General features: G+C 39.4%; 1 long non-coding RNA gene and 1 pseudogene across 7 annotated transcripts; one reads left to right on the top strand and one right to left on the bottom strand.

Annotated features, from left to right (window-relative positions):
* Positions 1-5,740: 5,740 nt before the first annotated feature.
* On the bottom strand, positions 5,741-68,660 carry LOC102546921 (uncharacterized). Of its 7 annotated transcripts, XR_010058625.1 has the most exons (10): positions 67,756-67,907; positions 67,308-67,648; positions 54,996-55,096; positions 41,453-42,051; positions 40,869-40,924; positions 38,123-38,268; positions 34,432-34,695; positions 34,055-34,139; positions 13,382-13,454; positions 5,745-10,354 (listed from the first exon to the last, which is right to left on the bottom strand). It is a non-coding gene; the product is annotated as an uncharacterized LOC102546921 (long non-coding RNA). The 7 variants fall into 7 exon arrangements; XR_010058624.1 differs by having other exon boundaries at positions 5,741-10,354; positions 38,123-42,051; positions 67,756-67,925; XR_010058623.1 differs by lacking the exons at positions 5,745-10,354; positions 13,382-13,454 and adding exons at positions 29,325-29,462; positions 32,635-32,693 and having other exon boundaries at positions 38,123-42,051; positions 67,756-67,925.
* Positions 68,661-86,775: 18,115 nt separating this feature from the next.
* Positions 86,776-88,209, top strand: Prpf31-ps1 (pre-mRNA processing factor 31, pseudogene 1; annotated as a pseudogene).
* The last annotated feature ends 55,970 nt before the right edge of the window (positions 88,210-144,179 follow it).

Here is a 144,179-nt window from a genome sequence, read left to right on the forward strand (position 1 = left end):
GACACACTCTCTGTGTCCTCTCGTTAGTCTGGCTAAGGGTTTATCTATCTTGTTGATTTTCTCAAAGAACCAACTTTTGGTTCTGTTGATTCTTTCTATGGTCCTTTTTGTTTCTACCTGGCTGATTTCGGCTCTGAGTTTGATTATTTCCTGTCTTCTACTCCTCCTGGGTTTATTTGCTTTTTTTTTTTCTAGAGCTTTTAGGTGTGCTGTCAAGCTGCTGACATATGCTCTCTCCTGTTTCTTTCTGCAGGCACTCAGAGCTATGAGTTTTCCTGTTAGCACAGCTTTCATTGTGTCCCATAAGTTTGGGTATGTTGTACCTTCATTTGCATTAAATTCTAAGAAGTCTTTAATTTCTTTCTTTATTTCTTCCTTGACCAGGTTATCGTTGAGTAGAGCATTGTTCAACTTTCACGTATATGTGGGTGTTCTTCGCTTATTGTTATTGAAGACCAGCTTTAGGCCGTGGTGGTCTGATAGTATACATGGGATTATTTCTATCTTTCTGTACATGTTGGGGACCGTTTTTGACCAATTGTACGGTCAATTTTGGAGAAAGTACCATGAGGAGCTGAGAAGAAGGTATATCCTTTTGCTTTAGGATAGAATGTTCTATAAATATCTGTTAAGTCCATTTAGTTCATGACTTCTCTTAGTCTGTCTACATCTCTGTTTAATTTCTGTTTCCATGATCTGTCCATTGATGAGAGCGGGGTGTTGAAATCTCCTACTATTATTGTGTGAGGTGCAATGTGTGTTTTGAGCTTTAGTAGGGTTTCTTTTACGTATGTAGGTGCCCTTGTATTTGGGGCATAGATATTTAGGATTGAGAGTTCATCTTGGTGGATTTTTCCTTTGATGAATATGAAATGTCCTTCCTTATCTTTTTTGATGACTTTTAGTTGAAAATTGATTTTATTTGATATTAGAATGGCTACTCCAGCTTGCTTCTTCCTACCATTTGCTTGGAAAGTTGTTTTCCAGCCTTTCACTCTGAGGTAGTGTCTGTCTTTGTCTCTGAGGTGTGTTTCCTGTAGGCAGCAGAATGCAGGGTCCTCGTTGCGTATCCAGTTTGTCAATCTATGTCTTTTTATTGGGGAGTTGAGGCCATTGATGTTGAGAGATATTAAGGAATAGTGATTATTGCTTCCTGTTATATTCATATTTGGATGTGAGGTTATGTTTGCGTGCTTTTCTTCTCTTTGTTTTGTTGCCTAGATGATTAGTTTCTTGCTTTTTCTAGGGTGTAGCTTGCCTCCTTATGTTGGACTTTACCATTTATTATCCTTTGTAGTGCTGGATTTGTAGAAAGATATTGTGTAAATTGGTTTTGTCATGCAATATCTTGGTTTCTCCATCTATGTTAATTGAGAGTTTTGCAGGATACAGTAACCTGGGCTGGCACTTGTGTTCTCTTAGGGTCTGTATGACATCTGTCCAGGATCTTCTGGCTTTCATAGTCTCTGGCGAAAAGTCTGGTGTGATTCTGATAGGTCTGCCTTTATATGTTACTTGACCTTTTTCCCTTACTGCTTTTAATATTCTTTATTTTGTGCATTTGGTGTTTTGACTATTATGTGTCTCGAGGTGTTTCTTTTCTGGTCCAATCTATTTGGAGTTCTGTAGGCTTCTTGTATGCCTATGGGTATCTTTTTTGAGATTAGGGAAGTTTTCTTCGGAAGTTTTCTTCTATGATTTAGTTGAAGATATTTACTGGTCCTTTGAGCTGGGAGTCTTCACTCTCTTCTATACCTATTATCCTTAGGTTTGATCTTCTCATTGAGTCCTGGATTTCCTGTATGTTTTGGACCAGTAGCTTTTTCTGCTTTACATTATCTTTGACAGTTGAGTCAATGATTTCTATGGAATCTTCTGCTCCTGAGATTCTCTCTTCTATCTCTTGTATTCTGTTGGTGATGCTTGTATCTACAGCTCCTTGTCTCTTCCTTTGGTTTTCTATATCCAGGGTTGTTTCCATGTGTTCTTTCTTGATTGCTTCTATTTCCATTTTTAATTCCTTCAACTGTTTGATTGTGTTTTCCTGGAATTCTTTCAGGGATTTTTGTGATTCCTCTCTATAGGCTTCTACTTGTTTATTTATGTTTTCCAGGAATTCTTTCAGGGATTTTTGTGATTCCTCTCTGTAGGCTTCTACCTGTTTATTTATGTTTTCCTGTGTTTCTCTAAGGGAGTTCTTCATGTCTTTCTTGAAGTCCTCCAGCATAATGATCAAATATGATTTTGAAAGTAGATCATGCTTTTCTGGTGTGTTTGGATATTCCGTGTTTGCTTTGGTGGGAGAATTGGGCTCCGATGATGCCATGTAGTCTTGGTTTCTGTTGCTTGGGTTCCTGAGCTTACCTCTGGCCATCAAATTATCTCTAGTGTTACTTTGTTCTGCTATTTCTGACAGTGGCTAGACTGTCCTATAAGCCTGTGTGTCAGGAGTGCTGTAGACCTGTTTTCCTGTTTTCTTTCAGCCAGTTATGGGGACAGAGTGTTCTGCTTTCGGGCGTGTAGTTTTTCCTATCTACGGGTCTTCAGCTGTTCCTGTGGGCCTGTGTCTGGTGTTCACCAGGCAGGTTGCTTGGAGCTGGAAGGTTTGTCTTACCTGTGGTCCCGAGGCTCAAGTTTGCTCGTGGGGTGTTGCTTATGGGCTCTCCGCGGCGGCAGCAACCAAGAAGATCTGCGCCTCCCTTTCCCGGAGCTTCCGTGCACCAAGGTTCCAGATGGTGTTTGGTGTTTTCCTCTGGAGTCAGAGATGTGGGCGGAATGTAGTCTCTTCTGGTTTCCCAGGTGTGTCTGCCTCTCTGAAGGTTTAGCTCTCCCTCCCACGGGATATGGGTGCAGAGAACTCGTGTCTATGATTCTTGATCTCTGTCCTAGGACTTCTATCTCCAGGGTTGTCTCCCTGTGTGATTTTTCTTTATTGTTTCTATTTCTATTTTTAGATCCTGGATCTATTCCTTCACCTGTTCAATTCCTTTACCTGTCTGTGTTTTCCTGTAACTCTTTAAGGGATTTTGTGTTTCCTCTTTAAGGGTTTCTACTTCTTTACCTGTGTTGTCCTATATTTCTTTAAGGGAGTTACTTATGTCCTTTTTAAAGTACTTTATCATCATCATGAAATGTGATTTTAAATCCAAATCTTGCTTTTTTGGTGTGTTGGGATATCCAGTATCTGGTTTGGTGGGAGAACTGACCTCTTTTGATGCCAAGTAATCTTGGTTTTTGTTGCTTAGTTTCCTGTGCTTGCTTCTTTCCATCAGGTTGTCTCTGGTGTTGGTCTTGCTATCTCTGACAGTGGCTTGACCTTCCTGTAAGCCTGTGTGTTTGTAGTCTTGGAGACCAGCTTTCTCCCAGAGCCATGTACATAGAGCCATGTCACAGGGTCAGCTCTGGGTGAAGACAGAAACAGGAAGAATCCTGTCCCAGATTGCTCCTTGGTTCCTATGTCCATAGGACTCCAGGCAGGCTCCTCTTGGTCCAGGAATGTGAGCAGATGTGGTGGTCTCCCCTGTGCTCTCAGGATTGTCTGCACTTCTGAGAGTCTAGTTCTCTCCCCCAGGGGATCTGGGTTCAGAGAGCTGTGAGACTGTGTCAGCTCTGGGTACAGTCTGAAACCAGAAGGAGCCTGTCCCAGACTGTTCCTGGTTTCCTGTGTCCTGAGGACTCAAGGCTGGTCCCTCTGAGCAGAAGTGGTGCTTTTATCTCTGCTCTCAGGTGTGTCAGTGCTCCTGGTCACTGGCTTTCAACTCTGGGTGCAGGCAGAGACTGCTGCTTTGGAATCATAACAGATACTCTGGCCAGAGCATCATGTGACCATTTGTGACTATCAAAATAGGTTCAGAGTTTCCCAGCATTCTCGGATCAGTACAATCATGATGAATTGACAACTCTCTCTGACTAACAACCACAATTAGGACCAACTTCACATTGCTGACACTAAGGTTCCTTCATATGATACTATGTGCACAAATGAAACTTTTGACAAACAGGAACCTGCTTACTCTGTTCCAGTACCAAAATTCCCAGAAGTGAACTCTGAGAAACTGAATGCAAATCTTGTCTTGCAGTGAATTTCCAAGAACTTACTACAAGAAATCAAAAGTCAAAGTTGGAGTGCTTTTGTTAGGAGTAGTGGACGCTAGAGCCAGATCACACCTGTTTTTAGAACTCCTTGGAAAATCTCTACCCAGCTACCGATTCAGAGACGTCCCACTGATTGGTAGAAATTACTACACTCTCACCATAGAAATGAGTAAATGTCACAAGTGAGGGCATTTGGCTTTGTTGTACTTGGTTTGTGTTCTTCCCAAAGAGTTGATTTTTACCACTGGATAAGATTGGAGGCTATATATCCAGAGCATGCTGGGAAACATGAACATCAGCACAGATTTTGTAAAACCTAAAAACAAAATGCATTTTTAGATAATGCTTTTCAAGAAGATGACTGTCACAGAATGATGGCTACAGAAATGATTCTAAATCATTGTTAATCAATTGTTTCATAAGTAAGTCTCAGTCCTGTGTATCCCATCATATGGTACAGAAAACAGAAAGTAAAATTAGAATTAGCAGACACCATCATAGTCAGAGCAATTACACCCAGATCAATATACAGTCCTGGAACTCAGGTTGCTCTGGTAGTTTATGAAGCAATAAAACATGTTCAGAATTGCATGTGAACAGTGCCTACCTCAGACAACCATGAAAATGAAGGAAAGTTATTCCTTGAAATCAATTGAACATGACGCCTTGGTCTATGAGCAAAGTCCCAGTCTTCTGCCAGGGATGAAAAACTAGAAGATGGGGGAAAAGAAGGAGGAGATGTGGGGGTGGGAAAGGAAAGGAAGGGAAGGGAAGGTGAAAGATGGGTAGGGGAAGAGAGGAATTAAAGAACAGTATTGTATATTTAGTTCTATAGTTCAGAGGATTTTTCATGAAATAAAAGAATAGTTTAACCTTGATTTTTGAAAGAACTGCGATCACTTGAAAAATTGACCCTGAGTGAAGGCTCCAGGATATCTCTCAGTAAAATTATTTTAACCTTTCAAATGCAGAGGATATTGCAGGCTTATGCCAAGGATTATCTTCCAAAATGCCAAGCTTTTCTCTGAGTTGATTAAAAGTTACAAATATAGTATTAGGATTCTTACCTGGGAGGTCTCAGAAACTCTCTGAGACCAACTTAATAACACCATGGCCACTTGTTGGAACATGTACCCTCACTTGTAAAAAATAAATGGAATATTTCTCTTTGTAACATTCTATACTGTGGACCTTTGAGACTTGTAACTCAATCAATCAATCAATCAATCAATCAATAAATAAATAGCCAGTCAACATCTATAAACATAAACTTCCCAGCACTTCCAAAATTTATATTCTCTCATTTAAAATTATTTTAAAATACCTAGAATCTCAAAATAAAGTTTGCCTATTTAATGGAATTAAATTATCCAATCAGTAGCTCTGTAAAGTGAGGGATCTGTTAATTATCTTGATTGTGATAATCACTTCACTACATATATACAATCATCAAATTGTATCACTTGAGTATACACAATTTTCATTTGTCAATTATATCACAATTAAAAGGAAAAGATAAAAAAAGTATCCAATCAACAGAAAGGAAGTCTTTTCTCAAATGTATATAACACTCCCTTATACAACATAAATGTATATAGATATAGATAGATAGATAGATAGATAGAGAGATAGATAGATAGATAGATAGACACTTATGATTGATCTTTTGTTTCTGAAGGTTGTATACCAAGATATCTCATTGTGGAGACTTTGAATTCTCAACATAAAAGTATAGGTCTTTGCCACCATTAAAGTATATGAAATCCTAAGCAACTGTTATTCTGCCATTAGAAAAGAATCACAGATCAGTTAGTTCATCCCAAAGAGCTCAGGACCCATTGTCCTCAGGTAGCCTGTGCTGGGAATTAACAAGTCCTACAGTAGTTCACAGTGGGGGATGCTTTTTCACACACCATTAGGTAAGCTATTTGTTCTTCTTTGAGAGTTGACATAAACATTAGTGTAGCTATTATCACAGCCCTAAGACACATATGTACATGATTTATCTGCTTTTTATATTTCAAAACTATTACACTCTCTTGACTAATGTGATATTTGGATGTGTTTTGAATTTTAATCATAGGCATCTGGAGAGCATGCAGATTTAAAGTCTGTGATGCAGAAACTTGAGTCCCTGGGATTTGAAGTAGCAAACAAAAGCCTAGCTTCTGATGGCTGTGGGAACCCTCTCCCAGGACTCTGTTTTCCATATCTAACAGCACCCAAAGAGAGCCAGGAAAAAATAAACATTTTTCTACCATAAACTTCAATTGTCATCTTCAAGTTTATCCCTACCAGCACAACTGAAAAAGCTCTGTCAATAAAGATAGGTGACCAAGGGGCAGAACAAAGTGAGGGCCATAAAAAGAGATCTTCAAAATGGGACCTTGATTACAAAGTTATTCAAAAACTACCCAATGAGAATCCACCCACTGGCCTTTATCAATATGTGATATATGCAAAGTTTCAGTCAATATTATGAGTCAAATATGAAAAGGAAAGACTACTTATTTGTGAGACAAAGTGGTATTTATTACACAGAGATTACATGTTCTGGGACACAGTCTTGCTGTCCCTGCTTGGTTACACACAGAACTTCCTGTCATCTCTTATAACCTGTGGTAATCAAATAAACTCAAGCATTCTGCCTGAAGTCATAGTCCCTACCCTACACCGATCACCTTAGGAATACATACAGAACACACTGCAGCCTAGATTTTATTTCAGACTTCACATTTTGAAATTGATTTTTTTTTACTGGACGTTTTATTTATTTACATTTCAAATGTTATCCCCTTTCCTGGTTTCCCCTCAGCAAACCCCCTATCCCATTCTCCTCCCCATGCTTCTATGAGAGTGCTCTCCCACCCATGCACCCACTCCCAAGGATTCTTCTTCTTACATGGATTCCACAGCAGCCTGAACCATCCTTTGTAGTGTAGTTTCTTATTGTCCTTTCCCGCCAGGACCAGACCATTTCCTTCCCTGCCTTATTCTTACCAGGACTTTCAGTCATCCCTCTGATGACCCCCAAATGCCATCTCTTCTATATCAAATGTGGCTATGCTAATAAATAACCAGACATTCACCTTCTCACCAACCCCGACTCAAGCTGGCTCTCACCTTCCTTCTGTACTTGGGTCTTTCCCTCTGTCTAGCAAATGCCATTCCTAACAGGATGGCTATGCTTCTTTAAGCTACAGCATCAATTCAAACAGTACTTTATTACCAGATAAAGACTTAACCCAAGAATTGCAGCAAAAAGATGCACACGTAATACCTCACACACAGCTTACATAAAAAAAAAAAAAGCATGAATCCCACATTGGCGAAATTTAATGAGATAATGCATTTCCCCCATTTAAATACAAGAAACTCCATATCTCTTTAATGCGAGTCTCATTGTTACTACATTATGCTCAAGGTCTAACTGTCAGCTTTTTTTCCCCTCGTGCTAAACCTAATCAGAATATCACACCTCCCATAGCGATGATGAGGTTGGATTTTCTCCAGATAAAATCATATTCTCAGAAGACAGGAAACGTCTGCCCTGATTTCCCACAGTCCTCTGGCTGCCTGTTACAGAAGCCAGGTGACTTCCTCTTATGCTCCCACATCATGAAATCCTCATCAGAATATCTAGAATGAAACTTAACAGGAAGAATGGGTGGCAAGGCTGGGCAGTGAGGAGTACCGGGCGTCACCACCGCATCTTCATTATGCCGTTGGGCTGTATCAGGAGCTGTGGTTTGAATTGGTAGCTGCTCCGTCTTCACGTGGAAATACCAACTGTAAACTGGAGACCCAAAACTCAGCGCACACCAGTGTCATTCTCATATTCAGATCAGAACTTTTCCATTGGGGAATATGGATTTGCTCTTTTCTGCAAGCAGTCATTGACCCATAGAAAATGATAAGTCACCGAGATAAAAAAGTTGAACAGCCTCGTGTTTTACCCAAACACAATACATTAGAGGATTATTTTTCCTGTCTCTCTTTAATATAAAATATCCACAGCCTCCCCTCACCTTGGTCTTAATCCCTCATAAACTGAGTTTGATCTCCTGTCAAACTTTTAAGGGAAACAAAGCCAGAAGTGGTTGCAATAGTCGGGGGGCAGCCTAATAAAGGGAAATGACTATACAAAGAACTATGGCTATATCCTCTGTATGGGATAAGTTTGTCTGCATCATAAAAACCCCAGGCAAGGGTGCTGTAAGTGAAGACTTCTTTGGTAGAAAATCGATCTTTCCTTAAGCAGTAAAACTTTCCAAGCTCTTCCGGTAGGCAACTCATTCTTCTGAGCTCTGTTTCCTTGGGAAACTTCCAAGTTTCTCTACCCATTTTTTAAAAGCTCTAGGCACAGAAAAGCTATCTCACACCACTCCTTCATATATTAACAACTCTAAGAAATCAGGGAATAATCCCACAACAAACATATTTATCACAAAGGCAAGGGATACAGTTTCAAATAATGATCTTAAATTCTTTGATTCCAAACCAGCACTCTGGAGATGGCCCCGTGTCCTTTTTCTTTACTATTCCTTAACGAGGATTTCATTTGAGTCACTTCTGTTGGCCTGCCTATGAGGATGGGATATAGGGCTTGAACCAGGTCTGGCGACTGCCAGAGCAGAATTGAATGTTTTTGGTTGCTAGGTTACCGGCAAGGCTCTGCAGGTATGAACCGGTCCAGCAGTGAGCTGTTGCTGTCCAGTGCATCGTGAGGACTAGGGAGACTTTTCTCACTATTCCAATTCTATGGCAGTTCCTGTCTGCCTGCACCACACACACTATATGGTCCCTAACTAACAGTCTGGGCTGGTGGCTGACAGACGCTTAGTTCCTTGTGTTTTCAAAGATGTATTCCAGGTGTTGCCTCAGCCTTCATCTGACCTTGAGCACCTGGACCTCTTAGGTGTTCCTGTCTCAAAAATTCTGGGTTTCCCATTGCTCTCTCAAGACATGAGAAACTGCTCCCCAACCCCCAGGTATAGAAAAGTGGTGGATCTCTGCCTGGGTTCTAAGGACAGATAGCTTCATTGTGTTGATAACACTAGCATTCTGGCAGGTGAGTGGATTGCAGGTTTCTGCTGGCTTTATCTGTCTGCAATGTCACCAGGAAAGAGCTAGTAAGAGACAACAGACTTATAACTGAGGTGTGCAGCATTTCTTAACAGCTACACCACTCAGTATTTGGCTTCAGAATTGATGTTTGTTTCTGCCATGTCCTTTCTGTGAAGTTCTGTAGCGATCACCTCCTCCTGGCACATTCTATCCTGAGTAAGAGTAAGAAATCACTTTTTCAGAATCTGTTGTCACTATTTAGGCAAGAGGAAAGATACTTTAAGAGAGATACTTGGGGCTGGAGAGATGGCTCTGCGGTTAAGAGCACTGACTGCTCTTCCAGAGGTCCTGAGTTCAATTCCCGGCAACCACATGGTGGCTCACAACCTTCTGTAATGAGATCCAATGCCCTTTTCTGGTGTGTCTGAAGACAGTTACAGTGTACTTATATACAATAAATAACTTTTAAAAAAGAGAGATACTTTAATGTGTGTGCTTTTCTATTGTCATCAAACATATGAAAAATGGTCACAAAGAAATAAAAATTTCCATGGAAGGTGGACCAAGAGGGGATAAAGTCTAGATTGTTTAAAAGAAAAGAATAAATAATTTAAAAAAAAGAAATAACAATTTCCCCTGAAATTATGCTAGGCAAAGGACAAAGCTAAAGTTATAAAATTGTTGCAGATGTCCTCACGAGAAATTGGAACCTAGACAATGATGACTCAATGACTGGGGCTACGCCTTGGCCACAAGGGTCACACCTTGGCCATATCTATTTAGTTGAGCATTCTTCTCACCTGCTATTTAAATCTAAGCTCCATGTCAGAACTTCATGATAGACTTGGAGTGTGGAGGGTCACTAGACACTTTCATTGACAGGTGATGTACATCTGTACAATACACAAGGTATTCTCTGTACACAAGAGTCTAGCACTGGGGACTTGTTTAGTGACCCACTACTCCTAGGAATAGAATTATCTGTCCGGGCAGGCTGTCTCTTCTTGTATCTTTTCTTTTCTTCAAATGTGTACAAAGCTGTAACTCTCCTTTTGTTTTCCATCCATCTCCCTGTCCCTTTCATTTCTTCAATCCTCGACTTCTCCATCTCATTCACTGCTGCTTTAAACCTTGCCGCCTTCAGTATTCCCTGTCTCAAAATCAAAAAAAAGAAAAAAAAGAAAAAAAAAACCTAGAGAAGAGATGAACAAAATATAATGTATAACAAAGTAAAATGCTGCTGCCATCTTTGCTATTTTAAAGACCAAAATACTTACCTAGGTGGCAGTGTAGACCATTAAGCTTTCTTCAGTATGCCATTTTATGTCAAAACACCTCAAAAATATCTACATATTGGTGAGTATGGGTATACACTTGTGTTTGCTGAATTATCCCTAACACAGCTTCAAGTTGAGACTTGTTATTTAGTTTTCAGCTTGGAGCTGTTGACTTGGAGGTCTGCATCCCCATATTTTACCTTTATGACTGAGAGAAAGGACAGCTACAACATTTCTTTCCACAATTGTTTAATACCTATTCTCCTATTTTTCAGGGTTTCTTGGGTTTGGTTTGAATGATTTGTTGTTATTTTCTTTATTTTTGCTTTGTTCCATTTGAGACAGTGTCATATACGGTATCCCAGTCTGGCCAGAAACTCATGCCAATCCTCCTGATTCAGCCTCCCAGGTACTGAGATCACAGCTGTAAGCCAACATGCTAATCACCCCATTATTTCCTGTGTTGGTGCATAATGATGATGCTGCATCTGCTTCCTACCTGAAAATGATACCAGGTATCCCAAGTGTAGACATAGAAAAATATGTATGCTTTCCAAGTATGTGTGTGTACTAATATACCATTGTGCAAGTCACATTTTAAATTAACAATGTCTGAGGAATGTCTATGGTATTTTCAATTACATAGAATCCTATTTCTGTGAGAAGAAACCTTTTTAATTTCTTGCTGTAACAAAGAATATAATGAACATTGTTTAAAAACTCTTCCTAGGGCAGAGAGATACCCCAAGTATGTTAGGCCATGTGCTGCTTTTGCAGAGGACCAAAATTCAAAGTCATATTAGGCAGCTCATAGTGTCTCTAAACTCTAGCCCCAGGGATTTAATACTATCTCCTGGGACTTTTACTGGGAACTGTGCACATAACCCCACAGAAATACACCAGCATGCATGAAATTAATAACAAAATAAACACTTTGTTTCTAAAAAGTTCTTCATAGTTCTTACTGTGGTAACACTATGTTATGATACAACTCTAAAGATTTAAAATGAATGAGGTAACCGGCTGTTTTAACCTACTTAAGAAAATACAGAGGCCTAGTACATTATATTACAGCATAATTATAATTCCTACTTTGTTACATATTTGGAACAATAACTGATCTATGTGCTTTTGACTCTACGTAGAATGATAATACTTTTAGATGAGAATAAATTGGGGGGAGATTTTGTCCTAAGGTAAAGGATTATTCCAAATTGGAAATAGATAGGGGAAATCAAAATGTGTGTTGTAAAGAATTCGTAAGAATAAAGCTTAAGGGAAGATAACGCGGGCGTAAGTCAGTTAACTATAATTAAAGCTGATTAAATTCCTAATGCCAAAATGCAATTCTCTGAGACAGAATTGTCTGATTTTTCAGTTTATAACAATGAAGTTTTCTAGAAGATGGATCTGCTCTAACTGGTTCAAACAACAAGGAGTCTCTGTTTTATATATTTCTGCAGAAGTGTTTTGAGACTTGTTAATTAAATTTTATCCAAATTCTGTTAATATTTTTCAAAAAAAATCGCTTGCCAAATAACCACTGCTGTAACAGTAGGAAGAATTATTCCTATTTGGAGCACTCCTTTGAAATTACAATGTTTGAGAGACAGGAGAGAAATAAAAATCTTTGTTAGAAGGCAAGCATTTTCTTTGAAACAGTCCCCTTTACTCTCCTGCCCTTTCCTCTCTTCTTGTGGTCTCCTTCCTTTCTTTCCTTTTTTTTTTTCAGGATTGATCTTCCCACTTTAATTACAAGTTTTTGGTACTATTCATCTTTTTTTATTGGTTATTTATTTACATTTCAAATGTTCCCTGTTTCCCCTCAAACCCCATATGCCTTCCCCTCCCCCTGCTTCTATGAGGGTGCTCCCCACCCACCCACTCCTGCCTCACTGCCCTTGCATTCGCCTATGCTGGGACATCTAGCCTCCACAGGACCAAGAGGCTCCCCTCCCACTGATGCCAGATAAGGCCATCCTCTGGTACATATGCAGATGAAGCCATGGGTCCCTCCATGTGTACTGTTTGGTTCTTGGTTTAGTCCCTGCAAACTTTGGGGGTTCTGGTTAGTCAATATTGTTGCTCTTCCTATGGGGTTGAAAACCCCTTCAGCTCCTTTAGTCCTTTCCCTAATTCCTCCCTTGGAGTTCCCATGCTTAGTCCGATGGCTGTCTGCAAGCATCCACATCTGTATTTGTCAGGCTCTGGCAGAGCCTCTCAGGGAACAGCTATGCCAGGCTCCTGTCAGCAAGGACTTCTTGGCATTAGCAATAGTGTCTGGGTTTGGTGTCTGCAGATGGGATGGATTCCCAGGTGAGGCAGTCTCTGGATGGCCTTTCCTTCAGTCTCTGCTCCACTCTTTGTCCCTGCATTTCCTTCTGACAATTGTGGGTTAATATTTTTTTAAATGGGAGTCTATTTGTAAAATTTGACCTATTATATAAAATGAATGTGTGTGTGTGTGTTTATAGTCCTCAGTCTTCTAGATTGATGAATAAATAGACCAATGACACTAATTGTCAAAATTCTCTAAAGCTTTCAATTTCCTTAGGCTAGGACACTCCCTTAGGTTTTCTAAATCTAAGATCTTTCCCTTTTGAAAAAAATCTATTATCTTCTAATCAAAAGAAATATTAATTATCCTATAAAAGTTAAGTAAGACCTTTGTGAGCCATCTCTATAAAGAAAAGCATGTACTATTATTGTAAGTGAGTTTAAAATGTAGTCATTAAAAATCTACAATTGCTTATACAGTATTTCCACAATGAGTTTCCAAGGGGAAAACAAACCTAGAGAAATAAAAATGCAAAACAATTAAATTCATTTACTGGGAAAAACATCCCATCAAAGGCATTCCTCAACCTAAGGAGAAAGGTTGAGTCAGGAACTCCTAATCATGCCTAACTCAAGAGACAAACTCTTGGCTTCATATTTCTCACCTGCCTTCCACCAATTTCTTCTGACAACACATTCTCGAGGACTTCAGGAAAGCTGCATGATAGTCATCTTTAACTGCAATGACAAAGGGGTACCTCAAGTAACTAAACTCGAACTCCTCTCACATTTGCCACTCTCGTTTCTTTAATGTTTAAGTTGTTTTATATTTAAATACTTTGAATTTTTATTTAAATAATGCTTACCTGATTTCAAGGATGACCTATATTTAATCTCCAGATTCCACATAGAGAGCCAGAGTTCCACAAGTGTTCCTCTGATCTTCATACATAGACTGGTATTCACATGTGTGTGTATGCATGTAAACATATACACATACATATAGGGAAAGAGTGTGAGAGACAGAGAGAGACAGAGAGAGAATATCTTGGTTTCCATAAGATTAGGATGATGCCTTACGTTTACATTAATCATATTTTGTTATATGTTTTCCTAGCTGTTGCAAAACCCAATTATCACTACTCAAATTGGCCCAGCGGCAGCTACATATTCCTCCCTATCTGCCCCAATGTCCTAGGTTCCTTAATAAAAGACACACTCACAGCCTTATACTTTAATATTCCTTAAACAACTCAATGGCTGGGCCACTCCCAAACCTCCCTGTGGCTAACACCTCCTCTCCGATATTCCTGAGTTATTACTTACGAAAATCTATATTCCATCATTGTTGCCCTAGATGCAGTCAGGGGCCCCCTGGGGCCACTCTTCCCTGGCTCTCACATACTGGTTGTCTCTCTGTGTCTTTAATTCTCAGGCATGGCAATTACTCCTTTCCTGGCAGTATGGCCAACTCCCTTCCTCTTGTCCAGGAATCCTAAAAGTCCTGCCTCTGTCTCCCTGCCCAGCCATTGGCCACTGGTAACTTTATTTACCAATCAAAACCATCTAGAGACAGGGACCCTCAGCATCTTACTAGCAGACATGCAATTTTGGGGATCCAATTAGCATAATAAAAGTAGCATTTAGGCCACATCCTCAACACCTACCTACCCAAAGCTCCAGCCTCACATAAGCCAGGTTTTCATTTGTAAAAAGGTTCTGTAGACATAGCAGGGGGGAAATGTGTAATCAGCCTGGTTAGGAATATTAGGATACATGCCGAGGATATTTGGAAAATCAGAATGCCCACTGCTTTCATCTGCTGCCTTTCATTTAACATCTTTTTAAATTCTTATTTATTTGTTGTTAATGTGGATGTAAGGGGTTGACTATATCACAGTGCGAACGTGGAAGGCCAAGGACAGCTTTCAGGAATTGGTTCTTGTTTTCAAACCTGTGGGGTCCGGGGGTTAAACTGAGGTCATCGCGCTTGCTGTTATGCAGTAAATTATCTCACTACACCTTCTAACTTCACCTCTATATACAGTGGTTTTGTTTTCTTAAATTGAAAATAGTTTTTTTTTCCATATACTAAATGCTGACTGTGGTTTCCCCTCCCTTTACCCCTCTCGTTCCCACCCTTCCTCCTGGATCCATCTGGATCCATATCCTTTCATGTTTCTCAACAGAAAATAAACATGCTATTAAGGAATATAAATTAACAATGTAATAAGACAACAAGAGACAAATCAGAATACAATAAAACAAACCGAAGGAAAAAAGCTGCCCCCTTTTTTCCAACATTCTCTGTCTCTTCCCTTTGGGTTCCCTAAGAGAAGAGATGTGTGCCCTAAGAGGAGGTATTTGGTGGAGACATCCTGTTTAGTGCGAAGCGCTCTAGGTATCTCACCCATTGCGTATTATCTGCTGTGGGTCCGTGTGCTCATTCTCTTCTGCTGCAGGAGAAAGCTCTTCTGATGACGGTCGAGTAAGGCACTGATCCATGAGAACAGAAGAATGTCATTAGGAGTCAGTCATTTAATTGCTACTTTTTGTTTGTTTGGGTTTTGTTTGTTGTTTGTTTGTTTGTTTGTTTGTTTAGAAGCATCTTCTTTGGTTTTCCCCTAGGGTCCTGGTACATCTAACCTAATCAGTGTCAAGTACAAGTTCCATGTTGTAGAGTAGGACTTAAGTCAAATCAGATGTTGGTTGGTTGCTCCCACAAGCTTTGTGTCACCGTTGCCCTGGCATAGCTTGTAGACAGCACACCATTGTAGATGATGGTTTCGGGGCTAGGTTGGTGTTTATATTGTACAAAAATGCTAGCACATAGGCATGAAAGCCCTATGTAGTTACCAACTAGACTTCTCCACGCTCAATAACTTCCATAGGTGTTGTCTTCAGCAATAGGGCCCAGTTGTCGGTTTGTGGAGAGCAACCTGTAGCATTGGCTATAACCTGGGTTGTTTAAGGGTTCCATGGCTCCCCTTTAGCCACCAACTCAATTAGACATAACTTAGTCTTATTTTCTTACGGAAAGCTTCATTTGATGACAAGAGATGTCAAGTTGGGACTCTGTCTCTTCTATTATTTGACAGGTTCATTTAGATCACTGTGGTAGTTTGAATAAAAATGGTCCCCAAAGGGAGTGCCACTATTCTGAGGGATGGCCTTGTTTCAGTAGGTGCTGCCTACCAACCTCAGCTCCTTCACATCCCCATGTTTGTCTGCCCATTGGCATATTTTGTACCATGACAATAATTGACTAAAACATTGAATTATAAGCCATCCCAATTCAATGTTTCCCTTTATAAGAGTTGCTGTGGTCCTTGTGTCTCTTCACAGAAATAAAATGCATACACACACACAAACACACACACACACACATTATATATATATGGAAACTTTAACTGTAGTAGGCTTCCATACTACCACTCAAATGGCTCTTAGTTTTAGTATTTCCCTCTATTCCATCTCTCCTTCCCTTGTACCCCCTTATCTCCATCTACAATCACTCTCCTCATTAGATCCTTCCATTCCCGTCTAGTACCCTAATCCCATCTATCTATAACCATGTATTCTATTTCCCCCAAACATCTAAGTAGAATCTATCTGCCCAACCCATTCCTTACTCTGCACCTGGTTCTACAAAATGTAGTATGGTTTCCACTGACTAAACAGCTAATATTCACATATAAATTACATGCCATATTTGAGATATGGATTTCCTCACTCGAGGTATTTTTATATTGCCAATCATATACCTGTGAATTCCACATTTCAATTTATTAATGCCTGAGTAATATTCTATTCTTTAAATGTACCACATTTCCTTATCTACTTATGTGTTAACAAAGATCAAGGTTGTTTCCAATTCCTGAGTATATTGAAGAGTGGAAATAAACATGGTTGAGCAAATGTCTCTGGTGTAGGATAAGACATCCTTCAGTTATATGGTGAAGACTGGTATTGCTGGATCTTGGAATAGATCTAATTCCAACTTCCTGAAGAATTGCCACACTGATTTCAATAGTGGCTGAAGAACTTTGCATTCTCAACAGCAATGGATGACTTTTTCCTTTACTCCACATCCTCATCAACACGAGCTGTCTTTTGTTTTATTGAGCTCAGCCAATTTCATGAGTATAAGATAAACTGTCAAAGTAATTTTAATTAGCAATTTCCTGATGACTAAGAATGTTGAACAATTATTTTAAGTGTTTTTCAGCCATTTGAGTTTCCTCTATTACAAAGTGTCTATTTAGATCTGTACCCCAATTCAATAATTTGTTGTTTTGATATCCAAGTTTTGAATTATTCATATATTTTGAATATTAGCCTTCTATCAGATGTGTAATTGATAAAAATCTTTTCTCATTCTGTAGGCTTCTTCATTGCCCAAATGATGGTGTCCTTTGCTGTGAAGAAGTTTCTCAGTTTCATGAGGTTCCAAGCATTAATTGTTGATCTTGGTGCCCGCACTAATGGCATTCTGCTCAGAAAGCCTTCTCTTGTGCCAATGCATTCAAGGATATTCCCTACTTTCTCTTCTGTCAAATTTACTGTATCTCATTTTATGTTGAGGTCTTTGTTGGTTTTTCAAGTTGAGTTTAGTACAAGGTGATTCTTCTAAATGTCATTTAGTTTTATCAGCAACATTTGTTAAAGATGCTGTCTTTTTCCCCATGTGTATTTCTGGCGGCTTTGTCAAAAAATCAGGTACCTATGGGTATAAGGATGTATGTATTTTTCTTCAGTTTTATTCCCTTGTTTAACTTGTCTGTTTTCACGCCAACAACATGCTGTTTGAATTACTAATAACTCTGTAGTACTGCTTGAGGTCAGGATGGTGATATCTCCAACAGTTCTATTATTATTCAAGATTGTTTCAGCTATCCTGGTGTGTGTGTGTTTTTGTGTGTGTGTGTGTGTGTGTGTGTGTGTGTGTGTGTGTGTGTGTCCACATGAAGCTAAAATTGTCCTTTCAGGTTCTGTTGGAATTTTAATGAGTATTTCATTGGTTAGAATGGCAGGTTTTACAAATAATCCTGATCCATTAGCATGAAAGGTCACTCTGTCTTCTGAAATCTTCAATTTCTTTCTTCAATGTCTGAAAGGTTTTATCATGCAAGACTGTCACTTGCTTGGTTAGAGTTTGTCATTTGCTTGGTTAGAGTTAACACCAAGAGATTTTATATTTATTGAGGCTATTGTAAAGGGTTTCCCTGATTTCTTTCTCAGTCCATTTGTCTTTTGTATATAAGAGGGCTATTGATTTTGTGTTAATTTTGTATTTATCTACTTTGCTGAAAGTTTTTATTAACTGTAGGGTTTCCCAATGTAATTTTTTTTAGTTCACTTATATATACTGTCATATCATCTGCAAATAAAGTACTTTGATTTCCTTCTTTCCAATTTTTATCCTCTTGGTCTCCTTCAGTGGTCTTAGTGCTCTAACTAAGACTTCATGTATTATATTAAATAGATATGAAGAAAGTAGACAACCCTTTGTTCCTGATTTTAACGGAATTGCTTTAAGTGGTCTTTCCACTTAAATTGATATTGACTGGGAGCTTATTATAACCTGCCTTTACTATGGTGAGTTATGTTCCTTGTATCTCTAATCTGTCCTGGAGGTTCAGCATGAATAAGTGTTGGATTTTGTCAAAGTTTTTTTCTGCATCTAATAACATGATTATGTGATTATTTTGTCTTCTAATTTGTTTATGTCATAGATTACATTTTTGATATATGTATATATGTTGAACCACTCCTCCATCTCTGGTATGAAGCCTACTTAATTGTAATGGATGATTCTTTTTAACATTTTTTTTATTCAGTTTGCAAGTATTTTATTGAGAATTTTTACATCTATGTTCATAAGGGAAAGTATTTTTATTTCCTTGTTGGACCTGTACGTGGTTTAGAAATAAGAGTATGTATGGCCCCATTAAACAAATTGGGAAATATTCTTTCTGATTCTATTTTGTAGTATATTTTGAAGAGTATTAGCATTAGCTTTTCTTCAAAGTCTAGTAGAAGTCTATGCAAAACCCATCTGGCCCTGTGCTTCTTCATTTTTTTTTCTTAGTAGATTTTTAAGAACTGCTTCTATTCACAGGTCTGTTTAAATTGCTTATCTGATCTTGATTTAATTTTGGCAAGCGATATGTATTAAGAAAATTATCCGGGGAGAGGGTGGCATCTTTATGATGTGTCAGAGACCTAGGATAGAGGGTAGGGAGGCCCCAGTATGTCTACAGAAGTGACTCCAGCTGAGACTCCCAGCAATTGGGGATACAGGTTCTATAGTGGCTACTTCCTCTAATAGGCAGGATTCTCAGTAAAGGGATAAGGAAACCTACCCACAAAACCTTTCACCTTCAAGATGTGCAGGAACAAAGACAACCAACACAAAGAAAAAGAGAATAGCCAACCAAAAACTGGCCCAACTTCAGACCCATCTCATGGACCAGACCTATCCCTGACACTACTAATGATACTGTTACGCTTGCAGACAGTAGCCTAGCATAATTGTCCTCTGAGAGGCTCTACCCAGCCGGCAGTGGAAACACATGCAGAGATCCATAGCCAAACATTAGACGGAGCTAGGAAAATCTTGTGGGAAAGTTGTGGGAAGGATTGAGGGACCAAAGAAGACAGAAACTCCACAGGAAGACCAACAGAGTCAACTAACCTGGAACCTTTGGGGCTCCTAGAGACTGAAGCACCAAGCAGCAAACAAGCATGGGCTGGACCTAGGCTTGCACATATGTAGCAAATGTGCAGCTTTGTCTACTTGAGGAGTCCCCAACAGCTTGAGCCAGGGATGTCCCTGAATCTCTTGCCTGCTTGTGGAGTCTATTTCCATAACTGGGCTGCATTGTCTGGTCTCAGTGGAAGAGGAAGCACCTAGTCCTTCTATGACCTCATGTGCTAGGAGGGGTGATACCTGGGAATTTTCCCCTTCTCAGAGGAGAAGGGGAGGAAGGAGTGGAGGGAGGATCTGTATGAGAGGGGCTAATATTGGGATGTATGTAAAGGGAATAAATAAATTAATATTAAAAGTAAAAAAATTATCTATTGTATACAAATCTCAAAACCTCCTTCGCTATCAACCAGTGGCAGAGGCCTCTGGTTATAGCTTCCCCAAGAACTTATATGATAACTATGTGCTGCTTTTTCCAAAGCCTGGCCAAAAAGCCCCCTTTCTTTTTCCCTCTGTCTCCTTTTCCTCCCGGGACTCATAAGTCCCATGTGTGCCTTCTTCTCAACAATTGGCTTCAGGCCTCCTTTACTGAACAAAACAAGAACCAATTAGGAAACCAGACCTTAGTCTCAGTACCTCCCCCTACAAGTTATTTCAATTTTCTTGTCTCTCTTGAAACTTGTGGTCAATTTGGAGACCTTCCATGAGCTATGGAGAAGGTTTTGTGTTTGGATGAAATGTTCTGTAAACATGTTTGGTCCATTTGGTTTATAATATCAGTTAGCTACATTTCTCTGTTTAATTTTTGTCTGGATGACCTGACTTTTGATGAGAGTTTGGTATTGAAGTCTCCCACTATCATTGTATGAGGGTCAATATGAGAATTGAGGTGTAGTAGTTTTTCTCTTATAAATGTGGTGCCCTTATTTTGATATATAGCTATTTAGGATTACAATATCATTTTTGGTGGAGTTTTTTGATGAGTATGGAATGTCCTTCCCTATATCTTCTGATTAGTATCAGTTTGAAGGCTAATTTGTCAGATATGAAATGGCTATATCATCATGATTTTAATCATAATTTTCTTGGAATACATTTTTCCATCCTTTTATGCTCAGGTGATGTCTATCTTGGATGTTACAGGTATGTTTCCTGGATGTACAGAAGGAAGGATCCTATTTTCACATCCACTCTGTTAATCTGTGTTTGTTTATTAGGGGGTGAGACCATTGATGTTAAGAGTGTCAGTGAGCCCTAATTGTTGATTATTGTTATTTTGTGGTAGTGATGTGGTTTCCTTTTCCTTTTCTTTTGATTTGCTGTTCTGAAATTACTTATCCCTCTTGTTTTCTTGGGTGTGGTTAGCCTTTTTAGTTTGGAGTTTTCCTTCTAGCACCTTCTGTATATAGTGCTTAAATTTGGCTTTCTATAGATAGTGCTTAAATTTGACTTTATCATCTTATTTTCTCCATGTATATTGATTGAAAGTTTTGATGGATATAGTAGCCTTGGCTGGCATCTGTGGTCTCTTAGAGTTTGTAGCTCATATGTCCAGGACCTTATGGCTTTTAGAATCTCCATTGAGAAGTCAGGTTATTATAACAAGTCTGTCCTTATGTTACTTGCTTTTCCTTGCAGCTTTTAATGTTGTCTTTGTGCTGCACTCTCAGCATGTTGATTATTGTATACAAAGAGGACTTTCTTTTCTGGTCTAGTCCACTTATTGTTCTGTATGCTTCATGTACCTTAATAAGCACCCCTTCTTTAGATTAGAAATGTTTTTCTTCTAAAAGTTAGAAAAATATTGGAAAATATTTTTCTGTTCCTTTTATCTGGGTTTCTTCTTCTTCCTTTATTACTAATAGTCATATGTTTGGTATTTTCATAGTGTCCTCAATTTCCTGACTTTTACTGGGTGTATATGCAATAAGCTTTACAGATTTAACATTTCTTTTGTCCAATGCATTTATTTCTTGTATCTTATCTTCAGGGTCTGAGATTCTCTCTCCCATCCCTTGTATTCTGATAGCAAGGCTTGCTTCCTGAGGTTCCTGTCGAAGTTTCTAAATTTTTCATTTTCAGATTCAGTTTAGGTTTTCTTCATTGATTTTATTTCCACTTTCAGGTCTTATTCACTTATTCTTCATGGTTTTATTTACTTCCGTGTACTATTAATTTGTGCTTTTATAGATTTCTTTAATAGGTTTTTTCCTTTTCTCTTCAAGGACTTCTATTTTAATCTGAACGGCTATTTTTCATTTTACATCCAGATTAGTACCCAACTCCTCTTGCCGTCCCCCATCATACAGTCCCTCACCCATTCCTCCATTCCCTTCTCCTCTAAGAGGGTAATGCCTCTCTCTCTCTCTCTCTCTCTCTCTCTCTCTCTCTCTCTCTCTCTCACACACACACACACACACACACACACACACACACACACACACACACCATATTCTCTGATCCTGGCCGATCAAGTCTCTGCAGGGCTAGGTGAATCCTCTCCCACAGAGGCCAGACAAGACAGCTCAGACAGGGGAATAGATTCCATAGACAATCAACAACTTTAGGGACAACCCTACTCCAGTTGTTGGAGAACCCACATGAAGACCTAACTGCACATCTGCTACTTATGTGTGAAGTAGGGGTAGTTGCCTAGTCCAGTCCATGTATGCTCTTTGGTTGGTAGTTCAGTCTCTGAGAGTCACCAAAGGTCCAAGTTAGTAGACTCTGTTACTTCATGTAGAGTTCCTATCCCTCCAGGGCCCTCAGTCCTTCCTCCAACTTTTCCAAGGACCCTCTGTGCTCTGTCCAATGTTTGCCTATGGGTCTCTACGTCTGTTTCAGTCAGCTGGATATGGAGGGGAATGAGAGAGGTTGAGGATCAGGTGTGAGGAGAGTGAGAAGAGAGAGCCAGACAGCTAGGAGAATGAATGGAAATTGATGGCTAGCGTAGGGGGAGTGAAGGCATCTCTAGAATGTGCCAGAGACCTGAGATTGGGGAGGCTCCCAAGAGTCTATAAGGGTGATTTTAGCTGAGACTCCTAATGGTGGGAATATGGAATCTGAAGTGGCCACCTCCTGTAACCAGGCAAGAAGCCCAGTGGAGAGATAAGGACCCTATCCTACCCACAAAACTTTGGCCCAAAATTTATCCCATCTACAAGAAATGCAGGGACAAAGATGGCAAAGAATGAGAGAATGACCCAACAATAACTACCCCAATTGAGACCCATCCCATGGGCAAGCCCCAAACCCTGACACCATTAATGATACTTTGTTATGCTTGCTGAAGAAGCATAGCCTAAGTGCTATTGCTACTTTAAGATCCTTATTTGTGTTTTAGCTATGTTCCATTTTTCAAGGTCTACTAAAGTAGGGCTTCTAGGTTCTAGTAAACATTATCCAGGCTGTTACTAACTGTCCTTTCATGCTGGCATCTGGGCATCTGAGTTTGAAATGGTTGTAATTCTAGGTGCTGATGTCTGTTCTTTGTTGTTTTGGGGGTGGTTGCTTTGTTCCTTGGTTTATTTTGCCCTCTCTAATTCTTAGGAGAATATGGCAGCTATGTGCTACCTGATACAGAATCTTTCTGGGATTCTTCCAAGTATGGCCACTAGGGGTTCTGGATACAATGTGCTTCTCGGTATTAGGAGCTAGTATTTAGGGATAGGGTAGGCCAAAAAGAATGGGGTGAGGGAGTGAACAGGGTGTTTCAACCAGGATCTGCTTAGCCACCTGAAAATGAGGGCAGAGAGTCAGGAGAGGTCATGTGGGCAGTCTGGTATAGAGTTGGGGATTAAGTTAAAGAGCTAGATTTGGGAGAAAGCAAAGAGAGAGAGAGAGAGAGTAAGGATCTGAAGCTAGTTTTGCTGGCCTACTTGCTTTTCTGGTAGGCTTGACCAGTGGGTTCCCAGAGAATGCATGCTGGAGTTGAAGGCTGAAATAAAGTGATGAGTCAAGAGGTGGAAAGAGAAGAGCTGTGTGATCCACTGGAAATGGGAGCAGAAAGGGAGGGAGACCACAGAAGATGGTTTATTACAGAGGTGGGGATGATACTAGGGCATTGGATTTGGTGGAGATGGGGTAGAATATGTTCTTAGTTTTTACTTTAAATATAATGTTCCTTTTATATATTTCATGTAAGTGTTGTGTCATATTGGACAGTGGGGAAAAAAAGAGAAACCCAGGCTCAGATCATGATGATTATTATATTTCATATGGTCCAGAGATTTCTTCTTTAGTGGATTTAGCAACTATTTCTGTCTCCTAAAGATGGCTTTCTGCTCTCCTGCCTATTTTGGCTGATTTATTTAGACCAGATTCTTGGAGTCTTCTTAGCATCATGAGACAGAAATCAGAATTTGGTCTGTGCACTCATCGAATGTGAAGCTTGGCCAAAAAGAACTTGTGGCGCACATACAATTCCTCAGTCTCTACAATATTTTCAGTCTAATGAAAACCTCTGTGATTTTGACGACCTAGAATATTATGGGATGGGAACCACGACACATTTCTGTGTGTGACTTAACATTCTTATGGATATATATATGTATATATGTGTGTGTGTGTGTGTGTGTGTGTGTGTGTGTGTGTGTCCTATTATGCTGACAAATATTGAACAGTCCAATACAATATCTAAAGTGTTCTCTAGGGAACAGATTCAATGACAATTCTGAATAACAGCTATTCAGCCTCAGAGACCCAAGTACTGCCAGCCTTCACTCCTTTTGTCTACGATACCTGTCTTTTATCTAGTTCTCTTGCTTACTCTTCATCTTCTTCCTCTTAATAAGCTTATGTCATTAATTTCTTACAGAATCTAAGAAATGTAATTACAAAGTGTCCTCCACCCATAAGATCAGCACAACAGACCATCATAAAACTCCAGACCCCTGAACCACCAGACTGGGTTGTTTTGTAAATGTTCTTCATTGGGGTCCCCAAGATTTATGATAGGCTTGGGTATAGAAGAGACTCCTTCTGCCTTACTCAGTTCTACACCCCTACTCAGTGCAAAGCAGTTCCAAGAAAACTGACCTTCTGCTTTCAGCTTTCCTATCCAATTTGGGAAAAGTATCTCAGAAGGATTTAGAGAAAGCAAGCATAGGGAATGGCTTCGGTATCTGGGGCTCCACCAGGTTTAGGCTATGCCTACACTCCCCTAGTAAAAATACATAGGTGGCCTGATACCCTTGCCAGTACTTACTCTGCTCATAAGCCACTGCCAAACAAACACCTTGCAACTTGTTAGCAACCTAGAACCCTCACCTGCTTTGATCTGCACACATACCCCACTATGCATAATACAACAAAGCTCTCCTCCCTTAATGACCATAAAGCTTAGACCAGTTCTATAAACTTACACTCCAGTTATTTCCAGGAACAAGAGCATCCAGACTGATTAGCCAGAAGTGATTTGGACTGCATGTGCAATAAGTCAAACTATGTTCTCCGAATGAGATTTCTATTACTCTCATGCCTAAGCAGAGTTGGCTGTGCATATGATTAAAACTCAGATTCCTTATGGGATAGGACTTGGACAGTAGGAAAACCTTGATATAACTTGACTTGTCAGTCAAATGAAAGACTACCATCCCCAGGCCCTTAACAACCTTTTTTCTTCTCTGAACCCCCAATAAGAAAGCTCCTGAGAGTAATCAAGGCCATGGAGTATGTTCATTCATGTGGCCTGCCATCATACTTAATCCTTCATAATTCTTTAATCTGCTCTTAAACTTTGTTTTTAATAAAGTTGTCTTCTCCTCCTCCTCCTCCTCCTCCTCCTCCTCCTCCTCCTCCTCCTCTTCCTCCTCCTCCTCCTCCTCCTCCTCCTCCTCCTCCTCCTCCTCCTCCTTCTTCTTCTTCTGAATTCCATGCAAGTTTTAATTTAATTATCTGAATAAGAGGCAAGGTACCTGAAAACCCAGGCCCAGACACAGACCACCAGTAACTTGCTTTTATCTATGTATAATTTTTGTTTTGAGGATGGTAGCCAAGCCTAGCTTTGTAGGGCTTCCAAGGCCCAGGCTTTAATTCTAACAATTCCAAGCACATTTCACTCTTTGGAATGTGCCACATATGGCTCCATGGGACCTGAATCAAATCTGGAAAGGATAGAACCTGGTAGTGAATGTGGCCTTTCCTTCCTTTGGATGAGAAGCATGTGGTCTTCCTGATATACATATTATGTGAAAAAGTTGAACCCCTTTTACTTTTGCATATAAATTCAAATGTGATTCTATTACAGTGATAAAATTTTTTCCACTTTTTCCATAAGTGAAACTAAAACAAAGCAAAAACCTGTGAGTTTGTGCTCCATAATCAATTCTAAACTTTTCTAGAACTTTCCTTAATACAATCTAAAAGTCTCCAGAAAACGGCCGAAGATTGTTAGAGAATTTTCAAGTATGTCTCTAATTCCATTGGATTGCTAAGCTTGTCATTTATGTCATTGTTAGGAAATCTGATAATTTAATACAAGCACAATGGGTAAAGAGCAAAATAGATCAGTGAACAATTCCTCCTGCTTATGTATCTGTGTGAGCAACTGGACTCCTCTCATCCTTGTCTGTGTCTTTATTGAGCCAAAAATAAGTTGCCATGAACTTGATGTGCTACCGTGCTATGAAACAGAAGCATGTTCCCTTCACCTGACTGAGGTTTACATGGATCTTACTACTATAGCAGGGTTCTGTGTCTATGGCTAGTTAAAAACAAACAAACAAACAAACAAACAAACCCTCAAAAAATGTTTTCTTTTTTTTTTGGTTTTATAATACTCTTTTTTATTATTAATTTTTTGAGAATGTTTATAACAAACTACTATATTTATATAATTCCTTTCCTTATCTCTCCCCCTTCAAAAATGTTTTCTTACTGCCAAACTTTTCAGTCTTTTATATTCTATTCCCAGCTTTTTTCAGAGTTTAAAAAATGTGCTGGAACATTCTCACATGTAAGTCTTGATTTATTGTTTTTTAATTGTCTGTGTGTGTGTGTGTGTGTGTGTGTGTGTGTGTGTGTGTGTGTGTGTGTGTGTTTCTTATATGCATGTGAGTGGAAGTGCCTAAGAAAGCTTGAAGAAAACACTGGATCAACTGGAGCTAGATTTACAGACAGTTATAAGATGCTTGACTTGGGTACCGAGAATTAAACTCAAGTCCTCTGCAAGAGCAGTGTGTGCTGCGTCTCTCCAGCAAATCCCTGTGTAAGTGCATGACTGTATCAAGAGATCAAGGTATATGTGTCTATTCATGTATGTGCATGTACATGTGTGTCTGTGCATGTCCATGGGTATATACATATGTACATATGTTTGTGTGGGTCTATGTGAGTACAAATATGTTTGTGTGCATGTATCTGCATGTATATATAGATGTACATGTGTGTTAGTATACCTGTATGTGAAAACATGTTTATATGTGTTTCTTCATGTGTATGTGCAAATGGATGGATGTAGATGTGCATAAATATGTGTTTATATGTGTCTATGTACATGGGTGTGTACATACATATACATAGGTAGAAGGGGTGTAGTGTGTCTGTGGATATGTGGATTATGTATTGTGTATGTTTCAGAAGTATTTAAGGCACTTCATCTTTCTACTGGGTTAATCTAGTTAAAAAATTCTTTATTTTTTTTAAGAAGTTGGGACTTATTTCTATAAGCAGCAGTATTCTACCTACTTTGCCATTTGTCTTCTAACATTGTTCATGAGTTTGGTTCATATTCATAAATATTAATATGAATGTAGCAAACTTAGTAATCACTTTTATGATTTTTTAATTTCATACCATGTCTTAAAAAGAGCTTTTCCCTCTCAATTTGTATTTTAAGAGTGACTAAGCTGTTATATATAATAAAATAAATTCTATGCAACTGTCAAAAACTGAGATGAATATGTGCTATCATATGAAAAAATCTCTAATATACTAAATTTTTAATCATTTGTTATTTAATTGAATTCCAGGAAAGTTTGATAAAGCTGGCATTTTTCTACACAGCTGATAACAGTGGAGCTGAGCTGCAAAGAGTTAAGTACCTTTTTAATTTAAATTTAATAATGAATGAAGGGGCCAGCATTTAGCCTAGTTTGAATGACACTGAAGTACATCATTAACCAAATCATTTGAGCTTATATTAGTCTTTGTTGTTGTTATTGTTGCTGCTGCTATAATTAAATAACAGACAAAATTTATTAAAACAAAAAAGAGAGAATTTTATTTAACTTGTACTTTTGGAGACTGAATGTCAAACAATACAAAGTTAGCTCTTGTGAGGGTCCCGTGGCCATTGGCAAATTGTGAGATAGAGGTAAAAAGACTCATATCTTAAAGAGAAAACCCAAGTGTTATGTCTGCTAGAACCAGAATGTTACAGCAGCCCTCTTGAGAACCATGAAGGATTTCCTGAAAAATCCTTGCATCCCTTCCAAAGTCAATGCTCCCAGTTGACACAAGGATATTAGATCCCATCTCTCTCTTTTTTTTAATATTTTTATTTCTTGTCTTTGCACCTGTGGTGTATATCCTTAGCTCTTTCTTTATGACCTTAGGTTAATGGTTTTTTTTTTATTAACTTGAGTATTTCTTATATACATTTCGAGTGTTATTCCCTTTCCCGGTATCCGGGCAAACATCCCCCTCCCCCCTCCCCTTCCTTATGGGTGTTCCCCTCCCAACCCTCCCCCCATTGCCGCCCTCCCCCCACCAGTCTAGTTCACTGGGGGTTCAGTCTTAGCAGGACCCAGGGCTTCCCTTCCACTGGTGCTCTTACTAGGATATTCATTGCTACCTAAGAGGTCAGAATCCAGGGTCAGTCCATGTATAGTCTTTGGGTAGTGGCTTAGTCCCTGGAAGCTCTGGTTGCTTGGCATTGTTGTACTTTTGGGGTCTCGAGCCCCTTCAAGCTCTTCCAGTTCTTTCTCTGATTCCTTCAACGGGGGACCTATTCTCAGTTCAGTGGTTTGCTGCTGGCATTCGCCTCTGTATTTGCTGTATTCTGGCTGTGTCTCTCAGGAGCGATCTACATCTGGCTCCTGTCAGTCTGCACTTCTTTGCTTCATCCATCTTGTCTAATTGGGTGGCTGTATATGTATGGGCCACATGTGGGGCAGACTCTGAATGGGTGTTCCATCAGTCTCTGTTTTAATCTTTGCCTCTCTCTTCCCTGCCAAGGGTATTCTTGTTCCCCTTTTAAAGAAGGAGTGAAGCATTCACATTTTGATCATCCGTCTTGAGTTTCATTTGTTCTAGGCATCTAGGGTAATTCAAGCATTTGGGCTAATAGCCACTTATCAATGAGTGCATACCATGTATGTCTTTCTGTGATTGGGTTAGCTCACTCAGGATGATGTTTTCCAGTTCCAACCATTTGCCTACGAATTTCATAAAGTCGTTGTTTTTGATAGCTGAGTAATATTCCATTGTGTAGATGTACCACATTTTCTGTATCCATTCCTCTGTTGAAGGGCATCTGGGTTCTTTCCAGCTTCTGGCTATTATAAATAAGGCTGCAATGAACATAGTGGAGCACGTGTCTTTTTTATATGTTGGGGCATCTTTTGGGTATATGCCCAAGAGAGGTATAGCTGGATCCTCAGGCAGTTCAATGTCCAATTTTCTGAGTAGATCCCATCTCTTAAAAGTTCAACATCCCATCTCAATGCCAGCACCCTAGGGACCATGCTTTCAGCACATCATTGATAAGAGAACAGATACAATCCAAGTCATATAGAACATGAAGGACCTTGTGTGGATTTCTCCAGCTGTCTCCTGGTTTTTAGAAGATTTGACAATTGCAGAGGAACTGTAAAGAGGCTGAAGTCTTGTTACAATGTACACAGAAGACTCTTGTTCATGAATGGACATTTCCAGTGTTACTGCAGTACCCACATTAGTAATTTGTAATTTATAATGTATTTTTAATTCATCAGATCTCAAAAGTATCCAGGTAGGTCAGTGTTAAAAAGTATTCTCCAATCTTCTTTGAACTTGAAAGACAGGTTAGGATAGAATTTTGAAGAATTGGTACTCTTCTGAGAAAAAAAATGGGGACAAGGAAGAGAAATGAGGAGGGAAAAATCCATGAATGCACTATGGTATAATAGGTAATAGACATTAGTTTGTCATTCAATTGCAAACTAGGTGTCTCAGACACTGTTCTATTTTTGTGATGAGATACCATGACTTGGCAACTCTTGAAAGAAAAAAAAGCATTTCATTGTGTGCTTGCTTGTAATTTCAGGAGTTAGTCCATTATCACCATGGTGGGTAACATGGTGGCATGGAGGAAAACACAGTGCTAGAAAAGTAGCTGAGAGTTCTACATCCTGATCTTTATTTGGGGCAAGGAGGAGGGCAGGGGGTCTTGCATTGTTTTGTAAGGTTGAAACCTCAGTGGTTATGTCCCTAATACACTTCCTCCAATAAGAGCACACCTCCTAATTCTCTAATCCTTTCAAATAGTGTCATTCCATGGTCACTAAGCATTCAAATATATGAGCCTATAGGGGAAAGGCCTTCTTATTCAAACCACCCCATTCCACTCCCTGGCATCTATAGACTTGTAGCCATATGATAATGCAAAAATGCATTCAGTCCAATTTCAAAAGTCCTCATAGTCTATCATAGCTCTTGCACTGTTTTAAAGTCCAGAATGTCTCTTCTGTTCCTGGAAATCTCTTAACTATAGCCCCATGAAAATAAAAAAAGACAAATCACATACGTCCAACATACAATGACAAAAATATAGTTATTCTAAAAGGAAGGAAATGGAGCATTGTAAGAAAATCCCAGACCAAACCAAGTCTGAAACCCAGAAGAGCAAACTCCAAATTCTCCGTCTCCCTATCTGATGTCAAGGGGCTCCTCATAGTTCCAACCCCTTTAAACTTTGTTGCTGCAACCCACTTCTCTCGTAAACTGGTTCCACAGCCAGTCTGTAACTTTCTCTGGCAGATATCCCACAGCTCCAGCATCTCCAACATCTTGGAGTCTCCAATACAAATCAAGCTTCACTTTCATAGCTTCATGCAATACTGGGCTCCCATGCAGGTGTAAGAGTAACTTTTATTCAACTGATACAACTCTTACCTCAGAAGTTTACTGCCTATGTCTGCTAACCAAGAACTAGTCCTGGAAGTTTCTATCCTCCACACAATTTAATCCAGGCGTAGAATGTTTTCAGCTTCTGAGACATGCTGCTGAATAAGCTCAACCCTTCACAGTTCTTTCTGATCTGTGGTTGCTGATTCTACCCAGCTCTTCTGGCTCTGACTCCTCTCCAAGCTGACTGATTCAATCTGGCTTCTCTCAGCTTCTGAATTGCTCTGCTTGGCCTCATACTAATTCATGCAATCTGTTTTAATCTTTTGGCCCCTCTCATTCTCTGGATCATTCTGTTTTCATCTGTGTCTATATTGTTCTCTCTCTGCAACTGGTCACTGAGCCATACCACGCAAGAAACAGGTTTTTTTCCAGTAAATTACACAATCACATGATTTACAGTGTGATCAAATATCCTGCAACATATAGGGACTCCCTGCCACATGCCTGGCCTCAGTGACTTTCCTTAGGCAAAGAAGGAGATTCCATAACCCCTTTCTTGTATCATTCACTCTAAAACCAGAACCACAGGTCAGAAACTGTCAAGTTCTGATGCTTGATATGGATCATGTCAGGGAGCATGGCAGCATGAATGGCCCTGAAGCAGTAGCTGAGAGTTACGTCCTAATCCATGGTAGAAAGAAAGAAGATCTGAGACTGCTTGGGCTTTTGAAACTTAAAAATCAACTCCCAGTAATATACTTTCTCCAAACATGCTACACCTACTCCAACAAGGTCACACTTTTTAATCCTTCTAATCCTTTCAAATACTGCCACTACCTAATAACTAAGCATTCAAATATATGGGCTTATGGTACCAATGTACTCCTTTTTAACAGTTTAAAGTTTTTTCTATGTTTCATTTAAAATAATAAATATTTAAAGAGTTAGACATGTTACTTAGACTCAAATATCAGATAATACATGTAAAAACAACACATAATTGCCTCTGAAATGTATATCACTTTTGCATGTCAGTTAAGAGTAAATAATAAATAGCATATCAGAAAAAAGAGCAGCAGCATTTTCTTTCCCAGTTTCTTTCAAAAGAATACATGAGCTGTATTACCACACTCATTTCCTCAGAAAATAATGCCAACTTCATTTCTTTTAAGGATATAATATATATTTGAATTAATATTTGACTTTGTCCTTTCACCTCCACCTAAAAAGCAAAAGCCTCATTGTTTCTTTAATTTACTTTTGAAAGTGAGTTATGTTTTCTGAATTTTCATGGCATTCTTATTTAAGCAGTTAAGAGAGTTCTTGTTTCAATTCCAAGCTCCAAGTTATACAGTTTGCAAGGACCACTAATTCTTCTACTGATAATCTGTGTTTTTTATTAATGCATGCCACTGTGGGCAAGGTCCTTCATTCTCCATGAGTATTCCTCCTAAATTTTCTCCCAATTTTCACTTCCACTAACTACTACAAAAGTGTTTATAAGAACAAAATCCAGAGTGGAGGTTAATTACAAGGCAAATGGCTCCCTCAGTGCAGTCTGAACACCCTAAAGATCTTTATGGTTGGGCATGCAAGTCTAGGCCCTGGGGCTTTTTGCAGAAGCTTGTTCATCTGCATAGATCAAAACCCACAGAATTAGATTTGTTTCAAGGTTACTAAGTTCAATGATAAGTTTCCATGTGAACATTCACATTTTTTTCTACTATGTATTTCATTTCATCTTTTTCCTCAAATTTGTCAGAGTCATATTTCTGCGTCCTGCCTGGAGCTAAGACAATTCACAGAAGAATTATGTGAAAGCCAAACTCTCAAAGCAATTCCAAAAATGAGTACTGTAGAAAATCCCATGCTATTAATTTTTTCATTAAATCATTAAGATCTACTACTATAGGATAAGATTCTGGAGTGTTTCAAATAATAAAAATAACACTGTTTGAAAAGAGAGGTGTATTAGAATCTAATGTAGACCCAAAGTCCTGTAGCATGTTTCAGGTTAAGTATCCCTCCCTCATCCAGAGGGTTTGATAGCTAAAGAGATTTTTAATTTATAACTTCATTGAATTTTAGAATCTCCTCACCTACATGAACTGACTCAGGGATGAGACACAAACCCAAATACAGAATCCATTAGTGCCTGACCTTAAACGGTCCCATGAAGTCATTTCTGGAATTGTCTCCTTGCTGTATCTCTGTCATGTCTGTGTTCAATAGGTATACATTTTAGGGTTAAAAGATTATTTACTGGATAGTGCCATATAGTGTGTTTTGATCACATTTACCTCCCCCTCCTCCAACTCTTGTGGGATCTAACCTCACTTCCCTGTCACAACCCAACCCCACCTTGTATCCTCCTTTTTGTTTTCACCCATCAAGTCCAATTTCTGATGAGCGCAAACACATGGATGTATGGATTTCCATTGGAAAGTGGTTGACCCACCCAACACTGGTTGACCCAACTCTTTCAAAGCATCAATTGCTGGTAGGTCCTCTATGAGGAGTAGAGTTGTTGCTCATCTACCCTACATGATTGGATTTGATATCCTGTTCAGATAAAGGACAATGAGTATAATAATTGAAATTTAAACCAAAATCCATGGAACTCAGGAGACAGAATGAGATATAGATATAGACATAGATATAGATATACATATACATATACATATACATATACATCATATACATATACATATACATATACATATAGAGATAGAGATGATATAGATGATATAGATATAGATATAGATACAGATACAGATACAGATACAGATACAGATACAGATACAGATACAGATACAGATATAGATACAGATACAGATACAGATACAGATACAGATACAGATATAGATATAGATATAGATACACACACACACGTGTGTGTATAAGAACTGAGCAGAAAATCTTTCTTTCATTCATTACCCAAGCTTCTGCTAAAGACTTCACTATCAATACTGTCAGTCTTTTTATTCATTTAGACTCAGGGGCAATTCTCATTGCGTTTTCTATCACAAGCAATGTGTGACTGCATACAAGAATATAGTTACATGTCTTAAACCTAAGAGCTTTGAGGTGAAATCTAGCACATTTTCATATGGAAATCTTATGTTCACAGAGACTAGTTCATGTCCATGCAGCTGGCACAGATGTGGCTGAAATCAGAAGCTGACTTTCTCACTAGGGGTCCTTAGATTATATGCATTAATCACTTTAATAGGAGTATCCCAGGGTGTCGGACTGGGAGGACATAAAATATGTCACAGGAAAACACCTCACGGGCTAGTTTTCTCTATTCTCAAGTATTTCAATGTAGGTATAGTCCCAAGATAGATGAGGTAGCTTCCTGTATATATACATATTCATATGGAAAACTATTTTTAATGCTGCAACCTAGTACTATTTCATAGAGAGATAATTTCCCAAATGATTGGAAAAGTCCAGCTGCTGATTATAATGTCAGTCAATGGGATTCTTCATGACCATGATTTATTCCAGCTCTTTGCTGGTCTCATCTAAGACCTAGACACCGGGCTTCACAGCATACACCTGGGGACAAAGAACTTACCTGTATCTTGCATTCAATGTTCTGCTTCTCCTTTCTTTTACATACATCATAGTATAGTATCCTTTGAGTTCGCATTTCAATTGGCCTGCATTAAAAAATGGTGTAGGCACGATTTAAGTAACTGTCTTAAAGAGGAAAAGAAATAAATGAAGGTAATGAAAATTACAACTGCACACTAAGACAAATGAGTCACTCAGGAAAAAACTGCCATTTTATAGCAGCATAGCAGGTGTCCATGATTATCTTGGCACTTACCCAACATCAAAATAAGCCCCTCCAAAGGCTAAAAGATAATATCACTGCTAAAACCTCAACAGCGACAATAATAATTATGATGATTTATTGAACATCTCCATTCTGCTTTAATCATCTATTACCTCATAACAAATTATCCAAAGATTCTGCAGTCTTAACACCTATTTCTTCACAGTTTCTGAAGAACAGAAATTCAGAAGCAGCTTGTTCATGCGTGGGGTCTTTGGAGGTCATAGTCAAAATGTCATCCTGTCATCCCAGTCACCTTTAGAGTTGATTGAAGCTAAAGGCTCCACTTCAAGATAATGCATCAACATTGCTATTGGCTAGAGGTGACAGTTCTCACCATGGTCCTCTCCCCAATTATTGGATATACTACAGCTTCCCTGCCAAGTGATACAAAAGAGGAAGACAGAAGATTAATTGACATTTATGGTGTAGATTCAAGAGTTATAGTCATCAACTCTACTAACTCTGAGAGAAGATAGGAATAAGAGGGTGCCCATTGGAGTGACCATGCAACCGCCTACCATATCTACTTAACATGTCCCAGAACTGTGTCTTTTCAACTCATTTTAGCCCCTCAGGATAAGACTGCTTCATTAGTGACTATTTATGAGCATATGGTACCCATAAATAGATAATAACCATCCATAAATGTGGGAATTAATTCTTAGATCTTGAAAGTGAGCTGAAATGGAAGCTTCTCGATGATAACTGAGCAAGACACTGATCTAGAGAACTTTGCTGAAGAAGGGAAGGAAGATGGTAAGAGCCAGGGGGTGTGGAAGACTCCAAGGAAACAGTGCCTTCCAGACATAAAAAGTACTGATACACAAATGAACTCAACAGAGACTCTGGCAGCATGCACACAGGGCCTGCGTAAGCCTAAGCCAGATGGGGATGCTGAGAAGAGGAAGTTGACATGTTCTCCCATCCCTAACCAAGAAACTCTCCAATCAGCATCCATTTTCAAAGGAAAAGTTAGTTTTCTCCAGTGGAGTCTAACTGGGTATCTAAGCCACTTAAGAGCAGGCCCTACACCCAAAAGTGGGTGGCTAACTCAAAACAAATTCAGCAGTACTTTTGGAGACATATCTTGATTGTTTCTTGATGCTTTGTCAGAGCAGTTTTGCATTATTGAAGTTTTCCTTCTATAATATAGTTTATAATTTTGTGGTTTTGGGGATTTCTGTATGTGCATATGTCTCTTAGTGTGTTATGTGCTTGTCATGCTTTTTCTTTGGTTTTGGTTTTGTTGCTGTCTTCTTGTTTTGATTTTCTCTGTTGGTTTGTTTTGTTTATATTCTGATTTTATTATTATTATTATTACTATTAGCCTGTTTCCCTGTTTGTTTTCAAGAGAAAGAACAAAAGGAAAGAAGGAAGGAAGGAAGGAAGGAAGGAAGGAAGGAAGGAAGGAAGGAAAGGAGGGAGGGAGAAAGGAAGAGAGAAGGCTTAGAATTGGATGGGTGAAGAGATGGAAAGAATCTAGGAGGAGATAGGAGAGAGGAAACTAAGCTCATAACATACTGTACTTAAAAATTTGTTTTTAATGAAAAGAAAAGAAAATTATCCCAAAGTTGACACATAATGTATGTTGAAAAAAGTATTCTCATTTGAGTATTTTGCATGTGTGTGTGCATGCCTGCTTGCATGTATGTATGTATGTATGTATGTATGTATGTATGTATGTATGTGAGAGAAAGGAAGAGAGAGAGAGAGAGAGAGAGAGAGAGAGAGAGAGAGAGAGAGAGAGCTCCAAGTACCCGTGGAGGCCAGAGGGCCAGAGGGCCAAAGGAGTATGTCAAATCCCCTGGAGCTGTAATTTCAGGCAGTTGCAGGCCTCTCAAGTAGATTCAAGCAACCAAACTTGGGTCCTCTGAAAGAGCAGCAAGTGCTCTTAACCACTGAGTTATCATTTCAAGCTCCCATCTTTACACTTTGCTGAGGGCTTTCAGTCATGACGGATATAAATCTAGAAAGACAGGTATCACTCTCGAGAAGCAAATTTCTGGTGTGTGGTGCTGCAGAGTAAGCATGGGGTCTGCGCTTGCATGAGTGTTGAGTAGAGAAGAGAGGCAAGGCAAGGGCAGATGAAGGGAGCTTCATCATGGCTATAAAGGAGGACAGAGCATTCATTAGTGAAATGGCCCCCTGGCTCGCCCATTTTCTTGCAACAGTGACTTTATTAATTACCTGGAATCCAGATCACTTGGCTCCAACTACTATCTGCTTTTCCAGGAAGAGCTACTTTCCAGAAAATATCCCTTGGGATGATGGACTTATGTGTTCTGGAACCCACAAAAGGATTCTCCATTGTACGCTAATACATCGAAAACATTCACAATTCTCTGTCTTAGCATGGTCCACATTTGATTGCACACATCTAAGGAAAAGATCTTGCTGATGGCAGGCTTGTGAAATGGCTCAGTGTGTAAAGGTACCTGACCCCAAGATTACCTCCTGAATTCGACCCCTAGAATTCACACAGTGGAAGGAGAGAACCCACTCCCACAAGTTGTCTTCTGAACTATATAGATGCATTATGTCACATGTGCACACGTACAAAAATATAATAAATAAGTGAACAATCAAAATATAATTTTAAATAAATGCTTATATAACTAAAGAGCTCGTTTGTTGTTTGCCAAAGGTCCCTCTGTAAATCTGCCATGAGATTCTAAAGTAAAGAGAGCTAGCTCTAGACAGGAGCTCATGCCCAGGCACTCCAAACTGATGTTTCTGACTTCATAGACAACAGTACTTCTACTCCCAAACCAGAGAATGATGCCCACATCAGAGATTGTGGAGGAAAAAAATGCTCTATTCAAAGACCAAGTAGGCAATCTCCCAGGAGCAATTCTCTCTTATCTGAGCCTATTAAAGAAAATTTACTTTTGAAAAGTAGTTACAATTTCCAAAATCCAGTGTGGCTTTGCAACCTAATCTCTGTCACTTTATAAATAATAGCCAAGCAAGTATGATACAGATGCAAATTAAATGGCAGGAAGGACTAGTGGCTAGAGGGGAAGAGATCCTGAAAGAATTGGTTTATCTCCTAGGTGATGGAGATAATGGACTAGCAGGCATGCTAGTTTGTTCTCTCTTGTGCCGTGGGGAGAGATATGGTGAGCAGCCAGGACACAGCTGTGAACTGCATCCTGCGGCCCATCTATGTGTGTAACCATGGTTGCTCTCCAGATTCCTTGCAGTAGCATTTGCTGACTCTGGGATCGATGACTAGTTCTGTTCCTATTCCCTAGGATGCTGCCAAAGGATGTGTCATCAACTTTCAACTGCTGCCAAGCCTTTCTACGTGACTATCATGTTCTCTAAAAACAACGTTCAAGTTCAAGATCCACAAAAGTAGGGCTATAGTGACGATCTGGATTTTCACAGCGACTCCTCACTGAACATCTTCAATCATGTCAAGGAAGCAGCTGCAGTGTTGCTGGCAGGAACTACAGAATTTGCTACACCATATCGCAAGACACAGCACCAAGACTCATACCATATATACATATCTTGATGGAGAAGGAACATCAGCGCTCTGGGCATGTCTAAATCATAGTAGCAGCAGAACTACTATGATATCGACAATGTTGAACAGGCAATGCTTCATAGGAAAAATTTGTACATAGTACTCTCATCCCGTCCACAAAAATTCACCCAAGAGCCAGTAATAGTTCATTCACGATGTATCTTAGAAAGAAAATGTATTAACATAAATTTATGTCAACAACTGGGGTGAAAGGGTTTAGTAGTGCTGACTGCCTATGAGACATCTGTGACGCGAATATGTGCATTCACCTGAACTCTAGGCTATGCTCTGTAACTTCAAGTTGCCCAGGGTAGTGATGGTGAAGTACGAACTTCCTTCCCCTTCACTCTTTTATCCACGTAGAAGCAGCTTCAGTAGGATCTTTCATATTAACATTCTTCTGTTTCCGCAAGTCCTGAAATATATTTTCTTGTATGCCCTCATGGGTTAGCTGGATGTATGACACTAATTCAGTTGTTTTTTTTTTCCTTTCTTTATCCTTTTGTATCTAGTGTTATGGGCAAGAATTCTAATGTTCTTCAATGGGACTTAACAAAAGACTGGGAAATTTAATTACACAAAGAATTGAAACAAAAGTGTTAATGGGAAGATTTGTATTGCTTTATATTTGTGATGGTTTTTTTTTTAATGTCTGTGTTAATAAAAAGACAGCTGTTGCTGCACTGGATCTGCATCGATCTCACACCTCCTGCAGCCTGTGGAAAATTCCACTGGGCGTTCATGAGATAATGACAGCAAAGAGGCAAAGACTATGCTATCACCACAGAAAATGTTTTACACTCTCCACACTCCCTGAAATAGTCTTGAGGAGCCCCAGAGATCCCTAGATCATTCTTTGAGCACTGTCAAAAAAAGCTTCTGAAACCAGGGAGAAGCAATGTTATTTTAAGAACAATGTTGAACAGGAAAAGGTAATAGCCCTTATGTAACCACCGTTTTACAGCACAAATCCCAGCTCTACCCGTTCCAACAAGCTAGGCTTAGCTGCCTATCCCAAATTGCCAATTAAGAGATGGTTATTGGAAGCTATGGAGATGGCTCTCTAGATAAGAAGCATTCGGTGCACAGGCATAAGGAAATGAGTTCAAATCCCTAGCACCTACATAAACAGTAAGTCATGCCCCTGTGGCTATCATCCCAGTACTGTGAGGAGTAGAGATAGGAGATGGTTGAAGCATGCCGGTTGCCAGTCTAGCTGCAAGTTCAGTAAAACACTGTGGCTGAAGAGAATAGGTGATAGATCAGGACATATTATGTTCTCCTATTGCCCCTGTGTATGCTTATAGGAACATGCATCCTCCTATACACATGAACACACACACACACACACACACACACACACACACACACACACACTGAAAGAAAAATTGTGGTGAAAGAGATAGGAGATTAGTATAACTAAGCAGTCATGGTCAAGATGTGGTCCCACCAATTATTGGCTGAGCTCTGGCTCTGCAGGATGCAGTAAGAAGTTGTCAGAGAAGTCACCGCCCGAAAGGGCAAATCTACTTCCTCCAAGATGAGGTCTGTGTTGCATCACAGATACCTGTCTTCAACAGGACTGGGTAGGGATCCTGTACTACAAGGCTTGATTGTTCCTGGAATCAAATCAAAGGTGACTTCAGATTTTAGACAATGAGGTCCTTTTGCCTTTATCCTTAAAGGGGTGTGATATGAGTTAGGTAGACACTAGTAAGTGGTCCGATGATACATACTAATTCAGTGACTATTTTGCCTTTGCTGAGTTAACCAAGAGTGCAATCCAAAGTGAAGGAGACACACACACAAACCGAAGCCAAAGATGCTAGAGTTTTGTTTTGTTTTGTTTTTCAGCTTTTAGCAACCTTGTGGGCCCATGGGAGGTGTCAATGCCATTTTCTGAGTGCCTACTACACGTATATGTGTGAAGCAATCCCTAAGCTTGTGAAAGAAAATCCTCAAGTCACAGTTAGGCGTTACTTATTAAACGTGTTTCAAAGCTTACGCAAAAGTTTGAACATTGAGTTTATAGACAGTGCTGTGGGAAAACCCTCCAGCGCTTCAGCATTCAGAATGTGACTTCTCAACAGCGTCCTCAGGGCTGGAAGGATGGGGAGAGTGTACACTGCTCTTGCAGAGGACCTGAGTTTAGTTCCTACTACTCATTTGAAGTAGCTCACAGTTACTATAACTCTAACTACAGCTACAGAGGAATCTGATCACCTCATCAGGTCACTTCAGGCACCTACATGCATGTGTACATAGCCACATGTAGGCCCACATACACAAATGCATATAATTAAAAATAAAATAAACATCTAAACAACATTTTCATCCATGGGAAACCAGGAGTATGCAATAAATAGCAGAGTTCCAGTCTGCAGCAGAAGTGAGCAAGATGAGTCTTGACAAATGTGAGAATGAAAATGTTGAAAAGTATTACTTCGTTCCTAAAGGGATCAAGAGTATAATGAGGTTACCACATATGGTACAATTCCAACATCAATAAGAGTAATAACTCCAATGAATTAAAAGTTTTTAAATTATTTAAATATTATATATTATATATTATGATAGCAATAATAACAAAAATTGATCAGCTATGAGAGATTTGAAACATAGTCAATAAATGGAAGTTAAAACAGCTATCCCTGGCTTTTTATAAGATCTATACTAACTTGTCACCAAACAGAAAAGAAAGACAATTTTCTATTTATAAAAGAACTTCAGATAGTAAGTTCAAGAATAAGCAAATTCTACCACTGTCTAAGTCCAAGGAATTAGCCATTCTAATTGTCAATGACAGTTGATGTGACCAATGGAGGAATAAACATATCTCTTGTACAATCTGACATACAAACCCACTCACTTATGAAGTGCCTCTGGAGGGGAAAAATACTTAATCAAACTGAATATTAAATTTGAGTACCTACTTGTGCAGTTGGCAAGAAATATTTATTTCACAGAGTCAGAAAGTTTCAAAGCTCATGTGCCCCCTACACCAGACTTCCTTACCATGAATACTCCTAACCAGGCAGACTTCTGATTTCAGGGGTTGTCCATTAACACACCTGCAATGGAATTTGACCCAATTATTTGTCTTCCCTTTAACCAGAACAATCCCTTTGACAAAGAGAACTACAAGAATGCTGCTTAACCACTCACTTCCTTATATGTGTTCAGATAAGAGGACATATGAAAATGTCACAAAGGAGTGGTGATATACTGAAAGATCACAAATATAAATCAGGCAAATGACTAAAAAGTGTGTGTCAGAAATTTTGTGTAAGAGCTTCCTAAATTTTGGATTTGATAGCAAAACAATTAATGGAAAACCATTAAATGTTCAATAATGCTACGGAGAAGAAAAAATCCTTGTAATAACTGTATTCTCTGGTGTATACAAACACAGTGATATGGTCCGTCTGTATAAGAAGCAACGAATGACAGATTACTTCAAAATTATTTAATAAAAGATGGTGACTTCCATTTTTAGTGAATCATACTCTCTGTATATGCCTCTCCCCAGACCCTTTCTCTCTCCTTCACCTCCTCCCTTGTCTGTTTCTTCCTTCTTTGCATCTAAGAGCCCATCCTACCTTTACAGAGGAGCAGTCTTCCATTCTCAGTACCTATACTGGATGGCTCACATCTGACTGTAAATCTAACTTTGTAGGATCCAGTGCCCTTTCCTAGTTTCCATGGGAACCTGGACATACGTGACATACATTCACAAAGACACATACACACATAAATGAAAATAAATGTATTACTTTCTAAAAAAAACATAACTCATAGAAATTTATCTAGGGAATTTTGCTTCCAGGTCCCTCTCAAGGTTATAGATAAGCTGTTTGTCAAGGTTGTAGCCATCTCTACATACGTCCTGATCAATCTATTTCAAAGCCCACTCATGCACTTGGCTGATAGGTCATCATTCCTCCTTGAAAATTGTTTAAAGACTTTAATTTCTTTTCTGTGTAGACTTCTCTATAAGGCTACTCACAATATAAAATGGGGAAACACACACACACACACACACACACACACACACACACACACACACGAGGAAAAAGAAACAGCAGCATCTGAGCCAAATGGAACTTCTTTTTCGCACTGAACGGTATTATTGTCCAATAGCAGATCTGTAAGTGCAGTAAAATGGGGCTGGAGCTTTTCTCAGTCTAATTGAGGAGTCCTAAGGAGAAAGAAAATCTGTTAATATAATATAAAGATGGATGATGAGGATGAAAAATATAAAAATGGATCAAAATGAGTTATGTGATCATTCACCTCTCAGACCCAAAAATATAAAGAAAAGTGGGCACAGAGAAAAAAAGACACAACCAAAAAAATAAAAGGATTAGACTATGGCAGTAGGTGAGGGAAGAAGGAGAGGAAAAAAGTAAAACAAATTAATTAGAAACTGTGGTACTTTGGCGTGGGACGATAACCCTGCATGTCTTGACATGATGTGCTGACTTTTGTTCAAGCTTATGATGGTTTTGGTTTTGTTTTGTTTTGTTTTGTTTTGTTTTGTTTTGTTTTGTTTTGTTTTGTTTTACCACATGAAGTACCAAGAGTGACAAGTACCTTAACCTGAAGGTAAGATCCGAAACTGGCAGTGCTTGTTTGTTTCCTGGCTTGAGACTGTAGTGGAGTGGCATGAGACTCTAAAAATGGTATTCTAAATTAGAAACCACGGAAGAACTTTAAATCTCAATCAAGTTCCCAGGCCTGGGAATGCCTTCAGGCTCCCGAAAAATTGAGTGCTTTGGGGGCCTCGGATTTCTGGATCCCTTTCCAAAACATCAAATTCTCTTTGGAAACAGGTCTGGAGGCATCTTGAAGGCTGCTAATTAAGTACAATTTGGGTCACATTCTGAAATGATGTTTCATTGGTGCAACACAAAACCGCTGCTATTAGCCACGTTTATGTCTTATTAACCATACAAAAGCATCAAGGTGACTTGCCGCGGCAGCCAGTGTACTGCTAGCCTCTGTTGCCCATATTAATTACAACACCATCCTTGAAAGGGCAGTATGATAGCTTGGCTGACGTTGAATAGAAACTGGGGCTGTTTTTCTCTTTCTCTCAGTCCATTCTTCATTGAAATCCATTCGGGATGATGCTTGGGTAAATGATGTTCAAGAGTCTCCATTTCTAATGCCCTTAATGAGGCCATTAAAACCCAAAAGGGAGAACCTGTACCTGTTACAGAAAGGAGGCCAGAAGGAATGAATGGCTCATGCCGAGTGAAAAAAATTAAACCCCCAGTGCTTGCTTGGGAAGCCAGGTGTGAGGAAAAGAATCAGCATCCATCTGGACACTTAAATCTTCAAACAGTGTGGAGTGAGACTTCATAGAACTAAAATGAAGAGGAGAGCAACAGACACTAGACTGGGGAAGGAAAGAGTACGACTCTGTACCAGCCTATGAATAATGGAAATAGGACGGCACTGGAATACGGCAGGCCAGTAGCAGATAACTACTAGGGCCTCATTTGTGCATGTGCTCATTGTCGTGATTTTTATTGTTCATAAAGCATTTCCATTTCAGCACATCAGAAAAATCTACTAATTTGTACATTGTCCATCTTTTGATTGCCCTTTTATGCATCTAAAGGGACATTCGAGAGGAGTGTGCACAATGTCAGCAAGGATGATATTGGAGGCTTTTCCTTTTTTTTAAGATATATTTCTTTATTTACTGTATTCCCTTTCCCAGTTTCCTGTCCCTAAGCTCCCATCCCCTCCTCCTCCCCCATATGGGTGTTCCCCCCATCCAGCCCCCCTTACTCCCTCCCCCTGGCATTCCCCTGTACTCGGGGTCCAACCTTGGCAGGACCAAGGGCTTTCCCTTCCACTCATGACCCAACAAGGCTATTCTCTGCTACACATGCAGTTGGAGCCCTGGTCAGTCCATGTATAGTCTTTCAGTAATGGTTTAATCCTTGGAAGCTCTGGTTGGTTGGCATTGTTGTTCTTATGGGGTTGCAAGCTCCTTCAGCTCTTTCAATCCTTCCTCTAATTCCCCCCAAGGGGGTCCTGTTCTCAGTACAGTGGTTTGCTGCTAGCAGTGACCTCTGTATTGGACATGCTCTGGATGTGTCTCTCAGGAGAGGTCTATATCTGGTCCTTTTCAGCATGCACTTTTTAGCTTCATCAATCTTATCTAGTTTTGGTGGCTGTATAAATATATGGGCCACATGTGAGTCAGGCTCTGAATGGCCATTCCTTCAGTCTCTGCTCTAAACTTCCATATCCCTTCCTATGGATATTTTTTCCTCTTTTAAGAAGAAGTGGGAGCATCCACATTTTGGTCATCCTTCTTCTTGCTTCCTGTGGTCTGTGGATTACATTTTAGGTAATTCAAGCTTTTGGGCTAATATCCACTTATCAATGACAGCATACCAAAATAGTATGGGTTACCTCAATCAGGATGATATTGGAGGCTTTTCGAAAGAGAGAGAAGGCATGCACAGAGCAGGGACACAGAATAGGCCACATCTATTTAACTTTTGTTTTTCAAATTGAAAGCCAGCTATAACAGAGAGAGAGAGAGAGAGAAAGAGAGAGGAGGAGGAGAAGAAGAAGAAGAAAGAAGAAGAAGAAGAAGAAGAAGAAGAAGAAGAAGAAGAAGAAGAAGAAGAAGAAGAAGAAGAAGAAGAAGAGGAGGAGGAGGAGGAGGAGGAGGAGGAGGAGGAGGAGGAGGAGGAGGAGGAGGAGGAGGGAAGGAGAGGAGGAGGGGGAGGAGAGGAGGAGGGGGAGGAGGAGGGAGAGGATCTTTGTTAAAGATACCATTCTAATTTGTCCCTTCATCCCAAAATGCAGGGCTTCCAAGAGGGCAGAGAAAGAAATGTCATACCTACATTTTGACAAATCCAGACAATGTGTACAGCCTATTATGTTAATTAAATCCAAAGAATTCCAATAACAATAAGTACAGATATTAAAATTGTGCTGGTTAGTTTTTGTCAACTTGAAACAAACTAGAGTCACCTAGGAAGATGAACCCTCCACTAAGGAGTTGACTTCATCAGATGAGCTTGTGGGAATATCCATGGCACATTTTCCTCATTAATGACTGATGTGGGAAAACACATCTAAAGTGTGTGCAGTCCCTCCATGGTCAGGTGGCTGAGGGTGGAATAAGAAAGCGAGTTGACCAAGCCAGGGGAAGTGAGCAAGTAAGCAGCATTCTTCCATTGTCTCTGCCTGTTTCTGCCTCCAAGTTCCTGAGTCAGCTCCTGCCTTGGCATCTGTCAAAGGTGGGCCCTAACCTGCATGATGTAGTAAACTCATTTCTAACCCGGTTGCATTCAGTCAGTATTTTATGACAGCAACAATAAAACAAACTACGATAGTGTCTTAAGAAAGGTAACATCAGCAGGGCTCGGTAGCACACATCACTAATCCCAGATAGCACTTTGGAGGTGGATTGAGGAGGATTACGAACTCTGTGTTATTCTTGGCTACATACCAAATTCAGTCTTGGTGCGAACATATCTGAGAAGACAAAACAAGAGGGGTCCTAATACAGTGAGATGTAATTTTTTTTTGCATTGTTTAAAAGTATAGCTTTTGTCTTTTCCCTAAAAATTCCAATTTCTTTACCATCTCTGAAAGGTAAGAATAAAAGTCAGCAGACAAATGGAATGCTGAGAATGGAAGCATTCAGTCCAGGAAACTGAACACAATAGGTCAGTGAAGAAGTCTCCATACCCATGGACAGATGGTCAACTTTCCTCACTGCCAGACAAGGTAGACGTCACTAAAGGCTCTTTAGTGAATTCCCTGCCTCAGAGTTTACAGGAAGGAGAGGGTAGCAGATGTTTTAACAGTATGCATTCCCCATGGGTGGTAAGGACAAAATACTCAAGGAGTCAGAATCACACCACCAGAGGTGACTAAGAAATTTATCATGAACAGATGGGTGTTCTAGTGACGGCAAAGGACAGGAAAGCAGACTGTCACAGACTTTAGGAAAAACATTCACCCATCCTTTGATGCTCTAATGCTCTATGTCTTCACATTCTCAAATCAGAGTTATCCAGTCCTTCACAGACTACCACAACCCTGTGAGACAGTCAAGAGCAGAGGGCGATGAACAGGTTTTTGGTCCTTGAACCTAGATTACCTGAATTTTTCACCTTCAACTTAACCGAAAGTAACAGACTCAGCTTGCTATCTTTTGCTGTGGTAAATACCATGATCAAAAATAAGTTGGGGAGGAAAGGGTTTATTTGTCATATGTGTCAAGATCACAGTCCATCACTGAAAGAAACAAGGCAGGAATTCAAACAGGAATGTGGAGGTAGGAACTGTGGAAGAACATTACTTATTGAGGTTGCTTTCATGGCTTGCATAGATAGATAGATAGATAGATAGATAGATAGATAGATAGATAGATAGATAGATAGATAGATATACATACATATACATATAGATTTAGATTTAGATATCTACATATATATGTGTGTGTGTGTGTGTGTGTGTGTGTATGTATGTATGTATGTATGTATGTATGTATGTATGTATGTATAAAACACTCAGGACCAATTCTTTGACTAAAGATAATTACCTACAGTTGTCTGGGCCTTCCCAGATCAATCACTAATCAAGATAATTCCCACATAAATTTGCCAATCTAAAAGAGGCAATTCTTCACTTGAGGCTTTCCTAGATGACTTTTGTTTGGCAAGTGACAAAAACCTACCTCATCCCTTTTCTATAGATTAAGAATAGTGATATCCTGGTTGCTGCCTCCGCGGAGAGCTCGTGGGCAGCACCCCGCGAGCAAGCTTGAGCCTCGGGACCACAGGTAAGACCAACTTGTCTGCTGCAAGAAAGCTGCCTGGTGAAATCAGGACACACAGAGGCAGAATTCCTCTAGGACCGGTCACGTCCTGTGTTTACCAGAAGTCCCACACCCTCGGATCCCAGCCCGCAGCAGCTCTCTGCTCCCAGACCCCGTGGGAAAGAGACCTCACCGCCTGGTCAGGCACTCCTGAGGCTGCAGAGCGGAAGAGACCACCAACACTGCCCACCCCTGCCCACATCCCTGGCCCAAGAGGAAACTGTATAAGGCCTCTGGGCTCCCGTGGGGGAGGGCCCAGGAGCGGCAGGACCCCTGCCTGAGACACCACCAGAACCTGAAGGAAACAGACCAGATAAACAGTTCTCTGCACCCAAATCCCGTGGGAGGGAGAGCTAAACCTTCAGAGAGGCAGACAGGCCTGGGAAACCAGAAGAGACTGCTCTCTCTACATACATCTTCGATGCCAGAGGAAAACACCAAAGGCCATCTGGAACCCTGGTGCACTGAAGCTCCCGGAAGGGGCGGCACAGGTCTTCCTGGTTGCTGCCGCCGCAGAGAGCCCGTGGGCAGCACCCCACGAGCGAACTTGAGCCTCGGGACCACAGGTAAGACCAACTTTTCTGCTGCAAGAAAGCTGCCTGGTGAACTCAAGACACAGGCCCACAGGAACAGCTGAAGACCTGTAGAGAGGAAAAACTGCACGCCCGAAAGCAGAACACTCTGTCCCCATAACTGACTGAAAGAGAGGAAAACAGGTCTACAGCACTCCTGACACACAGGCTTATAGGACAGTCTAGCCACTGTCAGAAATAGCAGAACAAAGTAACACTAGAGATATTCTGATGGCGAGAGGCAAGCACAGGAACCCAAGTAACAGAAACCAAGACTACATGGCATCATCGGAGCCCAATTCTCCCACCAAAACAAACACGGAATATCCAAACACACCAGAAAAGCAAGATCTAGTTTCAAAAATCATATTTGATCATGATGCTGGAGGACTTCAAGAAAGACGTGAAGAACTCCCTTAGGGAAACACAGGAAAATATTAATAAACAAGTAGAAGCCTACAGAGAGGAATCGCAAAAATCCCTGAAAGAATCGCAAAAATCCCTGAAAGAATTCCAGGAAAACACAATCAAACAGTTGAAGGAATTAAAAATGGAAATAGAAGCAATCAAGAAAGAACACATGAAAACAACCCTGGATATAGAAAACCAAAAGAAGAGACAAGGAGCCGTAGATACAAGCTTCACCAACAGAATACAAGAGATGGAAGAGAGAATCTCAGGAGCAGAAAATTCCATAGAAATCATTGACTCAACTGTCAAAGATAATGTAAAGCAGAAAAAGATACTGGTCCAAAACATACAGGAAATCCAGGACTCAATGAGAAGATCAAACCTAAGGATAATATGTATAGAAGAGATTGAAGACTCCCAGTTCAAAGGACCAGTAAATATCTTCAACAAAATCATAGGAGAAAACTTCCCTAACCTAAAAAAAGAGATACCCATAGGCATACAAGAAGCCTACAGAACTCCAAATAGATTGGACCAGAAAAGAAACACCTCCCGTCACATAATAGTCAAAACACCAAATGCACAAAATAAAGAAAGAATATTAAAAGCAGTAAGGGAAAAAGGTCAAGTAACATATAAAGGCAGACCTATCAGAATCACACCAGACTTCTCGCCAGAAACTATGAAGGCCAGAAGATCCTGGACTGATGTCATACACGCCCTAAGAGAACACAAATGCCAGCCCAGGTTACTGTATCCTGCAAAACTCTCAATTAACATAGATGGAGAAACCAAGATATTCCATGACAAAACCAAATTTACACAATATCTTTCTACAAATCCAGCACTACAAAGGATAATAAGTGGTAAAGCCCAACATAAGGAGGCAAGCTATACCCTAGAAGAAGCAAGAAACTAATCGTCTTGGCAACAAAACAAAGAGAATGAAAGCACACAAACATAACCTCACATCCAAATATGAATATAACGGGAAGCAATAACCACTATTCCTTAATATCTCTCAACATCAATGGCCTCAACTCCCCAATAAAAAGACATAGATTAACAAACTGGATGCGCAACGAGGACTCTGCATTCTGCTGCCTACAGGAAACACACCTCAGAGACAAAGACAGACATTACCTCAGAGTGAAAGGCTGGAAAACAATTTTCCAAGCAAATGGTCAGAAGAAGCAAGCTGGAGTAGCCATTCTAATATCAAATAAAATCAATTTTCAACTAAAAGCCATCAAAAAAGATAATGAAGGACACTTCATATTCATCAAAGGAAAAATCCACCAAGATGAACTCTCAATCCTAAATATCTATGCCCCAAATACAAGGGCACCTACATATGTAAAAGAAACCTTACTAAAGCTCAAAACACACATTGCACCTCACACAATAATAGTGGGAGATTTCAACACCCCACTCTCATCAATGGACAGATCATGGAAACAGAAATTAAACAGAGATGTAGACAGACTAAGAGAAGTCATGAGCCAAATGGACTTAACAGATATTTATAGAATATTCTATCCTAAAGCAAAAGGATATACCTTCTTCTCATCTACTCATGGTACTTTCTCAAATATTTATTGACCATATAATTGGTCAAAAAACAGGCCTCAACAGGTACAGAAAGATAGAAATAATCCCATGTGTGCTATCGGACCACGGCCTAAAACTGGTCTTCAATAACAATCAAGGAAGAATGCCCACATATACTTGGAAATTGAACAATGCTCTACTCAATGATAACCTGGTCAAGGAAGAAATAAAGAAAGAAATTAAAAACTTTATAGAATTTAATGAAAATGAAGGTACAACATACCCAAACTTATGGGACACAATGAAAGCTGTGCTAAGAGGAAAACTCATAGCGCTGAGTGCCTGCAGAAAGAAACAGGAAAGAGCATATGTCAGCAGCTTGACAGCACACCTAAAAGCTCTACAACAAAAAGAAGCAAATACACCCAGGAGGAGTAGAAGGCAGGAAATAATCAAACTCAGAGCGAAAATCAACCAAGTAGAAACAAAAAAGACCACAGAAAGAATCAACAGAACCAAAAGTTGGTTCTTTGAGAAAATCAACAAGATAGATAAACCCTTAGCCAAACTAACGAGAGGACACAGAGAATGCGTCCAAATTAACAAAATCAGAAATAAAAAGGGAGACATAACAACAGATTCAGAGGAAATTCAAAAAATCATCAGATCTTACTATAAAAACCTATATCCAACAAAACTTGAAAATCTTCAGGAAATGGACAATTTCCTAGACAGATACCAGGTACCGAAGTTAAATCAGGAACAGATAAACCAGTTAAACAACCCCATAACTCCTAAGGAAATAGAAGCAGTCATTAAAGGTCTCCCAACCAAAAAGAGCCCAGGTCCAGACGGGTTTAGTGCAGAATTCTATCAAACCTTCATAGAAGACCTCGTACCAATATTATCCAAACTATTCCACAAAATTGAAACAGATGGATCACTACCGATTACCTTCTACGAAGCCACAATTACTCTTATACCTAAACCACACGAAGACACAACAAAGAAAGAGAACTTCAGACCAATATCCCTTATGGATATCGACGCAAAAATACTCAACAAAATTCTGGCAAACCGAATTCAAGAGCACATCAAAACAATCATCCACCATGATCAAGTAGGCTTCATCCCAGGCATGCAGGGATGGTTTAATATACGGAAAACCATCAACGTGATCCATTATATAAACAAACTGAAAGAACAGAACCACATGATCATTTCATTAGACGCTGAGAAAGCATTTGACAAAATTCAACACCCCTTCATGATAAAAGTCCTGGAAAGAATAGGAATTCAAGGCCCATACCTGAACATAGTAAGAGCCATATACAGCAAACCAGTTGCTAACATTAAACTAAATGGAGAGAAACTTGAAGCAATCCCACTAAAATCAGGGACTAGACAAGGCTGCCCACTCTCTCCCTACTTATTCAATATACTTCTTGAAGTTCTAGCTAGAGCAATCAGACAACAATAGGAGGTCAAGGGGATACAGATCAGAAAAGAAGAAGTCAAAATATCACTATTTGCAGATGATATGATAGTATATTTAAGTGATCCCAAAAGTTCCACCAGAGAACTATTAAAGCTGATAAACAACTTCAGCAAAGTGGCTGGGTATAAAATTAACTCAAATAAATCAGTTGCCTTCCTCTATACAAAAGAGAAACAAGCCGAGAAAGAAATTAGGGAAACGACACCCTTCATAATAGACCCAAATAATATAAAGTACCTCGGTGTGACTTTAACAAAGCAAGTAAAAGATCTGTACAATAAGAACTTCAAGACACTGAAGAGGGAAATTGAAGAAGACCTCAGAAGATGAAAAGATCTCCATGCTCATGGATTGGCAGGATTAATATAGTAAAAATGGCCATTTTACCAAAAGCAATCTACAGATTCAATGCAATCCCCATCAAAATACCAATCCAATTCTTCAAAGAGTTAGACAGAACAATTTGCAAATTCATCTGGAATAACAAAAAACCCAGGATAGCTAAAGCTATCCTCAACAATAAAAGGACTTCAGGGGGAATCACTATCCCTGAACTCAAGCAGTATTACAGAGCAATAGTGATAAAAACTGCATGGTATTGGTACAGAGACAGACAGATAGACCAATGGAATAGAATTGAAGACCCAGAAATGAACCCACACACCTATGGTCACTTGATTTTTGACAAAGGAGCCAAAACCATCAAATGGAAAAAAGATAGCATTTTCAGCAAATGGTGCTGGTTCAACTGGAGGTCAACATGTAGAAGAATGCAGATCGATCCATGCTTATCACCCTGTACAAAGCTTAAGTCCAAGTGGATCAAGGACCTCCACATCAAACCAGACACACTCAAACTAATAGAAGAAAAACTAGGGAAGCATCTGGAACACATGGGCACTGGAAAAAATTTCCTAAACAAAACACCAATGGCTTATGCTCTAAGATCAAGAATCGACAAATGGGATCTCATAAAACTGCAAAGCTTCTGTAAGGCAAAGGACACTGTGGTTAGGACAAAACGGCAACCAACAGATTGGGAAAATATCTTTACCAATCCTACAACAGATAGAGGCCTTATATCCAAAATATACAAAGAACTCAAGAAGTTAGACCGCAGGGAAACAAATAACCCTATTAAAAAATGGGGTTCAGAGCTAAACAAAGAATTCACAGCTGAGGAATGCCGAATGGCTGAGAAACACCTAAAGAAATGTTCAACATCTTTAGTCATAAGGGAAATGCAAATCAAAACAACCCTGAGATTTCACCTCACACCAGTGAGAATGGCTAAGATCAAAAACTCAGGGGACAACAGATGCTGGCAAGGATGTGGAGAAAGAGGAACACTCCTCCATTGTTGGTGGGATTGCAAACTGGTACAACCATTCTGGAAATCAGTCTGGAGGATCCTCAGAAAATTGGACATTGAACTGCCTGAGGATCCAGCTATACCTCTCTTGGGCATATACCCAAAAGATGCCCCAACATATAAAAAAGACACGTGCTCCACTATGTTCATCGCAGCCTTATTTATAATAGCCAGAAGCTGGAAAGAACCCAGATGCCCTTCAACAGAGGAATGGATACAGAAAATGTGGTACATCTACACAATGGAATATTACTCAGCTATCAAAAACAACTTCATGAAATTCGTAGGCAAATGGTTGGAACTGGAAAACATCATCCTGAGTGAGCTAACCCAATCACAGAAAGACATACATGGTATGCACTCATTGATAAGTGGCTATTAGCCCAAATGCTTGAATTACCCTAGATGCCTAGAACAAATGAAACTCAAGACGGATGATCAAAATGTGAATGCTTCACTCCTTCTTTAAAAGGGGAACATGAATACCCTTGGCAGGGAAGAGAGAGGCAAAGATTAAAATAGAGACTGAAGGAACACCCATTCAGAGCCTGCCCCACATGGGGCCCATACATATACAGCCACCCAATTAGACAAGATGGATGAAGCAAAGAAGTGCAGACCGACAGGAGCCAGATGTAGATCGCTCCTGAGAGACACAGCCAGAATACAGCAAATACAGAGGCAAATGCCAGCAGCAAACCACTGAACTGAGAATAGGACCCCCGTTGAAGGAATCAGAGAAAGAACTGGAAGAGCTTGAAGGGGCTCGAGACCCCATATGTACAACAATGCCAAGCAACCAGAGCTTCCAGGGACTAAGCCACTACCCAAAGACTATACATGGACTGACCCTGGACTCTGACCTCATAGGTAGCAATGAATATCCTAGTAAGAGCACCAGTGGAAGGGGAAGCCCTGGGTCCTGCTAAGACTGAACCCCCAGTGAACTAGTCTATGGGGGGAGGGCGGCAATGGTGGGAGGGTTGGGAGGGGAACACCCATAAGGAAGGGGAGGGGGGAGGGGGATGTTTGCCCGGAAACCGGGAAAGGGAATAACACTCGAAATGTATATAAGAAATACTCAAGTTAATAAAAAAAAAAAAAAAAAAAAAAAAAAAAAGAAATACTCAAGTTAATAAAAAAAAAAAAGAATAGTGATATCCTTTACAGAAACTCTGACAATATAGGATCTGATCATTCAAAATGTATTTTAATATATCAACTCAATTTTGTTCTTTATTATTATTATTCCTCTTATTTCCTGATGTATTACCTCATGTATTGATGTTTCTATAAAATTCTGCACAGAGTGTTCAATGTAACTGTTTGGGCTGAATGGATTTCTAATTTTAAAACTTCATTTTTAAAGGAAAAGTTCACAATATTTTAAATGACCATTTATGTTTTAGAATATTAGTGTTAGCATATGAGGTGACCTTAAGAAATCTAAACCAAAAATATCCGAGAGAGAAATAACTAGAGAAGAAAATAATAATGAAAAACCCTGATATGTCCCAAATTTCCAAATTTCCCTAGAGGTCTCATAACTTAGTACAAAGCAAGTAGTATATAGAGTCCGTCTAAAGAGCATCTCCCTCAAAATGTACTTGTGCTACTCATCTAGGGTGTCTAGCAGAGGGGATGGAGGCTACAAACATTTTGAGCTTCTGCAAGGCTGAAATGATAGATAGATAGATAGATAGATAGATAGATAGATAGATAGATAGATAGATAGATAGATAGATAGATAGACAGACAGATAGACAGACATGACGGATGGATGGACAGATGGTTGGATGGGTAGATGGATGAATGGGTATATGGATGGATGGATAGATAGGTAGACAGATAGATAGATAGATAGATAGATAGATAGATAGATAGATAGATAGATAGATAGATAGATAGATAGACAGACAGATAGATAGGCTGATAAACTGATAGATAAACTGATCAAAAAGATGCAAGAGAACAAATAGAAAAGAGTAAAGCTGAAACATACAAAATAACTATGAAAATACTACTGGCACACAAATGGGAAAAAAGATGACTCTTCCCACTAGAATCTTCTTAGAGCAATTGAACTGGATGTAGAAACACCTTTAACTACATAATTTCATTTTGTCTTTGGAAATTCTATTTGGGGGCTGGAAAGATGGTTCCATGGTTAAGAGAGCTTGTTGCTCTACAAGATAACCCAGATTCAATTTTCAACACCCGTGTGGCATTCCACAGTAGTGTGTAACTCAAGTTTCAGCCCAACTTCTTTGAGAGTAATTGTTCCAACATGTCAAAGTTAACTTAGAAGCAGCAAGTTTCTAACCGACTATATTCCCCTCTATCCACTATCCCACACTTGTTTCCCCCAGAGACAAAAGGGAATCTCATTCTCTTGGGAATTCTGAGAAAACACTTCATATTTCAGAGATGTGGCTTTTTCTGCAGGAAAATTTAATGATCCCCAGTGAAATTGCTTCTAGCTTTTGATTTCTCTACATTCTCCTTCTCTCAGCCTAGGATACTAGTTGACCTACTTTGGAAGCTGAAGAAAAGGCCATGTAAGAGAAGAAGTCAACTATGAGATGGCACCAGGAGCTCTGAGTTTTAATGAGGCAATGCTAAATCCAAAGTTTCAGATATGATGACAACATCAGATCCTACTGCCTAGGGGCATATGAAACATGTAGACTGATTGGCAGTGTTGTCAAAAACAAACTTGGGATAGAAGCATGTACCTCAATGTCAATAAGATCTTTGAAATAGGCCAGGCCCCAATGTATAGCTCCAACTGATAAAAAAAAAAAAACCTGACCCATATAAATTCTTCATAAATATCTCCAGGGACTAAATGGCTAGAAAACTAGATATAACATCATACTTTCTGTGATTATCTGTCCCTGATATTTGTTCTTCACAGTTGACTGGGTTCAAGTCATGGTGCTTCTGTTTCTTAACATCATTCTTTCCAAGCTTCTTTACCTATGAAATAATGGTAATACAATTTACCCATGGGATATATTTAAGAATAAATAAAACCATGCAATTATAGTACATACATGTGTGTGTTTTAAATTTCAGCTTTTCTCATAGGTGTCCTTTCTTTGGATTTGCCAAACCCAACCCCTGAAAAGTGCCTTTCTTCTCAGCTCAATTATACCATGCTTCACAGACCCAATCAATCAAGTCCCAAGTTCCACCGCCCTCTTCCACAGGCATCAGAACCACTTGCTGCTGGCTGTTTTAACCTTTGTCATCATCTCTGTTTGTAAGAGTCTTCTAATAATGTTTTCTAAACTGGGTGACTTTAAACAAATAGAACTTGCTGTTTCCCAATTCTGGAAGCTCCAAGTCTGAAATCAAGGTGTCTAAGATTGGCAGTGGAATCCTTTCTTTTATCTTCCCAGCTTCTTATCATGGCCACTGATCTGTATTCATAGTTTAATTGCTACATCACTCCAATTCTCTGCTTCTCTTGCCACACAGCTTCCTATATGTGTATCTGTCTTCATTGGTTTGTATAATTTTGTTTTGTTGTATGAATGCTAATCATGGTGTATTATGGTCCAATCCTAATGACTTTAATGACATCTGTGAAAACCCTGTTTCCAGATGAGGTTATATCTACATATCAGAAACTCATATGATTTAGTGTATTTCAAAGGGGTACAAATCAATGTATAATACCAGGTCCCTGCTTTGTTTGTATATCAATTTTATTAGCTTTTTCCTTATCATGTACCAGGCAATGTAATTGTAAACAAGAAATATTATAGTCCTTACTCCTATGAAAATATCTATCCATACAAGGAGGCAGATATTAAAGAGCTAAAAATGGAATAGATTAGTAGCCAACTGCAATGGTAGTAAGTTGCCAAGGGTAGTGTGAGTACATGTAGCAAGGCAGTCTTGCCTAATACAGAGAGGAGGAAGACTTCTCTTGGAACCAAAAGGCAACTAGGTGACCCAGTTGGGTAGGGCTAAGAACTAATCAATGCACCATAATACATTTGGTGTATGTGTCCTGTATGGACAATATGCACACATTTTCTATGAATAAGGAAGGAGATATAACTTGAAAGAAATTCAAAGCTGAGGATGTAGTCCAATGGTCCAACACCTGCTTACTGGGTTGGATTCCGAGTACCACAAAAGGAATAGAAGCAAATCAACCAAGAAAAACAAAATAAGGCAATATGACCGGGACAGAAATAACAGGGAACTAAGGCATAGGAAAGAGCCAAATAGCTATAAGCAACTTGCTCTGCAGAGCAATGAAATCCATGGTCGAGAAGGCTATTGTTTGTAACTATTTTCATGAGATGGCACCATGAGTAACACCTATGCATAAATATCTTCTGGGGCTCTTAGTAAAGCATTCTCAAACTCTGACTTAGTCTGCTGTCCTGCTATTTTACAGTCAGTGTTGTGATTGGTATCTTCTTGGTTTCTGTGTCCTGCATTTATTTTCTCGCTGTGTGCTTTGATCATGTTAGTCCACTTCCAATCACCAGGACATTGCCTGAGCAGCAAGAAAGAACAGTGAAGGAACATTTGATTTAGGTGTCTTTGTCCTTCCATGTCACTGGTCTTACTGAAAATAATTTTTAAAAAAACCGTACTAAATGAAACCAAAAGAATCAGGCACATTAGTATATTACAAAATTATATATTATATGTAAATGTGTATTAAATTAAATAAGGATTATATAAATAGGTAACCACTTTCCCTTATCTAGGTCCTATATCCTTTTATCTAATAGAGGCTATCAGTTCTGTAACTGTACTGTCCTTTTCTTCCTGTAATCAACTCACAAATAATTGTTACTTGCATATCATTTACATTTTACTAGGTATTGAAGTAATGTAGAAGTGATATGAAGTAAAAGAGGGTTAGAGTTATGTTCAAATGGTACCACACAATTTTATATAAAGGACTTGAGCATCTGGAGTGTAACTGTACACTGACCACCTTCTACACACACACACACACACACACACACACACACACACACACACAGGGGCAGAAGCATTAGAATTAGCCCTTTAGCAGTGTAAATGGAAAATGCGAAGAATTATCAAAGTTGTTTTACACCCCATGGTTAAAGAGGACAAGCTCTCTTCACCTGAGTGGAAATATCATAAGACCTCCAGTCCTATATATTAAACGAAACTGGCCCTTTAAAGATTTTTACAAACTGGTGATACTAGACGCAACGTTCATGCTGTGATGCTTATTTTCCTTAAATGTTCGTCTTTATTGAGTTGGAGACAGAACAAAGTAAAATCTATTTCATTTACAATTGTCAGGCTAATGAAAGAGAAACTGTAGAGATTTGTATAAACATTCACTCTATTCTGAGGTTTGTTAAACGTTTGAGTGCAGTGGGATCCTATTAAATTCTCAGCTCTAAAAAGGAAGAAAAATATTACTTTATTCTACTCTGCGGCCTAATGCACAGTACTTTTTGTTTAATCAGGAATCATAAATACTAGGGATTTAGTTTGAGTTTGGGATCACTCAACGCCTCCAGGATTAATGCCTCCTGGCACTAAGCAAGAATATTAAATTAAGGAAAATGCCAGTCTTATAGCTTTACTAAATGCAATTTATAGCTTAGCCATCATATTAAATCTTTTAATTGAAATTTGTAAAACAAACGGCAGTATTGGTAATTCCTTTATCAGCTTCCAATTCTCTGCCTACTTAACATCAGCCTCCAACCCGAGGGAAATATAATTCCCAAGCACAATCCCTGGACACGAGAAAATGTCATTGAATATCCACATCACCTAACCTTCATGTTCACTGCTCCTACAAGGTACCACTCCTTCATTTATCATACAAATGCCTTCATTTCTATTCTGTGGTACACATGCCCGTTAACAGGGGTTTTCTAGTTTACTGTTATCAAGACTTCCAGCTTAGGCTGTAATTACACAGCAAGAAAAAAAAACAATAGTTCAAGTGGAATCAGGAGCAACCAAAGTGGCTACTGAAGTTCTGGAAAGTCAAAATCCAGGCACCAAACATTGGTAAATCTGTGAAATAAGAGAGATATGTAGAGTGGCATAGACAGTGAGAAAAACTAGACCTGGCAGAAGATCATTATCTTCTTCAAGAATGTTTTCCTACTTTCTATAATTGATGATTTCCGAATGGTACACTGGGCTTTCTTCTATATATTTGGCCATGTGCCTATAGACTTAACAATCCCTTCCTGTTGGAAAGGGGAAGTAAATCCTACCTAGACCTTAAACATCCTTAGCGCACAAACCATTGTGCTACACAGAGCTCAGACAGCATGAGAGTGAGGGAAGAACCCACTCGGGAGACAAGGAAGGAAACTTACATGAGCCCACCACTTCTCACAGGCTTGAAGGGATAGCAGAAACGGTTGCGGAAGTTGTATGAGGGAAGTAAGAGGACTCAGATTTGACCCTGACCCCTAAACAATCTCCACGACTTGTGCAAACACCAGTGACATCCACAAGGAGAGCTGGACCAAGCTCCACCCATATCTTGTTATAAGATCTCAGTGAGTACACTTATCTGTACTAGTCACAAAAGAAGCTCCAACTGAGGGTGGGAGATATCCAAGTGGACCATTGAAGGTGGTTTAAGGCTTCTAATCCTGCCAAAGGACCTATAATATCTGTGTAACATAAAATTATGTATGTCTTCTTAATCAAATAACTGACACTCATCAAATCAGATATGGCACTTCTTCCCTCCCTGCATTGTTAAAGATAAAGAATTTCCTTCCCAGTGCCATACACATTTTCTAGACGAGCTGTTGTTAGCTACTATTTTTGTCAAATCAAGCTACCAGTGGCTTTTGGAGCTTCATCACCCAAAATAAGGAGCACATTCTGCATCTCTCAGCCATGGTTTTTATCAGCTAGTGTCATTTGCTTTCCATTGCTCTCAACATTGTTATAGTTGCAAATAAATGATTGTTAGTTTTAATTGTCAATCCACTGTAGAATCAGTTAAGAAGAGGATCGCAATAAAGGATTGTGTAGCTCAAGTGAGTTTGTGACTGTGGCCCTGAAATAATCGCCTGTATTGCTTTAGAATACAGGTTGGGAAGATGCAGCCACCATGTGTGGTACCATTCCCTAGGTTCTCACTACTGGACTGTGTAAATATAGATACGAGGCTAAGCACAAATAACCACTCACGTGTTAATTGTTCTTTGGTCTTAGCTGTAGTAATGAGCTATAATCTGGAACTGTGAGCTAAAATAAACCTTTGCCTCCCAGGTTGTTTTTGTCAGCATATCTATTACAACAGATGTGGAACTAGATCACTCAGTCTCTCTGCCTTTATTTCTCCTATAAATACTCTTACTCATATCAGCCTGGACTGGATCATACACTTCAATACATACATACATACATACATACATACATACATACATACATACATACATACACTTCAAGCAAGAATCATGGACCCGTAGCTGGATAAGTATGAAATATCAAATTGAAATCCCCACAGTGAGTGCTAGAAACCAAAAGGTGCTTCCCAATGTTCTTCTGAGACTAGAGAGAAATTGTTCTTAAGGGCTGGCTATGGGTCTCTTATCCCAGATATAAAACTCTGTGTATCACTCACAGTGCATTTGACACTTCTGAGAAGGTTCTAGAGCTGCTGAGGCAAGACCCTTCCAGAAGAGCTTATTCCTGCTCATGACTCCTTCCATGAGCAGGGATAAGATGAATTAAATTTTGCCCAACCTTCATCCTGGGCATTCCAAAAACATGACTGTGATATGTTGAATGTTGAGAGAAAGGCCCAGAGTCTACAAAATCCCCTTGTTGTTTTCACCATCTGTGGTGGTTTGTATGTGCTTGGCCCAGGGAGTGGCACTGTTGAGAGGTGTGGCCCTGTTGGAGTAGGTATGGCATCATGGGTGTGGATCTTTGATATCTTTGTCATAACTGATGTGGAGTGAGCATTCTGCTAGCAGCCTTCAGATGAAGATGTAAGACTCTCAGCTACTCCTGCACCATGCCTTCTTGGATGTGGCTATGTTCCTGCCTTGATAATGGACTGAACTTCTGAACCTTTAGGCCAGCCCCAATTAAACGTTATCCTTTATAAGACTTGCCCTGGCCATGGTGTCTGTTCACAGCAGTAAAACCCTAGCTATGATACCATCCGTCCATCTACTAGATTTCCATACAACAGCCTGTCTTCCCAATTCTATCAGCCTCCACTTTCTTTCTCAAGTGTCCTTTCATATCCTATTACCCTTGCTCTGAGAGACTGCTGTTGTAACCTGAGCATTACATTCACAGTGTAGCTCATAGCTTGACATTATCTCATGGTTTCTCTCCTTCCTGGCATCTCTGAGCTTCCTTCTACTTAACTCTCAGGAGATTCTTCCACTTTCTTCTAGAAAGAACACAGAGCTAGTGTTATGTAATCATCTAATTCTGCCTCATTGCTGGCAGTTAAGGGCCCCTCTCTAGGGACATATTTAGTCTCTTCTGGGTGTTTAGTCAATGTCAGATGAACAGGAAACCCAAACGTAAGTCTTTGCATTGATCTTCTACTTCGTTTTCTCATATACAAGAGTAAAGACTATGCTTCCCCAGAGATGTCATGATTTAATTATCCTTAGCTCCTCAAAAAGTAGAGGATGACATTAATATTCTTACTGAATTACCATTAATTGGTTTATCAAAAAATATTTTAATAATCCCAATGTGTAGTCCTTCAGACATGATGGCTTCCTTTCCAAGCTAATATCACATTGAGTAAAACTTAAGAACATTTTGTTTCATCTTCAAAATGAGTTTCCCAAATGCTAAGGTACTGCCTAAGAAATAAGAAGTTCTGAACCCCCAGACTAGCTAATCCTAGGCTACTGCATAATCCAGAAAGTTCTGCACCATTTTGGGGAGTCATTACTGGTAACTTTTCCTGGGATAACATCAACAAACATTCCAAAATATTTGGTTAGGCTCCTGAACCTGTGTTCAGGAAAAGCTGTTCACATCATGATGGAGAGGGCTGGATCTCAGTGTCTGCTGTAAAGGCTTACCCCCAAAGGCCTACTACCTTCATCTCTGAGTCACACTTTATAAAGATTCTGATAGTTCTCTTTAGCATTACCACCATCTAGAAAACAAGTTAAAACATGAGCATGTAGGGGATAACCCAGGTCAAAATACACCAGCAACCCAGGAGTCTCAATATCACATTGGTTTGGCAAAGAAAGAGAGAAAGAAAGAAAGAAAGAAAGAAAGAAAGAAAGAAAGAAAGAAAGAAAGAAAGAAAGAAAGAAAGAGAGAAAGAAAGAAAGAAAGAAAGAAAGGAGAAAAAGAAAAAGACAGATATAACTGGACACTTTATGTACTATATCAGGAAAGGAAAGAAAAGAAAATATGTTAGACCAAGTTATGAATCATTTCAAATAAAGGTTAATTATGGATTTTGTTGTGTATCTGTTTCTCCTCCTCCACTTATGACATCTTTTTACACAGAGAAAACAGAAGTTGTCACTTCTGCAGAGTCTGCTATAGTCTAACTTTCTCCCAGTGTCCTGCAGGCTTTTCAAGTAGGTACACTAAACTTGTCCATCAGTTTATCTAAAGTTAAATCACAAGTGGCAGATTCAGGTTGAAGTCCATCCTAACACCCTTCTCACATACCATACTCTCCCTTAAAGATGTCACCCAATCTCAGTTCATCATTCAATACATGGATCAGTGATGGCCAAGTTGTCAAGCCGAGGAGACAGCTTACTGCAGAGCACACACTTCTGCACCTCATTCTGGAAGCCTGAGCATTTCTTGTGCTATTCACTAACCAGGTGCCTGACCTTGATCTCGCCCTACAGCTTGTCTGCCCTTCCCTTACTTCCCTGCCTTTTTATTTCAGCAGCTGAATTATTTCTAATGTGTTTGGGAATCTAGTGCCCTCTGATTCCTTTGCAGAAGTGGATGGAGCTCTTTGAATACGTTAATATATTGAAAATCAAGACACAATTCTTTCTGTCTTTTGCCATGATATCCTTCCCTCAAAGAATTCAATTTCCAGGCACTAGCGTTCCTTTCACCACAGATATCACTCCTCTAACAATGCTACTTTATCTGCCTTTAGAGTTTAAAAATCGACCATCATGAGTGCATTACGAAATCACTCCCAGGCAAAGGTCAGAAAGTGGCTGCTGCGTGTAATGAATTTCTGAAGAGGACATCGGCCCAGTCCTTCTCATCCAGGCACTGCGTCTCAACGATGAAGGGAAGAGGATAATTGGAGACATATCCTTAAAACACATGCCTCATAATCACCCTTCATCTCTGAGCCATCCTGTCAAAATTGAAAAAGGTCTTTTGTGCTTTAAGGAAACTGATTTAGTCTCTTCTTTCAGATTTCATCTTAAAGAAAGGAAACTGTATGAGTAGCCATTGGGTACCAACTGGAACCTCCCCTTACACACTTTGTTGCTGAGGTATACAGGAGCATGGGCAAGGGCAGAAGGAAGTTATGACGTGCTGGGTTTTCTTTATTTGGCATTTAGTGTCCACTGTCAATTAAGTCATTTTCAGTTTTCTTCGTTCTGAGTTTCTATGATATTAGCATCTTTCATCTCCAAGTTCATTGTCATCCCTGGCAAACATGTCCAGAAGAAAAGGCTTCACTATAGGTTTACCAGTTATTTCTAATGACACCTTTTGAGGAACCTGATATTCCAAACAGTACTCAGTACTGCAAGAAGAATGTAGCAGGTATGTAATCAAATTAAATTCTCAAAGTCAATACACTATACATTTCCTAAAGCCATTTGTGGATAGAAACTCACTGAAAACTACCCGGAAGGATGGTGGACATCGTAACAACTGTGGAATGGCACAGCTGGGATGATACATGGGAGGTGAGGGCTACATCCGAGAGGGATTTTAACCTGCCCTGACATATCTTCACAGTACACAAACAAAATAAAAACAAAATTATATGAGTAATACTCTAAGACAAAATTAAAATAACTAGGCATAAAGCGTGTATGACTTCTATCTTTCTCAGAGTGGTTAGAAATATCCTCTGCTTCCCTCGGCACTGATGCTCATGGAGAGATTTGCTCAATTGTCTGCCTTGGGAGTATAAGCTCATCACTTTCCCACTCTCTGATCAATGATAATGCACTCTCTTTTGGGAAAAGAAAATACGACAAGATAAACTCAGACAGAAAGGAGAAAAGACCTTATGGTTCTGTCCAGGGACAAATGACCTCTTACCCAAGCATCCAAGTGCTCCCTTAGATAAAAGAAAGGGACTAAGCACTCCTGGTCTATATCTCTCACCCTCCACCTTCTTCTAAATCTCTACCATATGCACTGACCCTCAGACCGCTAGCACCATGGCAGCCCCATCATCATCCAATCCCATATGCTGGCCCCTTCATCTAAAGATCATCCAGATCCTTCCAATTGGAGTGTGAGTGTTATAAAAAAATTAATTATAAGATAAAACTTTCTGATGCATCTTTGCAAATGGGAAAACATTGAATATGTCCTCTGTTGTTTCAAGAGGATGATCATATGATCTATTATCATCCATGCTATTCAACAACATCCTATGGTCACAACAAGCACATTGAGAATGGAAAAGGTTAAAAGGCAAAGAAATCTGTCATTATCATAGATGATACAATACTGAGTATGGAAAATTCACCACAGTAGTCGCTAGAGAAAAGGCTAGAGCAAGAGTTCAACCAACATGACATTAAATAGAAATGTATTATATTTTATATAGTTATTAAAATAGTTATATATTTTACAAAGTAAAATTTGTATTAGCACTTGACTATGAAGCGCTTAGGGACATTTTTCAAAAATTTGACAAATCCAAAGAGAAAATGGCAAGCAAAAAGTATATAGAATACAAAGTGATGTGGGGGGTCATTGAGTAGTTAAAGATAAATGGATTTTAGAAGAGATGATGATTGTGCTATTTTTCATCATTAATAATAATATGATAGTATGGTGACTAAACTGGTTGTCTACTTAATACATCTGGGAAGAGGAAATCTCATTCAAGGTTGCCTATATTATATTGGCCTGCAGGAATAACTTTGGAACATTTTCTTGATTGCTGTTTGATATAGGAGGGCCCAGCCCACTCTGGGTGGTTTCATTCCTAGGCAGGTGATCCTAGAGTGTGTAAGAAAGGTGGCCTAATGTGAACCTGAGATCAAGCCAGTAAGTAACACTCTTCCATTGGACTTTGAATCAAGCTCCTATCTTAAATTGCTATCTTAGCTTCCCCTTGATGATGGGCTGTAATTCAAGCTAAATGAAGAAACAAAGAAGACCCTTTTATCAACCATGGTGTTTATCATAGCAAAGGAGAAGGAAACTAGGACAGAAATTCTTCAAACAACACCAATGTCAGTAACCTACTACATACTAAATGTAATACCCTTCATTACATGCACACAAAAAAACCTCAAATGCCAGCACAAATATAGTGCATTTCAAATATATGGTGGATAATCAATAAAAATAGTGAAATACAGAAGGAAAGAATAAAAAATAATCAACCAAGATAAAAAGTACTATTACGGTAGTGTGGGTATGTCAGAGTATAGTGCCAACATGAATCACCTGTGAAATATTTAAACTCTACCGCAGCACAAATAATTTATCAATTGGAAAACTTCTCTGTTAATTCAATGACATGAGACAAGTTTTATAAAGTGTCACAAGCTATTAAGAAATCGTGACAGATATGCATGTTATGACCTCAGGCAAGCAGAAGCCCCTTGCCTTTTGTCAAGGATTCTTTAAAGTTTCTGACTAAACCTGCCTCCATCCGTCCCCAAATCATGGGATACTTCTGGATTCCACCACGGTTACATGTTTTTAACTTAAATCAGGATCTTTGTGGAGTATTTTAAATATACACGCAATTTATTAACAAGATAACAAGTGAAATTGAATGTCTTGCCTATTACAAAACTGTTTCATCTTGCAACAGGGAGAAAGTGACATTTTAAGAATGTCAAGCGACTTTGTCAAAGAATCAGAAGAAAAGTCAAAACACTAACAATGTGTAAAAAAAAAAAATCTGTTCACCAAATCTGAATGGGCCATTTTCAGTTTAGAAACGCAGTTCTTTTTGAGCATTTCAATAAAAGTGAAAATAAATTACAGCATCTTAAATCAGACCCATGTAACATGTAGCTCTTGTCACTTTTAAATTTGCTACTTAATGGGAGAGGAAGTCTTAATGAAACTTAATAGACTATCCAAACAAGTGATAAGCATTTGATGAGCAGCACATCAGTAAAAACTACTCCACCATCAAGAAAACCAAACGATAGCAGAACAGCAGCAATAACAACAACGAAGCCTTTAATCTAGGCCAAGAACAGCACATGATTAAGAGAAAGACAAAGACTTGAGATCAAAGTTAGACTAGAGTCTTGGTCAGCTTGAAAATGTAACTAATAAACTAGTGAATTATCTGCACATACTAATAAAATTCAAATAACCTGCCAATTTGACACAAAATACCAACTGAGGTAATATAAAAGCAATTACACTCCAGTGCCACCTGAGCCTCCACAATAAACCGGTTAATGGAGGTCATTAATTTAAGGAGTATTTAAGATGACTTGCTGCCAGGAAAAACTTCATAAACATTGAACAATTTTATAGTTTATAGGTGACAGAAATTTAGAAGACAATTTTCCAAACTTGATAACAATACTGAAAACATGTATGGCATTACCTATATAAATCTTCAAAGATTTTTTTTGTGAGACACCAATAATAAAAGATTTCTATGACCCATTTTGCATACCAAATCATCTTTACGTTCTCCATACAGAAAAAGCTACATTGCAGAAATCACTGTCCTATAAAGAGGCTATCAAAACATATTGAAAAGCAGGACAAGGAAGTAAGGGTTCTGTTGCTTTAAACTGGAACATTGTTTTTCTGAACTTCTGATATTTTTCAACTTTTTAAATTTATAATTTGGGCCAGTGTTAAGTAACAGTTTTCCTCTGAGGTTGAAACATCTCAACCCATAAGGAAGTTCTTTAAGCAGGGAGATAAACTACTCAAAATAGCTTCAGGAAGTCCCTGAAATTGATCGGATTCACTAGGCCCTTCCTTGCCAAAATAAGCAATAAAAGTTGTAAAGATTCTCAGACAAGCCAAAGTTCACAGAAGACTGAGACAAGCCCAGCTTCCTGAAAGAAGTTTAGTTCAATTGATGTACTTAGAAAGGACATTCTACAACCTGTTGAGTTTCCTGCCAGATGGACAGTATGGTCCATTCCCAGCTTTTGTGAACTTCATCTAATGATAAAGCTTTCTTTAAGTCAGTTTTTCTCCTGTAAGCAACCCCTTGCTCATTGTAAGAAAGGGATTCCTGTATTAGGACTTCTCTAGGTAGTCCCAATAAAACCTATTGGGTCACCAAGTTGGACTTGGTGGTTTCTGTACTTTATCTGTCATTGCCTCCCTATCTAAAGTGAATAGAGGTGTGTTTAGCATCTCTGCACAAAGTCGTTTGTCATACAACAGTCATTGAGATGGCTTGATAAACAAAGATGCTTGCTGCTAAGTCTGATGTTCTAAATTCAATCCCTGGCATCGCAGAGTAGTAGAAAAAAAATCTATCCCCACGAATTGCTTTCTAAGCTGCATATGTGCACCATGACAAATATATAGCCCACAAGATATATGCAAATAAATAAATGTAATAATTTTAGATTTATTTTACTTTTTACTTTTAATTATGTGTATATGGGTGTTTCCCTGTGAGTGGCTATGTGTACATGGACCCAGAGAGTTGGAGCTGTGGTTATAGAGAGTTGAGGGTTTCCCTAAGTGGATGCTGAGAATCAAACTCAGAACGAATTCTTCGAGGCTGAAGAACCATCTCTGTGGCACCATATTTATATTGTTGTTTTAACTTAGAATTTTTGTTGGGATCAGTTTACTCCTCAAGATAAATATTCTCTGTTGTACGTAATTACAGTTTCTGATTCTGTGTTTTGTCACCAAGGAACTTACCATTCCAAATAATCACATTTGTGACCCACATCCCTCCTGTAACTAGGCAAACCGAGGGTTGGGTCAGTGGGTGGGGTTTAACCCTTTCCGGTTGGAAGCGCTCTATGGTTCTTTGAGCAGGGCAGGTTTATTTCCGACTCACTCTTACCTGAGACTTGAGACTTAGGAATGTTGCTTTTTTCTGGAGAACATCCTCTTCTTGAATTCACCCTCTATCACCAAGCAAGTGCCTCAAAGATCAAGTTCAGCATCACAACTAGACTGCAGCCAGGAGCTTTAACCCCCCAGGGTACCACCCTCACATTGACCTGGCAACTCTTCAGCACTGCAACTTCGACATGATTTCAGGATTTGAAATTGTTTATACCCAGTGTTTCCGGTTGTTTGGGAAGCAACGGTCGATCCAAACTTGCACATAAGTCTTTGCTTGCCTGTTTTAGATTAGAGTTGCAGGACCCTTCTACCCTAGCAGGCACATGCTTTACGCTTCTGAAAGGCAAAAATGATGCAAAACAATCCTAAGTAAGATTAAATGAGAAATATTTTTTTAAGTACAAAACTAGTTTAATTACAAATAAGCAAATGAGATGGCTGACCTGTGGCATCCTCCCGCTGGGATTTTTCCCAGTTTTAGAGGCCCGGGCAAGTCACCATTTTGAACTGTGTTTTCATTTCTGCTCTCATTCCCAGCACTTTATTGTAAGCACTTTCTCACACCATTAAAAATGCTTAATGACCATTTCAGTTGGTTGTGCAGTAAAAGTCTATGCGTGCTCTAAATTACGTGGTGATAATTTGTGCGAGTCCCTTTATTAACAAATAAGCATTTGAGAGCAATAAAGCATGCATATGCTCACGTACGCACTGCAGTCATGAAGTTCATCTCCATGACACATCCATCGCCAGCCCAAAAGCCAGGTTAGAGCACGCGACCGCAGACTGCTCCTCTCCCGCTTCTCTTCCCGTAGCTAGCCACTTGGCAATTGGAGTAATCCCTCTTCTAAGGGATATCAATTCTAGCTTTACTTGGGGTACAGTGTACCCAGTTCTTTTTCTAATCTTTCCTTCACCCAGGTATAAGTAGCTGTATAAGAAGTAGTAGAAGAGGCTCAGATCCAGAGAATTCCAGAAACATGGAACTGTGGGTGACCGGAACCTGTGTCCCAATGCTATGATCACCCCTACAGAGCCCCCAAATAAACTCTTATCCAGTTTAAGGTGAGACTTGTGGTTTTCCTGGCAACAACTTCTATCCGTTGACCAAATAATTTTCATGTCTCAACCAAAATATCAGAAAGATGATTATTATTAATACCTCCTCCCCATCTCAAACCAAGATGGGGGGGTAGAAGTAACAATTATACATGAATTGTAAAGTCTACTCACCTCTTGACCCTTTTTATGCTAAGACATAGCCATGATACCTGGAGCCCCAGCAGCGTTACAGATGATATGGCCTTAGAAGTACTGGGCTAAAAAAGGTTCTTAGAAGGCAGCTGTGTGTATGCATGGAATCACCATAGCAACACTAACCAGGCTGAATTTGACATAGTTTTATAAGAGAAAGATATAAAATATCCTCTGCCTTGGACTATAGTTTTATGCTATTATTTACATTATGAACAAGTAAGAATGAGCTTAGGTAAAAACAGGATGTGTCTCAACAATACCTTCAAGGAACTTTTATGTATAAATAATTAAAGACATAGGATAGACACAAGCAAAACTTAGTAAGGATAAATGTTGATTAGTACACAACAGAGAGGGCTGGAGAGATGGCTCCGTGGTTAAGAGCACTGATTGCTCTTCCAGAGGTCCTGAGTTCAATTCCCAGCAACCACATGGTGGCTCCCAACCATCTGTAGTGAGATCTGATGCCCTCTTCTGGTGTGTCTGAAGACAGCTACAGTGTACTCATATACATAAATAATTTTTATAAAAGACAAAATCTACATAAGGGAGAGCATGACTGAAACTATGTTGAGTAAACCATGTTTTCAGATCACAGTTATTCATATTTGGCTTCATAATTAACTATATCTTATCCCCTGTGAGGCTAGAGTTGTTTTTATCAGCACCTGTTACAGGTACTTAAATTATTTAACGAAATGATCTCCATTCCATGAATTTTTCCTGAGACTTTTAAGTTGTGAAAAGAAGTTACCTAACTTCTACATATCGACAGTATCTATAATAATTGAATCCCTTGAAAACTTAATACCATCTTCTCTGTCACGATTTTCATATTCAATTGGGAAAGTAAAACAGGGACTTAACAGCTTGAGTAGGAGTACAGAATAGAAGTAACAGGATAAATGACTCACAGATGATGAATGCCATCTTACAAATGAAAATCTAAGGCATAGAAAGTTAATAAAGGGAGGAGAGTAGAGTGGTTTGAGTGAGAATAGCACTCATAGACTTGTACATCTGAGTATGTGGTCCCCAGTTGGTGCAAATGTTTCAGAAAGGGTAGGAGGTGCGACCTTATTGGAGGAGCTGTGTCACTGGGGGTGGACTTTAAATTTACAAAAGCTCATTCCAGTTGGTCCTCTCTGCCTACTTAGATACGGATCTAAGTTCTCAGCCGCTACTCTAGCATCTTGTCTGTCCCCTTGCTGCCACGCTCCCTACGTAATAGTCATAGACTCTAACACTGTGCAACCCAGAGCCCAAAGTTAAGCATTTTCTCTTGTAAGTTGTATTGGCTGAGGGTGTTTCATCACAGCAATTCAAAAGCAGCAGGAGAGAGAACAAACTCTTCTTTCTTAACGTAGTTCAAAACCATACCGTTTGATAGAATTTCTATAACACAAACATTAATGTACAGGGAGTGTTCTCTCTCTAGGGTGGGTAGCACAGTGCCACTTGAATAACATGCCACTTTCCTTTCATACTCTATCACTCTCATCCTTTTCATATATCTTTTCCACAAGGAACAGGTTTGGGGAGAAATATCAGAAATCACATCTGAGGTCAGTCACTGTGAGTTCCCTCTCATCATCCCAATGGAGATAGCAAGCAGTGAATTGCATCTACAGGTCCAGAGTGCAGGGATAACTAGGACATGTGATGAAATGTTTGGTATCACCAGTCTTTAATATATGAGACAGCTATGAGACAGAAAGGATCAGCCAGGGGCTTAACGTAATAAACTGTAATAAGTCTAGGCTTTTAAGGTGGCCACCCAGGACTGCATTTAGAATTTAGAGAAATGAGGAAATGGTCAAACAAGGGAGACTACAAAAGAATAGCTGATAAGACAGAAGAAAAACAGAAGCATGACATTCTCGCAGCTAAGAGAGATTATTCTAAGAGATCTGTCTTTGGGAATTAGTCAAGTAATAGAGAAGGAGGTCACTTGACTACACTACATGAGTTATTATTGATCCTTGCTCTTTCACCAAGCATAGGAGGTTGAAGTGGAAAGTTCCTGGTGTGAGGTCAAAACAGAGTTTCTCAGAAGTCTGAAATACCATCTAGAGTTTTTCTGAGAAGAGGAAAAGAAAAAAATTGATAACAATATGGAAGCTTTTGTTTGTTCTTTAAATTAACAAAAAGAAAGGTATGTTAACTTGATTTATGTGCATGGTCAAGAAGAAAGGGAAAAACTTTGGTGGTGTGAGAAAAGGGGAAATTACATTAGTGAAGGAATCCTAGGGAGAAATAAAGACTGGATATACAAGAAGAGCACGTGGTTTTGTGACTTTGATCCTACAAAGGAACCTAAGTAGTGACATGATGTTCCAAAGGCGTGTTTACTCCTCCCCTCTTTGAGCTATTAATACAGGGGCCATAAAACAATCAATCTCAAATAATTGAATGATAGGAAAGAAAGGACTCAAGCCTTGGTGCTTAAGAAGGAACTTGCCAGTTCAGTGGTAGAGCGCTTACCTAGGAAGCGCAAGGCCCTGGGTTCGGTCCCCAGCTCCGGAAAAAAAAAGAAGAAAAAAAAAAAGAAGGAACTTGCCTGGGAGGAAGAGATTTCATGGAGTTTAAACAGCTTATGCCACAATTCAACTAGCATGTGCATAAGTCCTGTCTTTTGTTTCATGTTTTCTATGAAACTGCAATACTCCTGCAGGAAAGGCACAAAAAAGCCAGGAGTCTTTCTCTCCCCAGTGCAGCCAAATTACAAATAAATCTATTTTCCTTTACAATTTTCTAGCTCCCAATTTTTATTTTCAAAATACAGGGTAACTGAGTGGTGTATTTATGGACCTAAATGCAGCAACTACATTGACTAAGAATGTGAAGAATTTCAAAACAACAATGATAACAAAGGTAAAATGTAGACTTTAGACACTAATGGAGGGAAAGTCAAGGATGGTGAAGGGAGGTTGTGGGAGTTCACTGATTTACTTGTCTCATGAGCCAAATGATGATCAAGAGAAAATGTTAATTGTAGGTTTAATGTAAGAAGAAAAAGAAAAAATTACCTACCCAAGACCAAGGAGCTGAAAATTAACCTCAAGAATATGATGTGATTTCCTGACAGCTTTAAAGAAGTATTTGAGATGATTGATCATTAGATTACAAAGGAAAAAGTCAATACAGTTATGTTTCACTCTCAGCTTTAGCTCTAATCCATTGTCAGTGTGGTTTCCCCCAGAAGAATGACAAGATAAAGGAGATTAGCATTGTGGGTGTCTGTTAGCCAAGATAAAATGACCACAAATTTAAAGTGTGAGAGGTGAAGGAGAATGTAAATGCAGCCAGAGAGAATCATAGTGAGGGAACTAAGTCAGTGTCAGAGAGAACGACACCATATATTTCCTCTCTTGTGTAGAGTTCCTAGATTTTCCAGTGACGCTGAGAATCATGTGGACATGAAAACTGAAGCAAAAGGACTAATCCAGAAAAACAAAGAGTACTGGTGGAGGGGGGAAGGAAAACGGAAAGGTATAGAGCAGGGAATAGGCTGAAAGTACTTTATACTGTATTTAAATGTCCTTACAAAAGCCACTACCAAGAAACATGCCATTTAAAATATTGATCATAAAAGAACTGATCAAGAAATAGAGTTGAGAGAGCTGTACAAGGGCTTGAATTTGTTATTTGTAAAGAGGTCCAACTGGAAGATAAAAGAGACTTGAATAGAAGTGAAGTCAGGAATAGAGCATGACTGTTAAACAAGAGATTGAGGTTTTCAACATTCCTTGGGATTAGAGAGATGCCTCGTGTACTGGGTCACTCAATTACAGTTTTACTAAATGACAGTTACAGGAAGTTAGCACCTCGATGGTCATGGCCAGGCACCCACAGATGACTGCTATATGACAAGTCCTCATGGAGTATCCTTATACTCTAGTAAGAAGATATAGAATGACTGGGGCTTGCATGGAGGAAACAAAAAACATAATAGAAAAAGCAACAAGGTCCAGAAAAGACCCATTGCCTCCTCTGATACAGTTACTTGGGGGTGGAAGCCACAATAAGATGTAGGGCCCTGAAAGAAAGGGTGGGGCTTGGTTCAGACAAGAACAATGGTTCCCGGCCATTGTGTTTAGATGCACTGAAGCATAACAAATGGTGGAGACAAGAGCAGCAACCTAGGAAATGGTTGTGATAATAAATGTGAAGGATGATGGTGGGTTGTCCCAGGAAGTATAAGATGTGAAGAAGTTGGATAGTGAGTATTTCCAATACATCCTACTTTGCAGTACTAGTTTTAAGGTGGCCCCTATAGAGTTCTTTATAGTATGGCTCACTGTGAGAGCAAATAATTCTGTCAGTGAGACAGTGAAACACATCTCATATGTATGAACTGTATATCGGTTGAATGCAAACCCACTAAAACAGGAACTCTTTTTCAGCAGACTGAATATTCAGCAATGTTTAGGGCTTGCTTTAAAAAAAATTACTCATAGCTGCTTAAGAAAAAGCAAAGCCTTATGTTAACTAGGCTTCACCTGATACCCAAGCTACCTTCTTATTAATTAGTTCCTCTCAGGGAATAACTCCTTATGGCCTGGAATGCTTACTTGATGGCCCTGGATCACTTTAGTTAGTGTCTCCATGTACAATGTGTGATTTGTAGTTAATGGTTCACATCTGATAACTATGGGAAATGACTTAGAATCACCCATGTTACCAATTTAACTCTGTTACTAATGAATATGGCTGCAGAAATAAAATCCCAAAACAGTAGTCTGTGCCAAATGAGAGGTTTAAGATTTTGATTTGTAAGCCCCTTCCTCCTGTGAAATGTCTACCTTGCAGATATTCCTTAGTGGCTCATAATCCTGGCACACATTTAAAACATTTTACAGTACATTTTAAAAATAGTTATCTGCGGACTACTTTCAGGTCTGAGATAATAATCCCTGGAGTGAGGTGAGTTCCAAACTACAGGCTATTGAAAACTTCCAGGTGATTCTAATACACAGCTAATACTAAAAAGTGAGGCACACTCGGAGTTTTCCTCGAAGGTCATGGCCAGGCACCCACAGATGACTGCTATATGACAAGTCCTCGTGGAGTATCCTTATACTATAGTAAGAAGATATAGAATGACTGGGGCTTTCATGGAGGAAACAAAAAGCATAGTAGAAAAAGCAACAAGGTCCAGAAAAGACCCATTGCATGTTGACACATACAGATCAATTCAACGATGATAGACCTTAACTGAATAAGCTCTGCAATGGTGCATAGCAGGATCAAAAATGAATGTGAAATTGTTTTAGAAAATGATTGACAATGTGTTCCTACGTCTGAGTGTGGTCTTAATTAAAATTTGTTGAAGCCATGTATGGGTGTTCTTATCATTAATAGACACAGATCAATTCCTTTATAATTTTCCTCCTCATATGGCTTATTCCTTTTCATGATTTACATATAGCCTATTGAGATGATGACTCTGTTTTAACCACAATGATTTTATCACCCTTTCACTGACAACCCTCACACATACATATATATGTACTCATATGTATGGCTTGTATCCACTGTGTGGCTTCAGTGTGAAACATTACCCATAGGCTTCAATTGTTTGAATATTTGGTTTGAATGGTGGTATTGGGAAGGTTGTGGGCTTTAGGAAGTAGAACCTTACAGTCACATCATCACAGAATGACAAATCTTGAACCTTTAGAGCCTGACGCCACTCCCTGTAGCAAGCTCTCCTTCCAGAGTGTAGATACAATGTGACCACCCATCTTCCTGCTTCTGCCACTGTGCCTTCCCTATCATGATTGACCCCAGGAACTTTAAGACAAAATACGGCACTTCTCCTCTAAGCCTCATTTCCCAGGGTTCTTTCTTTTCTCGTTTTTTGCATTGTTTGCCTACATGTATATCTGAGTATGAAGAGGCCACAAAAGGGTGTCAGATCTCCTGGGAATTGAATTATGAACAGGTGACAGTTGCCTGTGGGTGCTACGAAGCAAACCCTGGTCCTCTGAAACTATGGTCAGTGTTCTTAAGCATGGGGTGATCCCTGCAGCCCAAAGTGTAGTTTATCATGAGCAATAAGAAAGAAAGCTACAGTCAAAATAGTGCTAGGAGCAGGAATGTTCCTGTGGCAAGCCTGCCAATGGGATTTGTAGGTCTTTATTACTGGTTTGTGGAAGAAATGTCGTAATTTGGAACTCGAAGCAAGAAAGCCTCTGGTGTTGTGTGCAGAAATTAACAGGTCATTCTGGTGAGAGTTTGAAAGACAAGGGGGCTGAGAAACTCTGGGCAGCAGAGGTCAGGAGGTTTCACAGGGAAATGGTGGTCTATCAGGAACTGTCACTACGGGCACCACAGGATGTTAGAAGCAAGGACCATAGGATGTCCACGAAAGAAAGCTGTAAGCCGAGAGTGGAGGCAGCTCTGGAGAGCGGCTGGATGTGCTCGGGCAGCAGAGCTGGAGAGGTGGGACTGTGTAAGGCCGTCCTTTGAAGTTCGGCCAATTTCATCACAAACTCACAGATCCCAGAAATGGAGCTGTAGGGTTTGGAGATGCTCCTACTGCTACTCTGCCCAATATTCTTTTTTAGAAAAGGAATGTTTACTCTGGGCCATTTACTGTTGAAAGTATGTGTTTTTTATTTTTATTTTACAGTGGGTCATAATTATGAGATTTCCTGAGTCTCAGAATAGGCTTTGGATTTTTTGAACTCTTTTTTTTTTTTCATCTTTATTAACTTGAGTATTTCTTACTTACATTTCGATTATTATTCCCCTTCCCGTTTTCCGGGCCAATATCCCCCTAGCCCCTCCCCCTCCCCTTCTATGTGGGTGTTCCCCTCCCTATCCTCCCCCCATTACCGCCCTCCCCCCAACAATCACGTCCACTGGGGGTTCAGTCTTGGCAGGACCAAGGGCTTCCCCTTCCACTGGTGCTCTTACTAGGCTATTCATTGCTACCTATGCAGTTGGAGTCCAGGATCAGTCCATGTATAGTCTTTGGGTAGTGGCTTAGTCCCTGGAAGCTCTGGTTGGTTGGCATTGTTGTTCATATGGGGTCTCAAGCCCCTTCAAGCTCTTTCAGTCCTTTCTAAGATTCCTTCAATGGGGGTCCCGTTCTCAGTTCAGTGGTTTAATGATGACATTCGCCTCTGTATTTGCTGTATTCTGGCTGTGTCTCTCAGGAGAGATCTACATCTGGTTCCTGTCGGCCTGCACTTCTTTGCTTCATCCATCTTATCTAGTTTGGTGGCTGTATATGTATGGGCCATATGTGGGGCCGGCTCTTAAAATACACTTTTCATAATTTGATTGATTGAGGGGGCAATATATGCATGCTAATGTCCAAATATCCCAAATGAGTAATTCAGAAAAAAAAAAAAACTTGAAGAATTCAGTTGTCTCCTTTCATGAAACTAGGTCATAAAGAAAATGCCACTCCACACTGATTCACTTCTCCACATGGATTCACTTTCCCATATTATCTTAGACTTTTGAGCACTGTCGGAACTTTTAAAGACTGAGGGGACTTCTGAAGTTAACTGAATTCATTTTATATTGAAAGATTACTGCAGTTCCATAGTACCAGTGAGTATGCGTGTGTGTGAGATTTTAATTTAAAATGTTCTCCACAGGCTCCCATGTTTGAAGACATGGTCTCCAGCTAGTGGCACTGTTTAGGAAGGTTGTTGAAGTTTAGGAGGTGGAGCCTCACATAATCCATCATAATTGTCAATTAGATAAAATACTCCACCATCATTCCTAACTTAAAGAATTTATGATTTTATACCTGAATTGTGTTTTGATTTTAGCCTATACTACCATCTGAAAACTATGCTTGAATTCTATATCACATCTTTTAATGTTATGCTTATGAGACTATAATGAGTCTTTAACCCCATCAGAAATCTAAGAATGAATTAAATATTACCTGAGAATATAGCAAGCACCAAGCATAGCTTCTAAAACTTAAATAATTATAGACATAGCTGACTACCTGGGCAGTCCCCTAGTTTCTTACAACATTGGAGCATCTGTCTTCAGAGATTTGGCCCAGAACTGTCTGACAGAGCCAGCAAGGAGTATAAAGTACTAGCTTACCCTGTATTGGCAGAGATTAGTAGTAGACTATCCCATATCTGTTTGTCCTTTTGGACAATATTTTGTCTGCTGATAAAATAGGCAATTTCTTCCCTGTGGATAACTTGCCACAATAAGCAGCCTCAACTGGAGGTAAAGATGCTCAATTGTTCGTTGAAGGAGAATGGGAAAGCTGTCAGGAACAGACCTGTCTCATTGTCAAATGATCCTTAATAATGAAGTAACATTAAATGTCACATTCTATGAACTTCTGATATTTTTGAAGACTATCTATGTAAAGTATATTTGAACTGGAAGAAGGGTGCTGGAACAGCAGGTCAGTTCAGCATCTCTGAGGAGCAATCTTGTCAAAGCTGTACATTCTGTAATATAGAATCTCACAACCAAAATTTTAGTGCCATTAAGATATTCATATGAATTGCGCAAAGTGCACAGATCAGTTAAGAATTAAACTTGGCTCCTTGTTTGAACAGGTGAAATACAACTGTCTTCTTGTAAGTGAATTTTATCAATAACCAATTGTAATAGATCTTCATTTATGCCATGTGAAGGAGGGTACAAAAAAAAATCTTAAGGATTCCATGACCAACAAGATCTAGTCTCATGTTAGCTGAAGTTTTGTACAAAGACACTTTTATATCCAAGCCAGTTACTGGGCTGTTCCCATGCTGAGGAATCAGCAGATCAAATTACTTGTCTTGTTTGATTTTCTGAAAAATTTCAAGATCTTCAAGAAATTAACCCCTGTTGTATCTGGTCAATATCAGTCTGAAAAGTGTCCAGAGTCTTTTCTCCTTTCCAGTCAACACAAGTACAGAACCTCTCTCCAAAAATAGCATGTCCTTGGTCCAGTAATGGGAAATCATTAAAGGTATAGATTTACCTCTCTCCCAGAGGAATTTTTTTCTTTCTTTTTTTTTCCGGAGCTGGGGACTGAACCCAGAGCCTTTGCGCTTGCTAGGCAAGTGCTCTACCACTGAGCTAAATCCCCAACCCCCAGAGGAATTTTAATACAACCACCAAACTTAAAATCACACATATTTTAATAATTAAAACAATTCAAAGCAATTAAAGCAATCTAAACCAATATTAAACATTGAGACAGTGCTTCTTCACCACCTCCTGCTTTTCGACTTTCAATTTAAGATCAAAAGCCTCAACATTTCATATATCTATGTATACTTAGTCCTCCCTATTGTGGAGATTAATATCTCTGTGGGTACATATTGTAGTGCCCCTTTTTATTTAATTCTCAGGGACTAAGCTTCTACTGTCTGAGATAGGTTTGGCTTCCTACCCCCTGATTTTAATCTTTTTTTTTAAAGATTGAATTCCTCAATCTTTATACATCTCTGTATTCAACTTTAATTAAATTCCCTTCTACTTTCTGTATAAGCCTGTTTACAGGCTCTAATTTTTGTCATACCAGGCTGACAATCCCAGAAATCCCATGTAAACCACATTGAAAGATCCCAAGAATTCGCCCTGGCAAGACTTTTAAATATCTTCAAAGCACCTGTGCATTCACTCTCCATACCTTCTCCCTTCTGAGGAGCTTACTATCTGCTGAGTCTACTGTCTGGCTTTCTGCCTCTCATTTTCTTCCTCTGAGCAGCCAGCCTGGCTCTTTGCACAGCAGGGGCTCCCAGCTTCTCAGCTTATGCTCTGTGTATTGGTCTCTAACCTCAGGAAGAAATCCCAACCCCACATAACAAAAATCTGTATATTCCCTTCTAACCTTAAAAACAATTAAATCAGATTTATAAACCTCTATCCTTTATTTACCTGGTGGCTGGAGGCAGGCAGCCTTTAATGTTTGCTCCTCCTGTCTTCCTCCTAGCAGGCATCCCTGGGTAAATCCCTGCTGGCAGCAGCTGTGTTCCTTTGTTCCAGTGCTGGAACTCTGTGACTCAGCTCTACTCACTGAGACACCAGTTCTCCCCACTCCTAGACTTGTATCATTTGCTTGTGTGTATTCCATCCCAGAATCCCTACATTATTAAATAGTGTATTCTTGCCCATCATGTTGCATGCCATAAGTAGCACGGAAGTAATGGTAACACATGTACTGAAGGCGGGAAGACAAATCTGCACAAAAAAGCAGAGAACTGACATTCTGTAACGCAGTCACAGACATGGCCTCCTAAGGTAGGCTCACAAAAGTAGGGCCTGACATTGTACAGTGTTTTACAGAAACATTTAAGTGTGTACATTGCCCAAAAGGACCATAGATGGCTACATTTTCATATAAAGAAAAGTCAGTGTGATTTACAGCCATGTACTTTAATTTCTGCATCACTTATGCTGCAGTTTCTCCTGAGTAGGATATTCTCCCAAATCCATTGTAAATAACATCCTGCTTACTAGGAAACCCTACTCCTCTACAACTCCTTGTCTGCCTAATGCAAATTCATCACTCATGCCTAAGCCGAATTCAGTTCTTCACTAAATTCTGTCCCCCTTCTTAATCCAGTCATCCTGTTGAATCACTAGTCACAAGCTCTCTTTTTCTTTCCAAAGCACAACCCAATTCATAATTATGTGTTTGCTTCTGTTTCTGCGTAACATCTGCCTTGAAACACTGGGGAGGTCCAATAAGTAACTGTTGAATAAATGAACTAACGAAATACCTGAAATAAAATCTATTCAATCTGTGGCATTGTGTTTGGATGCTGAAGCTTGCAAAAGCCTGAGCTTTAGCTGTTTTTCACATAGAATAAACAGGTCAAGCAAGGCACTGCTTCCTAATGTTCTGTATGTTGCAAGGACAAGTCATATGGACTTAGACCATTCTTATAGCTAGAAAGAAGCTACCCTTTTCTCCACTAAAAGGCTAGGTAAAACTAATAAAATCCATGGGAAATGCATGAAGTCAAGTTTACATTGAACCATAGAAGAGAAAGGGACCGTAACATTTGTCAGGTTGGACATTACCCATCTTACTAAGAAATAATGTGCATTTTGTCCTGAGAATCCTCTGTACGACTCAGAAACTTCAGCAAGGACAGCACATAAGCAGGTGGCGCTGAGGCTTGTGGGTAGGAATTCTATCTGTCTGCTTCCCCAGATTATTGCATCTGACATGTGAGATAATGTGGCAAGCCAAGGTAAGTTAATGATGAGAGGTTAAAATATGAGACACTAATTTAGTTAATCGTAGTACCTTCATTTCCAAGCCATTTGTGATCCATTCATTTCCAAGACGAGGCTATTTCAACAGCACCATAGCTCATCGTTAACATCTGTGAAAAGTCAGTCTCCCTAATGGGGTCAGCTGGGATACGTGGGGAGAAAGCAGCACCTTTTGCTGGCTCCATGTCCTGTTGGGTAGAAACATTTTCCCCTCTCTAATCAATTTTTCAGCCATAGTCAGATGACTGGCATCAAAAGAATTTCAAGGCCGTAAATTTGTTATCTGGAATCCACAAGGGTTTATTTCTATTTTCATGATAGTTGAAGCTGTGTCCTTGGAAAAATTACCAATCAGGTAAGCTTGAAATTACAGGGGGAAGGAAGCATGCATATTAGTCAGAAGTCAGTATTTTCCAAGTCAACCAGGGAGATGTGTTTGCACTTGTCCAGTGTTGGGCACACAGAGAGACAAAGATTATGGAGGCAGAGCAGCTCATGATCTGCTGTCTGAAAGCTGGCTATGGTTCAGTCTAAGGTTAAAGGCCTAAGCTACAACAGCTAATGGTGTGAATCCCGTTTGCAAAGCAGCTGCTAAAATGATCCAGCTCAACCAATGAAGCAGGCAAAGAGGACAGGCCACACACTCCTACTACCTCTGCATTTTGTTCTATTTGAGTATCTGTGCGTTGATGCTACCCATCCACATGAAAAAGGATGACTACTTACCTGAGTCCCATGTCACAGTGTTAATCTTTGGAAAGAGCCTCACATCACTAATGAAGACAATGTTCAATATGGACACATAAACGTAATCATACTGATGTGGATAGGAATTGAATAGCACGCAGAGAAATGAAAAGAAAACACGAAATCAGGAACATTCTTGAACAAGATTGAGAGTGAAGTTATTGTGCATATCTGAATTTTGTTGATATGTAAACTTTTAAAGAGATATCTCATCAGAAGAGTCCTCTTCCATGATAAAAAGGAATTACTTTCTAAGTACATTTCAGTGGGATAATTCTTATAACTATTTTGCTTTCTAAGATAGGAGGCTGCATATGGGGCCCTGCCTCAAACTACCCTTTAAATATTTATTATTTTTATGCCCATAAATCAGTGCTATTGCTAAGTTTGGTCAAAAGAGTGTCTTTTGATGGTAGCCACAGAACTTATAAAACTGGTCTAAGTGCGTAAAATAAGTGACTGTTGAATGCAGAGTCCTACATGGTGGAGGTCCCACAAGTCACTAATGCTCCATGAAGTTTTGCAGGCTGTTAGTGGCTTCTGAAAGAAGGAGAGACATTTCTACACCGCTTAACTACTGTAGGGTTCCCAGTCTCCTATAAATAATCTCTTCTTTATGGACCTGTCAGTAAATCTAAAGGAACTCATTGGGTCCTCCCTAAGGACAAGACAATGGAAAGGAGGTTAGTTAGGAAGATAAAGGGATTGGTGTGAATGGGAGGCTGAGAAGAGTGGGTAATAGGATGAATATAATCAAAATTTGTTATATATATATATGAAAATGTCATAATGAGATCAATTGTTGGGTACCCTCTCCTCCCTCTGTTTACTTATTAATTTTGGGAATGATTTGTCATTTATTATAGCTACTGACATTGTGTTTTTTTCTTTTTTCATTTTTGTTTCTTTTTAATTTTTATTTACTTTTACACTCCAGATTTTATTCCCCACCCAGTCCACCCTCCAACTGTTCCACATCCCATACCTCTCCCCAACCCCACCCACCCCCATCTCCATGAGGATGTCCCCATCTCCCACTCCCAACCCTACCAGACCTCTAAACTTTCTGGGGCCTCCAATTTCTTGAGGGTTAGGTACATCTTCTCTGACTGAACCTGGACCCAGGAGTCCTCTGCTGTACATGTGTTGGGGGCCTCAACTCAGCTGGTGTATTCTGTCTGGTTGGTGATCCAGTGTCTGAGAGATCTCGGGGGTGCAGGTTAATTGAGACTGCTGATCCTGCTACAGGCTTGCCCTCCTCCTCAGCTTCCTTTAGCTTTTCCCTAATTCAACAGAGAGCTCAGCAGCTTCTGTTCATTGGGTAAGTGCACATATCTGCATCTGACATTTCAGCTGCTTGTTGGGTCTTTTGGAGGGCAGTCATGATAGGTCCCTTTTTGAGAGCACTCCATAGCCTCAGTAATGGTGTGAGGTCACGGGGCTTCCCCTTAAGCTAGATCCCACTTTGGGCCTGTCACTGGACCTTCTTTTTCTCAGTCTCTTCTCCATTTCCATCCCTGTGTTTCTTCCAAACAGGAAGAATTATAGGTCAGAGTTTTGACTGTGGGTCAGGAAGACCCTCCAGATCATACCAGAGACCTGGGAAGTGAGAGATTCTCAGGACTCAAAGGGAGGAACTTAGATGAAATGCACTACAGTGGGGAGAGGGAACTTATTGAGTCCACCTCCAGTAGAAAGACAGAGCATCAAATGAAAGTTGCTATCCTTTATCTTTCTTGAGATGGCATCTCATCCTGACATCCTACTTTGTTTCAAATTCTCAGATATAAGCAATTCTCCTGCATAAGCCCTATAAGGACTAAAGGCTCATGCCATCACAATCATGCCTCATGACCCAATCCTTGTGTGAATGTATGCCTTTTTAGAAGTCCAAATGGACAAGGCTTTAAAGCTTTTATTTAATCTTTGAAAATTCTAAGAAAATGTAGAATAACAGAGGTCCCAGAATGAAGTTATTGAAGGGTTTTATCTGCATGCCACATCTATATAATAAAACTAGGAGAACTGAAAAAATGGTCAGCCAAGGCTCATGTCAGTAGATGCCATCTAGAAACTGCTTCTGCACAATAGCTTGGTGAAGAAGAGTCAGCATAATAAAGAACAGAGTTTGAAAGAAAGAGAAAGAACTTCAAGATTTCACAAAGATGCTGACACAAAAGGGGGAAAGCACCAAGAAAAGGATAGAGGTTACTCTTGGAGAATAAGACAAAGCAAGTACAGGTACAGCTGTGCCGCTCGCCAGGTGAGGGGAAGCAGAAGCTTTATCCAGCATGAAAGCCACGCTGTCCTGCTGAGACAAGACTTGGAACATACACTCAGATAACCCAGGCTTCTCACAGCTTCAAATGTACCTGTGGAGTTCAATGAGACAGCCAAGCCTCTCGGAAATGGACTTAAACTCCCAAAGTTCCCCAATAAGGACTGTCAGAAAAGCCCTTCAACCCATCTCTGCTTCTGACCAAAGAATGAAGCAAGGGTTTTAGCTACTTGTTTTCTATCAGCTCGGAATACATTCTACATCTCTTTTTGAAGTTCATTGATTTAAATGAATATTTTCCATGAATATGCCAGTGACCATGTACTTCAAGGTTTTATTTTAAGGTCAAGTTGTAGGATCATATCCAATCAAAGCCTAAGGCTGAAGAGGACATGGGCACAGGAAGGCACATATTTTCGTGGCTTCTCTATGTGAGCATATTGTTAAGCTTCCCACTTTTGTTTACACCCATTGACTAGGGTGCCCTTAGCCTTGGTCAGAGAGAGAGCAGGAATTTATGCAAAGGTCCCTGCCTGGTCAAAGTTCTGAGGAAAAGTGATGAGCACTGAGCCCTAAGAAGTTCATCTACATCTCCATCACCAGCCACCCAAGGCCCAGGGAGCAGTGAGGAATGGGGTCTAGAAAGAATTTAGGAGTCTCAGGCTGGAGAGGAGTACAATGAAATGCTGGTGTTCATATGTAATATGGTTCCACAGCCCTACCACTCTGAGCACAACCCATCTCATCAGATATAACATTGGCTGTTGCAATCCTGAACATACCTGCACAAGACTGGATCCTTTAGCATTCTGCCATGAGTGAAGAAGGTGCACAGCACACTCAATCCCTTGGAGGTGGTTGCTGAACCATAAAAATGGGTGTCGTATGCTTTAATAGTATATCCATTAGGCAAGTAGTTGGGAAGAAAAAGAGTTCTGAGGGAAAGCAAAGGTGATAACAGAGAGTGTGATGTTGAAGGAATTAAATTAGGAGAATAAAATTTATTTTGTTTTTCAGACTCCATTTTAAGTTAACTTGCCCTTAGAGAGGCTTGGCCCCCATCCCTGAGTTCCGATAAAAACATGAAATGTCCCTGATAGTTGCAAAATGGACATAGCAGCTGCAACTAGCTGATAATAACAGAGTGGGCTAAGAAAACATAAGTCGTTCCTAGGTCAAGATGCTTCTTTTGATGCATGGACCTTCCTTTTGGGTTGGCTAGATATTGTGAACTAATCAGCTTAAAAGCCAACCTTCTTTTACCATCTCATGCAAAGCTTGGAAACTCCCAATTGTGGTTTTTTTCCTTTATAAATCCTCTTCCCCTAGACCTTGGGGCCTCCTCTTCTATCCTGTTGTATAAGGAAACTTTGCGGCCCAAGCTCAAGCTTGAATAAAGACTCTCATGTGCTTGCATCGGAGTTGTGGCTCCTGGTTGTCTCTTTGGGGTTTTCATGATCTGGGCAGGAAAATATAAGTGAGTATAAATAGCAATAGATTATATATATCAATGAAACTATATAAAATAAAGCATTTAAGAAAAATGTTGACTCTTCTGTAACATATGCACCATTCTCTTCTCTGGGTCTGTGATGAGCGTTTCACACAAAGTTCAAATTCTGCTTCTGAACTCTGGACACCGAAACAGTTGTGGGCTTTCCTTTTGCTCATTTCCATGAACAATTCATAGAATTCTAATTTCAAGAAGTAAATATAAGTTCTAATTTGATATCACCACATATAGCAAATGCATGGACACTCTTGTGGCAAGGACCTTCCCCTAATGAATAAAGATTTCAGGGACCAATCACTAGGCAAGGAATAGACAGAACTTCCAGGTCAAAGGAGAGAAGAGAGGAGGAGAAAGTGAGTCTGAGGTTTTGGGGATGGAGAAGAGCTAGGGTAGAAGATGTAATAAATAAAGGGTCCCAGTTGGGTGGCAGATCCACCAGGATCTGCCGCTGGAGGATTTAATCTAGTATGTCTTACTAATTAGGATGTTAGTAGTTGAACCCAGAAATTGAGTTACCTGATGATTTTAAACTAAGTTTGTGTGATGTTTTCCTTTGTGCAGTGACTCAACTGAGTACAAGAGAAAGGTACAGGGCACAAGGAATGTAGATGTATGGGGCTGGCATGGTAGTGACCTGCTGAGGGAACTTAGCATGTTGGGTGGAGAGTTTTCAAAGCAAAGGATCAGAGAGTCTACAGAGTTGAGAACACTGCGCTGATGCCATGTGGCCCACTGGTGCCCAGTGATAGCATGGGACACTTCTCCTTTTCAAATATTTCTCATTACATAGTCTCTTTAATGAGAGGGCTGAAGTCGAATGCTAACTGCTGTCTGATAATTACACATTTTGTCCAATTAAGTTTCCAAAATGAACAACAGATGATAGAATATAGGGGTGTCAAAATCCCCTTAAGATAAACATCTAGAGTATGATGTGTTTGGGGACCAGATAGAATTGAGATATCCTGATAGTTAAATTTTCTTCATAATAAACAAAATTTTACTAGTCTGTATATTTTTATTTCTGAGTGTATTTTCATAAGTAAAAAAGTAACAATAACAAGAGAACTGTTCACATTTTGCCCAAACAGCCTACAGCAGAGATTCTCTTGTATTTATCCATTATTACAATACATAAGAAATGTCAGCATTAAAATTACATTTCTAAAATTACACAAAGTGCTTGAGCTGCATTTATTTTCTGCAGTATTTTTTGGCACATCTCAAAAATTATGCTTCTGGGTAGTACTTTTCTAAAACACGACATTAAGATTTTATTATAAATAGTTTCTTAGACCAAGAATGTTTCCTTCCTTCCCTTTGACCCCTGGGATTAAATTTTAGATGTAACCTTTCTTATTGAATCAGTAATATATGTAAAATGACATTCATAATAACTGGATACAGTATTTCCTAAATAATAAGTGAGAAGTAATCATTTCAGGAAAGAAGAACTCAAAACAACTGACTTACATACTTTCTAGATAGCTCTAGACCATGTAGCAGGATAGTTCTTATGCCCTCTACCTCAGGTAGGCAAAATTTCAACATGACACTGCAAGCTCATATTCATCAGTGATTGATGACATGAAATATACCCTTCTAAGACGCCAATACTCTCAGATGTCTAATGAGCAGTCGGTACTGGTGAGATTCGAATTTTATTAATCAATGACTCTCAGCCTCCAGGCTTTCCCTGCTAAAAGTAGCCTGTCTTCACTTTAGTTTCATCTATCTAAAGTCCTGGCAGCAAGTGCAGAAACTCACAATGCATCAAACACAAGGAATAAGTGTTAGTGGGGTGTTCAGCCACAACTGGGGCATCAATATCACACACCCTCTAAAGGTCAGAGGCCATCACTGAAGAAAGGAAAAACAATTACAAGAGGCAAAGGTTGAAGAGAGCAGAATGAAGCAGTATCATCAAAACATGACAGAACACATACATGCATGAACTCCCAGCAGCTCTGATTATCTACATGATACCTGTACAACATTAAGCCAGTCAGCATTTCAGTTTTGTAGAGGGGGAGTCACAAGCCCCCATTCCTAAGTGAGGAGCTAATGACAGTTTATGGACTGTAGGGGAGAAATGGTTTTCTGTAAGGGTGCGGCCCCTTGGTATGTCAGCAATTCTCCCACAGAAAACCCACAAATTGGACTATGAGTTATAAAAAGGAATATATGAAGTTTTGAGTAAGGGGTAGATCTGGGGAAGTTGGGGTGACTGGTAGATAATAAGACTAAAATACATGATAGACATTTATGAAATTCTCAGAGAATTAATAGTTATTTGTAAATAATAATATAATTATATATAAATAGATGTTTATGAATATATATTTTATTTATTGTAATATTTATAAATGTTTATTTTTATAAATAAAAAGTTAGGAAACTCTGGGGAAGTGGATTTCTTAGAAATGATCATGAGAGGATTGAAGTGGTCTTGGGATGTCTCTGGCAGATGAGCTCTTGGATGACCTTGAGGAGGCAGCAGAAGAGGAAGGAGGAAGCTACGGAGAAGAGAAGGAGCCAGTAATTGAGGATATACAGGAGGAGACACAACTAGATCTTTCTGGAGATTCAGTCAAGAGCATTGCCAAGCTATGGGATAGCAAGATGTTTGCTGAGATCATGATGAAGATTGAGGAGTGTATCAGCAAACAGCCAAAGCTTCAGAAGTGATGGGACCAGTGGAGGCAGCCTCTGAGTACCGAGTCATTGTGGATGCCAACACCCTGACAGTGGAGATAGAAAACAAGCTGAACGTTATCTATAAATTCATCTGGGATAAATACTCGAAGAGATTCCCTGAACTAGAATCCTTGGTGCCCAATGCTCTGGATTACATTGGCAACAGTCAAGGAGCTGGGCAACAGCCTGGATAAGTGTAAGAACAATGAGAACCTCCAGCAGATCCTGGCCAATGCTATCATCATGGTTGTTAGTGTTGCAATCTCTACCACCCAGTGGCAGCAGCTGCGGGATGAGGAGCTAGAGTGGTTAGAGGAGGCCTGTGACATGGCATTGAGCTGAATGCCTCCAAGCACCACATCTATGAGTACATGGAGTCCCAGATGTCCTTCATTGCCCCCAGTTTGTCCATCATCATTGGAGCATCCATGGCTACCAAGATCATGGGTGTGGCCGGAGGGTTGACCAGCCTCTCTAAGATGCCTGCCTGCAATATCATGCTGCTGGGAGCCCAGAGCAAGACACTGTCTGGCTTCTCTTCTACCTCAGTGCTGCCTTACACTGGCTCATCTACCACAGTGACATCGTGCAGTCTTTGCCCCCAGATCTCCGGTGGAAGGCGGCCCATCTACTGGCTGCCAAGTCTACACTAGCAGTTCGTGTGGACAGCTTCCATGAGAGCACAAAGGGAAGGTGGGCTATGAACTAAAAGATGAGATTGAGTACAAGTTTGACAAGTGGCAGGAGCCACCACCCCTTGATGGACAGTGGTAAAAGCGAGGGGGACGAAGGTACCACAAGATGAAGGAATGGCTAGGACTGATGGCGATCTAGATGCAGACCAACTACATGAAATTTGGAGAGATTGAGGAGGATGTCTATCAAGACCTGGGCTTTAGCCTGGGCCACTTGAGCAAATCAGGCAGTGGGTGTGTGCAGCAATCACAGGAGAATGAGGCCACCAAGGCCAAGATCTCCAAGACACTGCAGCGTGGTTTATGGTGGGAAGTCAACAATTCATGACGGCTCCTCAGGGACTGCCTCCAATGAGCCTTCACTCCACACCAGGGTCTGGAGATTGTGGACCCACAAACAACCAAGAAGGTGGCAGAGGCCAACTAGAAGTATTTCTCTAGCAGGGCCAAGTTCCTCAAGCTCAAAGGTGAGAAAAATGGCACCATGTCTACCTGAAGGAGCCCACACTGCAGGTGACCATCCACTGAAAGGACATAAAGGACTGGAGCTTCTGAAGTCACAGATATTCAGCCAGGAAGTTGTAGTGTGGTGGAGGTAGCCTTCCATGCTCTCTCCGTGGCCCAAGGCCACAGCATCCAAGGAAAAGGATGAAGAACATTAGACTGCCAACCCCAGCACCGATGCTGCTGCTGCCCCAAATGGGCAGAAAGGTCTTCCTCACACTCAGCTTTTTTACTTACAGGGGGAAAGGAAGTGCTTTTTTAGAACGAGTACAATTAAATGCATAGTGTCGAGCTCTGAAAAAAAAGTTCTATATTTCAAAAATAGTGAGGCCTAATTTTGGAACCTATAAATTTCTTCCTATAAAGTAAAGAGATAACATATAATTAAAATTTTGAGATGATCCTTTTATTCAGTCATACAACTCAAAAAAATAAAAAGGCAAAAGACTATATCACATAGAAAGAGGAGGGAAAAACACACATGGGAAGATGATGTGAAAAATGGAGGGATAATTTAAAAATAAGCCAAAGACTGAAACAACCAAGCAAAAGCTGGAAAAGGCAGAAAAGGGATTCTCTCCTTATACTTCCTAAAGGAATACAGCTCTGTGACACCCACACGGACACTCACATGTGCCTGTCACACTTATACCACTCAGAAATATAAGAGATTAAATATATGATGTTTTAAGGCACCAACTTTACATTGATGTTTTGCAACATCCTGTTCTGCTTTCCTTCTTATTGTTGTGATAAAACACTAATTTATCTCAAACTTCCAAGTCACAAACCATCACTGAGAGAAATCAGGGGAAAAGGCCAAGAAGAAACTATGGATGGTTGGCCTGTCTTCTTGCTCATAGGCTCATACTTAACTAGCTTTCTTATACAGCTCAAGACTACAAACCTAGGGAATAGTGCTGCCCACAGATGGCTAGACCCACCTACATCAGTTAATAATCATGATAGTCTCCCACGGAGATGTCCCCCAGGAAGTACTTTAATTGAGACTCCCTTCTCTGGTGACTCTAGGCTATGTCAAATTGACAATTAAAGCTAACTAAGACACAGCCACAGAAAACTAGATGGGATCTAAGTTATATTAATCAAGGGCTCATTGAATAATTGAGTGAAATTAATTGTGAAAGTTCAGGGTTTGTGGTAACAAATTTTCATCGCCACTTCTAAGAAGTGAAGAAAAAGAAACGGCTAGCCTCCTGAACTCAAAGAAGACCTGTGTAGAGAAGCTCCCAACATGAGCTTTAGTAAAGGGAGTCTGCAATAAGAAGGAGAGTACAGAAAATATCTCATCCTCATCCTTTATCTTCCCAGGCAAGGAAACTTTTAATAAATTTCTCAGGTGACATAGCACAGAACAAGGAGATGTTGGCAAGATGTGTATCCAAAGAATAAAGCAAAGGACATCAGAAAAACGTGTCATCCCTTGCAATTGCAGTGACTCCTTCAATCACTGGATTATTCTACCCTGTTTCAGTCCCCAGGAACACTCATTGCTGTGTATCCTATTCTTCGGGCATGGTGTGTGGTACAGGCAAAGAACTTCATAAATGTTTATTGTACAAAATTAACCATATTTTTCATAGGAAAATTAGAGATTCTGGACTCCTATTTCCATGGTTTTTCCACAGTTTCCTTTTATGAGCCTTTCTCTGAGGGGCAGAATGTAATTGTTACTAAGCACGGCCTGCTCTCCTCAAGTCCTCAGCTCTTACATACATTTCCCTTGAAGCAGTAAGACTTTACTGTAGTGCCCTGCTGCTATGCACGTTCATGTTGTAACCCAACTTGAAGACCATAATTTCTCTGAGAGTTGCCTCTATCTTGCAGAATTGTGCATCTTAAACAGAATTTAGCCAATTCCTTACAAAAATAGGAAAAAGTTCATTTGTAGGTATTCTCAGTTAAACTGAAACCTTTTTGTTAATTTATAGACTTCGTGGTCACCTATTTGCTCCTGTTTTTCCTATAAATAATAATAAAATCTTCCTTGAGTGTCATTTAATACCATGGTTTCATTATTTAATAGAAGACAGTATTCAAGACTTGCAAATGAAGTCTGGGTCTGCATTCTTGACTTACATTATTAACAATTCATAAATGTGTTGTATGCTGTGCTATAAGACATAATAAGAAGGATTTGCCTGATGGATGCTAGAAGATAATGGAGGATAGTAACAGGTCCTCAGGAACGTCTGTTACAGCTCTAGTTTTCATCTTTAATTTGCTAGTTTGTGGCATTCTTCAGGGCTTCAAGTAAGTTAAAATGATGTTTTAATATAGCAGAATATAGAAAAGAAAAAAGAGACAGGATATTGTAGTAACATGTACACTAACCAGCTTCTATAACATTTTAATAAAGGCCATATTAGGGGAACAAATGTTAGATTCAAGAAAGCTAAAAGGACACCTTTTGCTGCAAAGTTATATGCCTCTAAACATCAGGATCAACATCTAAAATAATCCTTAGCCACGATTATGAGAAATAGCTAGCTACACCTGTTACAGGTTTTGAAATTTACTGTCCCATTTCTATGGTATCACCATAAAAGGGAGCAGTGAGCTACATATCTCTCCCCAAGGATTATTATAAGGGATGTATGAATGCCTAACATATTGGCTTTATTGCTGTCAGAAATAAACACATACTTTCATACATAAAAGCTAGAGAGTTCAGTAACTATATTTTGCAAATAACTGTAGAATCATAATGGCATCCCAGAAAGAAAAAGACCTCATATATGAGCGCCTTTAGAAATGCTCGAGCTCTTTAATATTTGAATTGCTTATAAATGTTTATCTGTGTTATGTTTTTCTTCCAAATGTACCAAGCTTACTTCAATGCAAGGCATAAGTCAATATTTGCATATGGATGTGAATAAACACAGCTTTGCCGCTGGTTCATTTAGATGCAATGGACAGAATAAAATATATATTTTCTAAAGGAACATCCTCTTGGCTATTCACGGAGAGCTCAAAAGCAAATGGATGTTCAATGTTTCATATCTATTTAAACCAGTGGAGACTTAATAGCTGGATTCTCAAGGAAGTAACAATATTTGAAAATGAAGAACCCAGTGAATTATGCAGAACTGAAGCAGCCTGCCATTCTCTGAGTATGGATTCACCACACTCTCTGCTTTGGAAGGCCTCCTTCACCGTTAGAAAAGCAAGACTTCTAATTCTCAGCACCCACAGCACTTTTCTCTCCCCAAAGTGACCCACAGAGGTCACAGTAGATGCTACCTAGAACTAAGTCAACTCACTGAATTAACAGAGAGACACAGTAAAATGGTAGACTTCCGACTCTCTCTCTCTCTCTCTCTCTCTCTCTCTCTCTCCCTTCCCTCCATCCCCTTGATCTCTCTTACTCTCTCACTCTCTTTCTCTGTGTTGGGGGAAGACAGGGGAACACATACATATGCCAAAGTTTGTTTGTATAGATCAGAGGAGAGCCCAAGTATCAGTCAGTCTTCTTGCACCTTGATTGGGACAGGTGAAGTAGGGTCTCACTGTTTTTCACTGATGGTGATACATGAGCTTCTAGGGATTCTCATATCTCTGCTTCTCACCCCAGTGCGCAAGTCTTGGGCTCACAACCATGTCCTCTTGCTGAGATTTTACATGGATTCTGAGACTTCAAAGTCGGATCCTAATATGTGCTTGGAAAACACTTCACCCATTGAGCTGTATGCTCAACCCCTGCATCTTTGTTCTTAAGATTCAAAATTGTCTGACTTGCTAGTGATGCTGGCACACCTAATCCCATAAGGAAAAGCTGAGGCAGAATGACATTCACTCTGGTCATCCAAGACTATGTAGTGAAGATTTCAAAAAAAAGAAGGAAAGAGAGAATGAAAGAAGAAAGAAAGAGAGAGAGAGAAAGGAGGGAGGGAGGGAGGGGAGTGGAGGGGAGGGGAAGGAAGGAAGGAAGGAAGGAAGGAAGGAAGGAAGGAAGGAAGGAAGGAAGGACTGATTGATATTCAAAAACAAAAGCAAGCAAAGGATTTAGAACCAAGATAATAATAACACAAGGGACTAACAGACATGTTAATACATTTTACAAAGTGAATGAGTCTGGTTTGGAATTTTAAAATAACATTGAACCCCTTGCAGCAAAAGAGAAATGAATGTTTTCAAATTCTCCTGCATAGCCCAACAGTTTTCGCTTTCGTGTTAGCATTAAGCTTCCAGATCCATAGTTAACAGCAAAAAATGGAGATCAGAAGTAAATTCCTCACTTCAAAGCTCCCCAACCTACCAGGAAGCAAAGAAGAAACATAACAAGGCATGAATTTATATACAAAGGAGACTACGATGACTACAATTCGATGTGACTCATCCCACAAGGCTTCATCAAGAATCAAGTGGAGGTAGGCCAGTGATAAAAAGTTCCTGGGTTCATGGGACGACAAAAAGATTATTTTACACCAAGTGTGAGTAACAGAGTAAGAGTGGCGGTGCATATAGGGAGCAATTATCTTAGCTCTGAAACTCAGATGGGCAAGAACTCTTTTCTTCATGCCACACATGGGCTCCAAACTCTGACATTGGGGTGGGAGGGGGTGGCTCATGAGAAATTCAGCCCTAATCATTCCTGACCCACAGTCCTTCTTCTTCAGGTTTGTGACAAGGATCCCAGGCCTTAAAACTTCCAGGGCATTGAAGAAGACCCCTAAGTTTCAGGTCTCATCCTACTGACCTTGGCATGCACAGTTAATATTGCAGAACAGCGACGGAAGGAACGGTCATTCAGAGTCTGCCCCAAATGTGGCATATATATATATATATATATATATATATATATATATATATATATATATATATATATATATATATATATCCACCAAAACTAAATAAGATTGATGAAGTTAAAAAAATGCATGCTGAAAGGGACCGGATTTAGATCTCTCCTGAGAGACACATCCAGATCATATCCAATACAGAACATCTCATCTGGGGCTGCCACTGCCCTTTCTTTCTGTGTTTCTGATGCACTCTCCTTTCTGTTGTGCTGCAGCTGATGTCAGGGCTCATACATCCTCCCAAGCGCTCTGCCACTGAGCCAGTCCCCAGCCCTTGGCTCAGCCTCTGAAGAAACTGGAATCAACTGCATAGTTTGATAATGGCGGGATTTTTCCCAGGTTCCACAATACTGCAGGAATCGCCAGGAGAAGACAAGTTCCTACTGTCAATAAAAGCCAAAGACTCTCTTCCTCCTAAAGCTTATAACAGAAAGTGCTTCCTTTTCTCCACATTTCCATCACACTTTTAATCATTTTTTTAAAGAACCATTTCCTATATTGCCTTGATCCATTTAAAGCACAATCCTGAATGTTTTCCCAAAGTCTCTGAACAAGACTCCAATCCTGAAGCCGGAAGAATAGAAGGCACCGTATCTAAGAGCGAATGTCTCTCTACAGTAACTGCCATACTTCCTGCATGAACTGCTTGTGCGCCTGTCACCTGATAATCACCTCTCCTGTCCCATGGGGACCTTCTCCTCTTAGCTTTACAGATGAATGACATTAGATAACCTTTTCAAGTTCTCAAGGCTAGCAAAGGACAGAACTAAGATGATCCTGCCTTCAGACCTGAACTGCATCCACTTCCACTATAGATATAGGATCCAAAAGAGGAGGCCGGGGAGGGAGGTATAGGGAAGTCTGACAGGTTGGAAAAGAAACAAAAAGTAACAAGTGATGGAAAGGTAAGTAAAATAAGGACATAAAAATCAAGGTTGAGGGAAAATGAAGTCACAGAATCTGTCATTGTCACAGAATCTGAAAAAAGTGACAAAACATACTTTATAAAGATGACTAATACAGCTTCATGACACAAAGTTAATGTCCAAGATAACATGCCTATGTACCACCAATAAGTAAACAGATCTTGAAACTAAAAGTATAATATCACTTATATTAGCACTATATGAGGAAAACTGTGCCATAACATGAGAAAGTCAAAAGAAATAAATCACGATATTGTCTTCCTTTAGAAATTGGAAGATATAATGAAAGTCATCTGTTCTCTCTCCCATCACTGATCTGTAGATTCAGAAACCATCTCAGTCACAATCTCAGGACTTTATTCAGTGAATACTACCGAGCTAATTCTAAAATTTATGTAGAGAGGATAAGAAATAATATCGCCCAGCGTAACAGCACTGGCTGTCCTGGAACACACTTTGTAGACTAGGCTACCTCGAACTTGCAGACATCTTCTTGCCTCTGCCTCCTCAATACTGGGATTAAAGACTGGTGCCACCATCACCTAGCAGCAGATTCTTTTCTGAAATCTGAGCAAATAAATAAATATCTGAGCACAAGAGGCATTAGCCACAAACAGACAGAAAAGTCACTACATAAAATATTATAGTCAAAACTCTTAAAACTACAAAACAAAGAAGCAATATTAAAACCTTCAAAAAATCCCCACTTACTTACACAAGATTAGGAATGAAAATAGAAACCCTAAAGCCAGGAAACCATGGCATTTTACATTTCATTGGTGAGATTAAGGAACTGCCAGCCAAGATGGCTACATCCAGCAAAGTTAACTTGCAAAATAGATGGAGAAATAAACAAATTCCAAGTCAAGTACAAACTGAAACAAGTCAGGGGTGCCAAGCCTTGACTGCAGAGATAAACACAGAGAGGGAAGAATGATGCTTTCAACCCCACAAGCGAAGGAAAGAATTAATTTCATCACAAGGATAGATGAATAAGGAAGAAGTCTCTCAAGTTCATTTTCTTGTTACTATGCAAAAAAAAAATTCTTACGAAAACACTTAAGTAAGCAAAGGTTTATTGGTTCACGGTGCACTGGTATGGTCCAGCATGGCAAGAAACTTAAGGCTGCTGGTGTGGGAAGCAGCTGGTCACATCACAATACATCAATAATCAAACATAGACAGCAATGAATGCCGCTAAGCAGAGTCCAGGACCCCAGTCAGGAAAAGTCTGCACCCATAATGGGTGGGTATTCCTCTTCCAATTAATGTGATCAAGGTTTGCTCCAAGGGCACAGCCGGAGGCCCATAACCCCGGTGATTAGAGAGTCTGTCAAGTTAACAACAAACGATAGAATCGATCATTTCTAAGTCAATAAACCAACCAACTTCAAACTCAAACGAGGAGAAAGAAAAGACCAAGCAATAATTCCAATAACCAGGAGAGCAGCCAACCCAGTGGAGGATCAGCAAAGCCTTCTAATTAATAACACTTAAACGCGAATGGTCTTAAGTTTTCCAGCTAAATGGTGAAGAGAGCTGACCAGATTTTTACAGAGAGAGATCTAAGTATTTGTTACCTATCAGCATCAGTCAACTAAACACAGATTTGGAAGGAAAGGCTGGGGTCAATGCAGCGGGCAAGTGCGAGCCTCAAAGGGGTAAGGGTGGCTACACTTCTATCTACTGCCTCAGACTACAAGCCAGCATTAGTCGAAGGGGGTAATCACTCTGTATTACTAAAAGGGACAATCATCAGGAAGACGCCACAATCATAAATACATTGCTGTACCCAATTTCATAAAACAAACACTACTGGGCATGAGAAGACAGAGAGGTCCAGATATAATCGAAGCCACAGACTTGACTGTGCCAGCCATACAAAACTCAGCAAAGAAACTTCAAGATTGAATTGTGCCATGGATCAGAGATGTGACAACAGCCACAGAACATCCCTTCCAAGTGAAAAATACATTGTCCCCAACAGCCCTTGGAACCTCATTTAAATCGATCACCTGGCAGGCCTAAAAGGAAATTATTAAAACGGATTAACTGGAGCAATTTCTTGTATCTTTGCAGATCACGATAGAATAAAATCTCAAGCCAATAGCAAGAAAAATAAGAACACTGTAGGAATGCTTAGAATGTGAACAAGACTCTTGAACGTGGGTCATCATTGCGGTTTGAATAAAGTTCAATGCTTGAAAATGTTGTGTCCAGCTGGTGGCTCTGTTTGAGCCACTCACAGAGCCTTTAGAAGTCATAGCCTCATGGAGGAAATGTGTCCCTGTAGCCTGGCTTGAAGTATTTGCAGCCAGGAGGGTCTTAACTGCTTTCGGCTGCTTGCTCTGCTTGCTGACTGTCAGGCTTGTTTCACACTGCCTAACTGCTATGCCTTCCCCACCATGATGGACTGTAACCCATCTGGACCTCTGTGCCAAAGTAAACCCTTCTCTCCTAAGTTGCTTTTTGTCAGGGTATTTTATCACAGTAAGGAAAAAAAACAATAAGGCACTGCAGAAACCAGTGGAAAAACCTGAATATTTCTCATTTTGTCTTTTTATACTACCTCTAAGAGTATTTTGTCTATATCCTGTTTCTAATTCATTTTCACCCTTTTTAATGCTATATCTATACAATTTTGCTTTTGAAATTTTTCCTTTTTCTAATCCTTTGCATTTTCTTCTCTCCTCCATAAAATTATCTTCATCTCCTTTCTCCCTTTTTCTTTATTTAATCTTCCTTCTCTTCTCTTTCCATTTTTCCATACTTCCTTTACCTCATTCAAAATTTTCATGTTTACTCAAAATGGTCCCTACTCCCAAATAAAATTCATTACTCTTATCTCTTGCCATTTTATGGTTATTGGTGATATCAAGTGCTAGGATTAAAATTATTTTCAGTATATTTCTCCATGTTGTAAAGATGGATGCTGCTGCTGCTGTAGTAGAAGGCTGCTTTCTCTTCTCTGAATGTCAGTGGGAATTAAACCATAGAGGATAGGTTTCCAAATAAGGTCCATAAATAACAAAGAAGAGATAACTGTAAATTTAACTTTTATTTGACTAATGTAACAGTCATCTTGGAGGCTTACTACTGAATAAACTCATCCCGTCTAGCTCTTTTTGAACTCTGGCTGGCTGGTTCAACTCAACCATTCTGGCTCAAACTCCTTTCTCTCCAAGCCAAATGTTTCATTGGCTTCTCTGAGCTTCTGGATTTCTCTGCTTGGCCTCAAACTAATTTTGGCAGTTTGCTCCATTCTTCTGTCTCTTACTTATTCTCTGGCTTTAATTACCTCTGCTGACCTGCACTGAGCTGCATGAACTCATGAACAAACTCAATTCCACTGCACTGCACACACTTCACTAACTCCAAACTGTCTCCCTGCACTGGACTTAGCCTCCCTTTCCTGTTCGTTCTCATAAGATTTGGGCATATCTTATCTCTGACTCATCCTGTCAAGTCTTCCTCTGATTTGTTACTGTGTCATCCCCTGAATTATATAATACTTTCAAGCACGGCTACCTCCTTCTATAAACTAACTTTAACTTAAAGGTGTGTACTAAGAGCATGTCTGCATTCCAGCTGTATCACACAGACGTAGGTCTTTGGATGTGATCCCTTGCTAGAGCAGCCATGTTGCTGACTTACAATTCTACAGAGACAAAATGAAGACATGTATAGATCCCAACACAACAATGCTAAGAGCATGAAATTCTGAACAGAACACAACAAAATATAGTAACTCCCTAACTACTGTATATAAAATATTGGATTTGACAAATTGTTGGACATAGATTTCATTAGCTTACAAGTAAAAAGCCATGAGTGATTTAGAAGGTGCTACCACAAAGATACAATTTTCCATCTAGGACCTAAAGCCTCTCACATCCCAGGTCTCTGAGACATTCTAGATGTTTCAGCATCCCCACTCCTCATCCCCCATTCCCAGAAGTCACATATTTTCATTCATTCTCCTGGCCCTCTTGACTTCTCTCCTGTCTTGCCCATACCTGATCTTTTTCCCCTTTTCCCCTCCCCCTCCTTTCTCCCACCCAGATCCCTCACTCACTCTTCCTCCTGTGATTATTTTGTTCCCACTTCTAAGTGTGATTGAAACATCCTCACTTGGGCCTTCCTTCTTGTTTAACTTCCTAGGGTCTGTGGGGTATATCATGGGTATTGTGTTCTTTTTGGCTAATACCCATTTATTCATGAGTACATTATATGCATGTCCTTTTGGGTCTGAGTTACCTCACTCAAGATGATATTTTGTAGCTCCATCCATTTGCCTGCACGATTCATGATGTCCTTGTTTTAATAGCTGAATAATATTCCATTGTGTAAATGAACCATATTTTCTGTATCCATTCTTCAGTTGAGGGTTGCTTCCAGTGTTTTGGCTATTACAAATAAGGCTATTATGAACATAGTGGAGCACATATACTTGTCGTATGGTAGAGCATCTTTTAAGTATGTGCTCCGGAGCAGTATAGGTGGGTCTTGAGGAAATAGAACTATTTCCAATTTTTTTGAGGAACTGGATTTAATAGAAGAGAAAGTGGGAATATCCTTGAATGAATTGGTTTAGGAGACAAGTCCCTGAACAAAACACTAATGGCTCAGGCTCTAAGATCAACAATTGATAAATGGGACCTCTTGAAACTGAAAAGCTTCTGTAAGGCAAAGGACACTGTCATTAGGAGGAAATGGCAGCCTATAGATTGGGGAAAGAACTTCACTTACCCTACATCTGGCAAAGGGTTAATATCCAAAATATATAAAGAAGATAGATTCCAATAAATTCAATAACCCAACTAAAATGTGGGGTTCAGAGCTAAACAAAGAATTCTCAACAAAGGAAATTAGAATGGCTGAGAAGTACTTAAAGAAATGTTCAATATCCTTAGTCATCAGGGATATTGAGATTTTAAAAGTAAAAACAAATAGAAAATTTGACAGTAAAAAGTTCAATGAATCAAAATTAAAAATAGTAAAAAATTAAATAGTCAAAAAAAATCACCAAAAGACTTGACCAAGAAAAAAAAAGAATACCAGGATATAGGACTGCACAGAAGAAATAATACAGCAAAATTTCATGAGGGAAAAGTAATAGTCAAAATGTCTAGGACCTTTAGGATAGTATCAAGAAACCAAACCTAAGAATTTTTAGAACATATGAAGGAGCAAACAGAAACATAAAAGCTTGCAGACTTATTCAATGAAGCTTTATCATAAAACTCCAAATCAAAAAGAGAAATGGGCATTCATTGGACATTCATTTAGAACTTCAGATAAACATGAGGGTGGGTGAAGGAAAAGGAAAGGATCAAAATATAGTATATGTAAAAAATAGATTAATTTTTTTTGTTGTTGATTCTTTTTTTTTTTTTTTCGGAGCTGGGGACCGAACCCAGGGCCTTGCGCTTCCTAAGCAAGCGCTCTACCACTGAGCTAAATCCCCAACCCCAGATTAATTTTTTAAAAAGTAAAAATAAAATAAAACAAAAAGGCAGACAATCCTCCGAGTAGGGGAGAATGACCTTTTATATTACAGAATGACTATGTAATCAAACAAGTGTTTGGGGGCCATATCCAGTCCCACAAATTGCACACATCTACAAGAAGTAGCAAAGCTTTTTTTTTTTAATGTGTGGTTTAACGAAGAGCCTCTCCATAACTTGTCACAATTAAGATTTCCAAATTTCGAAGCTAAAACACAATAGTAAAACTATAAGGGGGAAATTCAACTTAAAAGACATATATTGTAGAATAATATCTGATTTCTCACTAGCAACTCTTGGCTAGAAAAGCACCAAGGAAGGGACAGCATACCTTTAAAGTAAACACCTATAAACCCAAACTGCTATATCCAGCAATGGTATCATTTTTAAAAATGATAGAGAAATAAGAACACTTCACAGAAGGTACAAGAAAAGGAGGTTTGTGAACAGCATGCCAACATGGCAGAAGATTCTTAAAGGAATATTATACACAAAGGTGGAATAAAAAAAACTCTCTCAACCATGAGAGCACAGAAAAAATAAGAATAAATTTCATGAAGGGACTAGAAGAATAAAGGAGAATTAGGAAAGAATTATTATGTTCAGAACAATAAAACTAGAAAGTCTACACTACTAATATGGGAGGAAGAATGAAAAGAATCTGACCAAGCAGAAAAACAGTCAAATTATAGGGGTTAATAAATACCTCTCAATATTCAATATACCTTATACGTAAAGGGCTCAAACTCACAAAGAAAGGTACACACTAATGACTAGATTTAAGGACATGAACCAACTGTCCATCATTTCTAAGAACCATTTCTCAACCAGTAAAGACATAAGGAGACAGAGAGATCAAAGGCTAGAGAGCAATCAATCAAGTGACCAGGGGCTGAAATAAGCTGTCACAGCAAGGCTGACATGATAAAGTACATTTGAGATCAAAACTAGAAGCGATCAAGGCAGCCAGTGTGCATTAATAAGTAGAAAAAATTAATCAAGAAGAGACAACGATGGCTGGGGAGATGGCTCAGTAGACAGACCAGAGTGACCAGGTCAGTACCCACATAAATACTCTGTAGGTGTGGTAGTGCACCTATAAGTCTAGCACTATACATCAGACAGGAGATCCTTGGAACAAAGTTTAGCTAGACTAGCAATATAAGCAAGTGCTGGGTTCAATTGACCTTGCTCAATGAATAATGTAAAGAAAGACTAAAACAGATGCCCCACATTTACCTCAGCCTATAGTTTATGACATGCACGCATATGCACCACATACAGAGGCACATGCAAAGAGAAAAGAAGAAGCAATAGCAAGTACCTACATATTTAATGGTGAAGCCTCCAAATTCATTTTTAAAGGACCCTTATGCATATAAAGCCTCAACCGCTTTCGGATACAATCATAGTTGGTGATTTTAATACCACACAGTCACCTTTAGATGGGACAACCCAATAAAAGCAAACCAAGACACTTCAGAAGTGAATTATACTATATGTCAGATGGGTTTAACAAATACCTATGGAGTATTCTATCCAATAAATAGAGAATACACATTATCTCAGGACTCACAGAACCCTCTCTAAACTAGACCCCATTACACGTGAGAAAGCCTGCCTTATGAAATACAAAAGGATTCAATAATATCTTGTGTTGTATTAAATAATAGTGAGCTACACCCAGAAATTAGTAATAAAGGAAGCTACCAGCACTATACAAACAAGTAGGACCTGAACAATACATTCTTGACTGACAAGTGGGTTGTCAAAGAACTCAAGAAGGTAACGTTCAAATCTCTAGAATAGAATACAAATACAACTTACCAGAATTTTGGAATAATGATGAGACATTTGTGAAAGGAAAGTTTATTGCTAAGTAGTTACATTCAATATCAGACAGAGCTTAAATAAATAAGCCAGTTGTGAACCCCAAGGTCCTAAAAAGGCAACAAACAAAGCAGTCGATGGCAAAACATAATAAAACATGAGGTCTATATTAATAAAATGCAGACTAAAAGAACAATTCATAGAATTGATGCAACAAAAAGGAAGTTCTTTGAACAGTCAAGGTTGCTAGTCTAGTTTCCTTTGTGTCTTATACTTAACTTCTTTTCTTTTGTTTATTATTTTTATTTCTTTTTTCAGTCCAGTGGATGCCTGACTCCCATTCTGCCTCCCACAGTTCCTCATACCATTCCTCTTCCCCCTGTCTCCAAGAGGATGTCCCCGCACCCCATTCCCTGAGGCCTCAAGTCTCTTGAGTGTTAGGCATGTCTTCTCCCACTGAGGTCAGACCGGGCAGTCCTCTTCTATATGTGTGCTGGAGGCCTCAGACCAGCTTGTGTAATCTACCGGGTTTGGTGGCTCAGTGTCTGAGAGATCTCAGTGGTCCGAGTTAGTTGAGACTGCTGGTCTTCCTATGAGGTCGCCCTCCCCTTCAGCTTTTTTCAGCTTTTCCCTAATTCAACCATAGGGGTCCCCAGCTTCAGTCCAGTGGTTGTGTTTAAGTATCTGCTCTGTCTCCATCAGTTGCTTGTTGGGCTTCTTGGAGGACAGTCATGCTAGGCTCTTGTCTATAAGCACATCATAGCATCAGTAATAATGTCAGGCCTTGGAGCCTCCCCTTGAGATGGATTCCAAGTTGGGCCAGTCACTGGACATCTTTTTCCTCAATTTCTTCTTCATTTTGTTCCTGCAGCTCTCTTAGATAGAAACAATCCTGGGACAGAGTTTATGACTGTGGGATGGCAACCCCATTCCTCCTCTTAATGCCCTGTCTTTGTACTGGAGGTGGACTCTATAAGTTCCCTCTCCCCACTATTGGATATTTCATCTAAGGTTCCTCCCTTTGAGTCCTGAGAGTAAGTGACAAGTCTATTACTGATTCAGAGCAGAAGTCAAGCAAGATACAAAACCATAATCAAGGAGGAATGTTGCTTACCTGTTTGTTCTCAGGGTCACATACAACTATCGCTGTTACACCTGCTTAGGAATGAAACTACCCACAGTGGATTGGACCCTCCCACATCAATTACCAACCAGAAAAGATCTCCCACAGACATGTCCAAAGCCACTCTGAAGGAGGCAGGTTTTTCTTTCCGTTTTTTCTTTTTCTTTTAATTAATTAATTCATTTATTTAGTTTACTTCCAATAACAAACTCATTTTCCCAAAGCAACCTCCTTCCTTTCTCTTCAAAGAGGGGAAGCATCTCCCGGATATTCAGCCTCCTTGGTATATCAAGATGCTTTAGGACTAGGCATATCTTCTCCTATTGAAGCTAAACAAGGCAGCACAGAAAGGGATTCAAAGGCAGGAGTTAGAAACAGCTCCTGATGTTAGGATACCCACATGAAGACCTAGCTGTACATCTAGAATCTATGTGTAGGGGGCCTAAGTCATACCTATGCATGCTCAGTGGTTGGTGGTTCAATCTCTTTGAGCCTCTGTGGGCCCAGGTTAGTTGATTCTGTAGGTTTCTTGTGGTGTCCTTGACCTCTCTGGCTCCTTCAGTCCTTCCTCTCCTATTCTACAAGATTCCCTGGGCTCTACTTGACATTTACCTGTGGGTCTCTGCATCTGTTTCCATCTGCTGCTAGGTGAAGCCTCTCAGATGACAGCTATGATAGGCTTCTGTCTGCAAGTATAACAAATATCACTAATAGTGTCAGGGGTGGGCTATTATCTCATGGAATTTGTCTCAAGCTGGGCCAGTCATTGGCTGGTTATTCCCTTAATTTCTGCTCAATCTTTATCCCTGAATATCTTGTAGGCAGAAAAAAATTGTAGATGGGAGGTTTTGTAGCCAAGTTGGTGTCCCCATTCCTCTATTGGAAATCTTGCTGAGTTATAGGAGGTGACCATTTCAGGTTCAATATCTTCTATTGCTAGTAGTCGTACCATGGGTCACCCTCATAGATTCCTGAGAGTTTCCATTGTCCTAGGTTTCTAGCTTGTTCCAGAGATGCCCTCCCACTAACTCTAGTTCTCTCTCCCTGTTTTCTCTCCCTCTGTCCTTCCTAGATTTGAACAGTCCTGTTCCCTCCCCTTCTCCTCTCTCATCCTGTTCCCTCCTTTCATCCACGCTGACCCAAGTATCCTCCCTTGAGCTTGCCTTGTTACTTAGTTTCTTTGGGTCTGTGGATTATAGCATGGTTATACTATAACTCATGACTAAGATCTACTTATAAGTGAGTACGTAGACCATGTTTGTCTTTCTTAATCTTGGTTACATTACACTGGGTATTTTCTAGTTCCATCCATTTCCCTACAAATTACAATAGCAGAGTAATATTTCATTGTGCAAATTTTCTTTATCCATTCGTCAGTTGAGGGACATCTGGGTTATTTCCAGTTTCTGGCTATTATGAATAAAGCTGCTATGACTGTAGTTAAGCAAGTGTCCTTGTGGTATGGACATCTTTTGGGTATATGCCCAGGAGTGGTATAGCTGAGTCTTGAGGTAGAATTACTCCCAATATTCTGAGAACCCACCAAATTGATTCCCAAAGTGGTTTTCCAAGTTAGCTCTCCCACCAGCAGTGGATGAGGGATGTTCCCCTTACTCCACATCCTCACCAGCACGAGCTGTCACTTGAGTTTTGATCTTAGCCATTCTAAGGGGTTTAAGCTGTAATCTCAGAGTTGCTTTGGTTTGAATTTCTCTGGTGACTAGGGATATTGTGCATCTCTTTAAGGGCTTTCGAGCTATTAGAGAATCTTCTGTTGAAATTTTTCCGTTTATCTCTGTACCCCATTTTTAAACGAGGTTATTTGGTTTATTGATGTCTAATTCCTTGAGTTCTTTATACATTTTGTAAAACAACCCTCTGTCAGATGTAGGGTTGTTGAAGATCTTTTCCCATTCTATAGACCTGAGATGTTGGTGTTCTGTTCGGAAATGGTCTCCTCTGCCAATGCATCCGAGACAATTTCCCATTTAGATTTCGTGTATCCCATTTATGGTGAGGTCTTACAAATTCCACTTAGATTTGAGTTCTGTGCAAGGTGATACATATGGATTTATTAGCATTTTCTACATGATGACATACAGTCAGAGCAGCACAATTTGTGGAAGATGATTTCTTTTTTCCATTGTACTGTTTTGACTTCTTCATCAAACACCAAGTTTCTGAAGAAGTGTGGGTTTACTTCTGGGTCAGTCTGTCTGTTTTTGTGTCAATCCCTCATGGTTTTTATTACTAGTGCTCTGTAACACCATTTGAAATCAGGGATGATGATATTTCCAGAAGTTCCTTTGTTATACAGGGTTGTTTTAGGATTCCTAGGTTTTTGCTAGTATGCATAAGTGACTCCAAATTTTTACCAAAGAACAGCTACAGCTGATATATACTTTTGGCAAAGTGAGTGGATACAAAATTAACTCAGTAGCATCCCTTTATACAAATAATAAGTGGGTTAAAAAGGAAATTAGGAAAACAAAACCCTTTATAATAGCCACAAATAATATAAAATATCTTGGTGCAACTCTAACCAAGCAACTAAAAGAAATGTTTGAGAAGAACTTCAAGTCTATGAAGGAAATATTTGAAGAAGATATCTGAAGATGAAAAGATCCTCCTTGCTCATGGATCAGTAGGATTAACATAGTGAAAATGGCCATCTTACCACAGTCAATCTTCATATTCAATGCAATTTCCACCAAAATTCCAACACAATTCTTTACAGACCTTGAAAGAGTAATATTCAACTTCATATGGGGTCAGGTTTTTCAGCTGAAGTACTCTTTTTCTCATGGATGCCAAATTGACAACCAAAATTAGCTGCCAGAGTAGCCAAACCTCTACCCAAACTAACCAAAAGGGAGAAAATGTCCAAATGAGGAAATGTAGAAATGAAAGAGAGGAGGTCACAAGAAATTCTGATGATATCCAGAATACCACAAGAAAATATTCTGAAATGTTTCATCCTGGAAGAAGTTGATAAGTCCCCCTTACCTACAAAATTGAACCAAGAAGATATAGATGCCTTAGAAAATCCGCAACGATCAATGAAATGGAAGTAGTAATAAAAAATCTCCCCATGAAGAGGTGGCCATTGCCATATTGATTCTCTGCAGAATTACGCTATACCATTAAGGAAAGCAAGAAAGTTACCCTCGAATGATTCGACAGAATCTGAAAGACAAGACATACTGTCAAAATGATTCTATAAACAAGTATTTCAATGATATCAAAATTGTATACAGACACAACAAATAATCAAACAAAAATACAACTAACATCTCTTTTGAATAGAACTGCAGAAGAAGAATGGGAATCTAATAATGAAATACTAAAAAGACACTGCAGGCACCAGGAAACTTTATCCTAGTAATGTAAGGGTGGTTCGGTAGTACAAGTTGATGCATGTAACATAATGTATAAACATATCTAGGACAGAATTCACATGATCATCTCCACAGATGAAATAAAGGACATTGGCCAAGCTCCTCATCTTTTCCTTGTTTTAAAAAAAAAGCCCCAAACAGAAAGTAAAAAAAGCAATGTTTCTTACCATAATAAAGCCTACTTATGACAAATCTATAGCCAGCAATCACTGTATCAAATAGGCAAAAACTGAAATCATTTCCTCTAAAATAAGAAATGAGGCAAGGATATTGTCTTCTTTCTTGTTCAGTTCACTACTCAAGGTCTTAGCCTGAGCAGCAAAACAAGGGGAAAATGGATACATATAGTTAAGGAAGAATTCAAACTTTATTTGTAGACTACATTATCATATACTTAAAACATCCTAGAGACTCCACCAGACATCTTCCAAACCTAAGATACACATTCAGCAAAATGTCAGGATAAAAAAAGTCAAAATACAAAAATCAGTAGCATTTGTTTATACCAATATAAACTTGTAGAAAATAAATTGAGGAGAGGGATTCATTACACAGTAGCTTCAACATTCTAGGAAGAACTTAACAAAAGAATTGAAAGACTTCTACAATAAAAATATTAAAATATTGAACAAAAACTGAAGAACATAATAGGAGATGAAAAGAGGTCCCAAGAGAAAATTTGTTTCAAAAAACAAAAAAAAAAAGAAAAGATGCATTTGTTTTAGGGTGAAATGTTCTGTAGATATCTGTTAAATCCATTTGGTTCATAACTTTTGTGAGTTTCACTGTCTCTGTTTAGCTACTGTTTCTATGAACTGCCCATTGGTGAGAGTAGGGTGTTGAAGTCTCTCACTATTATTATTGTTGTTATGCATGGTTCACTGTGTGTTGAGTTTTAGTAAGGTTTCTTTTACGAATGTGGGTGCCCTTGTATTTGGGGCATAGATGTTCAGAATTGAGACTCTATCTTAATGGATTTTTCCTTTGATGAGTAAGAAGTATCCTTCCCATCTCTTTTGATTACTTTTGATTGAATGTCTATTTTATTGGATATTAGAATGGCTACTCCAGCCTGCTTCTTGGGACTTCTCCTTGGAAAACATTTTTGTAGCCCTTTCTTCTGAAATGATGTCTATTCTTGTTGTGGTGGTGAATTTCTTGAATATAGCAGAATGATGAATCCTGTTTATATATTCAGTCTATTAGCCTGTATCATTTTATTGTTGAATCTAGTCCACTGATGCAGAGAAATATTAATGATCAATGACTGATAATTCCTGCTCATTTTTGGTGGTGGTGGTGGTACTATGTGAGTGTGATTCTCTTCTTGTGTATATGTTGTTAGGAGTTTAATTTCTTAGGTTTTCTTGTGTTTAGTTGCCCTCTTCATGTTGGAGGGTTTTTTTCCTAGTATCCTCTGTAGGGATGGATTAATAGAAAGATATTGTTTGAATTTGGTTTCATCATAGAATATCTTTGTTTCTCCATCTATGATGATTAAGAGTTTTGTTGGGTACAGTAGTCTGGGCTGATATTTGTGGTCTCTTAGGGCCTACAAGTCATCTCTTCAGGATATTCTGGCTTTTAGAGTCTCTGTTGAGAAGTCGGGTGTGATTCTGATAGGTCTGCCTTTATATGTTATGGGGCCTTTTTCCTTGCCCCTTTCAATATTTTTCTTTATTCTGTATATTTAGTGTTTTCATTATTACATGTCACAAGGATTTTCTTTGCTGGTCCAATCTATTTGCTCTTCTGTACACGTCTTGCACGTTCATGGACATCTCTTTTTTCATGTTAGAGAAGTTTCTTCTATGATTATGTGGAAGATGTTTTCTGGGCCTTTGAACTGGGAATTTTTCACCTTATTCTATTCTTATTATTCTTGGTTTGCAACATTCTCCAAATTGACTATATAATCTGACACAAAAGAAGACCCAACAGATACAAGAAGATTGAAATAACACCTTACATTCTATCAGATCACCACCAACAAAACTTTCACAACAGGAAGCCCACATACTCATGGAAACCAAATAGCTCTCTACTCAGTGATAACTTAGTCAGGGAAGTAATAAAGAAAGTAAAGACTTTCTAGAACTTAATAAAAATGAAGGCACAACATACCCAAACTTATGGGACACAATGAAAGCAGTGTTAAGAGGAAAATTTATAACATTACATGCCTTCATAAAGAAATAGGAGAGATCCCATACTAGTAACTTAACAGCACACCTGAAAGGTCTAGAACAGGGGGCTGGAGAGATGGCTCACTGGTTAAGAGAACTGACTGCTCTTCTAGAGGTCCTGAATTCAATTCTTAGCAACCGCATGGTGGCTCACAGTCATCTGTGATGGGAACAGATGCCCTCTTCTATTGTGTCTGAAGACAACTACAGTGTACTCACATACATTAAATAAATAATTCTTAAGAAAAGTCTAGAACAAGAGGAGTAGAAGAAAAATTTAAAGCTCAAATTCAGGGCTGAAATCAACCAATTATAAACAAAGAAAGCAATGCAAAGAATCAATGAGAGGCTGGAGAAATGGCACAGTAGTTAAGAGCACTGATTGCTCTTCCAGAGATCCCAAGTTCAATTCTCAGCAACTACATGGTTGCTCACAACCATCTATAATGAGAACTGATGCCTTCCTCTATTGTGTCTGAAGAGAGCTACTATAGTGTACTTATATACTCAAAATAAATAAACAAATCTTTCTTTTAGAAAGAGTAAAGCTGAATAATATTTCTTAGAAAGGGTCAACAAAACCAAGAGCTAGTTCTTTGAGAAAATCAACAAAATGTATAAACCTTTATCCAAACTAACTAAAAGGCAAAGAGATAATATCCAAGTTAACAAAATCAGAAATGAAAAAGAAGGCATTAACAACAGAAATCAAGGAAATTTTTAAAAATCGGTTTGCACTTCAAAAGCCTAGAAAAGCTAAATGAAATGGATAGTTTTCTAGGCAGATATCACATACAAAATTTAAATCAAGATCAGGTAAACTATGTGAACAGTCCCATAACCCCTAAGAAAAAAGAAGCAGTCATTAAAAATCTCCCAATGAAAGAGAGAGAGAGAGAGACAGAGACAGAGACAGAGACAGAGACAGAGAGACAGAGAGAGAGAGGGAGAGAAGAAGAAGAAGAAGAAGAAGAAGAAGAAGAAGAAGAAGAAGAAGAAGAAGAAGAAGAAGAAGGAGAAGACGAAGAAGAAGAAGAAAGCAGAAAGCAGAAAGCAGAAAGCAGAAAGCCACCAGCCAAATGGTATTAGTAAAAAATACTATCTGACCTTCAAAGAAGAGTTTATACATACTAATAGAAATATTTCCACAAGGGCTGGAGAGATGGCTCAGTGGTTAAGAACACCCGACTGCTCTTCCAGAGGTCCTGAGTTCAATTCCCAGCAACCACATGGTGGCTCACAACCATCTGTAAAGAGATCCGGTGCCCTCTTCTGGTGTATCTGAAGACAGCTACAGTGTACTTAAATATAATAAATAAATAAATCTTTAAAAAAAAGAAATATTTCCACAAAATAGAAATAAAAGGAACACTACCTGATTTATTCTATGAGGCCACAGTCACCCTGATACATAAACCACACAAAGACCCAATAGAGAAAGGGAACTGCAGACCAACTTCACTTATAAACATCAATGCAAAAGTACACAATAAATTTTTCAAAAACCGAATCCAAGAGCACAACAAAAACATCATTTGCCAAGTTCAGGTAAGATTCATCCCAAAGATGCAGGGATGATTCAATATATGAAAATCCATCCACTATACAAATAAAGTCAAAGAAAAAAATTAAATGATCATCTTATTAGATGCTGAAAAAGCCTTTGAAAAAATCCAGAACCCTTTCGTGTTTAAAGTCTTGGAGAGATCAGGAATTCAAGTCATATACCTAAGCATAATATAAGCAATATACAGGAAACCAAGATTCAACATTAAATTAAGTGGAGAGAAACTTGAAGCAATTCCACTAAAATGAGAGGTAAGACTTGAAGCTCTAGCTAGAGCAATAAGACAACAAAAAGAGATTGGGGAGATATAAACTGGAAAGGAAGAAATCAAAGTATCACTATTCACAGTTGATATGATAGTATACATAAGCAATCTCAAAAAAATCTACCAAAGAACTCTTACAGCTCATAAACAACTTCAGCAAAATGGCTGAATACAAAATAAACTCAGAGAAATCAGTAAACCTCATTTATACAAATGAGAAATGCTCTGAGAAAGAAATTACAGAAGCAACACCCTTAATAATAGCCACAAATAATATAGAATATTTTGGTGTAACTCTAATCAAGCAACTGAAAGATCTGTATGACAAGAACATCAAGCCCTTGAAGAAAGAAACCAAAACACCTGAGAAGTTGGAAAAAATCTCCCATGCTCATAAATTGGTAGGATTAACATGGTGAAAATGGCCACCTTACCAGAAGCAATCTTCAGATTCAGTGCAATTTCTATCAAAATCACAACTCAATTTTTTATAGATCTTTAAAGAGCAATTCTCAACTTCATATGAAAAAAAAAAAGAATCGCTGAAACATACCTGTACAACATAAAGAACTTCTGAAGGTATTACCATCCCTGACTAGAAAGTTTAGTACAGAGCAATAGTAAGAGTAATTGCATGGTATTGGTCCAGAAACAGACAGGATGATAACGGCAATAGAATTGAAGATTCAGAAATAAATCCATACAACTATGGACAATTGATTTTTGACAAAAATGAAAAACATACATTGGAAAAAAGAAAAATAACTTCAACAAATGATGCTGGTCTAATTGGCAGTCTACATGTAGAAGAATGTAAATTGATCCATAAAGAAATTAAACAGAGATATAGAAAAACTAACAGAAGTTATGAAACAAATAGACTTAACAGATATTTAGAGAATATTTCATCCTAAAATAAAACGATATACCTTCTTCTCAGCACCTCATGGCACCCTCTCCAAAATTGATCATGTAATCAGCCACAAAACAGGCCTCAACAGATACAAGAAGATAGAAATAATCCCATGCATCCTATCAGATCACCACGGACTAAGGCTGGTCTTCAATGACAGCAAAAATGACAGAAAACCCACATACACATGGAAGTTGAACAATGCTCTACTCAATGATAAATTGGAAAAAATAAAGAAAGATATTACAGAGCTTTAGAATTTAATGAAAATGAAGACACAACATATCCAAACTTATGGGACACAATGAAAGCTGTGCTAAGTGGAAAACTCATAGCGCTGAGTGCCTGCAAAAAGAAACAAGAGAGAGCATATGTCAGCAGCTTGACAGTACACCTAAAAGCTCTAGAACAAAAAGAAGCAAATACACCCAAGAGAAGTAAAAGGCAGGAAATAATCAAACTCAGGGCATGAAATCAACCAAGTAGAAACAAGGACTATACAAAGATTCAACAAAACCAGGAGTTTGTTCTTTGAGAAAATCAACAAGATAGATAAACCCTTAGCCAGATTAACCAGAGGGCACAGACAGTGTGTCGAAATTAACAAAACAGAAATGAAAAGTGAGACATAACAACAGAATCTTAGGAAATTCAAAAAATCATCAGATCCTACTACAAAAGGCTATATTCAACAAAACTGGAAAATCTGGAGGAAATGGACAATTTTCTAGACAAATGCAAGGTACCAAAGTTAAAGCAGGAACAAGTAAACCATCTAAACAGTCCCATAACTCCTAAAGAATTAGAAGCAGTCATTAAAAGTCTCCCAACCAAAAAGAGCCCAGGACCAGATAGCTTTAGTGCAGACTTCTGTCAGACCTTCATAGAAGACCTCATACCAATACCGTCCCAACTATTCCACAAAATAGAAACAGAGGGAGCATTACCAAATTCCTTCTATGAAGCCCCAATTACTCTTATACCTAAATCACACAAAGACCCAACAAAGAAAGAGAACTTCAGACCAATTTCCCTTATGAATATTGACATAAAACTACTCAATAAAATTCTCACAAACCAAATCCAAGAACACATCAAAATGATCATCCATCATGATCAAGTAGGCTTCATCCCAGGGATGTAGGATTCAATATACAAAATCCATCAACATAATTCACAATTTAAACAAACTTGAAGAAAAAAAAACCACACGATCATTTCATTAGATGCTGAGAAAGCATTTGATAAAATTTAACACCCCCTCATGATAAAAGTCCTGGAAAGATCAGGAATTCAAGGTCCATACCTAAACATAGTAAAAGCAATATACAGAAAACTAGTAGCCACCATCAAGCTAAATGGAGAGAAACTTGAAGCAATCCCACTAAAATCAGAGACTAGACAAGGCTGCCCACTCTCTCTGTATCTATTCAATAAAGTAGTAGAAGCCCTAGGCAGAGAAATCAGACAACAAAAGGAGGGCAAAAGGAAACAAATTGGTAACTATTTGCAGATGATGTGATAGTATACTTAAGTGACCACAAAATTTCTACCAAGAATTCCAAAACCTGATAAACCTTCAGCAAAGTGGCAGGAAGTGGTGGGATATAAAATTAAATCAAACAAATCAGTAGCCTTCTCCACTCAAAGGATAAACAGGCTTAGAAAGAAATTAAGGAAATGACATCATTCACAATATTCACAAACAATATAAAATACCTCATGTGACTCTAACCAAGCAAATGAAAGTTTTGTATGAAAAGAACTTTAAGTCTCTGAAGAAAGAAATTGAAGAAGATCTCAGAATATGGAAGGATCTCCCATGCTCAGGGATTGGCAGGATAAATATTGTAAAAAATAGTAATCTTATCAAAAGCAATCTACAGATTCAATGCAATCCCCATCAAAATTCGAACTCAATTCATCATAGAGTTATAAAGAGCAATTTGCAAATACATTTGAAATAACAAAAATCCCAGGATAGCACAAACTAGCCTCAACAATAAAAGAACTGCTGTGGGAATCTCCATCCCAGACCTCAAGCTTTATTACAGAGCAATAGTGGTAAAAACTGTATGGTATTGGTACAGAGACAGACAGGTAGAACAAAGGAATAGAATTAAAGACCCAGAACCCACACACCTATGGTCAATTGATCTTTGACAAAGGAGCTAAAACCATCCAGTGGGAAAAAAGACAGCATTTTCAACAAATGATGCTGATTCAACCTGAAGTCAGCATGTAGAAGAACGCAAATCGAACTATTCTTATCACCCTGCACAAAGCTCAAATCCAAGGGGATCAAGGACCTCTACCTAAAACCAGATACACTAAAACTAATAGAAGAAAAAGTGGGGAAAAGGCTTGAACATAGACACAGGGAAAAATTTTCCTGAACAGAACACCAATGGCTTATGCTATAAGATCAAAAATCGACAAATGGGACTTCATAAAATTGGAAAGCTTCTGTAAGGCAAAGGACACTGGCATTAGGACAAAATGGCAACCAATAGATTGTGAAAATATTTTTACCAATCCCACATCTGATAGAGGGCTAATATCCAATATATACAAAGAACTCAAGTAGTTAGACTCCAGAGAGCCAAATAACCCTATTAAAAAATGGGGGAGAGGGGGCTGGGGATTTAGCTCAGTGGTAGAGCGCTTACCTAGGAAGCGCAAGGCCCTGGGTTCGGTCGCCAGCTCCGAAAAGAAAAAAGAAAAAAAATGGGGGAGAGAGCTAAACATAGAATTCTCTATTGAAGAATATCAAATGGCTAAGAAGCACCTAAAGAAATGTTCAACATCCTTAGTCATCAGGAAAATGCAAATCAAAACAACCCTGAGATTCCACCTTACCATAGTCAGAATGGCTAAGGTCAAAAACTCAGGTGATAACAGATGCTGGCAAGGATGTGGAGAAAGAGGAACACTCCTCCATTGTTTGTGGGAATACAAGCTGGTACAAGCTGGTTCCATCCCATAGGCAGACACCAATCCCCGACACTGGACACCAATCCCCGACACTATTACTGATGGATGCTATATTGTGCTCGCAGAAAGGAGCCTAGCATAGCTGTCCTCTGAGAGGCTGTAACCGGAAGCTGACTGAGACAGATGTAGATACCCACAACCATGCATTGGATGGAGGTCAGGAACTGATATGGAAGAGTGATGAGAAGGATGGGAGACACTGAAGGGAATGCCAGCCCCACAGACAGAACAAAAGGACCAACTAACTTGGACTCCTGGGAGCTCCCAGACACTGGACCACCAACCAAAGAGCAAACATGGGCAAGTCTGAGGCCCCAGCACATATGTAGCAGAGAGGTGCCTTATCTAACCTCTGTGGGAGAGGATATGACTAATCTTGTAGACTTGATGTCCCAGGGTAAGGTGTATCCTTTCAGAGGTAAGAAGAGGGAGGAGGGAAGAAGAACTTTGCAAGAGGAAACCAGGAGAGGGGCTAATATTTGGGTTGTAAATAAATAAAAGAATTAATAAAAGAGAAAGAAATGTTAATTAATTTAATGAATGATTCTCAAAAGAAGAACTTCAAGTGAGCAATAAATATTTGAAAAATGTTCGGTTTCTTTTGCCATCAAGGCAATTCAAATTAAAATTTTGCTGAAATTTTATGAAAAGGGAATTGAGGCAGGAATCTCTTAAAGTGGGCTATTTCCAATCACTACTCTATAGGCAGGAGGCTAATGGTATAAAAGGGGACAGGAAAAAGAGCCACCAGGATACGCATGTATTCTCTGTCTCTCTATCTCTGTCAACCTCTGTCACTCTCTGTCTCTATCTGTCTCTGTCCCTCTGTCCCTCTGTGTGTCATTATCTCTCTCTGTCTCTGTCTCTATGTTTCAACATTTCTCTCTATATCTATCTCTCTGTCTCTCTGAGTCTCTGTCTCTCTCTGCATCTCTGTGTGTCTCCCTACTCCCAGTTTGCCATGAGGTAAAGGCCTTTACTAACATGCTGCTATGGCTAGAGGCAAGAACTATTTAATCATTGCAACCATGACCAAAAACAAACACTTCCTCCCTAAAGCTGTTTATGTTAGGCATTTTTGTCACATTGATGGTGTCTGACTGACACCAAAACTTAATACATGGGACTGCTGCCATTATCCTGTCATTCGGAAGCCTATAACCAGTTTTCAAGAGGATTTTAAAAAATTTGAAGTTGCTGAATAGAAAAAATCAGTTTAATTGATTCTTGAGAGTTCTTAGAAAATCAGAATACCACTGGGAACATGGACAGAAAAGATTATACTCATGAATCCAGATGAGAACAGAACTCTGTGTGGGAACTGGGCTAAAGGTCATTAATGCTATACCCTGGTTAAACTATTGCCTATATTTTGTTCCTGTTGAAGACTTTGTGGGAAGCTAACTTTAAAGTTGATGGACTAATTAAACTGATAGAGGAAATCTTAAGTTCTTCCAACATTTAGGCTGTCAGCTGGATACTGCTGGCTGCTTTTCATAAAGTTTTAAGTTAAAATTGGGAGAAAAAGCCAAGTAGAAAGATTTGGAAACTTGCAATTTGCCCAGAAGTAGAGAGCATGCAAAGTTGGAGTCCAGGGGGTTGGGGATTTAGCTCAGTGGTAGAGCGCTTGCCTAGGAAGCGCAAGGCCCTGGGTTCGGTTCCCAGCTCCGAAAAAAAAAAAAAAAAAAAAAAAAAAAAAGAACCAAAAAAAAAAAAAAAGTTGGAGTCCAGAAAAGTTTGGCTGCTTAAGAAGAGAGTGTTTAAAAGGTGGTGAGTGCTTTGTACCAGGATGATAGGAAAGATACCTCGAGTGCATTTGAGGGATTGGCTAGATTCTCCCAGCAGAGACTCAAGAGCATACAGTTTAAACTCATCTGAAAGATTCCACTTTAAGAAGACAACTCCAGGGCTCCCTGCCCACACATAGCAGCCTAAGTGTTTCCCTGCATTCAGCTATCGAGATACACAGAGAACATTACAGCCAATGGTCCAAGCAAACCTGGCTACTGCTCAAACTAGTAGAGCTCCAAGTCCTTCACGATATGCTGGTTTTGTGAGCACACAGAATGTAACAGTTGCTGTTATATGTAAGCTTTCACCAATCTCTCAAAGGAAATCCTGAAAGGCCAGGAAATGTAAGGCAGGGTATGAATTCCTCCTGCCTTCCTTCCTACTCACACTCCCTCTCTCCTTATCTTCCATGAAGTGAGTAGCATCTACCATATGTTCCTATGACCATGATGTTGCCTCTCTAAAGGCTCATAATCATAGAGTCAAATCACAGACTAAAACATCTGAGGTCATGATTAAAAGTAAACACTCCTTAAAGGTATTTATGTCAGAGATTCTACTGAAGATTTTTATAGACATGGAAGTGATCTGTGTCCTCATCCAAAGATTAACCAGAAACCTAGTATCCAATAAGAAGGGGAACTAGAGATGAAGAAGAAAGAACGATTCCCAGGCAATTGCTCAGTGAGTGAAGTTATGTGAAGAGAAAAGAATACACTGATGATATTACTTACCAGGTTTAACATCTGGTTAGAGGCCTCCATTCAAAAATGAGGGTGAGACAACAGGAAAGGAGGACAAAGTCCTTGGAAAATAGAAAAGTAATTGTTCCATGAGAAGAAGCATAGAACAGTAAAAGCAACAGGAAAAAGAAGAATCCAGCACCATCCTGTAATTTAGTTAGGGCACATTCAACAAAACAGCGATCTAGGACTCCAGGGAATGGCCTAGGCCACATGACTGTAGTAATACTGTAGTGCATACAGAGCATAGATAGCTGAGAGACTTTACAAATGATCTCAATGACTGACTAACAGGCAGCAATCTTCCACTGGGCTCTGCAGCTAGCTTCCTGGAAACAGCAGGCAAGGCTCTGAAGGCACCAGTTTCTTGGCTTTAAGGAGAGAAAATTGGTCAAATCAATCATAAATAGCTAACCCAAGAAGGAGCACTCAGAGAGAAAGCTGTGCTGTCTCAAAGAAGAACACGGGCTTTAAATCAAAGACATGGGTATCACGTACAATTTCTTCTACTTAATAAACTTGAACCCAGAATAAGTCACTTTCTCTTCCAGATTTTTTTCTTACTCAATATATGAATATGTATGTATGCCTTGGGATTACCATGGGGGGGGTGCTCTATGTTAAAGAGCTTTGTAAAATGCTATGCAAAAGTGAATGGTTTAGAGTTACTTCTATTCAGAAGTATGAGATTCCCTTAATTGCAAGGAGATTCTACATGGAAAAGAATTCAGGAAAGAAGGAAATAATTTCATACTTGCCAACACAGTCTCAAGTTGTTGAATTATTGCATACATTTTGCAGCTTTCTCTAACCCAGCACACACCTTTGGAAACCAAATAATAAAAGACACCACTCCTGACTACTACTCATAACAGGATAGGGTCAGAGATTGTCTAAGAATTGGCCATTTTGCAATTTGGAGGGATTTGTAAAATGTCCAAGAATAGCTATTTAATAAAGGTCCCTAATTCTTGGACAGAAAGATTCTCTAAAACTATTAGTGATTTGGGACTGAAATTCTAAATTAGTACCCAGAAATTAGCACTGAAAATGACTGTCACAACTGCTGGGGCACTCCCATAGTGATAACTTCTTTAACAAAGAGAAGCAAGCATAAGCTATCCCTTACAAAGCATGCTTTTGAGAGCAATATTGTTTTCTGGTCATTGAAAATGTAATAAACACTATGAATTCAAATCTGGTAGGGGAGATAGCTGGACTCTCAGAAGTTCAGACAATCCTGAGAGCTCAGGGGAGATCACAACTTTAGCTCACATTCCTGGCCCAAGAGGAACCTGCCTAGCGCCCGCAGGATACAGGAACATAGGAGAAATCAGCAGCAGGAACCTTCTGGTTTCTCCCTGTGCTTTGAACTGAACCAGTCCCAAAGCTCTCTGTACCCAAATCCCATGGAGGAAAGAGCTGGACTTTCAGAAATGTTGGCAATCCTGAGTGCTCAGAGGAGACAATTACTTCTACCCACATATCTGACCCAAGAGGAACCCACCTAGTGCCCTCTCTACCCTCTGGGCACAGGAAAATAGGAGCAGTCAGGGGCAGGACCCTTCCAGTTTTTGCCTGAGCCCAGAGCTGAAAGACCGTTGCCTGGAGAGATGACACATCTGAGAACAGAGGTAAGATCAACCCTTCTGCTCCAAGTGACCCTCCCGGATGCTACAGGACACACAAACCCAGAAGCAGCTCTCAGTTCCCAGATTCAGCTGAATGAAAAGAGATCTACATGAGTAATGACCCTTAAGGAGGGTTAAGCCACTGTCAGAGACAGCAATACAAGCTAACACCAGAGACAACCTGATGAAAAGAGGCAAGCACAGCAACCTAGGCAACAGAAAATGAGACTACTTGGCATCATTAGAGCCCAGTTCTCCCACCAAAGCAAATATTGAAAATCCAAACACACTGGCAAACCAAGATTTGGATTTAAAATCACACCTCATGATGATGATATACTATGTTAAGAAGGACATAAATAAGTCCGTTAAAGAAAAACAAGATGGGGAGGGAGAGCTAGACCTTCAGAGGGGCAGGCATGCCTGGGAAACCAGAGGAGACTACTCTCTGCCCACATTTCTGACTCTAGAGGAAAACACCTAGTGCCATCAGGGCCTCATGGGCACAGGGACCCAGAAGTAGGGGCAGGCACTTCTGGTTACTGCCCTCACTGAGAGCTGAAACCAAGCCCCAATGAGCAACTTCAGACCCAAGAGTTAAGATCAACTTTTCTGCTCCAAGTGACCTACCTGGTGGACTCAGGACACACAAAAGAAAATTCCTCTAGGACTGGACACTTCCACTTTCTAAATGGTGCCCAAACCTCACTGATCCCGGCCCACAGCCCCCACACCCAGGGGGAGAGAGAGCTAATCACCCAGACGTGTGGGCAATCCTGAGACTGCAGGGCAGGAGAGACCGACACCTCTGCCCACCTTTGCCCACATCCCTGTCCCAAGAGGAAACTGTATAGGGCCTCTGGGAACAGGAAGATAGGGGCAGTCAAGCTGCATGAGCCCTGTGGTTCAGACTGCACACAGATCTGAAGGGACCCGTCAAACAGCTCCCTGCACCCAAATCCCATGGGAAGGAGACCTAGACCTTCAGTGGGAAAGATGCACCTGGTAAACCAGAGGAGACTACTCTCTGCCCATATTTCTGACTCTAGAGGAAAACACCTAGCGCCATCAGGGCCCTGTGCACACAGGGACCCAGAAGCAGGGGCAGGCCCTTCTGGTTGCTGCCCTCACAAAGGGGTGAAACCCAGCCCAGAGGAGTGACTTCAGGCCTGAGACCAGAGATAAGACCAACTTTTCTGCTCCAAGTGACCTGCCTGGTGGACTCAGGACACATGCCCACAGGAACAGCTGAAAGCCAGGGGACAGGAACAACTACACGCCTGAAAGCAGAACACTCTGTTCCCATTACTGGCTGAAAGAAAACAGGAAAAGAGGACTACAGCACTCCTGACACACAGGCCTATAGGATGGTCAAGCCACTGTCAGAAATAGCAGAACAAGGTAACACCAGAGGCAACCTGGTGATGAGAGGAAAGCACGGGAACCCAAGCAACAGAAACCAAGACTACATGGCATCATCCGAGCCCAATTCCCCCACCAAAGCAAACACTGAATATCCAAACACACCAGAAAAGCAAGATCTAGATTTAAAATCACATTCGAACATGGTGATGGAGAACTTTAAAAAAGACATAAAGAACTCCCTTGGAGAAATGCAGGAAAACACAAGTAAACAAATAGAAGGAAGCCCTTAGAGAGGAAACACAAAAATCCCTGAAAGAATTACAGGAAAACACAATCAAACCGGTGAAAGAATTGAAAATGGAAATAGAAACAATAAAGAAAGTACACAGGGAGACAACGTTGGATATAGAAAACCAAAGGAAGAGACAAGGAGCCATAGATACAAGCATTACCAACAGAATACAAGAGATAGAAGAAAAAATTTCAGAGGCAGAAGATTCCACAGAAATCATTCACACAACTGTCAAAGATAATGTAAAACGGAAAGAGCTACTAGCCCAAAACGTACAGGAAATCCAGGACACAATGAGAAGATCAAACCTAAGGATAACAGGTATAGAAGAGATTGAAGACTCCCAGCTCAAAGGACCAGTAAATATCTTCAACAAAATCATAGAAGAAAACTTCCCCAACCTAAAGAAAGAGATGCCCATAAACATACAAGAAGCCAACAGAACTCCAAATAGATTGGATCAGAAAAGAAACTCCTCCCATCACATAATAGTCAAAACACCAAATGCACAAAACAAAGAAAGAATATTAAAAGCAGTAAGGGGAAAAGGTCAAGTAACATATAAAGGCAGACCTATCAGAATAAAACCAGACTTCTCACTAGAGACTATGGAAGCCGGAAGATCCTGGACAGATGTCACACAGACCCTAAGAGAACACAAATGCCAGCCCAGGTTACTGTATCTAGCAAAACTCTCAATTAACATAGAAGGGGAAACCAAGATACTCCATGACAAAACCAACTTTACACAATATCTTTCAATGAATCCAGCCCTACAAAGGATAATAAATGGTAAAGCTCAACACAAGGAGGCAAGTTACACCCTAGAAAAAGCAAAAAACTAATCGTTTTGAAACAAAACAAGAGAAGACAAGCACACAAACATAATCTCACCTCCAAATACAAAGATAACAGGAAACAACAATCACTATTCCTTAATATCTCTCAACATTAATGGGCTCAACTCCCCAATAAAAAGACACAGATCAACAAACTGGATATGTAATGAGGACCCAGCATGGAAACACACCTCAGAGACAAAGACAGACACTACCTCAGAGTAAAAGGCTGGAAAACAACTTTCCAAGCAAATGGTCTGAAGAAGCAAACTAGAGTAGCCATTCTATTATCAAATAAAATCGATTTTCAAACAAAAGTCGTCAAAAAAGATAAGGAAGGACACTTCATATTCATCAAAGGAAAAATACACCAAGATGAACTCTCAATCCTAAATATCTATGCTCCAAATACAAGGGCACCTACACACACAAAAGAAACCTTACTAAAACTCAAAGCACACATTGCACCTCAGACAATAATAGGAGGAGATTTCTTTTTTTTTTTCTTTTTTTTTTTTTATTAACTTGAGTATTTCTTATATACATTTCGAGTGTTATTCCCTTTCCCGGTTTCCGGGCAAACATCCCCCTAATCCCTCCCCCTCCCCTTCTGTAGCCGTGTTCCCCTCCCCATCCTCCCCCCATTGCCGCCCTCCCCACAACAATCACGTTCACTGGGGGTTCAGTCTTAGCAGGACCCAGGGCTTCCCCTTCCACTGGTGCTCTTACTAGGATATTCATTGCTACCTATGAGGTCAGAGTCCAGAGTCAGTCCATGTATAGTCTTTAGGTAGTGCTTAGTCCCTGGAAGCTCTGGTTGCTTGGCATTGTTGTTCATAAGGGGTCTCGAGCCCCTTCAAGCTCTTCCAGTTCTTTCTCTGATTCCTTCAACGGGGGTCCTATTCTCAGTTCAGTGGTTTGCTGCTGGCATTTGCCTCTGTATTTGCTGTATTCTGGCTGTGTCTCTCAGGAGCGATCTACATCCGGCTCCTGTCGGCCTGCACTTCTTTGCTTCATCCATCTTGTCTAATTGGATGGCTGTATATGTATGGGCCACATGTGGGGCAGGCTCTGAATGGGTGTTCCTTCTGCCTCTGTTTTAATCTTTGCCTCTCTATTCCCTGCCAAGGGTATTCTTGTTCCCCTTTTAAAGAAGGAGTGAAGCATTCACATTTTGATCATCCGTCTTGAGTTTCATTTGTTCTAGGCATCTAAGGTAATTCAAGCATTTGGGCTAATAGCCACTTATCAATGAGTGCATACCATGTGTGTTTTTCTGTGATTGGGTTATCTCACTCAGGATGATATTTTCCAGTTCCGACCATTTGCCTATGAATTTCATAAAGTCATTGTTTTTGATAGCTGAGTAATATTCCATTGTGTAGATGTACCACATTTTCTGTATCCATATAGGAGGAGATTTCAATACCTCACTCACATTAAGGGACAGATCATGGAAAAAGAAATTAAATAAAGACATAGACATACTGACCGAAGTCACGAACCAAATGGACCTAACAGATATTTATCCTAAACAAAACAAACATTCTATCCTAAACATTCTATCCTAAAACAAAAGGATATACCTTCTTCTCACCACCTCATGGTACTTTCTCCAAAATTGACCATATAATTGGGCACAAAACAGGCCTCAACAGATACAGAAAGGTAGAAATAATCCCATGCATCCTATCAGACCACCATGGGCTAAAGCTGGTCTTCAATAACAGTAAGGAAAGAACGCTCACATATACATGGAAGTTGAACAGTGTTCTACTCAATGATAACCTGGTCAAGGAAGAAATAAAGAAAGAAATTAAAGACTTCTTAGAATTTAATGAAAATGAAGGTACAACATACCCAAACCTTTGGGACACAATGAAAGCTGTGCTAAGAGGAAAACTCAAAGCTCTGAGTGCCTGCAGAAAGAAACAGGAGAGAGCATATATCAGCAATTTGACAGCACACTTAAAAGCTCTAGAACAAAAAGAAGCAAATACACCCAAGAGAAGTAGAAGGTTGTAAATAATCAAACTCAGGGCTGAAATCAACCAAGTAGAGTCAAAAGAACTATACAAAGAATCAACAAAACCAGGAGCTGGTTCTTTGAGAAAATCAACAAGATAGATAAACCCTTAGCCAGACTAACCAGAGGCACAGAGAGTGTATTAACAAAAATCAGAAATGAAAAAGAAGACATAACAACAGAATCTGAGGAAATTCAAAAAATCATAAGATTCTACTACAAAAGCCTGTATTCAACAAAACTTGAAAATCTCAATGAAATGGACAATTTTCTAGACAGATTCTAAAAACCAAAGTTAAATCAGGATCAGATAAACCATGTAAACAGTCCCATAACTCCTAAAGAAATAGAAGCAGTTGTTAAAAGTCTCTCAAACAAAAAAAGCCTAGGACTACATGGGTTTAGTGCAAAATCTATCAGATTTTCATAGGAGACCTCATAACAATACTGTTCAAACTATCCCACAAAATAGAAATAGATGGAGCACTACCAAACTCCTTCTATGAAGCCACAATTACTCTTCTACCGAAACCCAGAGACTACAAAATGGACACACCCGTGGCTCTAACTGCATATGTAGCAGACAATGGTCTTGTTGGACACAAATGGGAGGAAAAGCCCTTGGTCCTACCAAGGCTGGACACCCCCAGTGTAGGGAAATGTCAGGGTGGGAAGGCAGGAAAGGGGTGGTTGGGGAGGGGGAATATCCTTATAGAAGATGGGAAGGGGGATGGTATAGGGACCTATGGACAGGAAACCTGGAAAGGGAGTAACATTTGAAATGCAAATAAAAATATCCAATAAAAAAGAAAAGGTAATAAACACATCAGCATGTAGCCATAGAGACCACACTCAAAGATTCATTGAATGAGGACCATTTGTTGAAAATGCTGTATTTTTTCTTCTGGATGGTTTTAGCTCCTTTGTCAAAGATCAAATGAACATAGATAGGTCTGTGGGTTCATTTCTAGGTCTTCAATTCTATACCATTGATCAACCTGCCTGTCTCTGTACCAGTAGCTAGCAGGTTTTATCATGATTGTTCTGTAATACAGCTTTAGGTCAGAGATGGTGATTCCCCCAGAAGTGTTTATGTTGTTGAGGATAGTTTTTGCTGTCCATTATTCCAAATGAATTTGCAAATTGCTCTTTCTAACTCTGTGAAGAATTGACTTGGGATTTTCTGTTCCTGATTTACCTTTGGTACATGGTATCTGTCTAGAAAAGTGTCCATTTCCTCCAGATTTTTCAGATTTGTTGAGTATACGCTTTTGTAGTAGGATTTGTTACGTTTTTAATTTCCTCAATTTCTGTTGTTTTGTCCCCCTTTTCGTTTTTGATTTTGTTAATTTGGATACACTTTCTGTGCCCTCTGGTTAGTCTGGCTAAGGGTTTACCTATCTCGTTGATTTTCTCAAAGAACCAGCTCCTGGTTATGTTGAATCTTTGTCTAGTTCTTCTGTTTGTACTTTGTTGATTTCATCCCTGAGTTTGTTTCCTGCTGTCTACTCCTCTTGTGTGTTATTTGCTGTTTTTTTTGTTCTAGAGCTTTCAGGTGTCCTGTCAAGTTGCTAGTGTATGCTCTCTCCAGTTTCTTTTTGGAGGAATTTAGAGCTATGAGTTTTCCTCTTAGCCCTGCTTTCATTGTGTCTCATAAGTTTGGGTATGTACCTTCATTCCCCTTGAATTCTAAAAAGTCTTTAATTTCTTTCTTTATTTCTTCCTTAATTAAGTTGTCATTGAGTAGAGAGCTGTTCAGCTTCCCTGTGTATGTTGTTTTGTTGTTATTGATTACCAACCTTAGTCCATGGTGATCTGATAGAACGCATGAGACTATTCAAATCTTCTTGTATCTGTTGATGCCTGTTTCATGACCAAGTATATGCTCAATTTTGGAGAAGGTACTGTGAGGTGCTAAGAAGAAGGTATATTCTTTTGTTTTAGGATGAAATGTTTTACAGATTTCTGTTAAATCCATTTGGTTGAAAACTTCTGTTAGTTTCACTGTGTCTCTGTTTAGTTTCTGTTTGCATGATCTGTCCACTGATGAGAGTGGGGTGTTGAAGTCTCCTACTATTATTGTGTTTGGTGCAATGTATGCTTTAAGCTTTAGTAAAGTTGTTTTTTTTTTAATGAATGTAGTGCCCTTGCATTTGGAGCTTAGACATTCAGAATTGAGAGTTCATCTTGGTAGATTTTTTCTTTGATGATTATGCAGTGTCCTTCCTTATCTTTTTTGAAAACTTTTGGGTTAAAGTCCAATTAATTCAATATTTGAATGGCTATGCCAGCTTGTTTCTTGGGACCATTTGCTTGGAAAATTGTTTTCTAGCCTTTTATTCTGAGGTAGTGTTTATCTTTGTCACTGAGGTGTGTTTCCTGTATGCAACAAACTGTTGGATCCTCTTTACATAACCAGTCTGTTAGTCTATGTCTTTGTATTGGGAAATTGAGTCCGTTAATGTTAAGAGATATTAAGAAATAGTGATTGTTGTTTTCTGTTATTTTTGATGTGAGAGGTGGAATTATGTTTGTGTGTCTCTTCTTTTGGCTTCATTGCAAGAGACTACTTTTTTGCTTTTTCTAAGGTGTAGTTCCCTCCTTGTTTGGAGTTTTTTTTTAATCTATTATCCTTTGTAAAGCTGGATTTTTAGAAAAATATTGTTTAAATTTGTTATGGAATATCTTGGTTTCTCCATCTATGTTAATTGAGAGTTTTGCTGGATATAATAGCCTGGGCTGGCATTTGTGTTTTCTTAGGGTCTGTATGACATCTGCCCAGGATCTTCTGACTTTCATAGTCTCTGTTGAGAATTCTGATTTAATTCTGATAAGTCTGCATTTGTATGTTACTTGACCTTTTTCCTTCACTGCCTTTATTATTCTTTCTTTGTTTTCTGCATTTAGTGTTTTGACTTTTATGTGAAGGAGGAATTTCTTTCCTGCTCCAATCTATTTGGAGTTCTGTAAGCTTCTTGTATGTTTATGGGCATCTCTTTCTTTAGGTTAGGGAAATTTTCTTCTATAATTATGTTGAAGATATTTACTGACCCTTTAAGTTAAAAATCTTCTCTCTCTTCTTTACCTATTATCCGTAGGTTTGGTCTACTCATTGTGTCCTGGATTTCCTGGATTTTGGGGGTTAGGATCTTTTTGCATTTTGCGTTTTCTTTGACTGTTATGTCAATGTTTTTATGGCATCTTCTGCCTATGAGATTCTCTCTTCAATTTCTTGTATTTTGTTGATGATACTTGCATCTATGACTCCTGATCTCTTTCCTAGGCTTTCCATTCCCAATGTTGTCTCTCTTTGTGATTTCTTTGTTGTTTCTTTTTCCATATTTAGTTCCTTGATAATCTTTCAATTTCTTTACCTGTTTGTTTGTGTTTTCCTGTAACTCTTTAAGGGATTTTTATGTTTCTTCATTAAGGGCTTCTACTTGTTTACATGTGTTCTCCTGTGTTTCTTTAATTGAGTTGTTTATGTCCTTCTTAAAGTCCTCTTTCATCATTATGAGATGTGATTTTAAATCCAAGTTCTGCTTTTCTGGTATGTTGTAGTATCCAGCACTTGCTGTGGTGGGAGAACTGCGTTCTGTTGATGCCAAGTAGCCTTGGTTTGTGTTGCTTAGGTTCCTGTGCTTGCCTCTTGTCATCTGGTTATCTCTGATGTTAGTTGGTCTTGCTGTCTCTGACTGGAGCTTGTCCCTCCTGTGGGCCTGTGAGCCTGTGATGTGAGCACTCCTGGAAAGTCAGCTCTCTCTGGGCAAGTTTTGGGTCCAGGGGGCTATGTGACAGCCTTAGCGCTGGGCACAGATGGAGACCAGAAAGGTCCAGTCCCACAGTGTTCCATGGTTCCTATGTGTTCATGGTGGGTCCCTCTTTGGACAGTTAGTGGAGCAAAAGTAATTTCTCACCTGTGCACTTAGGAGTGAGATCTCTCTTGGGAGACCAGCTCTCCCCAGGCAGGTTTTGGGGCCAGAGGCCCATGGGTCAGTCTTTGCTTTGGGCACAGATGGAGACCAGAAGCCAGTTTCTAGCTATTATGAGAAAATTGATATGAACATAGTGGAGCTTGTGACCTTGTGATATGGTTGAGCATCTTTTGGGTATATGCCCAGCAGTGGTATAGCTGGGTCTTTAGGTAGAAATATTTCCAATTTTCTGAGAATATAACAGATTGATTTCCAGAGGAGTTCTACCAGTTCATAATCCCACCAGCAATGGCCAGCATGTGCTATCACTTGGTTGTTTGTTTTTTTGTTTTTTGTTTTGTTTTGTTTTGTTTTTGTTTTTTATATCTTAGCTATTAAGATTGGTGTAAAGTGGTATCTCAGGGTTGTTTTGATTTGCATTTCTCTGATGAACAAGGATTTTGAACATTTCCTTAAGTGCTTCTTGGCCCTTGAGGTTTTTCTGTTGTGAATTTTCTATTTAGCTCTGTGCCCCATTTTGTTTTATTGAATTATTTAGTTTGTTAGAGTTTAATTTCTTGATTTCTTTCTACATTTTGGATATCAGCCCTCTGTTGGATGTAGGGTTAGTGAATATTTCAGAGACAAGTTTTTGAAAATTACTATTTTTGTGGTATAGAAAAATTTTATAAAATTCATATTGAGGTTCTAAGTAAAATAAATACCTTTATTTTCTCATTGTATACAGATGTCCCAAGCACAGCAGTAAAACTCAATCATTGCTTTTGAAAGCCAAAGCCCTCAAAGCCTGCTTGTTATTATGTCCTAAATAAAAAATATTTTTAACATCCCTTCTCCAATTTGCTTTCCAGAGCCTAACAACAGAACATTTTTGGTTTTGGATTTTTTTGGTTTGGTTTTGTTTTGTTTTGTTTTGATGGGGGGGGAGAAGATGTCTGCACTATCAAGTTCAAGCTACTTGAAATTAACCTAGATCCCGCTCACCTTTTGATAGGAGTAATAACTGCTCTAAAAAGAAAAAGTGTGTTTACACTTTTAGTTATTCCTTATTTTAATTTTCAGAAATGGAATAGGTAAAAAGAAGAAAGCACATTTTAAAGCTTTTGATCCATACTTTCAGAATGGATATGAAATCACTTAAAATATAATTTTAAGCCCATTTTTAAAAAAATAGCTGTTGCCATTGCATTGCATTGCATAAAACTCCCTTGGTGTGGAGTTTTTCCATTTTTTCTCTTCAAGCAATGCTTGGTCTCCAACTAAGATAATGGTTTCATCTTTCCTTTCCCTAGGGATATGAAGAAAATACACTTACACTAACTTTTAATTTGTTATTATTCACCTTTAAGTGCAAAAATAAGACAATTTATTACAGAGTGTTGTTTAATACAAACCATTATGGCTGACTTCTCAGGAGTCATCACTCCCTACCCAGATCTGGCTTACACACCTGGAAAGGATAGAACTCCCCCTGCCCCACTCACTCTGCATTCTGTTTTTCCTGGCTTTGTCAGCAATACACTTCTTTTTTTTTTTTTATTAACTTGAGAATTTCTTATTTACATTTCGAGTGTTATTCCCTTTCCCGGTTTCCGGGCAAACATCCCCCTAATCCCTCCCCCTCCCCTTCTGTAGGGGTGTTCCCCTCCCCATCCTCCCCCCATTGCTGCCCTCCCCACAACAATCACGTTCACTGGGGGTTCAGTCTTAGCAGGACCCAGGGCTTCCCCTTCCACTGGTGCTCTTACTAGGATATTCATTGCTACCTATGAGGTCAGAGTCCAGAGTCAGTCCATGTATAGTCTTTAGGTAGTGCTTAGTCCCTGGAAGCTCTGGTTGCTTGGCATTGTTGTTCATAAGGGGTCTCGAGCCCCTTCAAGCTCTTCCAGTTCTTTCTCTGATTCCTTCAACGGGGGTCCTATTCTCAGTTCAGTGGTTTGCTGCTGGCATTTGCCTCTGTATTTGCTGTATTCTGGCTGTGTCTCTCAGGAGCGATCTACATCCGGCTCCTGTCGGCCTGCACTTCTTTGCTTCATCCATCTTGTCTAATTGGATGGCTGTATATGTATGGGCCACATGTGGGGCAGGCTCTGAATGGGTGTTCCTTCTGCCTCTGTTTTAATCTTTGCCTCTCTATTCCCTGCCAAGGGTATTCTTGTTCCCCTTTTAAAGAAGGAGTGAAGCATTCACATTTTGATCATCCGTCTTGAGTTTCATTTGTTCTAGGCATCTAAGGTAATTCAAGCATTTGGGCTAATAGCCACTTATCAATGAGTGCATACCATGTGTGTTTTTCTGTGATTGGGTTATCTCACTCAGGATGATATTTTCCAGTTCCGACCATTTGCCTATGAATTTCATAAAGTCATTGTTTTTGATAGCTGAGTAATATTCCATTGTGTAGATGTACCACATTTTCTGTATCCATTCCTCTGTTGAAGGGCATCTGGGTTCTTTCCAGCTTCTGGCTATTATAAATAAGGCCAGCAGTACACTTCTAAGCCACATCAGGAAACATTCATCTAATTCCTTCCTTTCATGCATAGAAGAGTTTATAGAATTCTGGGCATTTGTAGTATTTATGTGGTTCACTATGTTTTTACCAGATATCTGACTCTGAGAGACCAAAGAAAATTTAGATGCCTTGTTCCCCATATCATATTAATAATCCTATCAAATCTCGAGATCCACTGACTCAACAAGAGAAGTAAGGCTCTCTAGCCAGGCCCAGAGTGGAATATCTGTGGCAATACTTACCTTTCTCTAAAGGGTAGCCATAATTGATGATGCCACTGTTGCTCAGTTTAGTGTCTCTGAAAATTAATAGGAAAGTTTTATTAGAACGTTTGGCTCATGGTGGCCCCCTCTATGGTATTTCAGAATCTATGCAGACTTTTCTACTTTCAGAGGCTTTCTTGGAGGGAAGCATGTTTAAAGACTAAATGATATGTTTATAATGTATAATATCTTCTATGCAAAAACCCTTTCTTCTGACAGTAGAAAGTAAAGACTACATCCACCTATTGATGGCTTGGCCAAGAGCAAAATACTTTATTCTTCTGTGTTAGCAAGCCCCACTTCTGTCCATTCCCACTGGATTGGGTTCCAGTTTGCTTTAAATTTTCTGCAGTGTCCTTTAGGATACTTGCAGGTGTCTTCTGTGTGGGTATCATCTAAACTAGCGGCCTATATGTAAGAGATGGGCATAGATGTTACCTTACATGTACATTATAATCCAAAAGGAAAAGAACACAGTCTGAGATTGAAACTGTGGAAAGAAGTCCATGCCAAGTCCAAGGATAATCCAAACTCCCAGACAAGTTCATTAGGCAGGAGTCCAGAGAGACAGAGAATAGTGGGAATGAGAAGCAGTCAGAAACAGAAATTCTGACTACAGTGAAGATGGCTGCCAATTATGGAATGTTGGAAGACCTGGACTATCTTAACAACAGAGTAATGAAGGACCCAAAGTTTCAGCTTCACCTGCTCTTTATCTAACTCCAAGAGTAATTCTGTAAATCTCAGTGAGGAATAAAGTCTATCACTCTCCTTCTTTATCCAGATGCTGTAACAAAATGTCATAAGCCAGATCTAACATAATCAACAGAAATTTGTTTCTCAGAGTTCTGGGAGATAAAAGTCCAGTATGACATGACGTCACCAGCAGATATGCCTCAAAGGTAGCTTCTTCCAATTATGTCCCTAACATGATAAGCATGATAAGCATGCTCACCTCATAGCATCAGCACCATCCAGGTGAAGGTTCTATGTGTGAATTTGAGGGAAACACCGATACACAGATAATAGTGATCATTAAAGTCAAAACTCAAAAATGTATTGCAAGACTTTTTTAAAAAGGTTTTCTAACTTCTCTGGGCCATGTGCGAATTCTATGTTTACTTATCCCAGTGTATTTTTTTAAAGGCTGAAAAGAAAAGCACCACCTTTGAATTCACTCAACAAGTTAAGTGTGTACATTAGAGCCAATTATTAGAAGTGATTAACATGTAATTGTTCTGCATAAGATTCTAAACCACAAGTGCCCCTAAGTTTCTTTGAGAGCGAAATATAATAGTAAATACCCCACAGGCTTGCTGAAGGCCTGATGAAACACTGCCCTCTCAGACTCAGTCAACACCATGATAGATGATGGAGGTGATCTCTGAGACTTCCCTCTTACTAAGGAGCTGCTCAGGGAGGAAGAATCATTCTTTATTGAGGGTGTGCCCATGAGTAGGTCTCTGCGCACCAGTGAATGCCCGCATCTGTGTACATATGGGCAGCACTAGCTGGACTTGGTGTGTTATCAGAAAAGGAAGTTGAAAGTGGAAATGTCTGCGAGTGTAACAGGAAGCATGAAAGGGGGAAAGTGGGGAGCGGATATGATCCTATTTCCTAACACACTGTAGACAATTCTCAAGAATAAAAACTGTTCTTTAATTCAAGCCAGGTAAAACTCTGATGTCTATCAAAGCCACAATCTATGATCCATTCTCTCTCTCTCTCCTCCCCCCCCCACTTCACTCTCCCCTTCCTCTCCTCTCTGCTCCTCCACAAACTAGTTGTGAAATATTATAACCTTTGACAAATAGTTTTGTATTGTGTGACCCTTAGACTAAGGTGACATCAATGCCATGGGCTCCATTATAAGCAAAGTGAGACTTGGTCAGAAACAGAATCATCTCACCACTAAGACTTATCCACTTCAACCATCTAAAAATCCTCTTTGCTTTACTTTTCAGTGTATCTTCTAAAGGTTTTCAGAGAGAGGTAATGAGGAAGATCCTTAAGAGTTTGCAGCATGACTCATGAATTAACATTTATGTTACATACTTATGTGAAATGTTGCGATTGGATCCGCTATTCTGTATGCACTAATAAAAATAAATTTATAATGAAATTAATGCTGTAATGATAATAAACCATCTTACATTGAATGAAGAACAATATACACTACTAATTGTTTTTTTCCCAAGGTAATTATGTAGCGTTTGGAAGGAAAAATTCCAAAAGTTACTTGAACTCCACAATTTGGAATTCACATTAAACAAAGGCTTGCAGCTTAATATGCAGAGAAGCAAAATTATTGCATTGACTTTAGTATAACTGTATTATAATCTCAAAATTAAAAAATGGTTTTTAAAAGCTAATAGAGTGGTGTAAAGGAATACTTAGATACTAACATTTTACTTAAGGAAAGGGTTTTGTTGAAAGCAAACCAACAAAAATACAGGGGGGCATTCTCCTACTTGTCTCCCCATCATATGGAAGCCAAGGGACTGAAGGCTTAGAGAATGCATCTGAAAATATTGTAGGCTTTGATTAGGTGTACTCTAGTACTCTAGTTTCATGATGGGGCTCCTGATTTTTTATTTAAATTGACATAACTGCTGACCTCAAACCTAAGACTCTGTTAGTATGGGACACTTAGTTCCATCTGGCCCTCGGTGTCATTTTCAAGTCAAGCTTCAAAGTTAGACACTAGATTCTATGTCGTGAAAAACAGGACGTGAAGTTACTTGTGCACGTAATTCAAGAATTCGTGGCCCTGGGAGTCAATCTAAGAGTAGGGCTTGATCTCCAAAAAGATAAAGTAGACAAGATATAAGATTGTTCCGTTTGTGACATTATCTCTGTCACAGATTAGTCATGGGTTGTTAGAAGAGAAGAAATGGCCCTGCTGTGTGCATGGTCTCCAACTTCAACCCATTCATCTCATAACCTAAGGTCAGTATAAAATATCAGGGTGTGTAGACAAGGCTGAAGGAGGAAAGGCTTTTCACAGAGCACTTCCTGAAGCTTCTTCCCACATGCACTCACTAGAAAGGCCTGGGGGAAACTTGCTGAAACAAAACATTTAGGATCAGGACTTTTCTCGACAAACATTCTAAACAAATGAAACATTTAGGATCAGGGCTTTTCTCTAATATGAATTTCCACAAATGTATCAAATATTCCCTAAACCAGGGAAACAATTCATAAAAATTCTCTCAGACACCATTCCCTTAATCTGGGAGTTAATTCTGTATGGTAAAAAAAAAAAATCTGTTTCTAAATAGGAACATACAACTCTCTCAATGTGGTTTGGTGAAAAGATATTCAATCTTCAAAGAATGGTCATCAAAATTTAAAATGCAATATTTCTATTTTTATCTGTTTCTACGATAGTGATCTATGTATCTGAAGTTTCACTATTATTTCCATGAGTAGCTTCACCTGTATCATAAGTCTTACAAAAATATATTTATATCCTACACCTTTTACATTTCTCGGCAAGTATTCAGATGTACTTGTAAATCTTCTCTCAGATGAATAATAAGAAGGACAAGGAGAGAGAAGGAAGAGGGGGGAGAAGAAAGGGAAGGGATAATGAGGAAAATCAGGAGGAGAAGGAAGAGGAATGGAAAAAGGAGAGAGAAGAAGGAAGAAAAGGGAGACTAGAGGAGGGAAAGAAAAAGGTAAGAGGAAGAAAGGGGAAAGGAAATGGGAAGGAAGGAAAGAGTGGCTCGAAGAGTAAAAAGAAGAAAGGAAGGAAGGAGCCTTGAAGGAAGATGAAGCAGCAGGAGAAGGAGGTGGTAGTGGTGGGGGCAGCCTCTAGAATCTTGAAAAGATACGTATTAAATCCATTGTTCAGTTTAGGAATAATAGTCATATACCAGGACTATATTGTTTAAACCATAAAAGTAGAATGTATCTCCTTTTATGTATTTTTAGTTGTTCTCAGTCATATTGTGAGATTTGTGTGCATATGTCCTCTACTTCTTTTGATAAAAAATATTGATAGATACTTCCCTCAGTTTTTGCTGTGAATTGTACTGTACTCTTCATTTCCTCTACGGATGGCAGCAAAACATCTTTGTTTTTTTTAGATCTAGATGTTTTTAATAGCTGCACAATCAACAATCATCAGATTACAAGGAAGATAGAAAAATATGTGTAACAATTTTTTCAAAAGCTAAAGATTTCCATTTTACCAAAAATTCCATTTGCCTGATACTTGAGAATGAATTCACAATGAACATATTTGCATGACAGAAGTGTGTGAGTTTATACTGGTGTTTATCCTTTGTGAGCAATCATAAGGTATGCTGTGACTTTAAACACTTTAGTAGGTAGGTCTGTGTAAATCAGCCATATGATGAAGAAATAAGCCAGTAAGAAACCTGTAGTCTTGTTTGAACTACAATAGAAAACACGTATTACTGATCTCCTGATTTTAGACATCACAATCTGTGACATCTGAGAACAAAATATGAGTATCTCAAGGCAGGCTTCGTTAGTTCCCTCTGTGAGAATTCAGTGTTTCAGGCACATCCAGCTCAAATAGAACTAGGACTCTACACAGATATAATTACTCCACAGCACACCAATACCTCCTGAGTGTTTAAAATATGGTACTCAGCAGCAGCAAAACATCTTATTTCAGGGGAGATAGTGAAATGAGAGATGAAGTTCCTACCACATTCAAGAGAAAGACCTATTGAATATGCCAAACTTTCAAAAATATTGTGAGTTTAAATATATGTTAAAATTCAAAGTAACCTTAAAGATTTTTAGAATAGAGCATATAATTTCTGAATTATCATTAACAACAAAAAGGGACTGGGGAAAGACCTTTTAAAAATTATGGAAAATAATTTTTAAAGAAAAAATTAGTAAGAAACAGTGAATAGATATTTTCTCCTTAAGGTCCAGAATGGCAAAGGGTTTATACTCTTATCTCTCATATTCAACATCTAGCTGGAAGAAAAGAAAAATCAAAGCTATACTGATTGGGACAAAAAAAGATAACAAAACAGCAAAAGTCAAGACATTTGCAGAAAAATGGATGGAAATGAAGATTATTGTATTAAGTGAAATAAACTAGACTCAGAATAACAACTGATTTTCACTCACAGGTAAATTTTAATGTGGTGTGTGTGTGTGTGTGTGTGTGTGTGTGTGTGTGTGTGTGTACCTCTCTCTCTCTTTCTCTCTGTGTGTCTCTCTGTGTGTGTGTGTGTGTGTCTGTGTGTGTGTGTGTCTGTGTGTGTGTGTGTGTGTCTGTGTGTGTGTAAAACTAGAATAGTTCTATTAGACTGTACGGTGCAATCTGCAATCCAGGACAAATCACGTCAAGCCGCAGGAGGTCTTCTATTGTCAGAGTTGGCCTCTGGTGGGGAGTTGGGGGGAGAGAAGAAGGGGCTGCAGGCCAGGGGGTGGGGGTGTCCGCAAGGGGTACAAGTATTTTATCAGGGCTGTGAAACATGTGATGCATGTGCAAAGGGATATGTGGCGATGCAAAGGGGATGGACACAGGAGCTGCGCTGTTGTCTAGAGATGATGTGTCTCATTGCTGGGTCTGAGAGCTGGCTGTAAAGACATTTCTAGCTATACATGGATACGCCTGATGCTGTCTCCTGAGTGGCTCTGCCAGAGCATAACAAATACAGAGGCGAATGCTCGCAGACAACCACTGAACTGAGAACGTGGTCCCCAGTGGAGGAATTAGAGAAAGGACTGAAGTAGCTGAAGGGGTGTACAATCCCATAAGAACAATACCAGAGCTCCCAAGGGCTAAACTACTGCCCAAAGAGTACACATGGACAGACCCATGGCTCCAGCTGCATATGTAGCAGAGGATGGCCTTGTTGAGCACCAATGGGAAGAGAAGCCCTTAGTCCTGCCAAGTCTTGATGCCCCAGTGTAGGGAAATGTCAGTGCAGGGAGACGGGAAGGGGTGGGTGAGTAGGAGAACACCCCCATAGAAGAAGGGGGGAGGGAATGGGATGGGGATTTATGGACGGGAAACCGGGAAAAGGGATAACATTTGAAATGTAAATAAAAAATATCCAGTAAAAAAAAGAAAAAGAGAAAGAGCATAACGAAGGGGCAAGAGGAATTTTTTTAAAAAGGAGTGATAGAATGCTTGTGACATAAAAACAGAAAGGAGAACCTTTTGAGAGTAGGAAATACACCAAAAAGAGAGTGGGGGACAAGATATGAACAGTAGGATGATATATGAGTATTAAATGCCAGAATGAAACCTAATGTTTTGCATGACAAAATTTTAAAAAGTATTTTTAAACTCTTTTTAAAAAGAAAGAAGTATCATAAAATTGACACCAGAAAAATACAATCTGAGAACCAAGGATCAAATAGAAAAGGAATAATTCAGGGCTGGAGAGATGAGTCTGCTATGGCAGATGACCAGAGTATAGGTCACAACAACCAAATCAGGAGACTGACAACCTGTTGTCACTTCAGCTCCAAGGGTCCATTGCCCTCTTCTAGCCTCTGTGGGCCTCTGTTTTTAATGTACTCATACCTTCACACATACATATACAAACATACATAAAAATAAATTAAATTATTACTTCTCAAAAGAAAAGTAATAATCATACTGTAAAGTTTAAAGAGGAAAAAAGAAAACATGATAATATTTTTTAAATTGTAGCTCTAGTATGAAGAAATCAAAAATTCACTGAAAAAGGAGAAGTCAATTAGAGAAATGACTAAATTTCAATTATCAAAAGATTGATAAAAATTCTAATAAATTCATTGATATTTACACAAAATGAATGTTTTTTTTTAGAACAAGAAGCATGTGGTTCTTTAAGATAGTACAAGGTCTAAGAGTTTTTTAAAAGTAAACTCAAACTTAGAAACATCTGAATCTTTCAATGTCACACAGCTCTTCTGAGAACACAGGAAAACACCAGGGGGGAATAAAACACTCTTTATTTCATCCTGAGAGAACAGAGTAACTCAATGTGCCTTGAATGAAAATTAGAACAGGACGAGGATGGCAATGAGAAGAATACAGAATGTCACAACCTAGAAAGTGTCACCGTCCGAATGAACGGCCAGCAAAAGAACATTGCAGATATACGAAGACAGTTCATTCCAGATAAGGAGCTAAAGGAGTGACTATCATTATGTTTAAAGAGTGTTTTAAAGCCTGAACACAAACAGTTGAATAAAATAAAGAAGTCGTTCGAGAAATAAGTGATGATTTCCATGAAGAGAAATCTAGAAGGAAAACCAAACTGAGGTGTTAGAGAGATGGCTCAGCTGATAAGACTACTTGCTGCTCCTCCAGAGGAATCAAGTTTGGCTTCTGCATCCACATCAGAAAATTTACAACCACTTGAACAACATATTTTGCTGACCACCACAGCTCCTGCTGTGAAAATATATATATATACACTCATATACACACAGAGACACCAAGACGCATAAATAAAAACATGAAAAAAAATTTCACCAAGAGTTCTCCAGAGTCAGTCTTCTGTCTGCCCTTATATGCAGGGATTTTGTCTGTTATGCTCTTATGCAAGGCTTTTTAGGATGATATAACCACTGTATGTTCTTGTATGTAACTGTCCTGCTTTTATTCTTTTTGGTGACTACTTGATTGTAGTCATTTATTACCTCTGACCCTTAGAATACTTGTGCCCCTCTTCCAATATGATTTCTAAGCCTAGAAAAGGAAATTTGGGTTTCTTTATCGGTGTTGGCCACACCCGTTGATGCACACTGGACTTTGTAGGATTTTATACAAAATCAGCACACAAAGTCTATTGGGTACAATAATGAGAGACTGAGCTGGGAGAAACTGGATTGGTTATAATCAAAATGTAACGATATGAACACCCAGTTTATGAATTTTATGACAGTAAGGTATGTTTAAAGTGCAGTTGCCCAACATCATGAAAAACAGTCTTAAAGCTTTCCCAAATATTCCCATAAGAAATACTAAACACACTGGTCATGAGTCTTGACACAGCATCAAAATTGAAGTTCTTCACAAAGTCTACTGGTGTTGTAAAGCCGAGCTTTGAATCTTGAGTAAATGCCAATGTCTCATGATTGCCGAGATCTCTTCAACAATTGTCTAGCTGGGTATGCAAAAACAAGAAATTGGTCCTCATTAACACCTCCACCCAAACATCAGTCCCTTTCTCTGTGTATCTATAGGCTTCCACTCTGATGAGCAACCCCATAACTCCTAAAGAAATAGAAGCAGTCATTAAAAGTCTCCCAACGAAAAAGAGCCCAGGTCCAGATGGGTTCAGTGGAGAATTCTATCAGACCTTCATAGAAGACCTTATATCAATACTATCCAAACTGTTCCACAAAATTGAAACAGATGGAGCGCTACCGAAATCCTTCTATGAAGCCACAATTACTCTTATACCTAAACCACACAAAGACACAACAAAGAAAGAGAACTTCAGACCAATTTCCCTTATGAATATCGATGCAAAAATACTCAATAAAATTCTGGCAAACCGAATCCAAGAGCACATCAAAACAATCATCCATCATGATCAAGTAGGCTTCATCCCAGGCATGCAGGGATGGTTTAATATACAGAAAACCATCAACGTAATCCACTATATAAACAAACTGAAAGAAAAAAATGCATGATCATTTCATTAGACGCTGAGAAAGCATTTGACAAAATTCAACACCCCTTCATGATAAAAGTCCTGGAAAGAATAGGAATTCAAGTCCCATACCTAAACATAGTAAAAGCCATATACAGCAAACCATTAGCTAACATTAAACTAAATGGAGAGAAACTTGAAGCAATCCCACTAAAATCAGGGACTGGACAAGGCTGCCCACTCTCTCCCTACTTATTCAATATAGTTCTTGAAGTTCTAGCCAGACCAATCAGACAAAAAAAAGGAGATGAAAGGGATACAGACTGGAAAGGAAGAAGTCAAAATATCACTATTTGCAGATGATACGATAATATATTTAGGTGATCCCAAAAGTTCCACCAGAGAACTACTAAACCTGATAAACACCTTCAGCAAAGTGGCTGAGTATAAAATTAACTCAAATAAATCAGTAGCCTTCCTCTACACAAAAGAGAAACAAGATGAGAAAGAAATTAGGGAAATGACACCCTTCATAAGAGTCCCAAATAATATAAAATACCTCGGTGTGACTTTAACCAAGCAAGTAAAAGATCTGTATCATAAGAACTTCAAGCCTCTGAAGAAAGAAATTGAAGAAGATCTCAGAAGTTGTAAAGACCTCCCATGCTCATGGATTGGTAGGATTAATATAGTAAAAATGGCCATTTTACCAAAAGCGATCTACAGATTCAATGCAATCCCCAGCAAAATTCCAATCCAATTCTTCATAGAGTTAGACAGAACAATTTGCAAATTCATCTGGAAAAACAAAAATTCCAGGATAGCTAAAATTATCCTGAACAATAAAAGGACTTCTGGGAAAATCACTACCCCTGAACTCAAGCAGTATTACAGAGCAATAGTGATAAAAACTGCATGGTATTGGTACAGAGACAGACAGATAGACCAGTAGAATAGAATTGAAGACCCAGAAATGAACTCACATACCTATGGTCACTTGATTTTTGACAAAGAAGCCAAAATAATCCAATGGGGAAAAGATAGCATTTTCAGCAAATGGTGCTGGTTCAACTGGAGGTCAGCATGTAGAAAATTGCAGATTGATCCATTCTTATCACCCTGTACAAAACTTAAGTCCAAGTGGATCAAGGAGCTCCACATCAAACCAGATACACTCAAACTAATAGAAGAAAAACTAGGGAAGAATCTAGAACATATGGGCACTGGAGAAAATTTCCTGAACAAAACACCAATGGCTTATGCTCTAAGATCAAGAATCGACAAATGGGATCTCATAAAACTACAAAGCTTCTGTAAGGCAAAGGACACTCTTGTTAGGACAAAACAGCAACCAACAGATTGGGAAAAGATCTTTACCAATCCTACAACTCATAGAAGGCTTATATCCAAAATATACAAAGAACTCAGGAAGTTAGACCGCAGGTAAACAAATAACCCTATTAAAAAATGGGGTTCACCCAGTGAACTAGACTATGGGGGGAGGGCGGCAATGGGGGGAGGGTTGGGAGGGGAACACCCATAAGGAAGGGGAGGGGGGAGGGGGATGTTTGCCCGGAAACCGAGAAAGGGAATAACACTCGAAATGTATATAAGAAATACTCAAGTTAATTTAAAAAAATGGGGTTCAGAGCTAAACAAAGAATTCACAGCTGAGGAATGTCAAATGTCTGAGCAGCACCTAAAGAAATGTTCAACATCTTTAGACATCAGGGAAATGCAAATCAAAACAACCCTGAGATTTCACCTCACACCAGTGAGAATGGCTAAGATCAAAAACTCAGGTGACAGCAGATGCTGGAGGGGATGTGGAGAAAGAAGAACACTCCTCCATTGTTGGTGGGATTGCAGACTGGTACAACCATTCTGGGAATCAGTCTGGAGGTTCCTCAGAAAATTGGACATTGCACTACCTGAGGATCCAGCTATACCTCTCTTGGGCATATACCCAAAAGATGCCCCAACATATAACAAAGACACATGCTCCACTATGCTCATAGCAGCCTTATTTATAATAGCCAGAAGCTGGAAAGAACCCAGATGCCCTTCAACAGAGGAATGGATACAGAAAATGTGATACATCTACACAATAAAATACTACTCAGCTATCAAAAGTAATGACTTTATGAAACTCATAGGCAAATGGAGGGAACTGGAAAATATCATCCTGAGTGAGGTAACCCAATCACAAAAAAACACACATGGTATGCACTCATTGATAAGTAGATATTAGCCCAAAGGCTTGAATTACCCAAGATACACAAAACACATGAAACTCAAGAAGGATGATGAAAATGTGGAAGCTTCACTCCTTCTTTAAAAGGAGAACAAGAATACCCTTAGGAGGGGATAGGGAGGCAAAATTTAGAACAGAGACTGAAGGAACACCCAGTCAAGGTCTGCCCCATATGTGGCCTATACATATACAGCCACCAAACTAGATAAGATGGATGAAGCAAAGAGGTCCAGGCTCACAGGAACCGGATGTATATCTCTTCTGAGAGACACAGCCAGAATACAGCAAATACATAGGTGAATGCCAGCAACAAACCATTGAACTGACAACAGGACCCCCATTGAAGGAATCAGAGGAAAGACTGAAAGAGCTTGAAGGGACTTGAGACCCCATATGAACAACAATGCCAACCAACCAGAGCTTCCAGGGACTAAGCCACTACCCAAAGACTACATGGACTGACCCTGGGCTCCAATTCATAGGTAGCAATGAATAGCCTAGTAGGGGCACCAGCGGAAAGGGAAGCCCTTGGTCCTGCCAAGGCTTGACCCCCAGTGAGCAGGATTGTTGGGGGAGGGCGGTAATGGGGGGAGGATGGGGAGGGGAACACCCATAAAGAAGGTGAGGGGGAGGGGCTAGGGGGATGTTGGCCTGGAAACCGGGAAAGGAAATAACATTTGAAGTATAAATAAGAAATACCCAATTTAATTAAATGGGAAAAAATGAGGTCATGAAAAAGTCTTGGAAAAATGAAAGTCTAAAAAAGAACCTCCTCATCATTGCTCTCAGAAAGCTTGAGCAAGCAGTCCCATCCCCCAGGGAAGGCAAATTCCTTCCTGAGTGGAAAGGAAAACGTCACCTAGTATTTTCAGCCTAATTCTAATGGTGTTTTGCCATAATGAATCTTTGAAGCCGATAAACCAGTACAGTATTTGAATATTTCTGTCAACCCTTCAAAGTGAAAGACATGAAGGCACAGCCCTTATCAGACAACAGAATGTTTCCCAAGTAACATATCTCATGGATACAGGGCAGGAAGCAATTTGAAATACCCAAATCTATATTTATAAAAAGCCAAATACTAATGCAAGAAAAAAAGAGCTTTTAATGTTAAAAAATAATCTTGCTCACACTGTGAGCTTATTATATTATTAGCATTTTTCTTCAAGAAAAAAAAGTCTTTTCTGCTGGAGATGGGTTTTAGGTGGCAAGGCCCTAAACAGAGAAACTAAAGCCAAAACAAAGGAGAATGCCAAGAGACCCAGGCATTAGCAGTTATAATCATTTTTAAAAGGGGACCTAAAAGAAGGACTGTTGATCTCACCCTTAGGGCCACTCCCTACTTCTTGAAAGATCTGGCCATCTATGCTGCTCTATACTCTCCTAACACAAGGGGGAGAGCCACATTCTCCAATTATGAATGGAATATTAGAAATTATTATTAATATTCTCCACGTCATTTCATATATCATCTATTGTTTTCCCACTCGCCAATAACAGAGTGCTACATTGTCCTCAGCATTCCAACCCTTCAAATCTCTATATTGACCTTTATCTTACAAACAACTTGAGTTCTGAGTAGTATGCACTAGACAAGCAGTACTAATTGGCTTCTTCTAGACTAACCCCACATCCTGTAGCTCCAACCTTCTTTCAGTCCCTATCTGAAGAAGTTTGTGGCTGTGCAAAGAATATATCACTTTTTTAACCATCACCTGACCCACTGGTCTGTCTTACTGTCTTTCTCAGAACTCTTTTTTTTTTTCTCCATCTTTATTAAACTGGGTATTTCTTATTTACATTTCGATTGTTATTCCCTTTCCCGGTTTCCAGGCCAACATCCCCCTAACCCCTCCCACTCCCCTTCTATATGGGTGTTCCCCTCCTCATCTTCCCCCCATTACCGCCCTCCCCCCAACAATCCCGTTCACTGGGGGTTCAGTCTTGGCAGGACCAAGGGCTTCCCCTTCCACTGGTGCCCTTAGTAGGCTATTCATTGCTACCTATGCAGTTGGAGCCCAGGGTCCTAAGTTGCTACTCTCTGCAGTTCCTTTGAGAGACATTCATATGCCTCCTATGATTTTAAATGTGGTTTTCTCAAGCCCCAGAAGACACTGCTGGAAATGGGATCAGGAAAGATGAGGCGTCCTCCTTACAGTTTCAGTAAAAAGTTCGCATCTTCCCATCAATGGTTGCTGACTAACAACTGAACACAGCAGTTTAATCAACTCTAATAAGTCCCCACTCAGTCACCTCCCTTCTCCATTGTTCTCTTCAAAATGCCCACTCATTGCCACATATTACAAACACCTCCTTCCCTGCTGCTCAGCGTTAAGAGAACAAGCACAACTTGTACCACTTTTAACTAATGTCTGGCTCAATTTATCATTGCCAACACACGCGCGCGCACACATACACACACATACACACACATACACACACAAACAGTGTGGTCAAATTGAATCAGCTTTCCTCTTCATTATCTCTTAGACTTGACCCAAATTACCACCTCTATCCTTTCTCACTTTGCCCAGACTCCTTGCTGATTTCAAAGCTTCACTAATTCCATTAATTTCCTTCACTTTTCTCCCCATTTTAAATCTGTCTCACAGACAATCTACTTCAGGTCTCCTTCCCAGATCCAGATTTCATCACATCTTTTCTTTATTCAGAAACATCTGCAGTGTTGACAAGCTAATTCCCGTTTAACACTCTTCACTAGCTGATCTAAACCCAATGACATTTATATATGTGAATTAACATGTCACGGAATGCAGAGCCAAGAAGAGTCTGGCCTTCCACACATTGTCCCATGTTGTTGCAGAATGATAGCATGTATTGTTCCAAAAGAGCACACAATTAGCTGTTCACAGAGAGGTCCATCTCCAACCCAGCCACTAACTGAAAATATTCCCAGATATAAGAGCCATTGTCCCGCAGAGCCATCTCAGCTCACACAGACCAGAATGGTCCCATTTCATTCCAGGGTATAAGACAAAGTTAATGATGTTGACAGTAACCATAGATAAAGTACCTTCTCTGGACCAAGCATCTTGCTGTTTACCTGAATCCTCTCGCTTAATCCCTGAAGCATAACCATGAGGATATGAGGAGAGCCAAAATACAGAAGGAGGAGGAATAAACAAGAAGCTTACAGCCAACTGTGTCTGGGCACCCTTTGGGACATGTCACTGTCTATATGGCAGAACCAGACACAACCATGCTTTAGTTGATAGCATTTACTCTCAGATGATGTGGTTTGCAGTGTTCTTTGATGTAGGCAATAAGTACTTCCCATCCTGAAAAGCCAGGACCTCCTTGTATTTAAGAAAAAGAGCTCTCCTTAAAGAGAAAATAAAGGTTCACAACTGAAAGAAAACTAGCATAATCCAAAAGGCAAGAAGAAATGGCCCACCTGAAGACATGCGAGAACGTTGGAGAAATAACTGTCCCTTAATGATCTGTGTCTGTAAAACCTTAAATGCACCACACCTAGAGGAACAGCTCAGTCATCTTTTTATCTCAATAAATGTAGCTTTCAAATTCACTCCTTCAAGTTTCCTCATCCCCACAGCTACCCAGGTACAGCTTCCCACCTAACCACTCCTAAGATACCCAACTCTTTCAACAATTGTCTTCAAGCCTTCCCAGAGTCGCTCTATAAATTTTTTCATCACCATAACCAAGGACATGAATGGGAATCAGAGTCCCTCCAGCAGTAGTAAGTACTATTAGCTCCATTTAACAGTTGAAAATACCGAGGCTTCACATATACCTTTATCTTCTCCTAAGAAATGCGCCCATCGGAAGTAAAACTTGGACATGAATCCTGGTCTCTGTGTTCCAAGCTTGTCATTAACTGTACATGACCTATTGACAAGCATACAAATACCATTTTGTTTTTTAATTCATTTATGTTATTTGTGTGTGTGTGTGTATGTGTGTGTGTGTTTTGACCTGGATATATGTATGTATGTATGATGTATCCATGTATGTATGTATGTATGTACGTACGTACGTATGTGTGTATATCATGTATGTGCCTGGCACCAAGTAGAGGTCAGAGGAGGAGTGAGTTACCAGAAAACTGGAGTTGTAAATAGTTCTGAATCACTGTATAAATGATGGGAATCAAGCTCAGGTCCTCTGCAAAAGCAGCAAGTTCTCTTACTCATTGAAAAA

This window comes from Rattus norvegicus, chromosome 16 (assembly GCF_036323735.1).
Source record: "Rattus norvegicus strain BN/NHsdMcwi chromosome 16, GRCr8, whole genome shotgun sequence".
NCBI classification, from domain to species: Eukaryota; Metazoa; Chordata; class Mammalia; order Rodentia; family Muridae; genus Rattus; species Rattus norvegicus.